The sequence below is a fragment of the Chlorocebus sabaeus genome, chromosome 2, assembly GCF_047675955.1.
Source record: "Chlorocebus sabaeus isolate Y175 chromosome 2, mChlSab1.0.hap1, whole genome shotgun sequence".
NCBI classification, from domain to species: domain Eukaryota; kingdom Metazoa; phylum Chordata; class Mammalia; order Primates; family Cercopithecidae; genus Chlorocebus; species Chlorocebus sabaeus.
The window spans coordinates 72805256-72927151 of NC_132905.1; the positions used below are offsets into that span (position 1 = coordinate 72805256).

Consider the following 121896-nt stretch of genomic DNA (forward strand, 5'->3'; position numbering starts at 1 on the left):
TTTAGCTTATTTATTTTTATGAAAAAAGGGTGAAAGTGCCCACTCAAGGCCCAGAATAGTCAGAATTTGGCAGATACCATCTTCTTGACAGAGGGAGAGAAACTTCACGCTTTCCCTTTCTAAGCCCCTTCACTGGAGCTAATTTTTCCTCTTCAATATAATAAAATAACAATAACCAACACCTCTATAGCTTCTACAATGTGCCAGGAATGTATATACGAGCTTTATATACATTCTTCACAAACCCCTGTGAAGAAGCTGCTACAAATGTTAGCAGCAGAAAGCATCTGAGTTGCATGGTACCAAAGTAGGTTAGCAGTGGATCCATGAGGGCCTGCAGCAATTTCTTGCCTCCTCAGAAGAAAGAATTCGAATGAGGGGGCAGAAGGAGAGAAAGAAGCAAGTTTAGAGCAGGGGAGAACGTTTATTAAAAAGTTTGGAGCAGAAACAAAGGAAAGTAAAGTACACTTGGAAGAGGGCCAAGCGGGCAACTTGAGAGATCAAATGCCCTGTTTAACCTTTGACATGGAGTTTTGTAAGTTGAAATACTTGCGGGGTCTTGCATCTCTTCTCCCCTGATTCATCCCCCAGGGTGGGCTGTCTGCATGCACGGTAACCTGCTAGCCCTTGGGAGGGGCCGCAAGTGCAGTGTTTACTGGAGTTGTACATAAGCTTACTTGAGGAGTTCTTCCCTTACCAGCTGAATGTTCTAGAAGGAACATTCTAGGGATATTTTGCCTCTTAATGTGCATGCTTGAGCCCACTTAGCCAACTCCTGAGATCTTACTGGGAAGCTGCTAATCACCAGTTTCAGGCATTTCTATCTGTTGGGAGACGGCCTTTCGTGGTGCCAGCTGTGACCAATTATTATTTTACAGAGACAGTTAACAACCACCTGACCACACCTGATAGTTGCCTGACGTTCCTGATGGGCACAGAGGAGCTCTCTCCTGCCCCGCTTATGCCTGACTAGCTAGCTAGCTACTGTAATACTATTAGCTCCATTTTATTAGTAGTAGTAGTAGTAGTATTGTTGGCTCCATTTTAGCAAGAGTATTTAATATTTCTTTGAATCACATCCCACCCACATTAAAATACCAAGAGTCATTTCAAGATGTCTCCCTGGTCCCAGCATCCTCCCAGAATGGCTTCACTCATGCAGGCATGCACTCATTCACGTATTCATTCCCTTAACATGCCTGTCTTAAGAAAGTTGCTCTATAAGCTTCCATAAATATGAGAAGGGAAAAATAAAGTGTCTCTGTCTACAACTTGCTAACATTCTCACCCTAAGATTGTGATTAAAAATGCATCTCCTGTAGATTCAGCCATGTTATCTGTGCAGTTTCTGGGACTAGGTTTTGGTTTGCTAGATTTTGGTTGGTAGTCATTAGGTGTTTGTGTGTTTGTCTGGAGAAGCGTGAGATTATGGCACAGAAATTAACTTCACTTTTGCCAGTGCATAGAGTACAAACGGTCCTCTTCCAGAAGTATCTACGCTATTTAATAGAGAGTTAATAGGAAGGCACCCCAGAGGATTCATTTAACCACAACTCACTTTGTTAAACTTTTTAAATGGAACTGGTATCAGCAGTAATGCCAACATAAAGCATTATTTCAGCCTTTGGCACGACATGAAAACCACCTCATCTTTTTGCACAAAATTGTTCCCTCTGTCACTAACAGCATTCAGGATTAGATCAGTTTGACTGTCAACTATTTTTACTTTTCAAGCACGGATCAACGGCACACTCTGCCTGATATCATTAAGATAACTTGAGGATAACTAGCCATACATCGACAAAGGGAGAGATTCATTATTGTGATTAAATAAAGCAACCAAGCTGATTATTATAAATCCAACCACTTCTCCCCCACCTCACAGCTCCCTGTTACTAAAACATTCTCTCCCAGAAATAAGTACATTGCCATACATCGCATTTCTTTTTTTGACTTTTTAAATTTTGCCTTTGAAACCTCAACACTCTTCTTTGGATAAATTAAGTAGTTCAATGAGTAGGTCCCTCATTATTACTTTTAATAATCAGGAGTTCCAATCTGATTTCTATAATCATTTTTATTTTGTCTCTAGTTAAATACTACTTGACTGAATGAGAGTAGTCTCTTTTTCCATAACAATGCATATTTTAAATGTTTCAATACTATTTGCAGGAAACTTTTTACCTTCCCAGCTGACTAATTATCATACTTAACAAAGCCTTTTTTGTGTGAGAGTGAACAGCCCAGCAATTGCCATCATTTGCATGCACACTAAAACTAGCGCTGGGAATGTGACCTTCATTTAGGCATTGAATAATGTTCTCTAAGCTTTATCCATCCTGCCTGCTAATCACCACAGCTACAACACAGTCCCGTGTTGGGCAACTGAATTGTTTTTGCAAACAAAAAGTAAATTGTCTATTAGTGCGTGTACACATTTTCTTGTCTCAGAGAACTAACATAAGGAAAGGTCACTGAAGGAGACAGACAGGGTTCCAGTTAAATGTTATTGGTGGGTAGGGGGATAGAGTGCAGTGATAAAGAAAACCATTAACCTTGTTTTTTCCTCTGTTTGTGCCTTTGTTTGGGAAATAAGGTCTATAATAACAGAGTTAAAACTCCCCACCAAAAGCAAAGTAAGGACCTGCTAAATCAATTTTTATACGCGAAAAAAAGGTAGATCTACATTGCTGATATGGAAAAAAATAAAGATATTGAGTTATAATGCATAAATCTGCAGCTATTATCATAAGTCCAGACGGAGTATTTTAGACTTTCTAAGGAGCTCCTAAAAGGCACAGGAAAGAGATTTGATATTTCTTATAATTGAAATAAATCCTTTTGCATGATTACAAGGCAGATCTTAGGCTACTCACAAGAAATGAACCTTAAAGGGGAGGGGTTGGTAAGGCTCAGGAGATTCCAGGCCATTGAACTAAAAAAGCATGTGTCCTGCAGCAGCTGCCATTAAATAAAGAATCTAGATCTATAACGGTTCTATCCCTGGTGACTATTTGCATGGTAAATGGATAAAAGCACAGTTTTAGAATCTCTTATTTATGTAGATTAGAAAGGAAAGAATAATTCACAGTTCTTTCCTGCCCAGAGGTTTGCACACTCCACTCCAAAAAGGAAAATGATATGTCGTCAGCAAATATACAACAAGGAACCACTTAAAATTCTGGTTTCATTAATCATCGTATGCATTTGCTTTTCTATCCAAGTTCTTTGCAAACTTCGGTGCATACACACACATTAAAAAGATATATAAATATATTTGTGTAGTTATTTATACAGAATATATATGTTTATCCTGTGTGTGGCTAGTAGGCTTAACTGATTAAAGTCCTGTTCTAATAAGGCTAGGTCAGAATTTCTCTGGCTCTGCTTTCTGGCCAGGAATAGCAATGTAATTTCTGATTAACCAAGTTCTAAAGGCACACAGCGAGTCCCAAGGTAGAGCAGGCAAGAAACTACTGGACAGAATAAGCCTTCCGTATGATGGAAAGAAAAAAGACCATGTGACAAGACCTGCTGGAGGGAAGCTGGAAAGTCTGTTTGGATAGGTAACATTTTCATTTGCCAGTATGTCTATTCAGGGCATAAAGTATAACTTAAATAACTAACCCACAGTTTTGGTCGCTAAAGAAAAACCAGAAGAAAATTTCATAGACACTATCTTGAGAAATCTCCCTCTGGAATTCTAGAAAGTAGGTTGGTTCGATTTTCAGATTAGAAAGTCCACGGCTCAGAAGAATCAAAAAGGTCCAGGTGGAGAAGAAGAAAGGTGCAGGCTGGACTGTCACTGGGCTTTACCAGATAAGGTGAGATCATAGGGTGATCATTTGTGCTGCTTCATGGTACGGTCAAGTTTACTAGGGAGGAGCACAAGAGGGATCTGGGGAAGAAGTCATAGCCGGGAACAAGGACTGTCCCTTGCATAAAATTTCTCTAGAACTCTAGAATAGCTACAGGACGGACAAGGTGGGAGTCCAGCAGAAGAAAGGCAAAGAGAAAGTCAGCTATGTTTGGTATGATGCCACTAACAACATCTCTGTAAATGTGTCAGTGGAAATGAGCCACATCCTGAAGTTTCTGGAGATCACAGGTGATATGGTTTGGCTGTGTCCCCACCCACATCTCACCTGGAATTGTAGCCCCCATAATTCCCACATGTTGTGGGAGGGACCTGGTGGGAGATTATTTAATCTTGGGAGCAGTTTCCCCCATACTCTTCTTGTGGTAGTGAATAAGTCCCACAAGAGTTGATGGTTTGATAAGGGGTTTCCTGTTTTGCTTGGTTCTCATTCTGTCTTGTCTGCTGCCATGTAAGATGTGCCTTTTGCCTTCCACCATGATTGTGAGGCCTCCCCAGCCACAGGGAACTATGAGTCCATTAAACCTCTTTTTCTTTGTAAGTTACCCAGTCTCAGGTATGTCTATCAGCAGCGTGAAAATGGACTAATACAACAGGGGACTGCATTATCTTCAGTGGGGTCTTCAAAGATAAAAGGCTACGAAAACCTGATAGTTGAGTATGGCAGGTCAAAGTAGATAAGCCAAAGAAGTTTTTCCAAAAGATCCACCTAATCAAGAAGAGCTTGGAGGATTTGTGGGACCTGAAGCCAAGGAAGCAGTCTGCATTCAAAGACCCAGTTGTGACTTAAGATACCATCACTAATTCCAGCAACACTCCACAAAGTCTACTAATAAAACTGGTCCTTCAGTGCTTGCAGATCTCATGGTAATTTCTGGAGACAAACAATTCTGCCAAGGATCCTGATAGCTAAAAGGAATAGCAATATGTCATTTAGGAACTTGCTACATCCAGAATGACTTCTCACGGTTGAAGGTCAGCTGCTAAGAGGCATAGATAATTTAACTGCCCTGTTGTCTTGAACAAGGAACTGGTAACATCAATTACAAAGGCTCCTGTAAAGTCTGAGCGAACCTATCAAGGCCAAGAAATTTGCCTTCATGTTTACTCAGCTTGGGTCTACACATTAGGAAAGTCATTAATAGATTGTTGCCATCTGCTGAGGAGTTCCTCAACGCCTATCACAAGAGCACCTTCATCCGCAAGCTATACTGAGTCAATGCCAAGGTGGTAGGTTAAGTAAAACTTGAAGAGGTGATAATGATTGGCGTAAAACCAGGAACTCACCAGTATGTCATCCCACCAGCCTCAACACAGCCACTTGTGAGCTGTGAAGGAAAGAACGAAAGAGGCGTGAGTAGTGGATGGGATTCCAACATTACAGAACAGGGCAGCAGAAGCAGCAGCATTGGAAGTCTAACTCCACTTCTGATGTCAGAAGACCTAGACATAAAATCTGGGGAGTTGTTCTTCCATAATAAAAGAAAAATCCAAACAATTGAGTAAGGCAACTAAGTAAAGCAATTAAATGTGATGCTTCAGGATAGACATCAAGGCCATTAATAGCAATTAATGTTTTTTGTTTGTAGTATTATGCACGGGGTATTGTAATTTCCACATAGTAAAATGATCTATTTTTCACTTCATTAATCAGAAAACATGATCATTGTGATCAAAAAAAGTGGCCTCATTTTACTTCCCGACCAAGATTTAACTGCAAGTGCTTACAATGAGGTCTCATTTTCTAAAGACTTTATCGCAGTTAAAAGACATACTACCACCCGTTAGTCAGTAGGCTATGGATTATTATAATAAATACTTAAAACCACTTATCAAAATAAAGAGCCAAAGCACAGTCTGCCATACAGTGGCCCTGATTTTTTAATCAGAGTCTCTCACTTGCTAATTGGAAGTACTCAGAACTCCAAATGACTTGTCTTATCGTTGGTGAGAATTAAAAAGGTTTTATACACTGGAGATATTTTAGCACTTTTCCCAGCTAGGTCACCCTCATTACACTAGCTTTGAAGCTTCTCTTACATTTTCTTTCTTATATGTCAGTTCAAGAAACGGGCTTTCAGAGAGAAGTACACTGACCCTCTCAGCCAATGATCCACCAAGTGACTATTCCACATGTAGGCAGCTGTACAAATAGCCACTTGCCAAGGGGAAAGAAAATCAATTTATTCCTGAAGATTATTGAAGCTATTTTATTTTGCTTGTTTTTACAATGTACCAAACTCCTGCCTGAAAAGCAGGCTGACTTATTCTGTGTGTTTATTTATAGGGTATGTTTATAGTACTTATTTATATACTTATTTATAACGGTGTATTAAACAGATATCAGACCTATTAGAAGGAGGGACGGCAAATATGTTTGCTTGTTTCTTTGTTTTTAAAATTGTGCTGGAATGGTAATGAGGTTGGAAAAATATCATTACATCCAGAATACTGGACCGTGCATCTGCCCAGGATCTTTCTCTGAGTCCCACAAAACAATGACAGCCTACAATGAATAGATGAAGGGCCACCTGAGAGAGGAAGAAATGAATGAGGACCCCTGGAAGGGGATAGGAGCACAGAGGGGGCCAGTGAGCAGCAATCCGCTTGAGGAAAATATTTATTTCCTCTGAGGTCAAAAGGGGGAAACTGAATAAACCTTAGCAGCCACAAGTGGTCAAGGGAGTCTGTAAACCAGGTCATCAAAGAGTGTGCCTACTGCCTCAAACACAGCACCTTCTCCTGCCTTGGGAGGCCCCTGAAGGCCTCTGGTTGGTAAGTAGAGGGATAAAGACACCAAAGCTGGCGGGGCACAGTGGCTCATGCCTGTAATCCCAGCACTTTCGGAGGCCAAGCCTAGACTATGCCGCTGCACTCCAGCCTGGGGACACAGTGAGACTCCATCTAGAAAAAAAAAGACACCAAAGCTAACTCTTCACTTTCAACAAACTTTCCATTTGAAGTTCTGAAGAGCCTCAAACCTCCCAGAACCCACCATCTGCCAGGTCTTTCAAATGAGGTCAAAGGTAGCTCACTCTGTGGGCTGAGATAATTGCTTCTTCAGGCTTAGTTAATTAGGACAGTTGTTTCATTATCAGCCAAGCTCCTTTTATACATACAGCCCACATGAACTGAGTCTGAAGATTCATCTCAGAAACCAGGCCGGGGCAGGTAAACCCAAATACTGCTCAGCAACATTCCCATTTTTAGAAATGTTGACAATGAAAGACAAAGTCTTGAGTTTTATGTAGCAAACAGTAAAATATAAACTCATACAGTTAAAGGAATATAGTAAATGAAAGAAATACTCAAGGAAAGAATTTGGCAACGTTTTCATTCTTTCATTTGAGCATGAATATGTGTAAGTTCCTCCTTGTCGACTAATCTGAAGTTACTATATTCCTAACCACCCTCGTGAAATTGCCCATTTATAGACACCCCTTCGCCATCACATTCCACATGAAACAACTGCAGTTATAAAAAGGACAAATAAAAGGGGAAGCAGGCCGGTGGCTCACATCTTTAATCCCAGCACTTTGAGAGTCCAAAGCAGGCAGATCGCTTGAGCTCAGGAGTTTGAGACCAGCCTGGGCAACACGGCGAAATCTCGTCTCTACAAAAAAATTAAAAAATTAGCTGGGCATAATGGTGCACGCCTGTAGTCCCAGCTACTTGGGAGGCTGAGGTGGGGGAATCACTTGAGCCAGGAGGTTGAGACTGCAGTGAGCTGTGATCATTCCCCGGCTCTCCACCCGGGGTGACACAGTGAGACTGTCTCAAAAAAAAAAAAAAAAGGTGGTGGGGAAGCAGCTATTGTCACTACAGAATCAAAATAGAGTTACAAATTGTCAATAGAACACTGCCTGAGGGAGTGAGAAATATGTAACCTTCCATCCTTTTCTGTTTGTCCTCTGATTACTCTTGTCTGTAATTGTGCGTTGGTCTTATGCATTAGGTTTGGTTACAGAGTTTTTGCTATGATTCCACATCTGTTGTGTCTTAAGAGACCCAGGAAAGAGGAAATTCCAGCATCAAACTTTAATCCAGCATATTAGGTTGATGCAAAAGTAACTGTGGTTTTGCCATTTACTTTTGCACCAACCTAATAATAAGTACTCTCACGAAGTTTCTTCCTTTCCCCTCAAAATTGTCCTTCTCTTTACAGAGCCAAAGACTAGCTCTTATATTTTTACTGCTAATAATTTTTTGCCCCCCAAATCTACCAGGACTTTCTCATATTCCTCATCACTATTGAATTACTCACTTGGATATCAATGAGACTTCACTGGGCATGAATTCTCTCTGTCCCCACAGCATTTTTTATATATTTCTGTGAAAACCCTCTGTTATCCGTGTGCTTTAGCAGGCTTTTTTATTTTCCTACGTCTCTCCTCCATGAAGCTATAAGCATCTTGATGACCAAGATTCTGATATAAAAGCAAAGCACAGTGCCTGGACCATAGTAGGAGCTTATTAAGTTTATATTGAATGAATAAAAAAATAAGTTGTAAAATATGGAAGGTGGGAATCTGATTGCTCTGTCTTTCTTCACTTAGATGTCTTTCCTACTTCTAGCAACTGGCCATTGGAGACAGTGATTTGATTATGCAACTATGTTTATTATCTCTGTCATTATCAATATATTCGAATTCATCCATTTCTTCACTCATTAAAGTATAGAAACTTGGCCGGGTGCAGTGCCTTACACTTGTAATTCCAGCACTTTGGGAGGCCTAGGTAGGTGGATCACGAGGTCAAGAGATCGAGACCATCCTGGCTAACATGGTGAAACCCTGCCTCTACTAAAAATACAAAAATTAGCTGGGTGTGGTGGCATATGCCTGTAGTCCCAGCTACTCAGGAGGCTGAGGCAGGAGAATCGCTTGAACCCAGGGGCGGAGGTTGCAGTGAGCTCAGATTGCACCACTGCACTCCATCCTGGCGACAGAGCGAGACTGCATCTCACAAAAAAAGTATGGAAATTTAGGGTTATGTGTCTTTAAGGATTGTTGCAACCAATACATACCTTTGCTGGTTAAACTCTCCTCTTTCAAGGTAAAGAAAACAAAATCTGCGTGACTGCATCCTTCTTAATAGTGTAAAAACTTGGAGGTTAGGGAAAACTTTAAGAGTGGAAATGTGGCTGGGAAAATGGAAGTTGTTCATTCACATTGGTTGATCTCTAAAGCTAGAATATCTGGATTTCCAGCTTCACCACTTTGGCAAGTTACATAATCTTGGTTTTTCACATTGCTAAAATGGAAACAAAAATAGACACAACCCAACAGGGCTCTTATAGAGTTCAACGAGATAAAGTGTGTTCAGGGCTGGCAACTGCTGAGCTCCCCTGCTACTCCACATCAAGTCTTATTACTGCTATTACGGAGATGTATCAGTATTCCTCATGTCACTCAGAGAAGGCCCATCCAAAGAGACACAAAGAGGTGTAAACCCAAGTGTATTCTTCATCTCGCCATACAACATAAACACCCACTGGCTACTCTCCTTTCACTACCCAGAGAAACTTTCTGTCCATAATGCAAACTGCATCGTAAACTCCAGGAAACACCAGCTTTCAGCACATAGGTAATTTCAGCATAGCTATAACCTCCATTGCTTAAGTTCCAGCTCTGTCTGTGAGTCTACCATCCCGGCCCACGCCATAACAATAGCTACCAATAACACTAATACTTATTAAGTGCTTTTAATGCATCTTATGAGTTTTCACTCATTTAGTCCTCAAAACAACCCATTAAAAAGATGATTATTATTTCATCTTTTTACTAATCTATTCCTCAAATTAGGAAACAAAAGCAAAGAGAGGTCACATAACTTATCCAAAGTCACATTATAAATCAACTATGTGTCGTTAAGAGATGCATTAAAATACAAAACCATAGAGTGAAAGATGCATTAAAATAAAAATAATTTTAAACTATGACAAATTACCAGCTGGTCCAGGTATCTGGTCTTTCAGAAAAGTTACTCAATTTTAACAAAATTTGTATACACCCTTTGTAAAAACTCTGGAAAAGATCCTAGAGATTCATAAGGTAGAAAAATGTGAGACTTTCTGCAATTAAACTTGAGCAAGCTGAGATAAAATTCTGTAAAGATAAGAAGGAAAAAGAAAGAAGGAAGAGAAAAAGAACAGAAGAAGCAGATCAGGGAATGAAAATAACCATAATTAAACTCCGAATGTTGTGTAAAGCATCATTTTAGAAACATTTTACTTGTGTGACTTGCTAATACTCCAAACTCTTTTGTCTTTCTCTCTCTTTCCGTTGTGTCCATCTGTGGAGATCCCAACCTTTGTCCTTGCACGTAAGCAGCCAAGTCATGTTCTAACCTCAACCCTGTCTTCAATCTCTGTCTCCTCACGCGCTGAAGAGACCATCAAACATTGTTACTCCAGCCAGAATGACCCATGACTCTCTCTTCCCTTAACCACCCCTTCCTACCCAATTCCTCCCAAAGTTCAGTCCATTTTAGGACCCACCTGTCTCTTGAATCTGGCTACTAGTCTCCAGACGCTTGTCCTCTCATCCAAGTTTCTCTCTGTCTTGCCAGGATGTGCATGGCCACCTTTTTGCTCCTGTGCCATCCTGGGCGCCACTTCACTTCCATGTGCTAATGCTACAGTGACAGGGATATTTTCAATGTCGAAACTCATTATGACCTCCTGTATCAACAACAGCTCCTCAGCTGTCATGGTTAATATTGAGTGTCAACTTGATTGGATTGAAGGATGCAAAGTATTGCTCTGGGTGCATCTGTGAGGGTGTTGACAAAGGAGATTAACGCTTGAGTCAGTGGACTAGGAGAGGCAGACACACCCTTGATCTGGGTGGGCACCATCTAATCAGCTACCAGCATGGCCAGAATCAAAGCAGGCAGAGAACGTGGAAAGACTAGAATGGCTAAGTCTTCCAGACTCCATCTTTCTCCCATGCTGGATGCTTCCTGCCCTCGAACATCAGACTCTAGGTTCTTCAGCTTTTGGACTCTTGGACTTACATCAGTGATTTGCAGAGGGCTCTCGGGCTTTAGGTCACAGACTGTACTGTTGGCTTTCCTGCTTTTGAGGTTTGGGGACTCAGACTTAGCCACTACTGGCTTCTTTGTTCCTTAGCTTGCTGGTGGCCTATGGTGGGACTTCGCCTTGTGACCTTGTGAGCTAATTCTCCATAATAAACGCCCTTTTGTATATACCTCTATCCCACTAGTTCTGTCCCTCTGGAGAACTCAGACTAATACACCAGCCCTGCCATAGACCTCAGGGTGAGCCTGTTCTCCCCGGCCTCATTTCATGCTCTCCCCCTCTAGCTGTCTGTGCTCCAGGCTGCATTCCATTCCCACCTCTGTCCTCTGCCTGGGCCCTTTCGTTTCCACCAACACTTCCCTTCCCATCTCACTGCCTTTCCCTGCTTAATATCAATTCATCTTTCAGATTTCACCTTCAGTCTAACTTTTTAGGGGGACCTGGCCTGACCACCCAGCTAGAGCAGGTCTGAGCTTCTCTGCTGTGATTCTACAACACGTTTTTTTTTCCTTCGGAGTCCTTCCTTCAGTCTGCGATTACACATGCACTCCTTTGGGTGTTTTGTTGGAAATCAAGGTTGTTTTCTCCACCTGACCATATGTGCTGTGAGCTCAGGGACCACACCTGCTTGTTCTCAGCATGTCACCCAGCTGGACCTGCAAAGAGTGCCACATAGGCAGTATCCATTGCCTGAACAAGTGACTCCCTCTAAAATTCACAACAAAGCTAATAGTTGTTGTGCCTGAGGGCATACAGCAAGTCAGCCACAAACATCAGGTCCGGCATGAGAAAGCGGCGCTCGAACTTCGTGGCTTTCTAGGTCCCCATGCCACCAGCCCTTCCGGAAAATAGCTGACTTCGATTTCTAAAGAACCATAAAAAGGTCTTTGGTTTGCAAAATCAAAATTTGTTCTGGGTGCTACCGTGCCCTCATAAATGAAATTTTGTCCTTAAAGGAATGAACCTATTCGAAAACAATTTTTGGTGGAGTTGAGTGAAGCAAGTTTCTACTCTCTTCCCCCCACCCAAAAAAAATCACACCATCTGGTACAAATCAAGAGAAAACTCACCCTGCTAATGACATGTGCAAAGACGAATAATGAGGGCTCAAGGGTGGCAGAAAAACAGCGTTCTCTCTCTGATATGAGTCAGGATTTTTAGAAAGTCTGAATGATTTGAGAAAACTTTTCCAGGAAAAAGTAACAACAGCTTTTCATTCTCAATGTGTCAGTCAGTGCTTGAATTAAAGAAGAACACTAAAGAAAAAAAAAACCCTCAAAACCAACAGAGATTCCAAACTGCTTTAACATAGATAGAACTAGAATATCTGATATTCAGAAAGCATCACAAAAGTTGGCTTCGCGGAGCCAAAGAGGGCTCAACCACAAAACAAACACTGTCAGGGAAAACAGAGTTTCCACCAAAAGCAGGAGCACGCAATTTTCTAGGACGAAAAAAAAAAAAACAGCTTGTCACACAAAACCACAGTGTCCCCAAGGGCAGCGCGCCGAAAGCGGCATTCATGGACGGCTGCCACCAAGTGGCCATTGCAGGTATTACAGCTACTTAAAGTCCTGTCTTGGTTTTTGGTTTTTGGTTTTTTGAGTCAGGGTTTCGCTCTTGTTGCCCAGGCTTGCAATGGCGCGCGACCTCGGTTCACTGCAACCACCACCTCCCGGGTTCAAGCCATTCTCCTGCCCCAGCCTCCCGAGTAGCTGGGATTACAGGCACCTGCCAACAAGCCTAGCTAATTTTTTGTATTTTTAGTAAAGACAGGGTTTCACCATGTTGGCCAGGCTGGTCTCGAACTCCTGACCTCAGGTGATCCACCCGCCTTGGCCTCCCAAAGTGCTGGGATTACAGGCGTGAGCCACTGCGCCCAGCCAAAATGTTTTAATTACCAAGATTCCCCCAGAGAAAACTATCTGTGAAATTCTCAAATCTAGAGAGCATGTCTTGGGATTTTTCATTACTCAGCCTATCAAGTTAAATTTCCCCCCTTTAAAATTGGATAGGGAGGCAAAATACAGCTAATAGTTGAATACATATGTCTCATAAAATGTAAATTTATTTTTGTTCCCCCACTGTCCCTTTAAATGTACTCAGACTGGTTCTTCCTCTGCTCCAGGATGAAAATGCAGGCACCCCAAGAGTTTTCTGGATATGTAAAACATTGTCGCAAATTAGTAACTAAAATGATTGGTCCCATGTACAGGTCTGAGTTTCAATCTAGTGTTAAAAGGCGAGTCCACACCAGGTTGGGTCAGAATCTAGGAGGCAGCTGGTGTTGGAAAAGGAGGGGATATATTCTCTCTTCCTGGCTTATTATAGCATTTTACATTCTTTTTCCATTCTGCTAGCTTCTGTTTCTGACTCCTTTAAGACTGAAGGTCCAAGACAGGGGAGGAGATGGGAAATTTCTAACTTAAAGAGTAGCCTCTTTCCTTGGTGTTTTTGTGGATTCTTGAGAGACTCTACCTTCAGAAGTCTCTCCCCTGTATTTGTTCAGACTACGGGCTATGAACTGAATTGTATCCTTCCAAAATTCACATATTGAAGCCCTAACCCTCAATGTGCTGGTATTTGGAGATAGGACCTTTGGGAGGTGTGTAGGGCTGCATGTGGTCATAAGGGTGGGGCCCTCATGACAGGATTAGTGCCTTTACATGAAGATACTAAAAAGCTTGCTTACTCCTCTCCACACACATGCACCAAAGAAAGGCTGTATGTGGACACAATGAGAAGGCTACTGTCTTCAGCTGAAAAAAAGGGCCCTCTCCAGGACCTAATCATACTGGCATCTGATTCCAGACTCCCAGCCTCCAGAACCGTGAGAAAATACATTTTTACTGTTCCGCCTATCAAGCAATATGCCCATTCGTTGGCATTTTGCTGGGGTAGCCCAAGCACATTAAGACACTGGATGAGCGTGTCTTTATTCTGACTGTAAGTATCATGCACCCTCATTCCTCATCAGCCCCAGGAATGCATTCACACAGGCAGCTCCTCTCTGCTGAGGTCTTTTTGCCTCTCCAGGTAGCCTTGTTGGACAAAGTCCCAAGAGAATTTCATGCCAGGCTTTCCTGACATAGCCCATAGTTGGACCATGAGAAACACCCCTGCATTCTTTGTCTTCAAACAAAGGGACAGAGGCCAACCCTAAGGCAACTGCAATTTCTTTTTACTTCTGCCCTAAGAGTGACTGGCCAGCTTGCCTCTCATCTTTTTAATTTGCCCTGTAAAAGTCAGATAATCCACTGTGTGCCCACCAAAAATCCAGGAACATATAGGAAGTCCTCCCAGTAAACTCCTTAAAGCCCCAGGTCATGATTAATGTCACGTGTCACCTCGGCTACAACACAGTACCCAGTATTTGGTCAAAACAGTCTAGATGTTGTTTTGAAAGTCATTTTCAGATGAGATTACCATTTAAATCAGTAGACTTTAAGAAAAGTAGATTAACCCTCCATAATGTGGGTGGACCTTATCTAATTAGTAAAGGCATTAATAGAAAAAGACTGACCTCCTCGACAGAAGGGAGAATTCTGCCGGCAGTCTGCCTTCAGATTCGAGCTGCAAAATCACCTCTTCCCTGGATCTTTGGCCTACCCTCTACCCTGCAGATTTTGGACTTGCCAACCTCTACAATTGTGTGAGCCAATGTCTCTTTCTGTGTGTGTGTGTGTGTGTGTGTGTGTGTGTGTCTCTATATCCTACTGGTTCTGTTTCTCTGAACAACCTTATTACAATCTCACTAGTGATTTGAGGAAAGTGGGGAATCATCCCCATGTTTATTCCCAACCAAAGATTATCTTCCAAACCCTTCTCTAGGAGTCTTCTTAAGACATCTCTCACTAGGCTCCAGGTGAGGGGGAACACCCCACCACTTCCCCTGGCTGACAGTGAGACTTAAAGTCAACTCTCTCCAAAGGAGCATTTCTCTGCATGCTCTCCTCCCAGGCCCTCTGTAACTACCATGGGGGTGAGAGATCTAAGTGTCCCCTCCTGGGTCTTAGCCCCAATCCTCTGTACTGTGGTGTGGCACCAGGACAGCATCCGTCCTTCCCACGTCTTCCTCACTGAGTGGACTCTGATCACTGTTCGGGGTGGCAGTGTGCCTAGTCCCAGAGAACAAACAATGTTTGGTGTCGGGGTGCTGAAGTCATTCTGCAGAAGCAGAAGGGACATCACCCAGAATTTGGTCCTGATGTTGAGACTCCTGACACCATACACACACCTAGGGGTATGAAATTGTTTACTATTCACAAAAGGAGGCTTTCTGGGGGGAATAGGGTAGGCTCCAGGCAGGTGTGAAAATGGTTTGAGAGAGCTGGAAAAGGAGACTGGTGTGGGGTTTTGTGGCAGATGGGGCTGGCGTGAGGGCTCCCGCTCACGGACAGAGGGAGCAGGGAGGTTTAGAGGATGTCAGCAATTGAACATCAAAAATGGATCAGTCTTTATTAAACACAACCCGGGGCAAGGGCTTGTGTGCTACTAGTTTGTTGCGATGTATAGTTCCAAAAAGCAGGAATGAGGTCACAGATTAAGCAGGGAAGGATGGAGAAGAAATGCAGAAAATATAGAAGATGGGTGGAGCTGGCTACTGCATATGGAGATACCCTCTCAACCACCGCTCCCAGGACAGTCCTGCCACAGACAGAAAGGCGAAGCTATCTATGAATTTCAATCTTCTGTTAGTCAAAGTCTACCCCATGGGTTGACCTCCTCCCCCAAACTTCCAGATTGTACACAGGGGGCCCCAAGTGAGGGTCTGGTTACATCTCTTACCCTAGTGGCATCAGGGAAGTCCCAGGACATGAAATGGGAAGCAGAATGTGTTCGGCAAATGCTGTCAAGCTGTGTCTAAGACAACACAAGGGGACGGGGCAGCCACCATGGCAAGTCCCTGGGCAAGCAGCAACCGTGGCAGCTGCACAAGGGACCCAGCTGACACAGGCAGGAGCAGTGAAAGATGCTCTGGCCAACACACTGGCAGGGGTAGAGATCTAGAGGGATGTACATACAGAGTGCAGGGCAACTGGTTAGGCTGGTCATGGCTATCTTGTTGTGTTCGTTCAAATGCTCCTTTTCCAGGCTCTTTTGTAGTTTGCAGGAAGGGATTGCCATGTCACAAGTTTCTAGCCATTGAAATGAAAATGGAAGTCTTTGGGAGAGATGTTTCTTCCCTGATGAAAGAAAAGAAAGCCAGTGGAGAATTTCTCTTTATCTTCTCTTCTGCTTCTTATCTTGGAGTACCATCTTGATGACAAGAATACTGCAGCAGGCCAGGTGCGGTGGCTCACACCTGTAATCCCGGCACTTTGGGAGGCCAAGGCGGGCGGATCACAAGGTCAGGAGATCGAGACCATCCTGGCTAACACGGTGAAACCCCGTCTCTACTAAAAATACAAAAAATTAGCCGAGCGTGGTGGTGGGCGCCTGTAGTCCCAGCTACTCAGGAGCCTGAGGCAGGAGAATGGTGTGAACCCGGGAGGCAGAGCTTGCAGTGAGCCAAGATTGCGCCACTGCACTCCAGTGTGGACAACAGAGCGAGACTCTGTCTCAAAAAAAAAAAAAAAAAAGAATACTGCAAGAGTTCAGCAGGCATCCTGCAACAATTAGGTAGGTCTAAAAGCCTGCAGACTGAGGATGATGAACTATAAGGATGAACACAGTGTCTGTCCTTACTGACATGACTGAGCGGCTACCCTCCACCTGGAAGCAGCTATGTCTGGATTCATTGTTACGGAAGATAATGACATACTTTTATTAATCAGATTTTCAGATGCAGGGGAGTATAATTTCACACACATGAGAAAGGATAATCAATGGTGTGAATGCAACAAAAATAAGCCCCCAGGTACCTCTAAGCCCCATCTTGCATGAAGCTAAACACAAGAGAGACACACACAGGCCCCATTGTATGGTGGTACACCTGGCCACTCTTCTTGGCGACCGCATTCTGCCTTGACTCCTGGGGGAAAGACAGAGTAAATAACTCAGTACATATTTTACCTTCAAATAACCTTGAATGCAGATGTTTCTACCTGACAGAAAAGAGGTGCTGTGTCATCATTTTCATCTCATAACATATTTGCTGGTACTTAGATGTTGGAAAGAAGGAGAGGGTGTAGCAAAATGCCAAATAATAACACTAATAATAATAATGAGGAAAACACTACTAGCTCAGGAGTTGCACAAAATGCCAAAGTTAAAAAAAAAAAAAGTACTTAGGAGCTTATTTTTATCATCACACTGGATCATGGGTGATCTGGGGTTTTGCCAGAGTTGAGGATTTGTATATTGACAGTTCCTGACTTTTACGTATTGTACTTTCTCTTAACCTTCACTTTCATGCACTCTGTATTGATCTCCCTAAATCTGCTTTTATGTGACAGATAGGGACTCTCCTGCCTCTACTGCTCAGGGATAAAGTGGCATTGTGCCTGCCCACCAACAGGTCAGTTCTACCAACAGCACCACCTCGATCAAAACACGAACTTTGTCAAAGCATCTCGAATACTATTTTAATGCATAATTTACATTATGAGTTAAATAGGGAACATAAAACAAGAGTTCCAACACTAAAGACAAAAAGCACAGGCCACCCCAATTCGAAATATGATGAAATAAAGATGAGACTCACTTTACATGAAGAAAGTAGAATGTATTTAACCTCAAACTGCCCCTTATTGAATACAAACTAGTTAACAGCATCTTTAGTTTTGTATGAAAACAATTAAATAATATGTACAAGACACAAGAAATATATTAATATTGAGATTAAAAGGCTAGAAGAATGTATGATTTTATAATATATCTTAGTAGATTGGCAAATGAACCACATCACCTCCTACTCATAATTTATAAATCTATTATTCTGTCTTTATTCATAGATCTTAAACACAGTTGTAAAAATACTTTGTACTTAAGTAGGAGATGCTTATATTATACATTGTGCTCATCAAAACCTTTGATAAAAGAATAATGTACCATCTCATTACCTTCACCCAAATATTCACAGTTAAATTTGGTTCTACTCAGATATATGCTGCATTTAGAAACCACACCACAAGAGAAAGACACAGTGTCTTTCAACCACTTCTTCCTGCTTCCCTAATAAAGAGAACTTCTACGTGTACAGAAAGAGGAGATCTGCCTGCCATGAGCAACTAAGGGGCCCCTAGTGAGTCAGTTTCTAGTTTCTGGCCTTAGCTGTGTTTTCCTTCTAACAATCCCCCAGGAGAATTATGCACAGAGACCAACCTCTGATTGATTATGGACCAGTGATCAGGTCATTAGCACACTATCTCTGTTATTTACTAATAAATGTCCTCAGCCTTGCACACCACCATAAATTCAGCTCATTAGGGGGACTCTCGGAGCACCCACTTGTGCCTTCCTCATCCTAGAGACGGGTCATTTATCCACAGGCTGCCTGCATTTTGCCTTCTGCCTCCAAATACTCTCTTTTCTCACAAGGGTCAAAATGGCTTTCATTTTTGTACAAAGTCTATGTCCCATATACTCCCTCTTCTGAATGACTTTGAACTTGAAATATGTTTGTTTGCTTCTTTAACTTAAGCCCCTTCAGTCCATTTACTTCTTTACTGATCTCTTCCCTGCACCAATTACTCACCCTCCTTTTAGTAGCAGCCATTAATATTCTCCGTTAACGGTCTCTTTCCAAAACCCAGTCCCTCAGAAATTTCCTTCACCAAGACTCTCCTTTGAAAATATCTACTCCCAAAGTTCTACACTCATCTCTTTGAGCAGCCTCTTTCCTAAATATGTGTAATAATAAATTTAGCCCTGGCTAAGAAACTTGAAGAAGTGATCAAGGATCATTTTAAAGAAAATGATAAACAATGAACAAAAGGCAACCTTAGTCTGAAGAGTTTAATAAAAGGCTCAGGCTGGGTTCAGTGGCTCATGCCTGTAATCCCAGCACTTTGGGAGGCCGAGGCAGGTGGATCACCTGAGGTCAAGAATTTGAGACCAGCCTGGCCAACATGGTGAAACCTCGTCTCTACTAAAAGTACAAAAAATAGCAGGGCACGGTGGTGCACACCTGTAATCCCAGCTACTCAGGAGGCTGAGGCAGGAGAATCACTTGAACCTGGGAGGTGGAGGTTGCAGTGAGCTGAGATCACGCCATTGAACTCCAGCCTGGGCAAAAAGAGCAAAACTCCACTCAAAAAATAACATAACATAACATAACATAACATAACATAACATAACATAACAGGTTCAAATATAAACTCAAGAGTTTATGAAGAATTGTAACCAAGTATTTATCTTTTTCCTTACAGCTTGAAAAAGAAGAAAAAAAAAAAAAAAAGACAAGAGGCATTTCAGTTTTGTATTTGTGAGAAAAAAAAAATCCTGACAGAAACTGTTGTTAGATATTCAAATCAGTTACCAAAGGAGACTGTGAAGCCCATGCCCTTGAGTGGGTGAAATTACAAGATGAATTCTCATTGGCGGGCAGGAAGCAAGGGATAATGTTAATGACCTCTGTAAGTCTCATTCTATCCAATACTATTATGCCCAAGTGGTATACAAATTGTTGTTGCTGTCTTTGTTTTAAGAATCAAAATGTGTGACACAAAAGCAATTGAATGCAAATGTAACTGCCTTCCGGAAAATATACCTGTTGACAAAGTACTGTAAGAAAATCACGGCCTGGCGCGGTGGCTCACGCCCATAATCCCAGCACTTTCGGAGGCTGAGGTGGACAAATCACGAGGTCAGGAGATCAAGACCCTCCTGGCTAACATGGTGAAACCCCATATCTGCTAAAAAAAAAAAAAAAAAAAAAATTAGCTGGGTGTGGTGGCATGCATGTGTAGTCCCAGTTAATGGGGAGGCTAAGGCAGAAGAATTGCTTGAACCCAGGAGGCAGAGGTTGCAGTGAGCTGAGATTGTGCCACTGCACTCCAGCCTGGGCAACAGAGCAAGACTCTGTCTCAAAAAAAGAAAAAAAAAAAAAAAAAGAAGAAAGGAAATCACATAATCCTCTTTGCATGTCACTTACAATTTCTGTTTGAGATTAATTTCAGTTGTATATGCATTAGGGATGGTATGCTTTATTTAGGGAAGTGATAAAAAAAATTAGTCATTTCTTATTTCATTAGTGTAAAAGAATCAGCTAAACATTTTAATGTATGTGATTTCAATGACTTAGAAGCAAATTAATAAAATATTCCCTTGTCATCCACTGGGAAATACATTCTACCTTGTTAGAGATATATTTATTTAACCTAGTGAAATTCAGAACTGCTTATAATCAAAAAGCAATTTTGGATTAAGGAATAATCCTGTGTTAACATGCAGAAATGGTAGAGAAAAAAATCACAGAATAAGTTGTGAGTGAAAACTTAAGAAGGAAGAGAGATTGAAGAAATGAGAACTTGCCACATTGCAGGCAATCCTTCTATTAATGATACCCTATGTTCCAAAGACTCATTTTGAAACCATGTGTTCAGAATTTAGAGCACATATTCCTGCATAATCATACACTCTACAGGTTGGAAGGAGCCTCAAAGATCATTTAGGTCAATGCTCTGGGATTTAATCACCTATTACATCATCCCTACCAAGTAAATAATGTCATAAAAAGGCAATTAAGACTCCAGATTACCTTATAAAATTGTTTTCACGGCCAGGCCCAGTGGCACACACCTGTAATCTCAGCACTTTGGGAGGCCCAGGCAGGCGGATCACCTGAGGTCAGGAGTTTAAGGCCAGCCTGGCCAACATGGTGAAACCCCACCTCTACTAAAAATAAAAAATTAGCCAGGCATGGTGGCAGATGCCTGTAATCCCAGCTACCTGGGAGGCTTACGCAAGAGAATTGCTTGAATCCAGGAGGTAGAGGCTGCAGTGGGCCAAGACTGTACCATTGCACTCCAGCCTGGGCAACAAGAGGGAAACTCCGTCTCAAAAAAAAAAAATTGTTTTTACATCATAAAGATTTAGCATGTACTAAACACATAGTATGATAGCATTTTCCCACTCTATATCATAATATTTGTATGAAAAAAATAGGATCAGATTATAGTTGCAATTTGGGATGGCAGATACACAGACACATCTGAAGCCCCAAACTCCATGCAGAAGCATGATTTATCTCTACCACATGTGCAAGCACCAAAGGGCTGAGGAAAAGAACGAGGAGAGAGCTATGAGTAGGATCAGGACCTGTGTTGTAGGGCAGGAGAGAAATGAACAAGGGGCTAGGAAAGAGGTGAGAGAGAGACGGGAGATAACACAAGGGCAATGAAATTTGTAACTTCCGCATCTCCCTTGACTGGCTTTACTTGCCTTCCAACTCAGTGCTACCCTGAGAAGGCCAGCCTCCACTCTCATGGATCCTCCTCTCTTCACACAATGTGGAAGCTCTGAGCATTCTATTCAGTCAAGCATTAAGTCACTCATCTACTTGTTCACTTTTTAAACACTTCTATTTTGCACTCAATCACTTTACAGTTGTTGGTATTGACCAGTGACCAAGAGTCCTTGGAGCACAGATGCCTTGTATTATGCATTTCTCAATACCCAAACCCTGCTTGTGTTTGGCTCACAAAGCATGTTAAAATGTTTTTGTAGAATAGGAGTTTAGGGCGCCGTGGCTTACGCCTGTAATCCCAGCACTTTGGGAGGCCAAGGCGGGTGGATCACCTGAGGACAGGAGTTCAAGAGCAGCCCGGCCAACATGGTGAAACCCCATCTCTACTAAAAATACAAAAACTTAGCTGGGTGTGGTGGCAGGTGCCGGTAATCAAAGCTATCTGGGAGACTGAGGCAGGAGAATTGCTTGAACCCAGGAGGCGGAGGTTGCAGTGAGCCGAGATTGCACCATTGCACTCCAGCCTTGGCAACAAGAACAAAACTCTGTAAAAAAAAATAAAAGGAGTTTATTAAATCAAAGGGAAAGAAAGGGAGTTGAAGGAGGAAAAATAGCAGAGGTCCCTTAGCATAAATAGCAGAGTAGATTCTCTCTGCTCTTGAACCTCCTTACCACTGGCAACTGTCAGCAAGAGCTGGGCCCTGAGAAATGGAGCAGCAAAAAAACCAGCAGCAGTAGAGAAATGAGAAGTGACAACTAAGGGACTATTTCTTTTCTTTTACCTCCCCTTTCTACTTTTCTGCCACTTCACCCACCCTCAGAGACTCCTCCTCTAGTCAAGACCGAGTTGTCTGAATAGGGGAAATCTGGTACCATGAGGATATGGTTTCATAAAGCATGAGGTCTAAAGGGTTAAGAGAAAGGTAGCAGGAGAGAAATTCCCAGTAGATTTAAGAACAGCCTAGTCCTTATGCAGCACAGATGACCAGCACTCACTAAATATCCATGTGCTTCTCCAGGTTTCCCAACCCCACGCATTGGAGCAGTGGTGTCACGTGACTAACTCTTCTCCATGAAACACAAGCGGAAGTAATATGCCAGTTCCGATTTGAGGAACGTCTGAGGGGGTATGCCTTCTCCAAGACTGTTTTTTCCTCTGCTACATTGACCTTGGAGACCATTTGCTCTAAGTAGCATGACTACAAATCAAAGAAAGCTGTTAGACACAACTAGGCCTCATATGGGAAGAAAACAAGCATTTTTTGGTGCAAAATCAGTGCATTTCAGAGATGTATTTGTTACCACAACATAGCATAGCATAACCTAACTGATTCACCTTATTTCACCCATCTGAGACAGTCACAAACAGTAAAAGGAAGGTTGCTTAGTTGTGCATACAGGCCAAGAACCGCCTAACTACTCATTAGCATCTATTTCATGATTTTTAATTCAAAATTTGAAACCATCTCCAAGCCATCACTTCCATTTCTACCTATCACTTAATTAGAAGATGTAATATTTTCAAAGAATTGACTAAAAGGCCTCGGAGAGGTGGCTCACACCTTGGCCTTCTGGCACTTTAGGAGGCCAAGGCAAGAGGATCACTTGAGCTTGGGAGTTCAAGACCACCCTGGGCAACATAGTGAGACCTCATCTCTACAAACAATTTTTCAAATTAGCTGGATGTGGTGGTGCATGCCTATAGTCCCAGCTACTCAGGAGGCTGAGGTGGAAGGATCTCTTGAGCCTGGAAGGTCAAGGCTACAGTGAGCTATGACTGTGCCACTGCACTCCAACCTGAATGAGAGAGCAAGACCCTGTCTCAAAAAAGAAGAAGAAGAAGAAGAAGAAGAAAGAGAATTAACTAAAGTATATTCAAATAAACACATTCCTCTAGGTACTCTAAAATCTACCTCTGAATGAAGTTTTATCGGCAGAGCTATGTTTATCGCATTGGCCACTGTAGACTCATTCTGAGCTTGGCATGAGGGCATTAGATCAAGAGATGCCACCCTCTAGTGTTAGGCCCTGTATAATCTCCTCCCCTTGAGCATAGCTTGGATCTGCAGCTTGCTTCCAACCAATAGGATATGACAACAGTAATAGGATATTACTCCCTGATTAGGTTATGTTGTGTGGCAAATGTGAGGAGATGACAGTTTCAGGATTATGTTACATAATATAAAGACAGACACATGAGATTCACTGCAGTGCCAGGGTATAAACACTGGAGAATGCTACTCATTCTGTTACACAGCATCGTCTTTGTGAAAATCCTCTGAATAACTTTCCTCCTTATCTCAATGTTAGTAATAGTAGATCTTCTCCTGTAAGACAGAAGAGTATTAGGACTCATCTCATCAGGTTGTTGCAAGGATTAAATTAATTCATTTAAAAAGCTTAAAATGATGCCCAGAACAAAGTAGGCACCACATATATTTTTGCCATGACTAGGAACTTTTTAAAATCTTAATTGAACTATAAATTGTGCTCATGCTGAATATGTTTTCTAACTGATAAGAGCCAAAACCTGAGCTTTCTCACAGCAAGTCTGTCAAATGTCTCCAACTTTGTTTGGTGCCCCATTTCTTTCTCACCTTCCTCCAGTGTACTTAATTTGACTGCATTTCATATATTCCTGGAAGCTGATCTAAATTATCTCCAGAGCCACATAGGCTAAAAATAAATAAAAATTCACAGACGAATCCCTAAATTCTTTTTTTTTTTTTTTTTTTTTTTTTTTTTTTGAGACGGAGTCTTGCTCTGTAGCCCGGGCTGGAGTGCAGTGGCCGGATCTCAGCTCACTGCAAGCTCCGCCTCCCGGGTTTACGCCATTCTCCTGCCTCAGCCTCCAGAGTAGCTGGGACTACAGGCGCCCGCCACCTCGCCCGGCTAGTTTTTTGTATTTTTAGTAGAGACGGGGTTTCACCGTGTTAGCCAGGATGGTCTCGATCTCCTGACCTCGTGATCCGCCCGTCTCGGCCTCCCTAAGTGCTGGGATTACAGGCTTGAGCCACCGCGCCCGGCCCCTAAATTCTTTACTTACCTTTTATTAACACTTGGGGAGGGGAAGTGAAACATCAATTAAAGCATGGACGTAAAAGCAGAATTTTCTCCACTACAGTCTTCTCTTGCTTTCCTACTGTTATTAAAGATGTAAATCTTAACACCTTTGCCTGGAAGGACAGATAAGCTCCGGCTAGCCTCAATACCCTAAGTTTAACTTTGACACTTCAGTCAAAAGTTTACAAAGGGAGCACCCCTTTCTGCTAACTTGTCTCTGAAACACTCAGGCTAAGGATGAAAAGCCCACTCTGCTCATAGGCCAGAGACGTGGAAGGCCACTTTAGGTGAAAGCTGTAACTCCAGTGGCCATTTTCCAAAGAAGTACTAAGGCCAGTACTGGGATAATGTATTTATAGAAACAGAATATTTAAAATATAAATTTGGTTGAAAAATTGGACTTCATGATCATTGTGGCTAAAGGACTGAAAACATTGGCCCTGAGCTCAGAGCCAATTTGGTTCTGTTCTGTTCAATAAATATTTGGTGCCTTTATTTCCTGGGCATTGTGCGAGGCTCTGAAGACCCAAAGACAAATAAGTTATGGACCAAACCCTCGAAGACTCTAAGTGGGTAATAAGATACACTTAAATAATTATTCTGTATGACTGAACACTCCTCATTATCTTCATAGCATTTATTCAAATAGTAATTATAAATTAGCTTGCTTACATGTTTACTTTCTGCCTCCTTTACTAGGCCATTTGTTCATGGTGGGGAAGGACCGTGGCTATTTTGTGACTGTGAGCTCAGCACTAGTATAGAAGCCTATCATATGGTAGACACCCAATAAATGTTTTCTAACTGAGAATGGATGCATATATAAAATTTATAGAAAGCAATAGTTTTCATGTTATGCAAACAACAAAGTGTAGAAGATGTAATGGACAAGAGTCATTTATAATGGCAAAAGCAATAAATCTATAAAGCATGAAATACCAAAGAATAAACCTAACAAGAAATATGCAGCCAGGCGTGGTGGCTCACACCTGTAATCTCAGCACTTTGGGAGGCTGAGGCAGGCTGATCATCTGAGGTCAAGAGTTCAAGACCAGCCAGGCCAACATGGTGAAACCCTGTCTCTAATAAAATTACAAAAATTAGCTAAACATGGTGGCATGTGCCTGTAATCCTAGCTATTCAGGAGGCTGAGGCAGGAGAATCACTTGAGCCTGGGAGGTGGAGGTTGCAGTGAGCCAAGATCGTGCAACTGCACTCCAGCCTGGGTGACAGAGTGAGACTCCATCTCAAAAAAATAAAAATAAATATGCAAAAACAATATGAGGGAAGAAAAATTAGTATATTTCTGAAAAACAAAGATACCAAGTTTGTAAATGCACCGAAACTTAATATGGTAAAGATGCCAATTATTTCTAAGATAATTCATAAATTTAACAATCCTAATAATACTGAAAAAGAAATTTTGTTCTAGAATTAGATAAGCTAACTATAAAGGTTATGTGGAAAATAAACTAGTAATAATAACCAGGAAATCTCCAGAACAGAAGTCTTAGAAGCCAATGAATACATAACAAAACTTCAATAATTAAAACAATATGGTATTGAGACATATGTAAATATACTAAAGAAGAGAAGATAAATTCCAGAAATAGATTCTACTTTATATGGGAATTTAGTATATGATAAACGTGATACTCATTCCGTGGTGGTAAAGATGAACTTTAATATACAATATTGGAACAACCAAAAAGCCTTCTCAAAAATGACATTGTTAGATTTATATGTCATATCATATTCAAATAAATATTCCTAATGGGATTTAGGATTTAGAGGTAAAAAAATTATAACATAGTTTAATTTCTTTATATACATAGCATGGGAAAGACCTTTACAGCTATGACTCAAAAATGAGAAGTCAAAAGAAAAGATTGGTAAGTTCATAAACTTTGAATTCAAAAACATCAAGAGTGCAAAATGGAAGAAAATATTTGCAATTCATGTCACATAGAAATGTAGAAGAAAAGTAAACATTTGATGGAAATATAAACAAAGAACATGAACAGACAGTTCACTAAGAAAAAAACACAGATGGTAATTAAATATATGAAAATACTCATAATAAAAAGAAAGGATTTTTATTTTCTCACAATGATGGGAAGAATCTTATGATAGGTAGCCCCATAATCTCCACCCCCGGTGTTAGGGCCTGTACAATCCCCTCCCCTTGAGTGTGGCCAGGACCTGTGATTTGCTTCTAATCAATAGAATGTGACAACAGTGATGTGGTGTTACCCCCTGGACTAGATTTTGTTGTTTGGCAAATGTGCTGTGATGACACTTCCATGATTAGGTTACATAGTATAAGACTCCACCACTTAACAGACCATAGAAAGGGACTCTCTTGCTAGCCTTGTGAAAGCCAGCTGCTGTGATGTAAACTGTCTATGGGGAGGCTCATGTGGCCAGGAACTGCAGACAGCCTCTAATTGCTGAGGGCCTCAGTCCTACAACCATAAGGAACTGACTTTTGCCAACAATCACATGAATTTGGAAGAGAACTCTTAACCTCAGATGAGACCGCAGTCACAACCCACATTTTGATTGCAGCTCCTGAGACCCTAAGCAGAGGATGCAGCTAAGTTGTGCTTGGGCTTCTGAACCACAGAAACTGTGAGATACTAAATGTGTGTTGCTTTAAACTACTGAGTTTATGATTATTTGTTATTCAGCAATAGAAAACTATGACACTTGTCAATCATACTGACAAAAATACAAAACCTATAACATTGTGTTCCTGAGTATGCCCATGGGCACCCTCATATGAAATGGCTCAATGCTTACAGAGGAAAATCTGGCAATGTCTAGCACAGTGACAGTAACATTTGCCCTTTGGCCCAGCAATCCCACTTTTGAAAAATCTACCTATGCTTTCATACATATGAAATAATGCATATACAAAATTTTTCATTAAAGCATTGTTTATAATAACAAATAATGAAAACAATTCAGTGATTCAACAATTGACAATTGGTTAAATTATCTAGGACTGTGTATGCGATGGAATACTATATAACCATAAAAAAGGAATGGGAGAGATCTTTATGTAATGATACGGAAAAATATCTAGGATATATTACTAAATGGAAAAAAGTAAAGTTCATAACAATATATGTAATGTACTGCCTTTGTATAATGAAAATTTACGTATTTGCATAAAGAAACAATGGAAGTTAAAAAAAATTTTTAAATGGTTACCTGGAGGGAAAAGAAAGAAAAAAAATGGATAGGAATTAGACTTCTCCATGGATAACCCATATAAACGTCTTACCTACTAAAAATTAATGTTCTAAGTTGTTAAATGGATGGATATAAGAAAGCACTGTGTCATAATGAGCATACTCAAGATGTGGAGATGACACAGAGAAGGAGGTGGTGAGACAGGGAAGTCAGCTAACACGTCTTCACAGGCAGGGACACTCAGCGGGACTCTGAAAGATGATCAAGAGTTACCATGGGCCAGGCGCAGTGGCTTACACCTGTAATCCCAGCACTTTGGGAGGCCAAGGTGAGCGAATCATGAGGTAAGGAGTTCCAGAACAGCCTGGCCAACATGGCGAAACCCCATCTCTACTAAAAATACAAAAATTAGTCGGGTGTGGTGGCACACACCTATAGTCCCAGCTAGCCAGGAGGCTGAGGCAAAAGAATCGCTTGAACCCAGAGGTTGCCGTGAGCTGAGATCGTACCATTGCACTCCAGCCTGGGCAACAGAGCAAGACTCCATCTCAAAAACAAACAAAAAAAAGAGTTACCATGGATGAACAATCCTCAAAAGGACATCACAGATCATGAGAACTGCAAGTTCAAAAATACAGTGGGGTAAAACAGATAGTATATCCAGGGAATAAGGGACTCCAGTCTTATTAAATGTTATGGGGGTGCCAGAAAGCCATGTAGTGAGAGAGGAAGCCAAAGACCAGATCAAGGGGTCCTTGGAAGCTCTCCTAAGAGATTCGGACTTTATGCTGTGCATAATGTTTATGTCTTAAATGGATCATTCTAGAAGTGATTTGGAGGATATATCAGAGGGTATCTGTATTTATGTCTTATGGCTGTCATAGCAAATTCCCATGAACTTGGTGGCTTAAAACAACAGAAATTTATTTTCTCACAGTTCTGGAAGCCAAAGATCTGAGACAAAAGTCCGAAATCAAGGTGCCAGCAGGGCCGCATAGGGAAGAACCCATCCTCTGTCTCTTCCAGCTTCTGGAAGTTGCCAGTTTTGGCTCATGGTCACATCATACCAATCTCTGCCCTTATCTCCATCTCACCTTTTCTTTTATGCATGTCTTCTCCTCTTCTGTTTCCTACAGGGACACTTGTCATTGGATTTAGGGCCCACTCAAGTAATTCAGGATGATCTCATCTCAGCATTCTGATCTTAATTATATGTGCAAAAAATCTTTTCCAAATAAGGTCACATTCACACCTTCCAAGGATTAGAATGTGGACATACCTTTTGTGCGTGTGTGCGGTGGGGAAGAGGTGGTCATGGTCAATGCTAAAGACAAAAAGTCTATTTGGAAGGTAGTTGCAATTGACCAGGTAAGAGATGTTCATCAAGTATTCAATTTTTCTGATTAAAAACTTCCCAGGGCAGAAATCCTACAAGCCACTCACATTTTTCAGAAATCCACCACACATTTTCTTATAATTTAAGCCCACCTTTCTTGCCTTGATTTTTATTCAAGCAATTGAATGTATATTTGCAGCAGCACCCCCCCATCTCTTGTAAGTCATTTCTTATATTCATATCATAACCACTGTGTAGCATTTTATGCTATAAGAATAATTCTGGACTTTCTAATCTGAAATGGCAGAAGTCCTCAGGGAGATTCCCTCCCCGAAAATGACACTTATCTAGAGGCAGACAGAGTGTTCTACACAGGATATTTTCCAGCAAGAAAGCCCGAGGCACATAGCATTAAATTTTCTGGTGAGGTCTGTAGCACACCAGACCAATCATCATAAAATCCAGATACGAGAATTTCTAGAGTAAGTGGTAGCATATTAAAATCAGATGCAGAAGACCAAGGAAGGGAACAAATCTTTAAACTTCACATCAGAGTCAAGAGGGGTTTCATATGAAAGTGAAAGACAAGCAAATCTAATCGCCCATCCCCTTCGCCTCCAAACCAGTCACTATCTGGCTGTTTTTGGTTAGCAATTAAGCAGCCAAGAGTTATTATCCAGATCATGTTCTGCTTGCATTTCTGAACCTAGCTAAACTGTAGTTACTGACTTTTAACCTAACTAACCAATGCTGCTAGTGACCCCTTGCTTTCTAATCAGTTGGAGAGGTCATTTTCTAACAGTTAAAGCTCTGACGCTAAGCCAGTCCTGTCCAAAAGAACTTTCCACGATGACAACAATGCTGCACATACAACATTGTATAATCATCTGCACTCTCCAATATGATGTCCACTAGCCACATGTGGCTACTGACCACTTGAACTGTGGCTGGTGTGAGGGAGAAACCAGTTTTTAAATTATTTATGATTTTCACTAATTTAAAGAGCCAAATGGAGTTCACAGCTACCATATCGGACAGCACAACTCTAAGATGGGTCCTGGCCCATCTTCCTATTTGGACAGACTGAAGTTCCATGTCGGTATCACTTTAGTCTTGGTCTGTTGTCATATTTACTTCCTGCTCCTAAGGAAGAATCTAGTAAGCCTACTGGGACTTATGGCCATCGATTATATTTCAAAGGAATAAGTTAGAAGTTTTTTTTTTTCTCTTTGATATTAGTTTGAGCTGTTTTGAAATAAGACCTATGATACTGCCTAGATAATTTCAAAAAAATGTTTCTAACTGTGGGATGCCCTGCTAGCCACAGATCACTTAGCAGTTTTCTGGATAGACTCACCCTTTTTTTCCCCCTGGCTTCTCTTTCTAGACAAATTAACAAAGGCTTCTTAAGCTCCTGGATTTAATTTCTATGATGTGGCTGAAACATGTACATTTACATACACTATCATTTAAGCCTGAAACTGCAAAAGTTTCTTAGATTGTTTTCAAGTTCCTAACTACCAACTTCTGGATGGAGTGAAGTTGATTACTCATTGAGGGGGTGAATATAAAGTATTTAGGACTAGATCCACTGTCTTTCAAGGAACTCCTACAGATGTGTCTAGGAAGACGAATCATTGTTTCTGTGAGTGATTTTATCACATCTATACACTAAGCATTGAAAGAAAGCTGAAGCTTTCAGTAAGCAGACCAGGCTGTCACGAAAGCCTTCACTGTGTGAACCCAGATTCTCCGTTCCCTAAAATGGGAGAACATTTCAACAACTCACCTGTCCCTTTATTCACAGTGTAAAAAGAAATATTCCGCTCCATGAAGTGCTAAAGAAACAGAGATGGTTGGTTCAATAAGACTACAGGACGTGGAGAGCTCTCATAAAACTTACTACTAGATTATATGATGGTAAGTCCTACAATTGAGATGACATAAGAACAAACAAGATCAAATTTATAAACAATATATTAAAAATAGAGATAGCAAAAGAATGAATGAGAGGAAATCTACAAAGCACTTCCCATAGAAAACAGTTTCAAAACTATGTGATATTATTACATAGCATTACTGTTTTGATAAGTTAACTGAAATCCCAGCAACTCAGGAGGCCAAGGTGGGAGGATTGCTTAAGGCCAGCAGTTCAAGGCCAGCCTGGACAACATAGCAAGACCTTGTCTCTACAAGAAAAAAAATTTTTAATTATCTGGGCATGGTGGCATGCACCTGAAGACCTAGCTACTCAGGAGGCTGAGGTAGAAGGATGGCCTGAGCCCGGGAGTTCAAGGTTACGGTGAACGGTGACGACGCCACTGCACCCCAGCCTGAGTTACAGAGCAAGACTCTGTCATTTGTTGTTGTTTTCTCTCTCTTCTTAGATAAAAATTCTGTTTGTGACACAAACAGCCATTAGAGAGAAATGATTAGCTATTATACTTCTCAGTGGTGGTTAGCAATGGGCTATAATTATTCCTTTCTATTAGGAGCCATTAGCCATTAATTCTAGGTATTAGAATTTTGAGAGCAGCTTGAGCAGATTGATTCCTGGGTTTACATTTAAAATAGATGTGTGAGAGAGAGAGAGATGATAGACAAGTATGTATTTTTGAAACATAAACTATTAAGTTATGGTCATGACTATTGAATGGCTTTCAAATCCATTGGAATCCATTGTTCCAGAACTGTGTTTTATCTCTGTCTTCACCGATGCAAGTTTTCATTAAAATAGAATCTCAGACTGGAGGAACTTTAGCCACTGTCAAGAAGAAGAGCAGGAGCCCAGGACAGGAAGACATAACCTTAACCCTGTCTTTGCTGAGTGAACTTAAGCAATAGATTTAACCTTTTTACGGCTTAGCATCCTCATCTGTAAAATGAGAAAAATAGTATCTACTTCATTAGGATGTTGTAAAGATTAAATGAGTTCATTATTGTTAAGCACTTAACTGTCATCATCATCATCATCATCATCCCACAGATGTAGACAGCAATGTCCAGGTAGGTGATGTGATTTATCCAAATCATAAAACTAGCATTAAGCACACAGAAGAACCCAAATCTCTTGACAACTAGCCCTGAGTTCCTTCCGCTGTGCCATGCTGCCTGTATTGTTCTATACTGTGCCATACTTTCTGATACATAAAGTCCTTATCAGGTACATAACTTATGAAGGAAAGAACTCAGAAAGGAGAAGGCCTAATGATGCCATTTCTAGAGGTCTCAGGCAAGGCCATACAGGCCAAAGTGGCTGCTGAAACCAGTCACTTCAGTGTCACTATTGAAGTCCTTGTACCCATTGTATCTCCCCATTTGCTGCTATTCCTAAAATTTCCCTTATATAAGGAACAAGTTTTCATTGCATAATAATGAATGTATAAATAATATTGTTTTAATTATTAATAACCATATACTGGCTTATATTTATAGTACTCATATCAAAACCTTACTCTTAATAAATGAAAATATAATGTAAAATATATGAGCATATAATAATATTTGTGTAAAACATAAGAACATAAGATCACGAGCCATGAAAGAGGGATTGTTGAGGTGAGGAATGAAACGGTACACAGTGGATGCTTTGCGTATGAAAATCAAACTTAATTTTCCTCACAATTTTCCAGGAGCCAGTAGGAACATTTCCTGGGACGTCACAGCAAGGAGTGGAGTACAGCTCCACCAGGAGCCATTAAATATGGGATTACTGATGGACAGTTCACGTGAAAGGCAAGAACTGTTTTGTCTCCTTCTGCGAAACACCAAGGCCATTCCAGACCCAAGTCAAACTCAGTCTATAGCCATGAAAAAAATGGTCCCCATGGGGTCCCTGCAGGAGAGACAACAAAACATTTTGATGTTACATCTCCTCCAGATCCCTGTGGGCTTTCAGGAAAAAAAAAAAAAGGCCCTTGTACAGATATGTTTTATAATCCAGATTTTTACATAGCATGAAAGGTGACGAAAAAAGGAGCCATTCACATTGTCCATCTATTCCTGTATTCTGCAGGAACAATATTTTGCTTCCGCATGAACTGCTTTCAACATAATTCCTCTTTATATTAGAAGTCAAAAGTACAAAGGCTATCTTGACTATACAAGCTTCACGAAAATCTAGATATTTAACTTCAGAATGGCTTTTCTTTTATCCCCATGTAACGTTTGAAAATCATGTTGATGCATTTTATAAAGAATTACACTGGCTCAAAAGTATAGCAACAAAAACAATTCAAATGTAAAATCTCATGTTTAACTTCTTAGCTTTAAATATGTATCAACCGAATGTGAGCTGTTATTTTCTCTACATGGGTCTTAAGTACTACACAAAGCATTGGCAGATCACTATTACAGAAAAGTGGACTTGGTTGTTGTCACACTGTCTCTGTCACATCAAAACTCTCTCTCCTTTGCAAGAACCAGTTTTTTTCCTTCACTGCACATTTTCCCCTGCCACTACATGGAACGCTGTGAAGCACTGATCAATTAGGGAATTCGTCTTAATTTGAGAGAGGTTGATTTTGTCATGTATGCATTATCTTTCTCTTTTCTTGACCACATTCTCCTCTGGGAATGAGAACGCTACGTTGTTATTGGGAGTCTGTAACTGGCTTGAAATCACTCCGAGAAGTTCAGCCCTACCAAACTGCTTCATGGCAAATTATTGCTTACCACCTAGCCTCTGATACATATATACCAGAGGGCATGCACACATGCATGTGTAGGATGGCAATTTGCTGTACTTTAAATTTATTCCTTTCTTCTCACCTTCCTCACATGCCATCAAATTGCCCATTTCCTAGATGGAATGCATTTTTCTAGATGAAAAGAAAAAACTCACTAATGAAATGAGTACTAACTCATTTGCCTCACTGATCGAAGGAGCCACTTAATATATGAGAAACATCAGTTAGCTTAAAGAAACGTGGAGTGCAGATAAAGACTAAAGAACCACGGAGTCAACCAAGTAAAGTGCCAACTCAAAAGGATAGCAAAGAACTAGACGTCTAGTATGTGTTCAATAGATGTCTAAGGGTGTGTTTCCTGATACTGTAATTTACTCAGGAGCAACCTGAATTTTCTAAGAGGATATTTGTAATAAGTTCCTACTGGTAGACTGTAAGCTATTATGGAAGAGAGTAAGAGGTTTCTTTGTTTTTATTTTTGTGCCCATTAAATTGCATCATGTAGTTGATCATTTAACTTTGTCTAAATCCAAGTTTGACCTGTTTGTCTATGTTCCACATAATTGAAAAAAGTATTGGGATTAAATGAGGTGGATTCTCAGATGTGCTTCCTGAATTATGTTGGTCCGGTAGATGCTGGAATGGAGAGTGAAAGTCTTCAACGTTCTTTGTCATTCTATCGAACCCGACAGGATGGAGAGAGGAAGGAATACTCAGTTTGCAATTAATCACAATCTCATCAGGAAGACTCACCCCCAACTGGTTCATTAAAGGCAAATAGACTTCTTCCGAAGCCTTAGTTTTCCTTTCCATTATCAATCGGGGAAGAATAAATGAGATTAAAAATGTAAACCAAAAAGGAAGAACTTAATAAATCAGCCAAAAAATAATAGGATCTTTGGGAGAAAATAGTTTTTTCAAAGACGTTCAGAAAGAGTATAAAATAAATATCTGAGTATAGAGATCTAAGTATATATACACACTGACATTAACATGCATGTTTCAGCAAACATCAATATTTGTTATGCCTCTGGAAACTACTGGCTGGTAGGAAAATCAATATATCTTGATGTTGACCACAACAAAATCAATAATTGCTTGATAATTTACCAAGACTTATGGGATTTAACGAATCTGATAGCTATGAAGTAAAGCAAAATCATTATACTTTCTCCCCAGCATACTGGATAAAGGATATAATACCAGCGTTAGACATTTGTAGCCATACCTTGTGTCAACCCCTCACACCCCACCTTTATTGAATGAAGCAAGTGAAACATCACCTTTCCTGGAATTGTGGATGACAACTCTGAAATTTGAGCAAGGAGAGAAAAGTGAGAGAAAGGAACCACAGGGAAGACAACACTCATTAGAAAACAGATTCAGTGTCACAGATGAATGTGGGCGTTTGTGCCTGTGAATTAAACAGCAGTCCCCTTCTGATAAATATAATTTATCCACTTTGTTAGGCCCCAAGATTGCCTTATATTGATTGTACGTTCAACCTCTTCTAGTTTTTCACTTATCTCCAGAGATTAATAAATTGCAGGTTATTCAAATGCCATGACTATCTAAAATCCAATGCAAAGGGACTTTAGTGGCAGATTTAGAAAAAAAAGAAATGCTGGTACACGTCCTGTCCTTCTTTAGGATCCCCTCAATATTTGTTTCTACTTAAGAAAAGCAGAAGTAAAAAGATGGCCAACACTCCGCAGTGCAGACACGATGATTCGTCTGCAAATTAGGAGCTGGGCCAATACAGCCAGTCATTAAAATCTTTCAGTTTAAGTCCAAAACAGAGAAGTTCTATACACTGAATTGTAGAGATGTGTGTATGAATTGTCTGATAAATATGCAGAATGATGTTTCCCAGTGCTCCTAAATGATATTAATAAGTCAAGCTCTGCAAGTAAAAACAGAGGTCAAAGCAACCAACAGAGTAAGCCAAAAATGGGTTCCTATTAGAATAAATTTCTAATAATGAATTTCTCTAGAAAACTGCCAGACTATCTTTATCTAAAACTACAGAAAAAGATCTCATTCCCATTTTGCAGGGTCTACACAGGGAAATAATAAGTGAACAAATGTGGGCTGAAAGCATAATGGCTAATAATATTTCCCAGAAGAGAAGAAAGAGGTGAGCTGTGTCTTTATAGACATTGCCAATAGGTAAGAGAGGGCACGGAAACTCAAAGCAGCCTTAGATTTACTGAATGTAAGAGAAGGAAGAGGGGAAAAGAGATGTAGATACAAGATTAAAGACTATAAATAAAATTACCATAAGTAACCCCAATTTACCAATCATTTGAAGTGGTTCTAAGAGCAAGATTGTTTCATATTGCCTACATTCATGGCAAGGAGCATCACAGATGATTACGTTTTTCAAAGGTAGCATAACTTATGCTTTTCAGAAAGCTTGTACATGGATTATCATAACTGAGCCTCACAAAAAAACTTTTAAATGGCCTCCTATGTGACGGTTAATTTTATGTGTCAACTTGACAGGGATTAGGGATGCCCAGATAGTTAGTAAAACACTGTTTCTGGGTGTATTTGTGAGGGTTTTTCTGGAAAAGATTAGTATTTGACTCAGTAGACTGAGTAAAGAAAACTGTCCTCACTGAGGTGGGTGGCTATCATCCCGGCCATTAAGGGTCTAAATAGAACAGAAAAAAATAATACAAAATTAGTGTTTTCAATCAGAAGGATTGTAAGATTCTAATATCTGCCTTCGCACATTTTCTAGCATAAGCTAACCATTAAAAGCTAATTAGACAAAAATTATTTATTCAAATGTCTACCCCTAACATTACTATCTTAAAATCCACATTCTTTTCTATGTGACTTAGAGCACCATTTTATATCAGGTGTTCTATCCTTTAGGGCTATTGTGAGACATGAGGAATACTTACGCCTCTGATAACCAAGCTGGGGAAATGCCCCTTGATACACCAAATCTCAACTATGAAATGATCTAAAGCAGCGTTTTTAAAATTGTAGTCAATTGACTACCTTCCTTTAAAGGAACTGGCAATCTTGTTAAAATGAAGACTCCTAAGTCCTACCCCAATACTTTTGAGTCAGAATTTCTAATTGGGTCCCAGCTATATTTTAACAAACATCCTAGGCAATATTTGTGTACAGGGCAGGATAAGAACCACTGAATCAGAAGATTAGAGCAATGAGTGTACAAATAAGACTCAGGCCCTAACACAGAACCCTCTACACATTATACCCGGGGACAGCGAGTACAGATCAAAACAAACAAAGACAAAACGTCCTAGCTTAGGTAAAAAATAAAAATAAAAAACAGGACAGGCGCGGTAGCTCACGCCTGTCATCCCAGTACTTTGGGAGACTAAGGAGGGCGGATCACTTGAGGTCAGGAGTTCAAGACCAGCCTGGCCAACATGGTGAAACCCCATCTCTACTAAAAATACAAAACTTAGCCAGGTGTGGTGGTGCATGCCTGGAGCCCCAGTTACTCAGGAGGCTGAGGCACGGAATCACTTGAACCCAGGAGGTGCAGTCTGCAGTGAGCCGAGATTATGCTACTGTACTCCAGCCTGGGCAACAGAGTGAGGCCCTGTCTTAAAAACAAACAAACAAACAAAAAATTCATTCTTGTTTAAATACCTTCAAAGGAGGTTTTACAAAGCCTCTTGATAACTTTTTTTTTTTTTTTTTTGGCAAGATGGAGTCTCACTCTGTCTCCCAGGCTGGAGTGCAGTGGCAGGATCTTGGCTCACTGTAACCTTCGCCTCCCAGATTCAAGTGATTCTCCTGACTCAGCCTCTGGAGTAAGCTGGGATTACAGGTGCATGCCACCATGCCCGGCTAATTTTTGTATTTTCAGTAGAAAGGGGGTTTCACGAGGTTGACCAGGCTGGTCTCGAACTCCTGACCTCATGATCCACCCACCTCAGCCTCCCAAAGTGCTGGGATTACAGGCGTGAGCCACTCCGCCCAGCCAATAACTTCTTATATGAGTGTGCTTCACGCTAAACATGCACACACACGAAACCAAAACATGCATATTTTAAAAATCAAATTACTAAAATTTTCCTTAAGTTTTGAAATATCTTATACAGGGTTATTTAAAATAGTGTACACAATTATGCATTTTACATATTATTCTATCTAGATGACATAATTTTACACACAGCTGTTTGTGAATGTGTCTACTGAACAAAGGTAAGCTTGCTTATAGATTTTTCCCAAATAATCCTTCATTCCTTCATTTTGGAATTTTTTTTTTTTTTTTTTTTTTTTTTTTTTTGAGACAGAGTTTTGCTCTTGTTGCCCAGGCTGGACAGTGCAATGGTGCGATCTCGGCTCACCACAGCCTCCACTTCCCAGGTTCAAGTGATTCCCCTGCTTCAGCCTCCCGAGTAGCTGGGATTACAGGCATGTGCCACCATGTAATTTTGTATTTTTAGTAGCCACGGGGTTTCTCCATGTTGGTCAGGCTGGTCTCGAACTCCCAACCTCAGGTGATCCACCTGCCTTGGCCTCCCAAAGTGCTGGGATTACAGCTGTGAGCCACCACGCCCAGCCAATTTTGGAATTTTTTAAATATGTCAAGGACCATAAAACTATACATATACACACACATATATATACAATATATGTATACAATACATATATAATGTTTATATACAATATATACAATATAATATATACATATATATGTATATACATTATATAATATATGTGTGTATATTTTTAATTGATGAACTGATTAACTTGTGTTTGGGACTCTAATATAAAAAGCTGTGGTCTGGCCTGAGCACAGTGGCACACACCTGTAATCCCAGCACTTTGGGCGGCCAAGGCGGGCGGATCACTTGAGGCCAGGAGTTCGAGACCAACCTGGCTAACATAGTGAAACCCCCATCTCTACTAAAAATACAAAACTGAGCAGGGCGTGGTGGCAGGCTCTTGTAATTCCTGCTACTTGGGAGACTAAGGCACAAAAATCGCTTGAACCCGGGAGGCAGATGTTGCAGTGAGCCAAGATCGCACCACTGCACACTCCAGCCTGGGTGATGGAGATTCAGTCTCAAAAAAAAAAAAAAAAAAGCTGTAGCCTGGAGTGGAAAAATATGGGCCTGCTTTCTGAACTTTCCACATACTAATTTATATGGCCATAAGCACATCACTTAACAACCCTGGGCTTTATTTGTCCCTCTGCTGCCTGGGCACGCTAATATCCTCCTCCCAATATTGTTATTAAGATGCTTAGTAGAGTTTCTGAGTGAACATAATACATTTAAACTGCAACACAACTTGCCTCCCCTGACACCTAGCAAGTGAGCAAAGAAGAGCTACAGCAACCTACAGAAAGAAAAAGAATTAATCGAAGTCGTGGAAGGAAAGTTACAGGGGAGAGGGCATTCTTCAGTGGAGGGGAGGGGCACAGCACAGCTGGCATCTGAACCAGTTCCCTCCTAGTGGACCTCAGCTTATCCCAGAAGGAGTGTCACTGAGGTTACAAAGCTATGAAATTTTTCATTAATACCCTCATCCTGAACAGAAGCAGACTGAATATATATCTGTATCTTTTTCTCTCTTAACAGAATGATGGAGTGGTTCCTGGGGTGAAGCAGGTTAAATGGAGAAAGCAGTCAATGTACATAACTATTATCTGATGAAAATGAAAACTATAGACCCACACCCTGTATTGAAGTACAACTGAAGAACAAGCTAAAGCTCAAGGCCCTTCCTGCCTCCATGCGGAAATAAAATATATGATTCCTAGCCAAGTGTTATAGAACACGTACATGACATAAAATCTCAAAGGCACAAAAGATCCTAAATATCCTAAAAGAGAGCTCCTCAGCCAACCTTTCTTCATATTCTCCATTTTCTCCTTCGGTGACTCAAAAATGGGTAGAAGACAAAACACTTGGCTATCAAACAGTAGCTTACAGAGGAAAACAAACTTTTATAGACAAGAAGAGGGTTAAGAAGTCACCCAGCTCTATATCAGATCAAACGGAATGTCAGCACAGGACTGCCAAGTCATAAGCAAGATGAAAAATAGCACGTCAACAATGCAAACATGTGACAGGAAAAAGGGTGGGAGTAGAAAAGGGAGCAGAGTATCAAAAAGACAAAGAACCAACGCTAGAAGGAAAAAATACTCAACAGAACCGAGAGAAAGTGATCTACCACCGTGTTATGCTATAAAACAACGTAATTATTAAATGAATACAGTAAGGTGGTAAAAAGGATAGAATGAGATGAAAAGAGAAATTGTCTAGTTGACGCAATAAATTGATGCTCAAATCAACATCATTTCTGAACTAAAAAACACATTAGAACTAGCAAGGAACTGAATAGATATTGCTAAAGAGGAAACTACTAACATGTGGAAAATTGAACATAAAAATAATGAATGCAAATTTTAAAAACAAAGGCATCTAAACAATTGGAGAGGAACTGAATTATGTGGAGGACAAAGATGATATAGCCAAAGAATTGGTGCCCCTGAGATAATCAACAAATGAAACTGAAAAAATATGTTGTAAGTTATAATACAATATATACATTGTATTGTATAATACTATATGTATACACACATATATCCTAAAATTCAAAGAGGAATCAGTGAGCCTGAACAAAAGGTCATATCATAATTGAGCATATCAAGTGTTATAGGGGACTTTGAACACCAAGACCCATCTAGTAGACTAAGTACCATCAAGAATAAAGAATTACACAGGCATCCAGACAAATAATGCATATCACTCACAAAAAGAAAAAAATCATGCTGGCCGTAGATTTATTCACCATACCAATGAATGCCAGGTGATGATGGAATAATGTCTATTAAGCTCTAAGGGAAAGAAAATGGTTCCCCCAAGAGAATTATCTCCAACCAAGAGGTTGTTCACATAGAAAGCATCAGGTAGACATTCTTGAACATAAAAGAAATGAAGGAATAAAAACATCCATGATCACTGAGCACAATCGCTCATGCCTGTAATCCCAGCACTTTAGGAGGCTGAGGCAGGAGGATCACAAGGTCAGGAGTTTGAGAACAGCCTGGCCAACATGGTGAAACCCTGTCTCTACTAAAAAAAAAAAAAATACAAAAATTAGCCAAGCATGGTGGCATGAGCCTGTAATCCCAGCTACTCGAGAGGCTGAGGCAGGAGAATTGCTTGAACCCAGGAGGCGGAGGTTACAGCGAGCCGAGATTACGCTACTGCACTCCAGCCTGGGCAACAGAGCAAGCCTCCGTCTCAGTAAATAAATAAATAAATAAATAAGAATAAAAACATCCATGAATTCCTTCTTGATGATAATACAATCTAGCCAATTAATAGATGAGTCAAAATTTAAAACTTGAGAATGAAGAAGCCATGGTAACAGAAGAGGTGTTAAGCAGTTTATCCACTGTACTATTTTTCAACTTTCTTGTATGTTAGAATGTATTCATACTAAAAAGTTGGAGAAAAAAAGGTTGAATGAAATAACACATGGTAATTGTATACATGCTGTAGTATAATACCATGAAAATACTATACCAGGTACAGTATGCCATATATACTACTAGTAAGTGGTATACATGGTATACTATTCCACAGTATAATACTATACCATGGTAAGTATTACACATGTTTTGCAAAGATGGTTAAGCTGAGTCATAAGATAGCACTACTTCTGTTACTGGGCAGTGTCTGACCTCACTCCCTTAGCAGTGCTACTAAGCATAGAGGTTGGAAAACATCTTTCAGCAGCACTCCACCCTGCCATGGTGTAAGCAGACATTTATCTGAAATCTATTTCTAGATTATAAAAAGGCTAGCTTTGATAAGAAGAAAAGTTAAGAATCTGTGACAGAATCAGAGCCTTGGGATGGGATGAGACCATCAACAGGACCATTATGCTACTCAGTAATACTAAAAAAGGTTATTAAAATACATCTTTGTTAATAAATTTGTGGTGCTCCCCCAGGAAAAAATAAGAAAGTCATGGTCCCTGTCTTTTGAGATATTGTCTGTTCTCATCATTGTGTCATGTGATGAGAAGATTATTTAACCAAATACCAGAAAAGCTGAGGTTATAGTTTAATATATTTGGTTATCTAGAGATATAATATACAATATATAAATTAAATAAGAAAATATCCATGTGTTGGTGGGCATCTGTTGAAATTATGCATGTGATAATTTTAACAGATGCCCCCATAACACATCTAATAAAATTTTATACCCTATAACAATATTTTTAAAGTAATAAAACAATTTTACTTTAATATAATTATTTATATTAAATCATATGTGGAATTTGTTTCAAATAGAAGAAAAGAGTAAGGATACCTATTATCAGTATTGTGTTGGTCAGAGGATTTGAGAAACAGAAACTCACTAGAGATAGATCACAGAAAGGAGGGTTTATTACAGTAGAATCTAAAACCTAAAGGGAGGCCAGGTGTAGTGGCTCATGCCTATAATCCCAACAATTTGGGAGGCTGAAGCAGGAGGATCGCTTGAGCCCAGGAGTTCACGATCAACCTGAGCAACATATTGAGACCCCATTTCTATCATAAACTTTAAAAAATTAGCCAGGCGTGGTGGTACGTGCCTGTGGTCCCAGCTACTTGGGAGGCTGAGGTAGGAAGCTCACTTGAGCCTGGGAGGTCAAGGCTGCAGTGAGCCACGACAGCACCATTGCACTCCAGCCTGGACACCAGAGAGAGACCCTGACTCAAAAAGTCAATTAATTAACTAATTGAAAAACCTAAAGGGAAAACTGCTTCTCACAAGAAGTTGAAAGATAACCAAACGACTCTTTCTGAGTCTGAAAGTCCTCTTGGATTGTTTTTTGTGGGTTGGGGTGTGTGTGCACACATGTATGTGTGTGCACACGTGTGTCATACATGTGTGTGCGTGTGTGTGTGAACTCAGTCTCACCAGTACGTGTCTGACTCCTAATCTGCAGGTTGCTGGCGGGCAGATGAATCAACTTTCCCTGAGGCATGTGCCTATTTTTTATCCAGTCAGTCATGACGGAAGCATACATATGGTGCTGAGCTAGCAAGCAGAACAGTTAGAGGTTGGACAAGACCGGTGTATTAACTGATGTCTCTTCTACAACTGTTTTTCTAATATACTTACAATAGTAAATATCATTAAGATTCAAGTAAGATATAAAAATCATATTGGGAACTGAAAATTATTATGCATGATTAGAATAATCGCATCACTAAAAGAGCTGAATAAATCTGCTCTTAGAGATAAATTACCAATTAGAAATAATAAAATAACAGTGAAATGAAAAGATAGAACATCGAAAAATTCATCAAAGTCTTACGTCCCACAAAAGGAAGCTAAAGCATAATAATAAAAGAGATCTATTCTCAAGAATAATAAAGTTAGCAAATATTCATGAAAAAGCTTAATTAAAAGCTACATAGAACTTTTATAATGAAAAATGTTAAGTAGGAAATATAAAGAAAAACTTTAATAAATGAAGTTGTAATTTAAACCTTGATAAAGAGATTAATAGTTCTTCAAAGTTAATTTGTAGAAGTATTACCATTGCATTCAAATTCTCAATAGCGAGGGGTGGGAAGATAACAGAATGTTTCTAAAATCAATTTTAGAAAAGTATTTAGAATAATTGGAATATTATAAAAATATTGAAAACAGTATCACGGGTTTTTAAAACATAAGAAAAGCAAAGTATTACTCTTAGAAGAATTAAGTTGTATTAGATGTTAAAACATATTATAAAATAACAATTATAAAATTAACAAATTTATAAAAATTAGAATAATTAAAATATTGATTATATCTGCAGACGAATGATAATTTTTCTCAAGCCTAAAGTACCAAGCAAAATCACAAGAAAAAATTGACAAATTTACATGTGTAAAATTTTAAATGACATATTAAAAACTCAATTGATAAGAAAACTAGTAGACTATGAACAATACTTGATATTATGTCAAATATTTCTATAAAATATCATCTCTCATTAAAATTTATTTTAAAAGGCAAAATTGCCCTAGCATTAAAATTGAAAATATGTAACAATTTGTACAAGAAAGAACACAATTACATTTAAACAAACAAATGGAAATGTGTTCATTCTCACTAAACATCAAAGATTGAACTATAAAGCAAACTTGAAATATTAACATGCAATTAGAAAACACTTCTGGAAATAGCACACAGATTGAATAAGGATATTATCACACTAGAAATATTCTGTACAATTTGTAACACTGCAAACTGGTACAACTGATTTGGATGGCAATATTACAAATTGAACACCAAAGGCCATAAAAATCTTTGTTTCCACTTTATCACTCCCAAAAGATAAAGGAATGAGTGCAATCTCTCTCTTTTTTTTTTTGCCTTTCAAGAATTATTTAAAAAGGTTTTTGAGGAACAAGTGGTGTTTGCTTACATGAATAAGTTCTTCAGTGGTGATTTCTGAGATTTTGGTGCACCCATCACCCAAGCAGTGTATATTGTACCCAATGTATAGTCTTTTATCACTCACCCCTCCTCAACCCTTTCCCTTGAGTTCCCAAAGTCCATTGTATCATTCCCATGTCTTTTCATCCTTATAGTTTAGCTTCCACTTGTGAGTGAGAACATATGATGTTTGGTTTTTCCATTCCCGAGTTACATCACTTATAATAATGGTCTCCAATTCCATCCAGGTTGCTGCAAATGTCATTATTTCATTCCTTTTTATGGCTGAGTAGTCCATGGTATACATATACCACAATTTCTTTATCCACTCATTGATTGATGGGCATTTGGGCTGGTTCCATATATTTGCAATTGCTAATTGTGCTTCTATAAATATGCATGTGCAAGTATCTTTTTTGTATAATGACTTCTTTTCCTGTGGGAAGATACCCAGGAGTGAGACTGCTGGATCAAATGGTAGTTCTACTTTTCGTTCTTTAAGGAATGGAATGAACACAATCTTTGAGATCAAACAGACACAGGCTCCATTCTGATATACTGCAGCTTTACTGTCTTCATTGATTAGAAAGTGATGATAACTATGACTAAGATTTCCACAAAGAGCAAATAGGATAATGATACTATAAATGCCTAGCACTTTATAGACACTAAATAGATTGTATTACCTATGTTTTTTCTCCCAATCTTGCTTATCCCCATGAAAAACGCACACAAACATGAACATACATGCACATATAAACATATATATAAGCACAGAAAATTTAAAGAAAATAATTTAATCAAACAAAGCTGTATGCCTTGAGAACAGAAGGGGAAATGGCATGCCATTCCTATAACAATGCCTAAGCCATTAAAAGGGATTGGAAGTTTTCCAGCTACAACCTTGGCCATCTGTATTAGTCCGTTCTCACACTGCTATGAAGAAATACCCAAGACTGAGTAATTTAAAACGGAAAGAGGTTAAATTGACTCAGTTCTGCATGGCTGGGGAGGCCTCAGGAAACTTACAATCACGGTGGAATGGGAAGCCACCATATCCTTCTTCACATGGCGACAGAACTGTGCTGAGCAAAAGGGGGAAAGCCCCTTATTAAACCATCAGATCTCGTGAGAACTCACTCACTATCACGAGAACAGCATGGAGGTAACCTCACCCATGATTCAATTACCTCCCACTGGGTCCCTCCCATGACATGTGGGGATTATGGGAGCTACAATTCAAGATGAGATTTGGGACACAGCCAAACCATATCACCATCTGAAGAAAATAGGATCCAAAAGGGCCCAAAGTCAGAGGGGAATCTGGCATATTCCTGGACTCCATCTAGAGAAAGAAGTTTAGGGAGAGAAGGCTCTCTTAAGACACTAAAATCTATTACACAACAGGGTCTGAATCCTGCTTTGATGGCCTAACTCATCAGATTGGTGTATGCTTTAAACTGGCTGCACATATCCCCCCTCTAACCAGTAGATAAGTTTCCAAGAGGAAGGAGAGATCAATTATAGAAAAAAGTAATTGTTTTCCTCTGTACATCAAAATTGTAGAATGAGTTGAATTTTGTAGATGTTGCATGTAAAAGCACTTTTAGAAAACTAAAGGACAATCCAGTTTTAGAAGTTCTCATTAGACTGGGTTTTTTGCTGTCTTGTGTGTGCTTTTAGGTTGACTCCATGAAGGCATCACATCTTTGCTGTGGTTAATACCTGTCTAACAATCTGTGGTTCTTCAGTATCAGCTACGAAAACCATACTTTTCAAAATGAGTTATTAGAATCTGGAAATTATAAGATTATTAATTATTACTTCCAATAATTGTTCATGTTGTTATTTTGGAAATAGCAGTGGCCAGGCATGGTGGCTCATACCTGTAATCCCAGCACTTTGGGAGGCCAAGGTGGGAGGATCACTTGAGCTCAAAAGTTTGAGACCAGCCTGGGCAACATGGTGAAACCCCATCTGTACAAAAAAATTTTTTAAATTAGCCAGGTGTGGTGGCCTTCACCTGTAGTTTTAGCTTCTCAGGAGGCTGAGGCAAGAGGATCACATGAGCCAGGGGAAGTTGAGGTTGCAATGAGCCAGTATCCAGCCACTGATTCCAGCCTCAGTAACAGAGTGAGACTCCATATCAAAATAAAATAAAATAGAAATAGTAGCAAAAACATTATTTCTTTCCAAAGGCCCTAATTTATAATCCTCTTTTACAGCACATAAAACCAGATTCTGAAAATCACAAGGGTCCACACATTACGAAGAGGGTCTTTTCTCTCTGTTTATGTCATCTTTTGAGTGCACTTACAGATTCCCATCTTAAATTCACTGCTGGCTTTTCAACCTCTATTGTTGCTTCAGTTTGCTCTTCCATTTCCTAGTTGCTTACGTGTTTCTTCATTTTATTTATAGCTCTATTTTTTCCCGCACTGTTGGAATGATTTCCAGTTGCACAATTCACGCTTTCAAATAGTTGAAAAAAAAATCTCATTTTCTATAAAAGTAGCTAACCTCAAAGCGATTCATTTCATTGTCCAAGCCTTTTTATGATTAAAAGACCTTTTCATATTATTCATGAGTCTAAACTGATTCATCCATATAATTGAGATTTTAAGCTTTTAGGTTAAGGACTACAATTTCCCAGTGACATTTCAGTGCTAGGTGGAAAGTCTGGGCTGAAATTGATGCTCTTTCTTAAAAAGAAATGTTAGCACTTACTTCACCTTTTAACTTAGGCTACACAACTAAAGAAACAGGTTTATATTCTTTAAGGTGGGAAGGACCTTAATAACTGCCTCAAGTGACAAATTGTAATACGAAGTCGATTTTTGTACTAATGGATTGCTGCTTAATAAAATCACACATTTATATAGATGAATACAGGGAAACCATTATGCGTGAGTATACTAAGTTTCAAAACTTTCTTGTTTCATCCATTCTCAAAGTAAGATATGCTCATTAGGGAAAACAACAGAAAAAAAGGGAGAAAAAAAAATTGACCATACTCCCACTAACCAAAACAATATCAATGTTAACACTTGGTGAAATGATTTTCTTTATTCATTTATCTAAATGGAATTTGGGGTTTTGTTTTATTCCTTTTTCCTTTTTGTTTTTATGTAATTGTGATCATTCTGTATATGGAACTGCTATATATAAACATTCATAACATATAATGAAAGTACCTTGCTTACTTAATATTATGGCATGAACATTTCTCTTATTATAAATTTTTACAAAGTATATCTCATTGAGTGGTGATTCTTGACCTTATTTAACGATTTTATTTTACGGTATGTTAAAATGGTTACCAATTTTTACTATCACATTAAGCTAGAAAAGACTATCCCTAAACAGAAAGCTTTTTTATTTGGTCTTAGTTTCTTGGGGTAAATTTTCAGGAATAGAGTTATTAGTTCAAAGGGAAGAAATATTTGCAGGTTTTTGCTACACATTATCAAGGTTTTTCCAAAAGACGTGCAATAATTGGCACTCCCCTCTACAAGGTACCCTTAAGTTATTAGCAGTAAGTAGTCTCATTAAAAACAACTTATGTTTGTGAATTTGCTGGGAAGAAACACCATTTTCTTCTTAATTTGCAAATCTTTGATCACCACGGTGTTGAAAATGTTTCCAAATTTTCATTTATTAGTTATTGCTCATCTTTTATGATTTTCTAGCAATGATTTCTGCACATTATCTATCATGATTTTAAAGTTTCCATTAGTAACACTTTTACACTGTTGGTGGGACTGTAAACAATCCAACTATTGTGGAAGACAGTGTGACGATTCCTCAAGGATCTAGAACTAGAAATACCATTTGACCTAGCCATCCCATTACTGGGTATATACTCAAAGGGTTATAAATCATGCTGCCATAAAGACACATGCACATGTATGTTTATTGCAGCACTATTCACAATAGCAAAGACTTGGAACCAACCCAAATGGCCATCAATGATAGACTGGATTAAGAAAATATGGTACATATACACCATGGAATACTATGCAGCCATAAAAAAGGATGAGTTCATGTCCTTTGTAGGGACATGCATGAAGCTGGAAACCATCATTCTGAGAAAACTATCACAAGGACAGAAAACCAAACACCGCATGTTCTCACTCATAGGTGGGAACTGAACAATGAGAACACTTGGACACAGGATGGGGAATAGCACACACCAGGGCCTGTCGTGGGGTGGGGGTAGAGGGAAGGGATAGCATTAGGAGATACACCTAATGTAAATTATGAGTTAATGGGTGCAGTACACCAACATGGCACATGTACACATATGTAACAAACTTGCACGTTGTGCACAGGTACCCTAGAACTTAAAGTATAATTAATTAATTAATTAATGTTTCCATTATTGATTTCTGTGGTTTCTCACAAGGAAGAAAATGAACGTGATTCACAATTGATTCAAAAAATGTCCAAAGTATTTGCCCTTGGATTTTTTTATAGGCATAAGTTTTTGTTTTTATAGTATTAACATCTATCTCTGCCCTTACAGTTTTACCATTATTTTTAAGTTAGTAAACCTTCCCCCAAACAGAGATTTGACAGTTTTCTTCCAAACTTTTAAAAGTATATGATTTTTTCAAGTCTCTTTTATTCTTGTAGATTTTTGGGGGGTGGATGGTAAGAGGTAAGAATCCAAAGATATCTCTTTTTATAAATAGATAACCAGTTGTCCCAACACTACTTATTAAATACTACTTTCTTTAACCATTAGTTTGTGGTGCCTCCTTTACCATATATTGCAGCTTACCTATCATAGAGTTCATCTGAGCTTCCTGGTTCTAGTGATTAACCTAATGTCAAGCCCACACTGCTTAAGATATCCAAGCTTCATAATACTTCTTAATATATGGTACAATTCTCCACCACTCATTAATATTCTATTTTAAGAAAAAAAAGAATTTTTAATTTTTTTTTTTACAAAGTTTCTCTCAAAAGAATCCCATCTGGACTCTGAATTATAATATAAAAATGATAAATTAATTTGAAAAAAGATAATTTTTTACTGTTTAACCATACCACCTGATAAAATGTACAACCTTTGCTACAGTTTTACTTTAGGGCATTAGGTAATCTCTTACAGTTTTTTTAAAAAAAATTTAAATTATTTTTTATTCAGTTTATTTTATTTATTTATTTATTTATTTATTTATTTAGAGACAGTTTCCTTCTGTCACCCAGGCTGGAATGCAATGGTGCACACTGTCACCTCATTGCAACCTCTGCCTCCCAGGCTCATGTGATCTTCGTGCCTCAGCCTCCAAAGTAGCTGGGATTACAGGCATGAGCCACCACGCCCAGCTAATTTTTGTATTTTTAGTAGAAATGGGGTTTCGTTATGTTGGCCAGGCTGGTCTCAAACTCTTGGCCTCAAGTGATCCGTCCGCATCGGCCTCCCAGAGTGCTGGGGTTACAGGCATGAGCCACCGCACCTGGCCTATTCAGGTCATTTCTACTAACTGCAGATTGGTGCTATTTATGCACATGGACATTCTATTTTATTATACTATGTAACCTAAGTACTTATAGTGTTATGAAGAAAAGCTAATCAAGTACTTTTATGTTTAACTTATATTTAGCCTCATTATTTACCCTTTTATAAAATTTAATATTTTTTATTTGTGTTTAAACTTCTAATAATATATTATAATCCATATATAATATATAAACATACCAATTAAATACATTAATATAAAATAATCCCAATATATTTAAAATTTTCAATTCTATCACTTACTTCCTCCCTTCACGTCTTTAGAACCACTTAAATATGTATAATATTTCGCTGTCTTGACTGGACATTCCAGATTGATAGTCAGATAATCCTGAGGTTACAAGTTAATTGATTTAATGAGAATTAAATTTTTAGGTGTTCTTGAAAAACTAGTTCTTTTAAATAAAATCAATGATGAGTTTCCATAAGATGTGAAGTATTCTGGTGTAAAATAAAAGATTCTTTTGTAATTCACAAGCTCCATATTTAAAGAATGCTTAAAATGAAACCCATTTGCGATGTTACATGTAAAATGCCATGTATTGGAACCACGAATGAATTCCCAAAATCTAAAGTACAGTTACAAAGACTTCCTTGAGCACTTGCGCTGAATCTAACAGACTGACACGCTTACTATGTGTTAGATGATAAAAATATGCAGTGGATAGGAGCCTGTGAAAAAATAATCTGGCTAATTTATTAGGAATTGTAACATACACAAAATTACCATGGGTGATACCATGTCAAAATTAATTTTAGTAATCTTGACATAAAACCAAATTTGTTCAAAAAAGTAAGAGAAAATATTCTGGCAACCCCACGGTATCGGCCAAAAATAAAGAAAAAAAAAGTTAGTGGTGGGGAGACATGTTGAGATGCTCTAGAAAGCCGGTATGTGTGGTAAATTTGCATTGCTGCCAAAGGCTACCACTAGAAAACAATTGTAAAGATACAAAAAGTCACAGAAGGGAATTATCTAGCCAGAGAGAAGAATGTGGGGAATACAGACTTAATAAAAGGTCTTTGGTGGGATCCAAGAAATGATTTGTAGCAGGATGTTAAAATGTGACCCTTCCTGCCTCATATTTTCACCTGAGACCCTAAATTCCCTTCCAAGGACCCTTCGTGTGGCTAAAACCAGTTCTAACAGCCTTTGCCAGTCACCTGCCCCCATTAGAACCTGCTCGGAAAAGCTTTTAAAAAAAGATGAAAAGAACATCATTGAGCAGAAAGCTTTCCTATTATTTGGGCTTAGTTCCTTAGGACTGATTCTCAGGAATGAAATTATTTGTTCAAAGGGAAGAATTATTTGAAAAGAAATCCTCATGAGGAGTGTGAAAGGAAAATAAGTCTCGGGACCCCAAAATCACTAAAGCCAAAGGGAAAAGTCAAGCTGGGAACTGCTTAGGGCAAACTTTCTTCCCATTCTATTCCTAAGAAAGATAGCTACTAGGATAAATTCAAAGTCATCCCTCCACTCACTAAGATAAATGCATATCTGATTGCCTCCTTAGGAAAAACTAATCAGAAACTCAAAAGAATGCAACCATTTGTCACTTATATACTTATGACCTGGAAGCTCCCTCCCCACTTCGCATTGTCCTGCCTTTCCAAACCAAACCAATGTACATCTTACAGATATTGACTGATGTCCCATGTCTCCCTAAAATGTATAAAACCAACTGCGTCCCAACCACTTTGGGCATATGTCATCAGGACCTCCTGAGGTTGGGTTGCAGGTGCATCCTTAACCTTAGCAAAATAAATTTTCTCAATTGATTGAGACCTGTCTCAGATATTTGGGGTTCACAAGAGGCTGAAGAGATTGAAGTTGAAGAATGTGTCTGGTATTCTGTGTTGTGGCACTTCTCTTCCTCACCTGTAGTGAAGAGAAGATGGCTTTAAGGGAACCAGGCGGAGGACGTGTCCCGTCAACTTCCAGGATGGTACCAGCCTCACTCTTAGAAAGTCCAACGGCAGCCTGCCTGAGACACAGCCAAACGGCAGGATTTATTGGTGTCAGATGTATGTCTACAGTTGAAGAGGACAAAAGTGAATAAAGAGGCTAGATGTAGACAGCCAGATCCAGGGATCTGAGGGGAAACAGAAAACAGCCAGCTGGAAGAGGAAGCTCCTTGCCAGAAAACTGGAATTGGAGATCTTCAGGGAGGACTCTCCAAGGAAGCCATAATAGTGTACCATAAGAGAAAGAGGCAGCTAGGGACATCTGCCATCCCCAGCCCCACCAAGTCTAGCAGAGAAATAAGGCCTTCTCTCCCACTCACCAATACCCTGCACCACTACAGTCTTTAACCCCGGAGAAACAGGAAGCAGCATGGGCAGGGGTGTGGGAGGAGTAAAAGAGCAAGACAAAAAAACAGAGATGAAAGGCAGTCCCCATGTTCTGCCCCATAATAATGTGCCTTGTGCCTGGAACCCTTCCTTGCCAAGTTCCAGGCTCTGTGTGGACCCCTTTGTTAGTCTTAAGCATGTGTGTCAATGGCCCTCAAGCATACCCCCAGCTTTCAGTATTTCAGGCCCCACAGGGGAAGGGTCAGCGTCATCCTACTGCAGTACAAGACGGGTATGTGAAGACCTCTTGCCCTGCATTAGCTGCCAGAGGGGTCCACTAGCCATGCAAGACTTGTGCACCTTGTTGGAGCTGATTTCACCCTGTCTCCTCTATGTGAGTAAAAGCGTTGCTCCAGCCAGTGCTTGACACTACTGCATTTTCCTTGGCGACTCCAATACTAAGATATGGTAGGCAGAAGTGTTTGGATTTCTATTACAGGTGGCTGGCATTATGATGACCTTGTCTATCCTCTAGATAGTTGGAATCTTCCCCTGGCATTGGTAACTGGTACATGTTGTTCTGCTCAACAGTAAGTTGACAGATGAGGTCAAGTACAAACTGAATAGAGAAGAAGTTTTAACTTGAATAAGCAATTGTATTAGATTTTAGTAAATATTTTAAGACTAAAAATCATCAGAAGAACTGTGAGATCAGCCTGGTGTGTTTTCCAGGGATGGTGGGGGTGCGGGGGGAATGACAAAATGCAAAAATTAAGAACAAATTAAGTTGCTTTCTCCATTCCATAAATGAGTTAGAGGACTGATTAAGGGGGTGGTAGAGCCAGCTAGTGAGAGTCAGTTACGTTCATTCCTTTCCAATTCTGAGTTCCATGGCATCACATTGGGGGTTTGAAATTGACCATAGTGGTAGTATTTACACCATAGAAATTGGCAAATGCTACAAATCAGGTTTTTCTTCTTCCTCTAAGAGTAAGTTGTTAAACATTTACCAGCACATCACCAGAAAGAAACTTTCATCTAAAATTCAGGTGGCCTGTAGAAAACTTTTAACCAGAACCAAGGACTGGAACTAGGAACTTAGGCAGGAAATAGGGTCTGGAGGCAGGGAATCTAAGGACTTCCTAGAACTAAATTAAATGGAAAAACCCCAACCCAGCCTTCTAAGTCCAAGTAAATAACTTTGTGACTCTACTTCAGCTATGACAGGAAACATCCTCTTCATCTGCATAGGGTGTACACCAAGTAAATAACTTTGTAACTTCACTTTAGCCTTTTCATCTGCATAGGATGGTACACCAAGTAACCAATGGAAGCCTCTAGAGGGTATTTAAACTCTAGAAAATTCGGTAACCAGGACCTTGAGCCGCTTGCTCAGCCCACTCCTACCTTGCGGAGTATGCTTCTGATTTCAATAAATCTCTGCTTTTGTTGCTTCATTCTTTCTTTGCTTTGTTTGTGCATTTTGTCCAATTCTTTGTTCAAGACACCAGGAACCTGGACATCCTCCACTGGTAGCAGAACTAGCAAATAAAATTGGCATCCCCAAGGATCAAGGCTGAAAGAGGAAATAACAACCTAAAAATTAATCCAAGGATGATCACATCATAAAGGCCACTTCACCTTTGAACATGCCATTTAGACTAAGGTCAATTAAAAAATTAGCCTAAAATTTAGTAAAGGGGTGCTAGAAAAATAAAAAACAGGAAGGCAAGACCAGCATAGTCCAGGGACAACAGGACCAGACCTACTGGACCTTAGGCTGACTTCTGAGCATCCCTAGCAAGTGCCCAACATAGGCAGGACTGGATGGAAAAAAAAGAAAACACTAACAAAACAAGTAGGGAACAGCCATGGAAGGAATCTAGAAAGGAGGCTACCAGAATGTATATGTAGCCTTGTTTACAATTCAGAGAATTCTAGAGACAATCACAGTATTAGTCTGTTTCCACACTGCTGATAAAGACATACCCAAGACTGGCTCATTTATAAAGAAAAAGAGGTATAAGGGACTCACAGTTCCAAATGGCTGGGGAGGCCTAACAATCATAGTGGAACGTGAAAGGCACATCTTACATGGTGGCAGACAAGAGAGAATGAAAACCAAGTGAAAGGGATTTCCCCTTTTAAAACATTAACATCTCGTGAGACTTATTCACTACTTCAAGAACAGCATGGGGGAGATCACTCCTATGATTCAATTAACTCCAATCAAGTCCCTCCCATGACATGTGGGAATTATGGGAGCTACAATTCAAGATGAGATTTGGGTGGAGACACAGCCAAACCATATCAATTACTTGAGTATATTTTGAGATTCATTCTCTGAGATCTGTTACTTTTGTCAATCTACATATGTTTTCCCACAGTTCTTAGCAATATAAATAAATAACAATGAAAGAGAGTTGTTAGGCATGCCTCAAATACAGCAGGGAAGGAGGAAGCCAAGAAAAATATATACATAAGAGGAATGCGAGGAGGTAGCTGGGCAGAGGAATGTAAACAACTGCAATTGGAAAAGAAACATGCAGGAGCAAATATCTGAGGGATTGGCAAACTAGTTCTCCGGCAGATTAGCTGGCAGGAAAGTTCAAGGCCCTCATCATTTCTCTGAAGTTTGGGATCAGTATCATTCACAGGAATGATTTTTCTTAGAAAATAGACACTCCCACATCAGGCATCTCATTAACTTGTGGATTTCCTACAGATTCTTTTCTGTGCTCTTATGGCAATTTTTAAGCCTCTGAACTTTATCTTATTGTTAGTCATGATTTGATGTGGAATTATAAGCCCCATTAAAATGATTTAAATCTCTTAGAAAACACCAACAGCTGCAGTTCTCTCTGTGATATGACCACTTGAAGATAACAACCATAATTGTCCAGAGTAACTAAACAATCCCTCACTTGTGGATAAATAAGTCTTGGTATAATCGATCTTTCAGGGATGCTAATCATTCCGTCAGAATCATTGTTGGTTTTGTATTTCCCCAGCAATGATGAACCATCTAACTTAGATCTTATTTCCCATAGATGTCATATCATCTATGGGATATAGATGGAAGATCATAAAACCTCAGTGCTAAAAGATGATCTAATTTAATCTGTCAATTGCATAACTAACCCAACACTCAGAAGAGAAATTAAGTGACTTATTCAAGATCATACGGTTCAGTAGAATTCCATTGACCTAGGGCATCAATTAAATGCTTAACACTTGGTTAATTCAAAAAGTGATAAAATTCAGAGATGTCATATGTTAAACTATATGCATGCTATTTTTCTATTCCCACATTAGTGTAATGCCTCTTTGTAATGACCAAAATAAGTTTATTGAGGCACAGATAGGTAGTTGCATGTTTATGGATTTACAGTGTAACAGAAAGGACCCATGGCTGTTAAAATCCCTAGTCATGTGCCCCATGCCTGGAAGCCCACAAGGAGCTATTCATTTCTGTCTATTTTTCATACTTCTGAGTGATACATATTAAAACCGCCAAGATTGCCTGCTACTGGGAAACTCACACAACTTTCTTGAGCATTGGTTTTAATATTATTTTTTACAATATTGGAAAATAGACCTTTAAGCTACCCCCCAGTTACAAATGCAATGGGAATGATGCTCAGATAGGCAAAAATAACAACAGTAACTATTCATCCATTCTAGGATGCCCAGATGCCCATCAAAGGCCATCACAAACAGCCAAACAATCAGTTCTCTTTTCCAGGAAATGGAGCAAGGTATCTGCAACCCATCCTTCTTCTACAGGAAAGAAGGACAGCTGAACTTGGAGGAACTTGATTTTATATATATATATATATATTTTTTTTTTTTTTTTTTTGAGGCGGAGTCTCTCTGTTGCCCAGGCTGGAGTGTAGTGGCATGATCTCAGCTCACTGCAACCTCCACTTCCCAGGTTCAAGAGATTCTCCTGCCTCAGTCTCCTGAGTAGCTAGGATTACTGACACCTGCCACCATGCCTGGCTAATTTTTCTATTTTTAATAGAGACAGGATTTCACCATGTTGGTCAGGCTGATCTTGAACTCCTGACCTCAGGTGATCTGCCCAACTTGGCCAAAGCGCTGGGATTACAGTGATATTATATTCTAGGATTTACCACCAAGTGAATTCCACAGTCAGCGTCAACATGGTTATCAGAGTATCCGTCAGAAATCAGAGAACTGGAAACAGATTTCCCAGGGTATTATTCCTAGGAGAGGTAAATTTTAAAAGAATAAGGTTGGCAGGGAAAGAATCCATGGTAGACCAAAAACCAGAGAGGTAAGATTTGGAGAGAAAACTTTGGATATCCATAGGGCATCAAAATGGTGTTAGCAGGTGATAATAAAAGGGACCACAAAGGGAAAGGCTTTGAAAGAGGAGCTAAGGCAGTGCTACTTTTCCATTCCTCTAACTGCTGGACTATTTTCTTTCATGTGTGCTATAATTTGAGGTTTTCATGTGGACTCCACCCCTTCTCAGGTAGTTTTCGTCTGAAAGGTGTACTTTATGTAAGTGGCGTTTCTCCTGTCCTTCAATAATAGCATTTATCTGTTAACCACTCAGCTCCATGGTAGGCTCTCAGGGTGGGCTCTCATCGAACACACAATTATCCACTCCAGCTGCCATGGATGCGGCATTAATTTCTGACTCTCTGAGATGAAAATTAGATTGTGTTCCAAGTTCTTAGGAGTGTAACACTGAGTCTCAATCAATTTAGAGGTTTATTTTGTCAAAGTTAAGGATGCGTCCAGGAAAGAGAGACACCAGTCCCAGTAGGATCTGTGGCCCACACTTTTTCCAAAGAGGACTTTGAGAGCTTCAATATTTAAAGGGAAAAAGTGGGCAGTGGGAAAAGGGGAAAGAAAAAAGAAAGAGGGAGGATACGGTCACATTCTTGTGATGCTTTGATTAGGCTCACTGAATCCTCATATGAAAAGGAGGGGTTAGAGGGAATAGTCAATTATGTATTCATCTCACATTCAGTAAATCTGCACTTTACATAAGATAAAGTAAACATAGAATAGAGGAAAAAGTCAAATATGCACTCATCTCAGGGTGGACAGGAATGATTTCCAGTCTCCTCTTGTACCATACTGTGAAGATAAGCTGTTCACTTACATTGTCAGAGTGAGAGAGGCCCCCTGCAGAGACATGTGGCCTTCTACCCTACAACTATTTGTTTAGGAACACAAACAAAGGTAGTTTGTTGTTGTTGTTATTGTTGTTTTTGTGTGTGTGTGTGCATTTGTTTGGCATGACTCAACTTCTCAACTTTTCCCTTTTGGCTTAGTGAATTGGGAGTCCTGAGATCTTATTTTCCTTGCACAGGAATTCACCTGATGTTGCTAAGTGACTAATTCCTTGGCAATCATGGAATTTTACATTAAGGCTGAATTTTTAATTAATAGCCCATGGAACCTCCCTGGGATTCATAGTCATTTTTACGATGTGCTAAAATTAACTGCGATCCACCTGTCCAACTCTCGCCATGTGCTCAGAGAGCAAAGGGCAGACGACTTTGCCATCCAAGCGCGCACATTCCTCAGCTGCCTGTCTGAGGCTTCATTGCTGGCTTACTGAGAGATAAAAGCTTTTGTCTTCAGCATCTCCCCTGCCAGGTTGGTGATAAATTTACTAGTGCAAATTACCATCCAGGACAATGCTGCAATTCCACTTTGCTAGAGACAGCTGATTTTCTTTTTAAAGGTGAACCAGCTCCTAGTTCCTGAAAACAACTTTTTCTCCTCACATTAAGTTTTCACACATTTGCAGAAACTATTATTAAGGGATTTTTTTTTTCTCACTCCTGAAGTCTATTACAAGGCAATTGCTGAATACAGAGCATATTCAGTTTCCAAAACTGAAAATAAGAGAAGATTGGTGCTCCTGACCCTCAGAACCATTCTTTCACCCTTTCTTGCACCCTCCCTTTGAGTATAGTTCATACCCTCTGTAATGGCTTTTTTGATGTCAACCCGGCTAAGCTGTAGTCCCCAGGTATTCAAACACTAATGTAGGTGTTGCTTTGAAAGGATTTTGCAGATTTAAAGTCCCTGTTCAGTTGACTTTAATTAAGGAAGATTATCCTGGATAACCTGGGTGGGTCTGGCTTAATCAGTTGGAAAAGCAGGCCTGAGCCTTCCTTGAGAGAAGAAGGAGTTTTACCTGCAAACAACAATTTTGTCCTGTGTGGTGGAGGTCATTCCTCCCTACTGGTCCTATTTCTCTGGACAAATGCCAAATGACACACCTTCATACTATACCATGCCCAAGCCCGCTGGGAACATCTTTCTGGTGACCCCTGCTTTGGACTTCCCTTTCTCTCTTCCTTCACTCAAATTTTCTTTGTATGCCACAGTGATCATATTCCCTGGTAAACAAAAACCTGGGACCTGGGACCTAACAATAGATATGTTTTATTGTTCTGTGAACAAGTTTAAATGAACAACCTTATCAGAGTATAGATATTAAATTCTGTTTAATGATGTATATGATGGCCCAAATTTATTGAAAGGAATAAAATTACTTGAAATTGGTATACCCAGGATAATCTGGGGCATACAATCACCACAACTGTACCCAAATCAATAATCTTGCCATTAGAAATGAATATTATCCCATTTATGCTAAGGTGTTAAAGGTCTTGACGTTGGACTTCTATGCCATACGAACATAAACACTTAAGTGTAATGCATCTCATAATGTACTTTTATTTTTACAAAATTCTTCAAAAGTTATTACTTCATAAATTAGTGCTTCTGATATTGTGGTTCTCTGACCAGCAACATAAACATTAAAAACTTATTAAAGATAAAAATTTTAATTTTCATGCCCCATCCAAGACTTGTTGAATCAGATGAATCTCTGCAGGTGGCGAGGGGCAGGGTTCCAGAAATCTGTGGTTTAACAAACTCTCCAGGTGAGTCTGATATCATCTAAAGTTTGAGAACCACTTTCTTAATCTGAGAAGATCACAGTACTGGGAACACATAAGCTAATTTTGAATGACAGATTTGTGGGCAGTTAATGAGTTAAAGTATTTAAAAAAAAAAACCTGGAAATCGTTTGTAAAAACAACCATCAAAAACGGATTAATTAGGAGAATACTGGCATCTACCACCAGCTTAGCAAGTTTAACACATTGGAATGTAGGTGAACAGGCAGCCCCAGCACCAGCCCCAATGTTTATTAAAAACTTCGTTCTAGAGCACAGCCACTAGCAACTCAGTTCCCACCTCCCAACAGTTATTTCGTCTCAACTCTAACTATGAAATATTTGAAACTAGACGGGCTTAGCCTAAGTCAGGGATTCATCCCCATAACTTGACAGGGTCACAGAGTAGGAACACAACCACGAAAACTTTTCATCCAGGGCTCAAAACTATTACAGGGAGTTAGACAGGCACGAGCAAGGCAAGAGAGGGCTCTCCCCCACCCACTAGGAATGTCGGGTGATGTTTGGGCAATTATCGCATTGCCTCTCTAAAAGTGATAAACTGGCAACCAGCACCAGGAAGAGGCCATTTCCTGATGGTCCACACCTGTTGCATTAAAGTGTTAGTTGAATGCAGGTGCCGGGGAGAAGCAAAAAAGGGCTTCCAATAAAATCTCAGGTATCTGGCAAGTGAGCCCGGGCATGCACGTTAAGAGACAAAATGGCAGAGTATGACCTTCCGGGGACACGCCACCGGAAAAGGGAAGAAAGCCTCAGATGAGTACGCACACAACTTCCTAAACACCCTGCCGGGTGCCCACCTCTGAGCATAAGAAAGGCACTGCGCATGCGGGCGGCCCACCCTACGGGAAGAATCATCAGAAAGGGACCAGCCTACAAAGTCCTACGATCAAGGTTAAACACTGCACTTGACCTCAGTGTCCACTTGGGTCTCTTCCTAAAGTACTTTTCTTTCTTTCCTGTCCTAAACCCTTTTTACATAAACTTCCACTCCTGCTCTGAAACTTGCCCCAGTCTCTTTTTCTTCCTTGTGCCCCTCAGTTGAATTCTTTCTTCTGAGAAGGCAAGGATTGAGGTCGCTGCAGATACGTACAGATTTGTCGCCAGTAACTCGGATACCGTTCACCTTTCATCGTAGAGAAGAAGAAAGCCTATAAGCTAATCAGCCACCCAAAACTATACCCAGAGCCATCCTGGACTTACCTTGATGCTCCTATGCTGCATACTACAGGTGGCTATCTTCCTCAGCATGACACCAGATTATGCTACTCCCATTCACCCTTCCTGGATCGTTTAAAATGTCATCTCCGCCAGCCATGACCCTTTGAGTCTGGTCTGGCCACCATTTCTCATGCTCTTATAGCACTGATCAGGAGTTCACATCCACTTTTATTTTCTTCAGACCTTGCCTTTGCCTCCATTCCCTTGCTATATCATTCCATCAAACTCTGCTTGACGGTTTCTAACAAATATAAATATCTTTAGAATTTAAGGTCAGAAAAAAAAAAGGAGATTTCATTATGTTCAAATGAAAAGGCTTGAGCACATTTGTAAACTCAGTAGACAAAGGAGTTCTACTTTCTGGACAAAATTGAAATCGGCAATGTATTTGGGAAAAAAGTGTGAAGTGCAGCTCTGAATACAGTTACCCTTTTCTTCAGAAACTGAGAATGATGTGTATATGCTGAGATGATATTGTGAAGTGTTAACTTGTAATTCTCCCTAAAACTCCCCCTCATACCTCTCCTCATTCAGGCTGCTGAACAGGAGCATTGCCTGAACCATGTTCCATGTTGTCATCCCAACAAACACAGAGAACTAGGGGATCACATTTTAGCTTCTTAAAAGTTTCTTGACTGAGGCTGGGTGTGGTGGCGCATGCCTGTAATTCCAGCACTTTGAGAGGCCGAGGTGGGCAGATCCCCTGAGGTCAGGCGTTCAAGACCAGCCTGGCCAACATGGTGAAACCCCATCTCTACAAAAATACAAAAATTAGCCAGGCATGATGCTGGGTGCCTGTAATCCCAGTTACTCAGAAGGCTGAGGCAGGAGAATCACTTGAACCCAGGAGGCGGAGGTTGCAGTGAGCCGATATCCCGTCATTGTACTCCAGCCTGGGCGACAGAGCAAGACTCCATCTTGAAAAAAAAAGAAAGAAAAGAAAAAATGTTCTTTGACTGAAGATGGCAGCTCAAGCCTGTATTCCCAGTACTTTGGGAGAACAAGGTGGGCAGTTGCTTGAGCCCAGGAGTTCAAGACCAACCTGGGCAACATGGCAAAACTCCGTGTCTACAAAAATAACAAAATTTAGCCAGGTTTGGTGGTGCACGTCCCAGCTACTCAGGAGGCTGAGGTGGAAGGATTGATTGAGCCCAGGAGACGGAGGCTGCAGTGAGCTGAGAGTGTGCCACTGTACTCCAGTCTGGGTGACAGAGTGAGATCCACTCAAAAAAATAAATAGAAGTTCTTTTTTCTGTTATCGTCACCTACACCCCACCATTTCCCATCCCTAGAATCGACAAAAACCTCTTCGTCTGGAGGGGAGAAGGGTGAAAGATAGAAAGCAATTAAACCATTAATCAACAAGAAAGAGTTTTAGTCATATGAGGCAGTGTGAGAGGGATGCAGAAAATCTTATTCCATGGTTAAAAGACACAGAAAGAGAAGAGAAGAGAGAAAGGGAAGCAGAAATGGAAGGAGGAAAGAGCAAAAAGAAGAGAAGTAAGAGAACAATAGATTTTAACCCCCTCCAGCCCTTATTTGGGCTCACACACAGCCTCCCAGGAGAGCTATCCCACAGGATGCATAACAGCCCTGGCAAAGCAAGTAAGCTTGCCAGCAAGTCTCCCAGTAAAACATCCAAACACCCTCGAACAGCAAAGAAAAGCAACATGGAAAATTGGAGAAACAGGAACCAAACTGGGGAAATCTGTAAGAGTGTGTGGACCTCAGAATCAGGACCTCCTACTTGAGATATTCTCAGGAATTTGATTTTTCTCCCTGAATTGATGTTATTTCTAGATGTCTGGAACTTCCAAGTTGACCAACAGTCATTTGTTTTTTGTTTTTTGTTTTAATCCCACAGACTTGACAACATTCTCTTTAAAGTGGCATATCCAGGCCAGGCACGGTGACTCACGCCTATAATCCCAGCACTTTGGGAGGCCAAGGTGGGCAGATCACCTGAGGTCAGGAGTTCGAGACCAACCTGGTCAACATGGCAAAACTGTGTCTCTACTAAAAATACAAAAATTAGCTGGGCATGGTGGCACATGCCTATAATCCTGCTACTCAGGCGGCTGAGGCAGGAGAATCACTTGAACCTGGGAGGTGGAGGTTGCAGTGAGCCAAGATAGCGCCATTGCACTCCAGCCTGGGCAACAAGAGCAAAACTCCATCTCAAAAAATAAAATAAAATAAAATAACATACCCAATGCCACAAGTGTCTTTAGATTATTCTCTCATTGCCTCCCCTCTGCTTTTTTCTTACCTTCTTTCCGTTTTTCTCTTCCCTCCCCACTTCGAATGTTCTTATCTATCCTTTTATTCACAGTTCCTTAGGTCAGCCACATCTGGGATATTCAAACTTTCTGAACTGGCCTCTTATTTCGGTGAGAAACAGGATTACCTATCTTTCTCTCTCTTTTTACCCATGTTCTAGAACCTGCTGTTGGATAATTGCATTGTTTATTCTGTGTCTTTAGAAAGTCTGTAAGATTAAGACCATTGGAATCAGAATAAAGAGCCCTACTTTCCACCCCGACACTTCTGTTTCTTTTTTGTTTGTTTGTTTTTTGAGATGAGTCTCGCTCTATCAGCTGAGGCAGGCGGACCACCTGAGGTCAGGAGTTCAAGACCAGCCTGGCCAACATGGCAAAACCCCATCTCTACTAAAAAACTTCTGTTTCTTAAATAGCTGGAAAAACAATTTTTAGCCATTAGTCTCCTCATCTGTAAAATAAATAAGTTAAACTAAATTTCCATTAAGGTTCCTTCCAGTTGTAAAATGCTATGATTCTCAATGGAAAAAAAAAAAAAAAAAGACCCATATTTAAACAGGTTATTCAAGGAAAATGAATTAATTTTGTTTCAGGCACCAGCAAAGATTCTTCTATTTTGTAAGACAAAGTAATAGAAAACACCGTATCAGGTAGTCATTCAGAACCATTATGACTAAAAATATGTTCTTCCTTACTGTCTTCTATTTTAACGTTCTCACTTCCTTTAATGTATTAATTTTTACACCGATGGAGTTTCTTCCCACACTTTCTACCTTTTTCCTGACTGGTAAAATGGGAAGCTGGTCCAGTTCAGAGTTTGCCTCCTCCTCTACACATACTAGGATAACCTGTCCAGCTTCCCTGAGACATCATCTAACACAGTGCACTGTCTTCACCTTCTACTCTCATTTCTTCCTCTCTGCAAGGCACTGCCACTGTTCCATCATCTGTCTCTCCACTGGCTCCCATGTGAACTTCATACAAGCAAAACAATTTCTTACTTGTCTTTATGTCTCTGGGCCCAGCCAGTACTTGAAGCAGATATGCATCTAATAACTAATGACTGAATAAATTAATTATTAAAATGTATCTAGCATGCTAGATGAAAAACCCTGAAGGAAACTTAAATGTATTTTGCTACGTGAAAGAAGCCAGTCCAAAAAGGCTACCTACTGTTTGGTTTCCACTGTATGACACTCTGAAAATGACAAAACTATGGAGACAGCAAAAAGATCAGTGGTTGCCAGGAACTTGAGGAGAGAGAGGAAGGGAAGAATAGATGGAGTACAGGGGTTCTTTAGAGCAGTGAAACTATTCTGGTGGATATGGCAGATACATATGATGATACATTTGACAAAACCCATAGAATTGTACAAAGAGTAAACCTTAATGTAAAGTATGGGTTTTAGTTAATAATCATGTATCAATATTGGTTTGTCAATTGTAACAAATGTAGTCACCAAAGCAAGATGCTAATAACAGGGGAAACTGAGGCATGGATAGAGGAAGCTTGTGGGAATTCTATACTATATGCTCAATTTTTGTAAGCCTAAAACCACTCTAAAAATTAAAGTCTATTAATTCTTAAAAAACGAATGAGCCCCCATTCGTCTCTCCTAGGTCACTTGGTTTTGTGTAAGTAAACTTTTAACTTGGAGCAGGTAAAGACAGCTAGATAGGGTCACACAGCTCATGCTGACATTAGGACCAGATATCAGGCCTGCTACTTTCCTGCCTGAGGAGTTTTCCTATAGCTGACTTGCTTTTCATTCTGGTCTTATTTAACTTTCAGTTTTTTTTTTTTTTAATCATCTGGTAGCTTTTACCTTTTTTGCATAGTTTTTCCTGCAACCTAGGCATTGTTTATATCATTATCTTGGCTGCGTCACTAATTAGCAACTGATTTCTGAAAATTTAGCTCATCATCAATAAATGCTGTTCCTAAGTAGTCAATTAGAATGAACATCTCCCAGGGATTTATGGGGTTATTAAGTCTGGAAGGTAGTCTTGGTGAAGGCATACATTAAGACCTTGTATCCCAGGAGGATTATCTGTGGTGACAGCAACAGGAGGTGAACCTGCTCAGCCCAGCTGTGGAGTTCAGCACCAGGCTGGTGAATCCATCTTCCTGAGACCTCATGCTGTTGCAGCCAGGAGACTTATGCTCTAATTATGTCCCACTCTTTTGCAACCCCTACAGCTTAATGGGTTTCATATTCTCTTCAGGTCTAATGTCCATTTTAAAATTGACTGACATGCCATCATCTCTCAGGTTTGGGGGAACTTGTTTCTTCCTAGGGAGTTTTGCAATATATCGATTGACCTGCTCCTGACTAGTGCATTAAAGAGAGCTCTTCTTCAATCTTGTCTTCCCACAAATGAAGTAGCACTTTGTTCCCTTAGAGAAGCTCTTTTTATGGGACCGCATTAATCACCCACATAAACCCACCTCCTCATGCATCCCTGTACTTGTATTCCTCCTTTCTAAAGTTCTCCCCAGTTGGCAATGAAAGGAAGTGCAGACAGTGAGCTGTGGTTTCTTGAAGGGCAGTGGCAGACTCCTCAGTTGCCCTCTGATGAATGGTTACAAGAACTCATTGTGCAAGGCAATGAAGAACATTTATGTTGATACAATACCTGGGCTTTAAAATGCCTTCCGATGACATACACCGGGAAAAATCAGCACAGCCACTTCAGCTGGGATCTCTGAGCAGGAGCCTCAGATGTACTCATTTTAAATTAAATCTCTCTCTCTCTCTCTCTCTCTCTCTCTCTTTCTGCAAGCCTATGAGAGAGTGGATAAGACAATGACAAAATATGAATGATTTATTTTAAATAAAGAGACAACCTGTAGGGTATTTTCCCTGGCTAGTTAATAAAGCTCAGTAAGTGAATACAGTGAAAACAGAATTGCCGAAAGGTCATTCAACAGGTAATAACCGTTATTGGTTATGGTGGTAGTTTAAAAACTCACCTATTTATGTTTCAAATAAATTCTGGTGGAAGATAGCACCAGCCATTAAAAGACACTTTCAAAGAATATTTGTAAGGCCAAGAAGAGATGTCAATTCACCCCTATCAGAACAGCAAAAATAAAAAATAGTAACACCACCAAATGCTGGTAAGGATGTGGAGAAACTGGATCTGTCATACCTTGCTGGTAGGAATGCAAAATGAGAGAGCTACTTTTATACCATATAACTGGGCAACTTTTTAGACTTGTCAGTTTCTTATTCTTTAAAAAATAAACATCTAAACACATATTTACCATATGAACCAAAAATCACATTTCTGAGAATGTATCCCAGAGAAATGAAAACTTCTGTCCACAAAAACACCTGTATACAATATTCACAGCAGCTTTATTTTGTAATAGCAAAGATCCAGAAACCACTGAGATGTCCTCCAATGGGGGAATGGTGAAACAAACCGTGGTACATGTCATAGAATATTACTCAGCAATAAAAAGGATTGAACTATGGTCACATGCAACAGCTTGGATGGCTCTCACAGGTATTATGCTGAGTAAAAAATCCAAATCCAATCTCTAAAGGTCAAGTACTGTATGACTGACTGCATTTATATGACATCCTCAAAGCAATAATAGAGAGATGGAGAACAAAATTATTGGTTACCAGGAGTAGTGGTGAATACAGTAACCATAAGGGTATAAAGAGTTAGCAAGCATGAGATCTTTATGATAATGGAATAGTTCTGTTCTTGACTATGACGTGGTCACACAAATCTATATATGTAATAAAATGACACATATTGTACTGCTGGCAATTTCCTGGCTTTGGTATTGTGCTATAGTTACATAAAATGTTACCACTGGGAGAAAATGGGTGACACTGTACTATAGTTATATAAGATGTTACGACTGGAAGAGACATGAAACTTCTCTCTACTATTTGTGAATAAATAATTATTTCAAGTATAAAAACTTTAAAAAGAATATTTAATAACATAAGAAAATGTTGAAAAAAATTCTAATGTTTTAAACATAAGCAATATATTGACAATATATGCAGAAAAACTATGCATGCTTATATACCACCCCCCAAAAGTGCTAGAAACAAAAACACCAATACTGGTGTATTAGTGATTGTATCTAGAGAGCAGAATTTAAATTTTCTGTTTCTTGTCTGTGCTTTACATAACTTCTACAATGAGCATATATTAATTTTATAATCAGCCCTTAAAATTCTATTTTATGCTCCACTAGAAGGACAGTCCTTTTAAAAACAGTAAGTTATATATGCTCTGCTAAAATCAATGAACTAGAACTCATTCCTGAAAGGAAACTGCAGAAGTGAAAGTAATCACCCAAGAGAATCAACTAGTTCCTTCACATAAAAACAGGGAGAATCTTACTTTGTTTATAACGGCTCTACTTTGAGGCATATTTTTTCTTAGCTAATACAAGTCCAAAATTAACAAGACTACCAAATACCATGACTATCATGTTTAAATCAGATAGACTAATTTTATAGCTACCAAAGCAATGGTGTTGATTTACTTGGGATGTATTTCCCTACCTCAACAAGGTAACAGTCAGAAAGCACATGCTACTCATTGTGCTTAATGTAAATCATCCATTAATGCTCCTAGAAGAAGACTGAACGTGTGCTAACTGGCAAATTAACCTAAGATAAAACATAAATGTTCAGGTCTTTATTGAAGTGTCTTATGTTTTATCATTATGATGCTGTGCGCCTGGCTGCGTATCTGTTCTTTCCCTGTGAACATCCTTGCTGTTCATATACAACAAGTTATTCCTACTCTTCATATTTAACGCTTAATGTTTTCTCTTTGGATAATCTGCATTTGCGAACTTACTTTTTGTAAATATTTCTAAAGTAGACTTTCCACATCTCCAGGGTGAGTTTAATGACGGGAGATAACTGGGATTTATAATTTTCCCCAGCTATTTATGAAAACAAAGAACAGCCTATTTATTATTCAGTTGCAAAGCCTCTATTCATCAAAAAGGCATTGATTTCATATTTTTGACTGAAATAATCCTGAACTGCTTTAAGTCATAAAACAAATGCCATCCCAATTATAATTTCAAGATAGGCTAAACAATGAAAAGAAATATAGCACAGAGTTGAAATTCAAATAAATGTTTAGTTTCATCTCATTTATTTTAAACTTGAGTCACAGGAATGCAAAAGAGAAAAATACACAAAGAAGTACAAATAAGGAAAAATTCCCTAAAACCAACTGACCTTTACAAGAAAATTCTACCCATTGTTGCATCATAGAAATAGAAACAGATGTAAATATGAATATCTTAGTTGGAAGGGTAAAACAAATATACACACAGTTCCAGGCAGCGTGGTGTAGAGAAAAAGGACAGGCAGACACAGATGCAAATCCTGCTCCCAGAGTGCTCATAGTTGAGCAATGGTCAAGTTCAGGGTCATACCAGAAAACCTTTCCACATCAGGTTATTTTGGAGCTGACCTCCTCCGGCCAGCACTGCTACATCCCAGAGACACCCAAGTTCTTGGTGCCATTTAGGCCAGTGCTACACCCTTGCCATCAAAGTACAACTGAGTATTCTGAATTTTTCAAAGCTACTGACTCATATCCCTTCTTCACTTAATGCCTCTCATCATCCCTGGAGTGAAGTGGTAGACCCTGCGGCTCATAGTCATCTAAGAGTTCTCTCTTCCCACCCCTCTTTTTTTTTTTTTTTTTTCAGTTTGTATGTCCATACCTGCAAAACACAAGTTATCGTATTCACATCCTTGTTACCAAAGTATAAGATATAAGCTATTACATTTCCAATATGATAGTTGAGGCAACTGACTTACAGACTTATAGAAAATAAGAAACCCGTCCACAGTTGCACAGTTTGAAAGCCAGAAGATCTGGCTCAGGCACTGACGGTGTGTGAGCTGTGAAGTAACAAAGTGGTTGCCTCAGTCCATACATCTGGTAGTGGTGACATGTGAGGTGGGCTGGATGTGGGTACAGATTGATTCCTATATTTCCTGCTCCTTGCATTTCACTTTTTGTCTCTACCTTCTGAGACCACACAGAAAAAGCTAAATTTCTTTGCATCATCATGATCATCCCCATGCTTATTAATGTCTTGGTCCTTTATTCATGTACTGGACATTCTGCTAAAAACTCTATAGGCACTCCTCATTTGATCCACCTAACAGCCTCATTCAGCAGGTACTAATATTTTGTTCCATTTTACAGGATAAATTCAAGTTTAGAGAAGTTAAGTAACCAGCCTAAGACCACAAACCCAGTGAGTAGCAGGGCCAAAATTTGAACCCTCCACTATCAACTATACATCACCCTCTGCATATTAGGCAACTGCTTTGTTGCCTCCCTGAGCCTGAGCTCATGCAGATTAAAAGTTCTTGTTTTCAAAGCAAAGCAATAATGAAATCCTGACATTCTGTCCAATGCAATAACCATTAGGATATTTCCTCAGAGATTCCAGCTGGAATTCTATCTAGTGTGATAACTATGAGGACATTGCCTCAGAGATCCTAGCTGGAATGCAATAGTTAAATCAAATGGCCGGTGGCATTCAGCACAAGGTGAAAACAGCAGAAAGAGGGATGTACAGGAGTTGCATGTTTGCAGTGTCAGAGCTGAAGGGAAGAAGGCAATGTCAAATTACCCACAATCCCACTGTTCAAAGAACCCTGTACTGCCCTTGTCTTCTTTCCTTCTTAACATTTCAAGAGTTACAGAAGAATCTCGAAGAATCTTTCAGTATCTGTGACAACACATTTCTATGGGTTATGAACTCCTCAGACTACAAACACTTTGAGAGTAGGGGCCATGTCTTAGTTAGCTTTGCATCACATACACATGTTTGATTAAATCAGCGGACAAAAATCAATGAGCAACAAACTACACATAGAACCAACAAAAACTCAGAAGTAGATGCTGATCGAACCTCACCGCAAAAGTTATAAAGCACAACTTGTTTTAGTTCAGGTTCCCTAAGAAGCAAACTCTGAGATGAAGACTTAGGTGCAAATAGTTTATTCAGGAGTTAACCCTGAAAACAGAAGAACGGAATGGAAACAGTGAGACAAAAAAGAGAAAACATCAATAATTGGTGTCTTAATGAACTGGATTAACACTGTGGAAAGCTGTGCAGAACACTCCTTAGAACTGTCACACCAGGTGATGGGGGGGGTGGAGGTATTATTCACCTTAGTTGAGGGTTGCTTCTGAGGGTGTTAAGTCCTCTGAAATTCTGTGTCATGCATGAAAAGGGTTAAGCAGGCTCCTGCAGTTTTGGAGAAAGCAACTTAGAGAGACGCCCAGGCATGAACTTGGTGAAGGACCCTGGTTGTGGGGCAGCTGTTATGGAATGAGGAGACTGAGGACATATGGCAACAGTCATGGTAAATCACAAGTTTCTGCACTAGCATATTTACGTAAGCTGGTTAAAAGAAACTATGGAACCGGGTGCAGTGGCTGGTGCCTGTAATCCCAACACTTTGGGGGGCCGAGGTGGGTGGATCACCTGAGGCCAGGAGTTCGAGACCAGCCTGGCCAACATGGTGAAACCCTGTCTCTACTAAAAAGAGAAAAATTAGCCAGCCTGGTGGTGTGCACCTGTAATCCCAGCTACTAGGGAGGTTGAGGCAGGAGAATCGCTTGAACCCAGAAGGCAGAGGTTACAGTGAGCCTTGATCGCGCCACTGCACTCCAGCCTGGGTGACAGAGCCAGACTCCATCTCAAAAAAAAAAAAAAAAAAAAAAGAAGGAAGAAAAAGAAGAAAAAATGATGGAGTAGAATGTCTCCTATGGTCTCGGATTTTCAGGTGAAGCTCCAAGGTGAGTACAATAAGCATTACAAAGCATGAAATCAAGAAACCAGCAGACACTTCCCAGTTGTGGAAATGAGGGTGTCCATACAGAATAGAAAAGAGTATCTGTATCAGTTTACCAGGGATACCATAACAAAATAGCACAAACTAGGTGGTTTAAACAACTGAAATATATTTTCTCACAATTCTGGAGGGTGGAAGTCCGAGATAGGGAGACTAGCAGGGTTTGTTTCTCCTGAGACCTCTCTCCTTGCCTGGCAGGTACCCCTCTTCTCCCTGTGTCTTCACTTGGTCTTCCCAGGGACCCAATATCCTGTTCTTAAAGACGTACCAGTCATATGGATTAGAGCCTACCCTAACAACCTCATTTTAATTTAATCACTTTTGTTTTAACAGACCCTATCTCCAAATACGGTCACCAGCTGAGGTACTAAGGGTTAGGAATTCAACATATGAATTTTGGGGAAACACAGTTCAACCCATAACAGTATCTCACACTCAGCTGGGGGCTTGCTAAGCAGTTGCAGAAATTCTTAAGTCCCTAAAGAAGGATACGGTGGAATTGCTCTCTGGAGAGCATGACATGGATAAGCTAGAATTTAGGCGTTTATGTGAACATAGAGGCTGGTGCCTGCCTCCCGCCAGAGAAGGTAGACAGTGAGAGGTTGGCAGGAGGTAGGAAAGGAGCACCGGCAGCAGCCCGCGTTTGGAAACCGCAAGGAACCATGCATTTCCGGTGGGTTCGGTGAACTCCGGAAGGGAGTCAAGCTTGAGTCATCTCGATGGGATGCAGCACACTAGGCGGTACCACCGGAGGCTTGGAAAAGGCCAACTGGGTATTGCATCTCTTGACACCCTGTGCAGAGCCAACGTGGAGCACTCACAGACTACCTGCACCCCACAAATGAGCCAGCATTTGGAGGCCCAGCACACATATTATCACCAGCCAAGAGAAACCCAGAAATATCATGAACTGAGTAAAAATGCCTTTCCCCCTTTCATGCTAACCCCTGCTTCCCAGTTCTGGAGGAGCCAGCAGCAGGAGTTGGGAAGAGAAGCAAAGGAGAAAGGAGTTGCATAAGAAAAGACCACACCTCTTTCCTAGCCTAGATCAGACCTGAGCTGAGGGAAAGCGAGAAGCTCAGAATTGGATCTGAGCCTGAAGTTTTTATTTAGACTGGGCAGTTTAATACCAGACACAGTGACTCTTAACAAAATAGGACTTGTCTAACAAGTCAAAAGGACAAGAAAGCTATGTGGTTTTCCTCAGATCTCATTCAGGGATAAGGAAAAGGGATCAAACAACCTCATTTAAATGCAATAGATGATGAAAAATTAACTCGTTCCGTAGTTCTACCCCCACTCAGTTTAGCTCACTCAATAAACCAACAGCACTTCATGTTCTCATGTACAGATTATGGGGGGAAGAAGATTCTGAACTGGCCTCCTTCCCAGAAATCTCCTAAATTATTTTGTACCCTGTTATCAAATTAATATTCTCTAGACACTACTTCTATCTCATTATTTGTCTGTCCAAAATTCTACAATGACCCCGTGGCCTAAAGGATAAAGCCCATGGTTTTCTTCTTGCTCCTAAAGACCTTCCGCACCAATGCTCACCTCCAGACGTCTGATAACTCTTCTTTCCCAGGGAAAACCACATTCTAATCTTAGGGTTTGGGAGGGCCACCTCATGGTTTTCCAGGAGTCTTTTCATCATGGCCTGGAAGGTTTTGAAATAATGACTGTACCTCAGTGACATAGGTCAAGGAACCCAAACCATCCACCTCTTCATTCAACCATAAACAGCCCGTATTGGCTTCTGTGTATGAGAAATTGATGGCTCTCCCTTGTCCCAGCTTCCTTAAAGAGTTCATGTTACCACTAAACAGAGCCCCCTGTTCTTCTATCTGTCATTTCTCATGTTATGGGATGTACATCAGGGCCTCATCATTATTCTCTTTATTCTCATTATTCTCTTTCATATACCTGGACCTTATTACATAGGAGTCAAAGTCTAGCTCTTTACGTTTCTCTTAGTCTTCTTTGATATTAAGAATGGGCAACAATGACAAAAAAGAGATAGTATAGGCCATTTTATCTTACTTTATTGAGACAGGGTCTTGTTCTGTTCCCCAGGTTGGGGCAGTGGCTTGATCAAGGCTCACTGAAGCCTCAAATTCCTGGGCTCAAGAGATCCTCCCGCCTCAGCCTCCTGAGTAGCTTGGATTACAGGTGTGTGCCACCACATATGACTAATTTTATACACACACACACACACACACACACACATATACACACACACACACATACAGACAGGGGTCTCCCTATATTGCCTAGGTTGGTCTCAAACTCCTGGCTCAAGTGATCCTCCCCACTCATCCTCCCAAAGTGCTGAGATTACAGGCATGAGCCACCATGTCTGACCCATGTAGGTGTTTTTAAATAGCCCTGAGCTTCTCAGCCCCTACACCCCTCCCACATAAGAGAAAGGAAAACCTAAATGATTAAATTTGATCTCCTGAGGCCACATAAAAATGGACCCTCAAAAATTCACTGTACTTAGGAAACTCATGGACAGGTTATCAAACCTCAAGTAGCAAAGTCCCTGTAGAGTTTCCCTGGACTTTTACATTTTCTTGCAACAAACAATACATTTAAAGGTCAACGGATCTCATTCTTTATCAACCAAGAAAATATGTTTGCAGAATCTAAAATCTTGTCTAGAGTTAAGATCAACATATTTTTTCTTCTGGTGCTTTCATTTCTTTCTTTAACATTGTCTTATCGTTACTATGCAAGCTTGTACCTGAATTACAGCTTTTAATAAAGCAATGACACTTTTATTTCTCAGATGCCTGATGACCATATTAACCTCTCCCTCCTTTGAGTTATTAATTGCACGTTGTGTCCACATCCCTTTGGTGTGGCTTCCAAGGAGACAGTCAGAAGGCTTCTCGGGAAGGGAAGGACATGTTTATTGTTGGCCCTGTGGGAGTGTTTGCATAATTACCGGAATGATTAAAGAGGTGTTTTCTAAAATAGACAAGCATACTAAGTTTTAATATGTTTCATGACAACGCATAAGACAAGAGTGCATGTTGTACCTGATCTAGGACCCTGCAGGTCGCCAAAATAAATAAATATGTGTAGAGGCACTGGAATGAATTCAGTCACGGATATAAACAGAAATTTCAAGGGGAAATGAGCATTGATTCTTGATGAGAAAATTGTTTGTGATCAGAATGAGGACAGCTGTACAGCAAAGGTGACAAAGAGCCTGGGGACATGAAGTCTTAAATAGTTTGCTCTAATCCCATGTTGTAAAGACGGCTTAATGTGAGGGAGGGGGTAGCGGGAAGAGTTTTGATGAATCCTGAGATTGGAGTTAAAGCTTTTCTAATTTGGCTCACCGGTATTTAATCTTATAACTGTGCGTCCTTAATCAAAACTCAGAGGGAATCTTTAATCTTGTGTGTATAAAATGAAAGATGATTAGAGCCCCCTGACCTGCCTGTGAGTTCCAGCTGTTTCCTTCTTTTCCATTTCCTAGGCTCTTCCTATCTCCCATAAGCTGGAGTTACATTAATAGAAAAAATAGTATCCTGAAATTGTAGGAGAATAAATATGAAGAACATATTCATTCATTCATTTTTTTTTCTTTTGGTGGTTAATGGGCATCTATTATGTGGCAGGCATTGTTTTACATATTAATATGGAGCATGAACAAGACTGACATATCTATTTTTAAAGACCGCATTTTAGAATCTAACTAGGACTTTTTCACCATTTCTTGGCTAAGTAAGCAAAGGCAAGTGATTCAGGAAAATAAATATGCGTTTAAGGAGTAAATAATTCTGTAGAAAAATTCTTCTCTTTCAGGGGACTGCAAGGTGCAAATTGTTTACTGAAGAAATTCATCATGTAGCTGGTCAAATGTTTGGATTCTGTTAGAAGATTGAGAACAAGGTGATAAAATGCATCATTCCAGCATCACAGGATTTTGATGACCAGACAAAGGCTTTGAATCATGCCTGATGTATTTTTAATGCACAATAAATAGGACTCCAAGGCCAACTCCCCCAACCCACACCACATCCTGAGCAAGACCTTCATAGAGAAATGTCCCTGGGAGAAACCTTTTCCCTTGATCGAAATCCTAGCATATCCAGGTAATATTTCACTACTGTTACCACTTTTTTTTTTTTCTTTTGAGACAGTCTCGCTCTGTCACCCAGGTTGGAGTGCAGTGGCATGATCTTGGCTCACTGCAAACTCTGCCTCCCAGGGTCTGAGCAATTCTCCTACCTCAGCCTCTGGAATAGCTGGGATTACAGGCATGTGCCACCATGCCCAGCTAAGTTTTATATTTTTACTAGAGACTTGGTTTCACCATGTTGGCCACGCTGGTCTTGAACTCCTGACCTCAAGTGATCAGCCCACCTTGACCTCCCAAAATGCTGGGATTACAGGTTGAGCCACTGCACCCAGCCTTATTACCACTTTAAAAAACTTTTTATTTTTAAGAATATTATTAAAATATTTCCATTCTTCAGCTTCCAAATTCAATTTCAATAGAGGGATCAGATTTCAATGACCAACAACTGAGAAAACCCAAAAAATCCACAACAATGAAAAATACTAAATTCCTGAGAAATCTTTACTCTGTCACTATAACCAAAATAATGATTTCTATATAACAGAGATTTTCAGGGGTGAGAAGGCATACTTTCAGTTTTTGAATGAGTTTTCTAGGTTGAATCATAAACAAAAGAGTGATAGGCTCGTTTGCCTTCTCCCCAAACCCCCGCCTTGGTCGTTCTTCATGAATTAATGAGACTGATACACAAGATGCTGGTAAAAATCGTCCCTATATACTTTATAAAATTAATCAGGGAAGAAGGGAGGAAGAGCAAGGAAACTAAACCAGGCTCACAGCAGGCTCAGCGTTCATCACTAGGCCAGCTGCTCTCTGACCTGCTTCCTCCTGGTTGTTCAGTGATGACCGCCTCAGAATCACATAGACCCTGAAACTGCCTTTGCAAAAATTACAACTGAGGAAATCATGACAGGGAAAGAGATCAGACCTAACCGACTCTATCTTGCTTCTAACCATTTAGCTGTCCTTGTTCATTCCTGGTCATAGGCCAAACTAACTTTGGGAAGGAATTCAGTTCATGGTTTGCCTCTGAAACAAAATTGATAACAGCCCTTTCACAAAAAGTCGCCCTTCTTGCCTGGGGACCAGTCTGCCTTTGCAGGACTAACAAATTAGCTACAAGATTAGAAACTAAGGTTGAGGGGTCATGGAGCCTCTGGCTCCAAGAGTCTGAACCTCCCCAAATTGCTCCTAGGGATAGCATCTCTATTGTAAAATCTAAGATCAATGCCTGAGATATTTTGCAGACCCTGCAGTGGATGGATCAGGTAACACCACCCAGAACAATAATCTGGCTCAACCAGTTCTGCCATCCCACCCAAGAACAAAGGCAGAAAAAAACCTCACTTTGACCCCCAATGATTCCATCTCCAACCTGACCAATCCACATTCCCCATTTCCCAAGCCCCTACCCACCAAATTATCTTTAATAACTCCGATCCCCAAATTCTCAGGGAGACTGAAGTGAGTAATAATAAAACTCTGGTCTTCTGTACAGCCAGCTCTGCATGAATTACTCTTTCTTCCTTGCAATTCCTCCGTCTTAATAAATCGGCTCTGTCTAGGCAGTGGGCAAGGTAAACTCACTGGGTGGTTACAACCCATTACAAGATTATAGTTCCTCTTACCTGCTCTGTAGATAACAACGTGAACATTATAAGACGCTAAGTTTTCCATCTGAGATATTCTTTCAGGTCCTATGTATTAATGAAACTACTGATGACAGCTGGTCTGAAGGACTCCACAAGATGCTGACTCCCTGAAGAAGCCTATGTGATTCTGAGTTTCCACATCTTGATGGTTTCATGCCCCTTATGCCGACCAATCAATGGCCCCAATTTTCCAGCCTTTCAACTTCATGATCCCCTTAAAAGCCCCCACCGAGGACTCCTCGGGGAGATGGATTTGAGGGTCTCCACCCATCTCCTTGCTCAGTGCCCTGCAATCATTAGACTCTTTCTCTGCTGCAAACACTGTTGTCTTAGTGTAATTGGTATGTTACTGAACAGTGGACATACAAACCTGTTAGTCCTATAACACTAGTAAGAGGACAGAATCATTGAAATAACACCAAAAATATTCTGCACTCAGATTTACTCTATCCACCATAATAAGACATCTGGGCAAAACTCACTGCAGCAAGTATTAAGTGAAAACATACACAATCAACATGATATTTTCTGTTGACATAGGTGTATGTTAGAGCATAAGGAATAGAAGGACTGTTTACTAACTTATTAACCACCTCCCTCTTTTCAGCTGACCAAAGAGAGAAATACGTTGTAAGCCACTCCGGAGCACCAGACAACAAGCACATTGATTCTTATTTATCGCTTGTCTAGAAGACCTTTTGTTTGTGTGAAGGAGGATTATTAGTGTATATCAGTCACACTTTATTTGTGAGAGAATTTGTACACTAAACAGGTGCATAAAAGGGGCACTAGAAAATATTAAATCAAAAACAACTTGGAAAACACAAAAGATAAGAAACCACAGTGACTTTACATAAACAAGTACTCACTCTGAACTTGACTGCCCTAACAGTAGCCTATCCAAACCAAGAAGGAGAGCAAACAGTAGGAGAGAACTGTAAGGATCCTGGATCTCAGAAGAAAAGGAAGAGATTCTTATAGCACTTTTTCTTTCCCAACATTATTCTGGAATAGGAAAAGAGAAGTGAAGTCAGAAGGAGCAAACACTATGGCACCTCCAGCTCCTTCTGACATATAGTCCCCATATTTGACATTCAAATGATTCACTTTATCCACTCAACTGAGTGGCTCCCAATCTCTTTTCTTTATAAAAATTTATTTTGTAATATTTGAGACATAGAAAAGGAAATGAAGAATAATATAAGTAGCTATGTACCTATCAACTAGTGATATGGTCTGGATGTTTGTCTCCTCCAAACATCACACTGAAATGTAATCCCCAGGGCCAGGAGTGGTGGCTCACACCTGAATTCCAGCACTTTGGGAGGCTGTGGCAGGAAAATTGCTTGATTTCAGGAATTTGAGACCAGTCTGGCCAACAAAGGGAGACCCCATCTCTACAAAAATTTTTTAAAAGCCAGGCATGGTGGCTCCCACCAGTGGTCCCAGCTACTCAGGAGGCTGAGGGAGGCAGATTGCTTGGGCCCAGGAGGTCAAGGATCAGTCAGCTGTGATTGTGCCACCGTGATTGTGCCTGGGCAACAGAGCAAGACCCTGTCTCAGGAAAGAAAAGAAGGAAGGAAGGAAGGAAGGAAGGAAGGAAGGAAGGAAGGAAGGAAGGAAGGAAGGAAGGAAGGAAGGAAGGAAGGAAGGAAGGAGAAGAGAGGAGAGGAGAGGAGAGGAGAGGAGAGGAGAGGAGAGGAGAGGAGAGGAGAGGAGAGGAGAGGAGAGGAGAGGAGAGGAGAGGAGAGGAGAGGAGAGGAGAGGAGAGGAGAGGAGAGGAGAGGAGAGGAGAGGAGAGGAGAGGAGAGGAGAGGAGAGGAGAGGAGAGGAGAGGAGAGGAGAGGAGAGGAGAGGAGAGGAGAGGAGAGGAGAGGAGAGGAGAGGAGAGGAGAGGAGAGGAGAGGAGAGGAGAGGAGAGGAGAGGAGAGGAGAGGAGAGGAGAGGAGAGGAGAGGAGAGGAGAGGAGAGGAGAGGAGAGGAGAGGAGAGGAGAGGAGAGGAGAGGAGAGGAGAGGAGAGGAGAGGAGAGGAGAGGAGAGGAGAGGAGAGGAGAGGAGAGGAGAGGAGGAGGCGGCAGGCAGGCAGGCTATATAGAGCAGTGGAGCCCTGGACAGGGCCCAGGAAACCATTTTTCCCTCCTAGGCCTCTGGGACTGTGATGGGAGGGTCTGCTATAAAGGTCTCTGACATGCCCTGGAGACATTTTCCCCATTTTCTTGGTGATTGACATTTGGTTCCTTGTTACTTATGCAAATTTCTGTAGCCATCTTGAATTTCTCCCCAGAAAATGAGGTTTTCTATCACATTGTCAGGCTGCAAATTTTCTAAACTTTTATGCTCTGCTTCCCCTTGAACACTTTGCCACTTGGAAATTTCTTCTGCCAGATACCCTAAACCATCTTTAAATTCAAAGATCTCTAGGACAGGGGGAAAATGCCATCAGTCTCTGCACAGCAAGCGTGACCTTCACTCCAGTTCTCAACAAGTTCCTCATCACCATCTGAGACTATCTCAGCCTTGACTTTATTATCCATATCACTATCAGCATTTTGGTCAAAGCCATTCAACAAATCTCAAGGAAGTTCCAAACTTTCCCACATTTTCCTATCTTCTTCTGAGGCCTCCAAACTGTTCCAAATGATAGGAACAGGAGACAGGAAACTACTGGGTAGAAGCAGGCAGTTCCCAGCAAAGGACCCACCCTCAAGCCTTGATACCCACAGCCCTAAGTGAGAACAGGTATTTCTGTTTTCATGCTCAAAAAGTTGCCTTCTGGCTCACCACGTCCCCATATCCTGTACCCATATAAATCCCAAAACCCAGACTCCATGACCAGATGAACAGAGGAGCAGAAGAGTGGCAGAATGGCACAGCAGAGAAGGAGAGACGAGAAGGAATATCTGAACATCAAGAGGAGTTCAGCTGGTGATGGTCAGAGACAAGATCAGCCACTGGATAGCCAAACTCCAGGGGAACATCATCTCCGCACTACAACCCCTGTCCAGCTCCCCATCCATCCCACTGAGAACCACCTCTACCACTCAATAAAACCTCCACATTCATCCTTCAAGTCTATGTGTGACCCAGTTCTTCCAGGATGCTGGACAAGACCTCGGGATACAGAAGGCTGTCACACTGGCCCTCTGCCCTTGCAAAATGGCAGAGTCCACTGAGCTGGTTAACACTTAGGCTATCAGTGGAGAGCAAGGCTAAAAAAGTACACTGTAACATGTGCCCACTGGTCTTTGGGAGTCACAGACATCCACTCCTAGACACTGCCATGGGGCTGGAGCCTAAAAGTGCTCACCCCAGTTTCTGCACCTGCCCCTCTGTGTGCTCCCCCTCCCATAAGGGGTTTGAGTTCACAGTGGCTGAACAGAGAGCCACACCCCTGTCACATGTCCTGTGAGGGAGGTCAGGGAACTCTCCTGTTTCACAACCTCTGCCTGTTACCCAGTTCCAAAGTTACTTCCACATTTTCAGGCACTTTACAGCAGCATCCCACTACATGGTACCAATTTACTGTATTAGTCCATTCTCATGCTGCTAATAAAGACATACCTGAGACTGGGTAATTTATAATGGAAAGAGGTTTAATTGACTCACAGTTCAGCATGTCTGGGGAGGTCTCAGGAAACTTAAATCATGGCAGAAGGGGAAGCAAACACATCCTTCTTCACATGGTGGCAGCAAGGAGAAGCACCAAGCAAAAGGGGGAAAAGCCTCTTATAAAACCATCAGATCTCATAAGAACTCGCTATCATGAGGACAACAGCAGGGGGTTAACAACCACCATGATTCGATTACTTCCCACCAGGTCCCTCCCATGACACGTGGGGATTACAGGAACTACAATTCAAGATGAGATTTGGGTGGCGACACAGACAAACCGTATCAGTGGGTACACAGTAGGTGCACGTATTTGTATTGTATATTTTGAACCTTTATATGTTCTTCTTTTATTTTTTAACTTTTAGTCTTATTTGTATGTTTTAAATTTTTATATATTTTTATTCAATTTGCTTTTTCAAGCAACATTATGTTTATGAGGTTCTTTCATGAATGTATTTGGCTCTAGTTCATTAATTTTCAGTGTTACATAATATCTATCATATGAACACTCCACCATGAGTTAATCCATGTTTCTGTTGTGGCTACTGAAGTTGTTTCTAAGTGTTTGCCACAATAAACCATTTGACTCTGTCTCCCTGGGAATATGGACAAGATGGCCTAGGGCATATTTCTGGAGTAAAAGCTGCTGAGTCACAGAGGAAATTAATTTCCAACTTTACTAAATATTGCAAAATTGATCTCCAAAGTGGCTACACAAATCTACATTCCCCTGGCTGTGAAAAGGAATTGTTATTGCCTTATATCCTTGTAACCATTTGATAGTCAGATTTTAAATTTTCTACCAATAGGAGTGTGAAATTATACCTCACAGTGATTTCTTTTACCATTATCCACATTACTAGTAGAGTTAATAATCTCTTCAAATCAGTATTTATAATTTATTATTTCTCATCTGTGAGATTCCATGTTCTTTTTTGGGGGGGGGGGGGCGACTGTTTTTTGATAATGTTGTTCATTGTCCTTTTCTTAATGATATAGAGAATTTCTTATATAAACTGGATATTAATCCTCTGTTGATTATACAAGCTGCAAATATCTTTCTCTTTTTCGTTCTTATTATAATATCTTTCGATGAACAAAAATGTTTTACGTAGTTTGTGTTGTCAATATTTATCTCTATAATTTGTCTGTTTTCTGTTTTCTTTATTCCCTACCCTAAAGTCTTGAAGATATTATCCTTTATTTTCTTCTACATTTTTAGAGTTTTTATTTTCACAGTCAGGTGTTGAACAAACCTTGGGTTCACATCCCTAGGAGGTGTAAAGCAGCACGACTTCGGGATTGAGAACCTGGAGTCCAGAGGCAGACTACCTGGGTTCACTTCTCAGCTCTGCTACTTTTTAGCCTGTCATTTAACTTCCATGTACTCTAGTTTCTTAATCTGTAAATGGGTACCTACTCATAGGTAAGAGTAAAGTTGCAATTAGAATATATAAAAACCTTTTAGAACAGCACCTACTGAGTGCAGTAGAAGGGATTACTCTTATTATTATATGAGCTCTAGTTTTATTTTTGCATGTGCATAGCCAATTTTCCCACTCCTACATGTTATCTAGTCTATCTCTTTCTCACTGATTTAACAATGCCACTTATATCATACATCAGCTTTCATGTAGGTGTTGACATTTTTCTCGGTTTGCTAGTCTTCCATTGGTCTCTCTGTCAATCCTTTAGGGAAATCTCAAGCCTCCGTTTAAAATTTCCTGAGTTCTAAAAATCCCTGAAGTTATCACTCCTGCTTCTTCTTTCATCTACAGTCCCATCTCAACAATATCATTGTAGCTGTTAGTGAAATATAAAGGAGGTTTCCTGTGAGTTTCCTGGGGCTGCCATAACAAAGTACCACAAAATTGGTGACTTAAAACAACAAAAATGTATTGTGTAAATGTATTGTTCAGAAATGTTCACAGTTCTGGAGGCTAGAAGTCCAAAATTAAGGTGTCAGTAGGACAACACTCCCTCTGAAATCTGTAGGGAAATCCCTTGCCTATTCCTAACTTCTGGGGATTTGTTGTCAATCTGTGGTGTTCCCTGGCTTACAGATGCCTCCCTCCAATCCCTTATTGCCACATGACATTCTCCCTGTGTCTCTTCTCTTCACATGGAGATCTTTTCATAAGGACACCAGTCCGATTAGGGCCCACTCTATTTCCGTCTGACCTTGTCTTAACAAATCACATCTGCAACGTCTCTATTTCCAATTAAGGTCACATTCTGAGGCGCTGTGAGTTGGAACTTCATTTGGGGGGAACACAAAATTCAACTTGTAACAAGGGCATAGCCAAAAAATACTAACGTTGAGCTTTAATGAAAGCTTCTAATCCTCTCCTGGACATTGTAATTTACCCCCGGATGCTTCCTGCCATACTGCCATCAAGTACAGTAATTCAATCCTCCTGGATCCAGATGCACTAACTCAGATTTTAAAAGAAATAATTGCAAACTTCAAATTCTAACCAACTACCTCCAGAGTTTGTAAATAATGAAGACTTTTAGAAGCCTACCTCCAAAGATTCTCATTCAGTGGTTAAGTTGATCAATGCTAATGCAGGTAGTCAAGAGACTATACTTTGGGAAGCACTCAACTAGACAGAAGTGTTAAAAGACATGTCCCCTAAGGAAGAGGCAATCAGTGGAGCAGCCAGCCTCATCACTCAGCTCTCAGGCTGTTCTAAAGGTCTTGGAAGGGGCTGTCGAAGGAGAACTTTGCTCTGCCATGATAAGTTGTCTGGAAAGTGAGATTAACACTACTTCACCACTTAAAATCCTTTCCTTAGAGGATCATAGAATTGAACTGGTTCCAGTGTTTAATTAACAATTCAATTGTGTCTTCAGTTTTCACAGGCTGCAGATTCCCTCAAGGTCTAAAGTATGACACTGTAGGAATCTATTCCACACTTGGAGCAAGCATTTTTTTTTTTTTTTTTTTGGGAAAAAAAAAAAAAGACAACAGCTTGGTATTTGTTAAGAGCCTGCAATTTGCCAGGCATTCTAGGCACTAGCAATGCAGCACTGAACAAAACCAACAGCATCCCTGTTATCACAACACTTTTATTCTAGTGGATGGGAAACAATTGAGAAGCAAGATACATTAGTAATATATGTGCAAATTATATGATGATAGAGATTTTTTTACTATTTCATTTAATTTGCATCCCTGGGACCTAGAATGGTCCTTAGCACATAGTGGAAGATCAACAAACATATATTGAATACCAAATGGTAATAAGTGTAATGGCAAAAAATAAAGTAGGGAAATGAAACAGAGAGTGTGGGGAGGGTGCAATTTTAAATGGACGAATCAGGGAAAGCTTCATAAGAAAAGTGTTATTGGAGTAAAGTTCTGAAAGAAGTGAGAATGCAAGGCATGTACATATATCTGGGAAAGAAGGGAACCTTAAACAGCATCAGCAAAGGCCCTGAGATAGGAGCACACTTGTGTGTTCAAATAACAGCACAGAGAGAAAGAAAAGAGGGGAAGAGAAGTAGGAGGGTGAAAAGGTAAGGAGTGCAAGGGATGGCCAGATGTGCACTGGGATGTCTTGGCATTAGTTCTGACATGGGAAGGCACTGAGAGTTTTAAATAGTGGAGTGAGGCTGAGGCAGGAGGATCCCTTGAAGCCAGGAATTCAAGACCAGCCTGGGCAACATAGCAAGACCCACCTCTCTACAACAAAAACTTAAAAATTAACTGGGTGTGGTGGCACGTGCTTGTCGTCCTAGCTACTTGGGAGGACAAGGCAGGAGGATCACTTGAGCCCAGGAGTTCAAGGCTGCAGTGAACTATGGTTATGACAACCTGGGTGAAAGAGCAAGACCTTGTCTCAAACAAAACAAAACAGTGGAATGATAGAAGCTGCTTATATTTTAACAAGTTTATTTAAACTGCTGTTTTGAGAACACTGAAGAAAACAAGGGTACAAGCAGGAAGCTATCGCAAAAAAATCCAATGAGAGATAAGACTGTCTCGGACCCAAATGGTCACAGTAATAGGTTGAAAAGGGGTAAGATTCTAGGTATATTTTGAAGGTTTGGGCAACAGAACTTGCTAATGAATGGGAAGCTGGACGTGAGAAAAAGAGAGCAAAGATATAGTCAAGCAAGAATGTGGAGGAACTGGAACTATAATCCACTGCTCATGGAAATGCAAAATGGTACAGCCACCTTGGAAAACTATTTGGCAGTTTCTTAAAAAGCTACACAATGCACCTACCCACACAGACATGTCACTCTTAGGTGATTTACTCAAGAAATATGAAATCAAATATCTACATAAAGACCACTACAGCATGTTCATGGCAACTTTATTCATAATATTGCCAAAAACTGGGAGCAACTCAAACGTTCATCACATGAAGAATGCATAAGCAAATCGTGGAGTGTCTGTATAATGAAATATTAATCACAACACAAAGAAGTAAACTACCACTTCACACAACATGAATAAATATCAAAATATTCACTCTAAGTAAAACAGACATAACAAGAGTACACACTGTATAACTCCATCTATATAAAATTCTGGAAAATGTAAACTAGTCATGATGAAAAGTAAATCAGTGGTCTCCTGGGGACAGAGTTAAAGGGAGGAATGGGTGACAAAGGAGATAGAAATGTTCTGTAAATTAATTGTGGCAATGGCATTATGGGTGTATATCCAAACTCATTGAGTTGTGCACTTTAAATGTTACACTTTACTGGACATGTATGTCATAAAGTTGACTTTAAAAATCTTTTAAAAGAATAAAGCCCGGGTTTTAGCCTGAGTGATTGGAAGAATAGAGTTGTAATTTTCAAAGACGAGAAAGATTGTGAGAGGAGTCAATTTTGTTGATGGTGAAATGGAATATAAGGAGCTGAGTTACAGACATGCTAAGTTTGACATGCCTAATAGGGAGATGTTGAATGAACAGTCATGTCTATAAATCTGGAGTTGAGGAAACAGGTCAGGCTGGAGATATACATATGGGAATCATCAACCTATGGATGGTCCTTAAAGTCATGAGGTTGTACAAAATCACTATGAGAGTGAATGTAGACTTAAAAAAATAGATGGCATGCAAGGACTAATCCTTGGGACTCTCCAATATCAAGAGACTGTGAAGCTGAGAAGGAATCAGCAGCAACTAAGGAGGAAAGGCAGTAGAGCCTGGTAGAAGGCAAGTGAAGGGCTCATCCAGAAAGAAGGGAATGACCCTGTGGCCATCTGTGGCAAAGTCAGTCCTGGGGGACTGAGAATTGCTCATTGGAGTACCTGAAGGTCATTACTGACCTTGATAGAGTAATGGTGAAGAAAGAATGGAAAGAGTGAAATTGGAGTTAGCCTATGCCATTAACTCATTCATGGAGTTTTGCTGAGAGAAATGTAAAGTGGCAGATGGAGGAGAAAGCAGAATCAAGGGAATCTTTTAGAATGGAACAAATCATAGCATGTTTGCATGCTGATAGGGAAGATCCAGTGAAGAAATGTTAGTTGCTTTAAAGGAGATAGGGGAGGATGGATGGAACAATATTCCTGAATGAGTGGGAGACAACAGGACATAATGTACAATTGAAGGGGCTGGCTCGGTCTGGAGACCAGAGAGCTCCTTCACTGTGACCAGAGATGAAAAGAGGCCAGGTGTGGTGGATCAGGTCTGTAATCCCAGCACTTGGAAGGCCAAGGTGGGAGGATCACTTGAGCACAGAAGTTTGAGACCAGCCTGGGTAACATAATGAGGCCCCCTCTCTACAAAAATGTTCAAATTAGCCAGATATGGTGGTGGGTTCCTGTAATTCCAGCTACTTGGGAGGCTGAGGTGGGTGGATCTCTTGAGTCCAGGGGGTCAAGACTTCAGTGAGCCAAGATCACACTACTGCACTCCATCCTGGGTGACAGAGAGAGACCCTGTCCCAAAAAAGTAAAATTAAAAATTAAAATTAAAACCAGAGACAGGAAAGAGAATGTGGGCACCATGAAGGGAGGCATGGCAGAGGGAGCCCATCCCGTCTGATAGCTCCTGTTTTCTGGATGAATGAGGAAGGAATACTGAGAGAGAGATGAGTGGGAAGCTGTTGGAGACACCTATTTTTGTATGGGCTGTGTGCTAAGAATAATTTTTACATTTTTAAAAGTAAAATATAAAAAGAACTATTAGCCTTTCAGAGAGAACACATACTCAAAGAGTTGAGGACATTTCCCCTTGGCCAAAGAAGCCTACATTATTAGTACTGGCCCTTTACAGAAAAAACTGGGCTACCTTTGACAGAGGAGAGTGAGTGAGTGAATGGGCTAAGACTCTATATACAGCAGGATGTGCCAGGCATCCGAAGAGCACTGGGCAGGAGCTTGACAGAATATCAATCTACTTCATCCTCACATAAGTACTACAAGTTAAATATTAATAACCCAATTTTAGACGAGCTAATTGTGTCTCAGGTGGTTCAATAAATTCCTCGAGGTCACACACATAGTAAGTGGGGTGTATTAGTCTGTTTTCACACTACTATAAAGAAATACCTGAGACTGGGTAATTTACAAAAGAAAGAGGTTTAATTGACTCACAGTTCCACATGGCTGGGGAGGCCTCAGGAAACTTATAATCATGGTGGAAGGGGAAGCAGTCACCTTTTTCACAAGGCAGCAGGAGAGAGAAGCACAAAAGAGGAACTTCCAAACACTTATAAAACCATCAGATCTCATGAGAACTCACTCACTATGAGAACAGCATGGAGGAAACTGTCCCCGTGATCCAATCATCTCACTCCCTCAACCCGTGAGGATTACAGATCCCTCCCTTTACACATGGGGATTACAATTTGAGATGAGATTTGGGTGTGGACCCTGAGCCAAACCACATCATGGGGAATAAAGATTTACTTAGCAAATATGTAAATGTCTCAAATTCCTCTTTCCTTTCCAGAAGACTGTGACCCCTTCATCTTTACTTTGAATCTTGCATATGCAACTGCAAGATAATGCATATGGAAACAGCACGTGCAGCAGGACGAGCCCACTTTAGAGCTAGACAGATTCAGATGTAGACCTCAACAGATTCAGGTGTAGACCTCACCTGAAGCACCTCCTCTTGCTGGCTTTGTGGGTTTGAATGACATTTCCAAGTCTCCATTTTTCTCATCTGTCAAATCTGATTTGTAATAATTAAGCCATTTGAAGTTGCTAATATTCAACCATTTCTGACCTATAAATATGACAGTTTCATATAGTTCTAATGCCTATTATCCAAGGATTTTGTATGGGATAAAGTTAATACACATAAAGCAAGTGTACTTTGTAGACACTTAAATGGTAGTGAATATATGGATAATAATACATCTTGATGCCTAAAGAAGTATTTATTTAGAGTGAAGGGGCTATGGAATGATCTCAACTATGCACACTTAGCCCAGAGCCACAGGGAAAAATGAGATGTGGAGGGCTGCAGGAACTCTGAAGGTGGCCGGTGAGTCTCAAGTCACACTAACCCTAAATCTAAACATAACATTTGGCCTGGAGTAGCCCTGTGGGCCACTTAATGTCCAACTTCCAATACCTGGAAGATTGCCATGGGGAGGACAGATTCATCATGCTGTTTGGGTTATAGAGGATAGAAAGAGGAATCCTGGGTGGACATTACCTGGAGACAAAACTTTCTGATAATTAGAATTATTAACCATGGAATAAGCTGCAGTGGGGAATACAGAGTTCAAAAGGGGACTAGAAAGTGCAAAATAACATATTGCTGGAGGACTCACCGAATAGGTAATGACTGGACTAAATGACCTTTGAGATTCTTTCCAACTCTAAACTTTTATGAGTCAGTAGGCCCTGGCTCAGGCCTAGTAGTGTTCCAAAGTAAGACCAACTAATTATATCTAGTATAATACCTGACACAGAGTAGGCATCTAAGGAAAGTGTGCCCTTCTCTTTCATGGCTCCTCTGCCCCTAAATGCAAGAAGAACTATTAAGTTATCCTATCATTGAGCAACTGTACATATCTCCCCCCTTCTTTATCCATTTTGATTTCTCATGGGTCTACTAATTAAGAAATAGAGGAGGAAGGAGCTGATTCAAAAAGTAACAAGTCAAAATTTAAATTGGAATCCTAGTGTATTCTAATGAAGTTACCAGATCAAAGTCAGTATTTTTGTTTGAATAGGCTTTTCCAAGAATAGATCACTGGAATTTATATTGCTAATAGGAGGATAAATTGTTTTCCTAGAAGATAAGATTAAAAAGAAGCAACTGGCATTTGAGAGAATCAGATCACTTCACTCCCAGCTGGCTGGAATAAAAATGAGATGCCAGAAGATAAACAGAGGTGTTTAGATGGTCTCTTCCCAGGTCACAGGCTGCAGCAAATTTTAAGACAAAAGAATTGTCAATGGGATGATTAAAGCAAGCTCCCTTTGCCTCCCTTAAAAGAGGCAGCCAATGAGTAGAAAACTTGCTCTGTTAACAAACACATTTAAATTATAGTAATGAGGAAGAGCCACTCCTCCCAAATTAAAGACAATACAAAGTTATTAGAAAGTCCTTTCTGCCAGGCATAGTGGCTCACGCCTGTAATCCCAGCACTTTGGGAGGCTGAGATGGGCAGATCACCTGAGGTCAGGAGTTCAAGACCAGCCCGACCAACACGGAGAAGCCCCGTCTCTACGGAAAACACAAAATTAGCCGGGTATGGTGGTGCGTGCCTGTAATCCCAGCTACTCTGGAGGCTGAGGCAAGAGAATTGCTTGAACCAGGGAGGGGGAGGTTGCAGTGAGCCAAGATCGCGCCATTGTACTTCAGCCTGGGCAACAAGAGTGAAACTCCATCAAGAAAGAAAAAGGAAGGAGGGAGGGAGGGAGGGAGGGAGGGAGGGAGGAAGGAAGGAAGGAAGGAAGGAAGGAAGGAAGGAAGGAAGGAAGGAAGGAAGGAAGGAAGGAAGGAAAGGAGACAGTCCTTTCTATCTTCCAGGTACCTGGGTTTGAGAATGACTTTTGTATAAGGCCATGTACTTGGAACGAGAAGGCATTCATGAGAACTCTCACCACGTGGCCTCCTATTCCTAGTACAATGACCTTGGGAAGGTTACTTGACCCTCCTAACCCAGTGTCTCATCTGCAAACAGAAACCATATAACATTGACTTCATAGGGTCATTATAAAGATTAAGTTAGATAATATTTATCAAGCAGTGGGCATGGTACTTGGCAAATTACGAATGTGCAAGAAATGTCAATTACATATGCATATCTTTTAATCCAGAAGTGACATCACGAGGACTTTCCTGTTTAAAGGGTACCCAGTTAACACCTCCTGCAGCACCCCCTCCAAAGTCTTGCTAAAACACTTTATAAAGGCAAAGATTAACACTCTAATTACTATCAGATTTTTTCTTTTTTTCTTTTTTTTTTTTTTTTTTTTGAGACAAGGTCTTGCTCTGTCACTGAGGCTGGATTGCAGTGGCATGATCAGGGCTCACTGCGGCCTCAACCTTCTGTGCTCAAAGGATCCTCCTGCCTCAGCCTCCCAAGTAGCTGGGATCACAGGCACATGCCACCACACCTGGCTAATCTTTTGATTTTTTGGTAAAGTCTAGGTTGTGCTATATTGCACAGACTGGTCTCAAACTCCTGGGCTCAAGTGGTTCTCCTGCCTCAGCCTCCTAAAGTGCTGGGATTACAGGTGTGAGCCACCACGCCTGGCTTTAGAATTTCTAATTATGAATTAGGTAGAGTGGAATTGTGAAAATCAATCTGTAGTCCATACACTTTTGTCCAAATAAGGTGAATGGCATCTTGAATGTCCATATCAGTCTGCCCTAGCTAATAACCACACACACACAAAAAAAGCTGTGGCTTTGCTACTGAACAGGAACTGTTTTGAGGTGATCAGAATGTTTCTACCTCATCATTTTCCTGCACGTTTTCAAAGCTTGTAACTCCTTCAAGAAACAGTGAGTCATTGGCACTAGCAGAAGTGATTCTTTCTTAAGCGATAGCAATATTATTCTAATATTTTAAGCACTGTGGGGCAGGCAGGGCAAGAATGAAGGTTCCAGTGGCAGACCATGCTGGAGATTTCAGTTTTTAGCATCTCACTCTCAGAAGGTCAGAAAATCAAGCAGGAGTAGAAAATCCCACTTCAGTACACCAGCATCACATCCACGGGAGCTTCCTAGACACTTTAGAGGGGACTACACATAAAGACTCACCTTCAGCTGTCCATGTGAGAAAGGCAAACATACCTATTCCTCTTTTCTATGGAAGATGCCAAATCTAGATCATTTTTTCCTTTATGACTAAGGAAGAAAAAAAAAGGGCTTGGGCAGGCCAAAAGCTTCTTAAGCTGATAAGCAACTCCAGCAAAGTCTCAGGATAAAAAACTAATGTGCAAAAATCACAAGCATTTCTATACACCAACAACAGACAAGCAGAGAGCCAACTCATGAATGAACTCTCATTCACAATTGCTACAAAGAGAATAAAATATCTAGGAATACAGCTAACAAGGGAAGCGAAGGACCTATTTAAGGAGAACTACAAACTACTGCTAAGGAAATCAGAGAGGACACAAACAAACGGAAAAACATTCCATGCTCATGGATAGGAAGAATCAATATCACAAAAATGGTCATACTGCCCAAAGTAACTTGTAGATTCAGAACTATTCCCATTTAACTACCATTGCCATTCTTCATAGAATAAGAAAAAAAAAAAAAAAAAAAAAAAAACTACTTTAAAATTCATATGGAACCAAAAAAGGAGCCCGTATACCAAGATAATTCTAAGCAAAAAGAACAAAGTTGGAGGCATCACACTATCTGACTTCAAACTATACTATAAGGTTACAATTACCTAAACAGCATGGTACTGGTATGAAAACAGACACATAGACCAATGGAACAGAATAGAGATCTCAGAAATAAGACTGTACATCTACAACCATCTGACCTTCGAAAAACCTGACAAAAACAAGCAATGGAGGAAGGATTCCCTATTTAATAAACGGTGCTGGGAAAACTGGTTAGCCATATTCAGAAAACCGAAACCGGACCCATTCCTTGTACCTCATACAAAAATTAACTCAAGATGGATTAAAGATTTAAATTTAACATCCCAAACTATAAAAACCCTAGAAGAAAATCTAGGCAATACCATTCAGGACATAGGCACAGGCAAAGATTTCATGACGAAAACATCAAAAGCAATTGCAACAAAAGCTACAGTTGATAAATGGGATCTAATTAAACTAAAGAGCATCTGCACAGAAAAAAAAAAAAACTGTCAGAGTAAACAGAAAACCTACAGAATGGGAGAAGATTCTTACAATCTAACCATCTGACAAAGGTCTAATTTCCAGAATCTACAAGGAACTTAAACAAATGTAAAAACAAAACAAAAAAATACATTAAAAACTGGGCAAAGGACATGAACAGACACTTCTCAAAACAGAATATTTTTGCAGCCAACAAACATATGAAAAAAGCTCAACATCACTAGAGAAATGCAAATCAAAACCACAATGAGACAGCATCTCACACCAGTCAGAATGATGATTCTCCAAGTTAAGAAACAACAGGTGCTGGTGAAGCTGTGGAGAAACAGGAACACTTTTACATTGTTGGTGGGAATGTAAATTAGTTCAACTATTGTGGAAGGCAGTGTGGCAATTCCTCAAAGACCTAAAAACCAGAAACACTATGTGACTCAGCAATCCCATTATTAGGTATCTACCCAAAGGAATATAAATCATTCTATTATAAAGGTATATGCATGTGTATGTTCACTGCAGCACTATTCACAGCAGCAAAAACATAGAATTAACCCAAATGCCCATCAATGATAGACTGGATAAAGAAAATGTGGTACATATACACCGTGGAATACTATGCAACCATAAAAAGGAAAGAGATCATGTCCTTTGCAAGGACATGAATAGAGCTGGAAGACATTATCCTCAGCAAACTTATACAGGAACAGAAAACCAAACACTCCATGTTCTCACTTATAAGTGGGAGCTGAACAACGAAAACACATGGGCACTAGGAGGGGAACAACACACACTGGAGCCTGTTTGGGGAGTGGGGGAGGTGGAGGGAGAGCATCAGGATAAACAGCTAATGTGTGAGGGGTTTAATATCTAGGTAATGGGTTGATAGGTGCAGCACACACCATAGCACATGTATACCTATGTAACAAACCTGCATGTCCTGCACGTGTATCCTGGAACTTAAAATTAAATTAAATTAAAATTTTAAAAAGAGAGCTTGAAGCCTGGCAAACAATATGAGACTAGGAAAAAGGGAACAACAACTATAGACTCAGAGACAGAGCCAATCTCTGAGAATTATCTACTGAAAGAACCAGAATTAAGCTCTAGGAAACTAGGTGCTTTCAACGAGCCACAAGACAGCCCTGGCTTCTTCAAAGAGCCACAGAAAGGGAATAGGTTGACATGAACTCAAGAAGAGATGAAAAGATGAAATTACATTAAACTCAAGCTGAGATTTTAAAATCATAATAACAACACACTACTTACTAAAAGGAGGCAGATGACGTGCGCAGGAAGGGTCAGAGGAGGAGACTGAAAGGCTAATAGCAGGGAAAAAGAGTACATGCAAAGCAGATGTCACCACGACAAATCAAAGGCATCTGGTGGAGGGCAAATTTCAGAACCTTTTAAAAGAGAAGGTAAAAACAAAGATACAAGCGATGAGCAAGAAGATGATCTTGAAGGAGAGTTTGGAAAGCCAAATAAATAATTTAGTGTCTTTCTTAGGAGAATACCAAGATAATTACAAGCAAAGCAATAACCAAAATCAGGAACAAGGAAAATGTTTTTAAGCTGAAAAAGTATTAACTGTGCAAGCAAAAAGACTCACTTCCCATGATCCACAAAATAAATAGATGAACATAGAAATTACACATAAAACATTCTGAAACTATAACTACAAAACAGAAAGACATCGTGTAAACATTCACTTGGAAAACACCTGGTCACTAAGAAAAAACGAAGTCAAGATGATCTTATACTTCTATATAGAATTAAGTTTTAAATATACACACACATGAAATGTTTACAGAGTTTTAAGGAAAAAAATGTGGAAACTAAGAATTTTCAATTCAGACAACAGGAAAAATATTTTTAAACACCTAAGATCTTACACAAGGCCTTATAATAATACCTTTCTTGGAAAAAAAATTATCCTAAAAATGTGTTTAAGAAAAGAAAGAAAGAGGCCAGGCGCAGTGGTTCATGCCTGTAATCCCAACACTTGGGAAGACCGAGGCGAGCAGATCATTTGAGGGTAGGAGTTCGAGACCAGTCTGGCCAACATGGCAAAATCCCCTCTATTAAAAATACAAAAATTAGCTTGGTGTGGTGGTGCACCCCTGTAATCCCAGCTACTCCAAAGGCTGAAGCCTGAGAATTGCTTGAACCATGAGGTGGAGGTGGCAGTGGGGCCAGATTGCGCCACTGCACTCCAGCCTGAGTAACAGAGTAAAATCCTGTCTCAAAGACAAAAAAAACGATGGAAAGAAAAATTAAGATCACAAGCCTGAGAGCACTGTATTAGAAAATAAATAGTATTAAGAACTGAAATTATTCCTGTGGTGAATTTAGTCTAAATAAGCATTATTACAAACACAAATACAAATGATACAAAATAAACTTAAAAAGAAAAAATATATGAAATGATTATAAATAATTTAAGAGTAATTACATGGGTTGTATTAGCAAAATCTAGCATGGTAGAAGACAAAAATAGAAGTGCAATATATTTATCATGCTATTTCGAATGAGGACACATGATCAGAAAAATGTGTTAAAGAATGTATCTTTAAAATTTAAAGTCAATTACTAGAAGACTCTGAGGAGGATATGTAACTTCAAAATCATGAGAAACTGAAACAAACAAAATATGACTCAAATTCAGAAAATATAAGACAATAAAAACTGCAAAGTAGAGTAAAAATACAAACTACTAAATAACATGATATTGAAACAGCTAAGATAAACTAAATTAATAGTGGCTTTAAAACCTGTGGTTTTGATTTCTTATTCTAAAAAATCCAGAGATAGACCATTTTGTGGTTCGTAAGTGCAATGATTGGGTTTTCACGCTCATGTGTGAGATGTGCCTGCCTCAAACCTTGTTCCGTCATTGGCACATTAAACATCTGACATGAAAAAAACTGGGGGAAAGTCAGAAGCAGGCGGTCTGGGCGGACATAGAAGTTCCACAGAGTCACTGGGGACCCCAGATATGCTGAGCTTTCTGCATTGCTATCCTAGTGTGTGTGGTCCTTCGCCAATATGGATTCTCCAGCTAAAAACATGATGTCTGGAATTTACCCTGCAGAAAGGAAAAAGGAGAAAGATGCATAATCCCTACCCTCCAAGTATACTTTCTGGAAGTTATACCTATGACTTCAGCCTGCATCCATTATTTGTAACTCAGTCATATGCCAAACATTCCACCAAAGAGCATGGAAAATAAATAAGAACCATTCAGGAGTGGTCTTCGCGTAGCTAAAAATTGAGGTTTCCCATCTATATTCAAATTAGGGAGAAAAAGTGTGTAAAGTAGGTCAAATTAGGGAGAAAAAGTGTGTAAAGAGCAATGTTCTTTGGAAAAACCAATTAACCTTCATTTCCACTTCACTTTTTACGCCACAATCAATTTTCAGCCATGAAAAAATGAAAACAGGTAAGTGCTAGAAGTGATGAATGATATTTTCATAATCTTAGGCAGAAAAAGTCTAAGAAGTTCTAAATTAAAACTTTGATATTTAAAAGATTAAATATGTAATCCTTCAACATCAAAAACATAAAGACAACAAAAATTAAAAGTAAATGAAGAGCTGGGAAAATATACTTAGATCATATATGCTAATGAAGTTAGCATTATCATATATAATGATATAATCAAGTCATAAATCATAATGTCGTTGTTTCTATAACATATAAAGAAATGTTATAAATCAAGGAAAACATGAACCCCTTAATATAAAGATAAGTTAAGAACATGAAGCAATCTGAGAAACAAATACAAAATGGCAAATACAGGTTCAAGAAAAGTTTTACTTCACTAATAATCATTGCAGTTAAAATTAAAATAATGAGACACTATTGTTCTCATACAAACTGTCAAAGTTTCAAATATGATGATGTCGATGATGGCAAAAACACTTTGAAAATAGGAAATATGCCACTTAATATTAGAAAAGCAAAACTTGGCTGTGAAATCCCAAGTTTCAAAATTATTTAATGACCATTGACCCAGTAAGTCCTAAGATTCCATTCTAGGGACAATGTATAGATTATACATAATATACATCTATAAAGATGTATAAAATAGTAAAAAATTGGAAAGAGCCTGTGTCAAATGAGAGTTTTATTAAAATAAATGTGTCCCCAAGGTGTCCTTTTTCTTTCATCCAAAAGTGCTCTATACGTCTATAAAATTAATTGCATTATATGATTTTGAATCTACTTGTACAAAAGCATGCTTATTTTGTATCTGCCTGCGTACACAATTGTACCCTCTGGTAGATGGGAGCATCTTGAAAACAGGACCAGTTTGTCTTATTCAACAGTCTATTCTCAAGAACCAGGCTTGGGTCTGTAAACAGTAAGAATTCAGAAAACGTTTGCCACTAAAAACACTAACGTAGAATTATTTTATTAATACAACAAATGATTACAGTGTACCATGTGCCAGACACTAAGCTAAACACTAAGATTTGAAAGTGAACAATATATTCTTGACTCTCACGAAGATTAGATTTGTCAGAGGCATGTGAACCAGAGCAACTCCATCTTAAATAGGAGCTGGGTAAAACGAGGCTGAAACCTACTGGGCTGCATTCCCAGATGGCTAAGGCATTCTAAGTCACAGAATGAGATAGGAGGTCAGCAAAAGTACAGGTCATAAAGACTGTGCTAACAAAACAGGTTGTAGTAAAGGAACCAGCCAAAACCCACCAAAACCAAAAAGGCGACGAGAGTGACCTCTGGTCGTCCTCACTGCTACACTCTTGCCAGCGCCATGACAGTTTACAGATGCCATGGCAACATCAGGAAGTTACCCTATACGGTCTATAAAGGGGAGGCATGAATAATCCACCCCTTATTCAGCATATCATCAAGAAATAACCATAAAAATGAGCAACCATCAGCCCTCGGGGCTGCTCTGTCTATGGAGTATCCATTCTTTTATTCCTTTACTTAAACTTGCTTTCACTTTGCACTGCAGACTTGCCCTGAATTCTTTCTTGTGTGAGATCCAAGAACCCTCTCTTGGGGTCTGGATCCAGACTCCTTTCCTATAACACACTCAGTATGGAAAACAGGAAAAAAATAAATAAATAAATACAGCCACACATCACATACTGACATTCCAGACAGACCACTTATACAGCAGTGGTCCCCTAAGATTATTTCATGTTTTTACTGTACCTTTCCTATGTTTAGATACATAAATACCATTGTGTTACAGTTGCTTACAGTATTCAGGGCAGTAACATGCTGTACAGGTTTGTAGCCCAGGAGCAATAGGCTATACCACATAGGCTAGGTGTGTAGTAGGCTATACCATCTGGGTTTGTGTAAATACACTTGTGATGTTCGCACAATGACAAAGATGCATTTCTCAGAACATATTCCTGTTAAGCAACACATGATTATCATAAATATTTATATAGTGTGAAAATGTCTATGAATATAATCATCAAGAAGATAAAATAGAAAATAACTGAGGCAGACATACTTTAATTACACCAGTCAGAAAAAGCTTCAACATGGGCCAGGCTCACACCTGTAATCCCAGCACTTTGGGAGGCTGAGGTGGGCAGATCACTTGAGGTCAGAGATCTGGTTTGAGACCGGCCTGGCCAAACTGGCGAAACCCTCTCTCTACTAAAAATACAAAAGTTAGTTGGGCATGGTGGCGTGCACTTGTAGTCCCAGCTACTCGGGAGGCTGAGGCAGAAGAATCCCTTGAACCTGGGAGGCGGAGTTTGCAGTGAGCCAAGATTATACCACTGTACTCCAGCCTGGGCGACAGAGCGAGACTCTGTCTCAAAAAAAAAAAAAAGAAAAGAAAAAAGAAAAAAAGCTTCAACATGACAATATTTAAGCTGATTTCCTATGGATAAGAAGTCACACATGGCAATAGCAGGGAGAAAAGCATTTTAAGCAGAGGGTACAGCAGATACAAACAGCCTGAGGCAGGAAGATTTAAGTGTGTTTGAGTAAGAGTGACTCTGGTGTAGGGAGTAGCTTAGCCTGAGGCTGGAGAGATGTCGGGAGACAGGATCTGTAGAGCCATCCAGCCCTTGTACAGAGTTTGGATTTATTACACATATAATGAAAGCCACTGAAGTTTTAATGTAAGGTTTAATTTATGTTCTTGCTCATAATGTGGAAAATGGATTGTAGAGAATAAGTATGAATTGAAAGACCCATCAAAGAGGTGTTGACATAGTACAGGTGAAGGATGAGCCATGGCCAGCCTGTTCGCCATGGAGACAGAGAAAAGTTGACAGTCAAGATGTTTTAGGGGGAACAATCAAATGGGGTTGCTGCACCTGATATATGGGAGTTATGGGAAAAGGAAAATCGGGACTGACTCAGATTTCTGAATTGGGCAACTGATGGATAATGCTGCCATTTATTGGCATAGGACAGATAGAGGAGGAATTGATTCATGGAGGGGAAATGAGAAGTTCTATCTTGGACATGTTTAATTTGAGATGTTTGTAGGACATCCAGGTTGAACTGTCAAGTAAGCAGAGCCGGATATGGTGCTCAGAAAAAATGGGTTGAAGGTATAAACTTTGGAGTCTTGAGTCCTAATGAGATTTTTAAAGCTGCAAATTAATGGAATCACCCAGTGAAAAACGGTAACAGGAGAAGAGAAGAGGACCCAGTACTGTCAACACTTAAAAGGAGAAATAGAAGCTGGCTGAAAAGCTAGCTGCAAGAAGCCAGTGAGTTTGGAAAGCAGAGAAACAATGGCCTGATGATAACCAAGGGAAGAGTATTTCAAGAAACAAATGGTCCACTCCACCCAATGCTGCTGAAAGGGTAAGATGAAGACAGAGAAGTGTACATTGCATGTGGTTATGTGGATTTCCAGTGACCCTGAGGCAAGAAATTTTAGTACAGTGATGGGGCTGGAGAGCAACCAGACTGGAATTTAAAAAAAAAAGAGTTAAAAAAGTGGAACTCATATAGTTAACAACTCTTGAGAAGTCTGGCAATGCGGAATAATACACAAATGGATGGTACCTTCAGGGAGACAGGGAACCAAAGAAGTGACTGTGTTTGTTGTTGGTGTTGTTTTTAAGATAGGGTTGGTAAATTAGAATATGGTTACAGAAATGATCCAGTAGATGATAAGGGGAAGTTGATAAAAGAAAAGAGAGAAGATAAACAGAGTGAAGTGTTTTAAAAGGTCAAAGAGCATTGGATGCAGAGAAGGGGAGGGACTGGACTTTGCTACGAGAAAGAAAATGCCCTCCATTGCGCCAGGAGGAAAGAAGGGGGGCACTAACTGCAGATGAGTTTTTGTTACGTTTTCATCAGGAATGTTAGAGTTATCATCTGAAGGTTTTTACTTCACTGAAGTGTGGAACAAGGTCAATAGCCCAGTGAGGACTAAAAAGGGAAGGGTTGGGGGAGGGTTTGAGGAGAACATATGAATAGTTCTGGGAAACACAGGAAGGTTTCTGGGTCACAGTGCATGCCTGTGGAGGCTTTAGATCATCAAATGAAGGAAACGGTTCAGTTAATAGTCTCCAGTAACAGACACAGGTGCAGAGATGAAGAGGGTTGAGGTTTGGCTAGACACGTGCAATGAGGCTAAGATGAGGGGTGGTTGAAAGCACTTCTGAGGGAGTGATTATAATGACAGGCTGAAGAGTATTTAATGATACATATAAGAGCAAAACAATAGAGGGAAATTTGACATTTATAAAGGGAAATCTTTTTGAGTGGGAAGAATACAGGTGATTTTCATTTTCATCTTTATGTGGGGCTTTATTCTCTAAATTTTCTACAATAAGAATATTTTAACTCTAAGTACAGTTGCATTTCAAAAATAAACAAGATAGTAGGAAAGCAGTTTTACACTGAGTTTAAGAGCAATTCTATTAAACAACGTGGAGATAAATTTAGCATTCATTGCAATGGATTGTCAACTGAAACTCATTGATTGAAATATATTAAATATTTTAGATATATATCAAATCTTTTAGTATATTAATAGATAACATGTGAATATGTATATCAAATCTGTAAGTTCATAATGATATTTTGAAAAATGAAAACCACACTAATCATTTTTGGCTATTGCTGGGCTCATTATTCTGAAATTGGATAAATAAAGGTACAGAATGCAGCATTTATCTTGTTTCTCATTTATGAACTGTGCTTCAGGTTAACCAAATAGATGTGAGGGAAAGCTCTTCTCCATAGAAGAATTCCAATTAAAAATCAATGATTACGAGAAAAATAATTAGAAATACGTCATTTTGCAACCCCTACCAAGACAACGGATTTCGGCAATAATCATAAATGGTAGTTGATGGGAAAACAGATGACAGGTGAATGATGACATCTAAACCCATCAACCTTAGCATCATGAAAAGTGAGACAAGTGGACACTGGGTGTCTGTTGATTTAAACATTGCCAATAAAATATTCTTGCCCCTGAAAAAAAGAAACCTAAATTTAATTGTGTCTCTTGACTTAACTACCAGTTAACAAGAAATATGGGCTATATAGAAAGTACATAAACAATACCACAGGATACAATCACATAAGACCAGGATGTGGGAAATCCAACAGGAAAAATGACATATTTTCAACAAATAAATGGTTTGAAAAAAAGGGGGAGGAGAAAGTGTTAACTAATAATAGAGGATTAACAGATATATCGACCAAAGTCAACAAAGGAGCTTGTACGGGTCCTGATTTGAACAAACGTACTATTAAAAACTTTGTTGAGACAAGGCAATTTGAACATGGACTGATATTTAAAATAATAATTTTGTTAAGTATGGTGATAGTATTGTGGTTATATTGTCCTAAAGCCCTTATCTGCTAGAGATTCATACTGAAGTATTTACTGGTAAAACTTGTGAAGTCCTGGCCATTTTAGACAAATTGTTCCAGAAGTGACTGTTAACTTCCTAGACCGTTGCCCGAGATAGCATCTGACCCCCTCTGACTCTGACTTAAAGCAGGCTGGTTTCCTGGGCTGTTTGTTGGAAACAAGGGGTTGGTTTTCCGGGTGGGTAGGTGTAAGCTGTTCTATTTTCATATACGGTCTGGCCATTGTCTTTGTTTATGCAGTCTCTCATTTCCAAATCAATTATCATTTAACGTGCCACTGAAATCTTGGTATAATTCAGATCCAGAATAGGGAGGCTACCTCTATGGAAATATAGGCCCCACAGCCAGGGAGGCTTCACACAATTCCACTTGGATGAAGGTCTACGTACGTGGAGACGAGCTGAGAGATCGTGGTAAGAAACAAATTAGAGTTAATAGCTGCCAGATAGAGACCAGACCACAAGGAAACCAAGAGTGGGGACTGACTAAACACAATTGGCAAAATATTGACAATTATTGAGACTGAATTAATTCTACCATCAAGTTTTATTATGCTATTCTTTCTAATTCTGGGTATGTCTAAAAATTTACATAATAAAAAATTTAAAACAGAGTTGAAATGAAAAAGACAATGTACCATCAAAATCTAAGAGAGTGTTAAGACCAGAGACTCAGAGAGTTCTTTCAGAGCCTTTCACCTGGCCGGGCGCGATGGCTCAAGCCTGTAATCCCAGCACTTTGGGAGGCCGAGACGGGCGGATCACGAGGTCAGGAGATCGAGACCATCCTGGTTCACACGGTGAAACCCCGTCTCTACTAAAAAATACAAAAAACCAGCCGGGCGAGGTGGCGGGCGCCTGTAGTCCCAGCTACTCGGGAGGCTAAGGCCGGAGAATGGCGTGAACCCGGGAGGCGGAGCTTGCAGTGAGCTGAGATCCGGCCACTGCACTCTAGCCTGGGCAACAGAGCTACACTCCGCCTCAAAAAAAAAAAAACCAGAGCCTTTCACCTCCCTGCAACTTTATATATCAATGAGCGCTGATGTTCTATTGGACTGACATTTGCCTGTTTTCAGAATAAGCTCCAGAATATAATTTGAGCCATCCAGCAACTCACAAAGAATTTCTTGCATTTGGCAGAGAAAGAAACAGGTTGCTAGACTCACTAAAGTGACCATCCACTTCATTCTTCAAGCAGGTAAATGACTATGATGGGGTTAAAATTCCCAGCTAATTACCTCCCAGCCAGCATTTTAACCAGCTGACTCACATAAATTCCTGAAGATAGAGCAGAAGAACAAGAAAACATAAGCAGTAGCTGTGTGCAGTCAAACGTACAAATATTTACCTAGCTTACTCCACCAGTGCACAGTTTTAATGCATAGTCTGAGAGCATAGAATGTAGATACCAGCACTGTATGTGAGACTGAGATGTGGCAATTTAGCAAACCTTGTGGAGTAATTAAACCATCTAGAATTTCAGTTCAGAGAAATCTAAATGGGAGAAGCATCCAGCTGTCAGGAACATGTCAGTTTTTCTTTCTCTCTTCCCTTCATCCTTATGCCTTTGGGACCTGGGCTCTTTCCAGGACCTCTGTGGCTTTCTCACAATGACCTACACCTGCAACCTTTTCTACGTCCAGGTCCTGCGTGGTGAAACACTACCTCTATTCCTACCACCACCAACACCACCTACACACACACACACACACACACACACGCACACACATACAAGTGTGCTGTGGAATTCATATTAATTTGTAAATGGCACAATAGCGGCAGATCTGAAAGTGTGGTCCTGAGACTGGCAGCATCGGCATCCCTGGGGACTTATTATATATGCAATAAAATCTTGGGCCCCATCCCAGGCCCACAGAATCAGAAACTCTAGGGGCAGGGCCTAGCACTCCAAGTTAAAACCAGCCCTCCAGGTGATTGTGATCAACACCAAACTTGAAAAAAGCAGAGAAGATTCATGTCTGCAGAGGACAGGCAGATCTGGGGGAACATTGTAGCTCCATTCAATCCATAAAAACCTGAGATCAGGCCGGGCATGGTGGCTCACGCTTATAATCCTAGCACTTTGGGAGGCCAAGGCGGGTGGATCACAAGGTCAGGAGATCGAGACCATCTTGGCTAACATGGTGAAACCCTGTCTCTACTAAAAATACAAAAAATTAGCTGGGCGTGGTGGCGGGCGCCTGTAATTCCAGCTGCTCGGAAGGCTGAGGCAGGAGAATGGCCTGAACCCAGGAGGCGGAGCTTGCAGTGAGCTGAGATTGGGCCACTGCACTCCAGCCTGGGCGACAGAGCGAGACTCCATCTCAAAAAAAAAACAAAAAAACCTGACATCAGGTGAATATGAGATATTCTCATTTTACACAGGAGGCAGGGGAATAATTAATAAATCAAAAGATACACAGTCAATGTGAATTAACTCTAGAAAAGAATAGAGCAGTAAGTCAAATAATACAAAATAAGTGTTAAGTGACTTACTGTTTCAGCACACTTGTCTTCCAAATTGAGCCTAATATAAAATCAGTTTGCATTTAATCGATTTGCCAAAAAGTATGCATTGAACACCTTTAAAGTCCGTTTCTTCAAAATACACCAACCAACGGAGATACCCAGAAAGGTAGTATTTGGGGAATTCTCTGAAGAATTTACAATTTAAAAATCAAATATGAGTAATATGCATATGTTTAAAGGATACTATGGTAAACGGTAAAGTGACTCCTGAAAAGTTAGAAAATACAACAAAGTTTCTACAGTATTCTCTCCTCTACCTCTCTCTGCCTAGAGTTAAGAATAATAAAGGTCGGGACCAGGTGTGGTGGCTCACACCTGTAATCCCAGCACTTTGGGAGGCCAAGGCAGGTGGATCACAAAATCAAGAGTTCAAGACCAGCCTGACCAACATGGCGAAACCCTGTCTCTACTAAAAATACAAAAATTAGCCAGGCGCGGTGGTGGGTGCCTATTATCCCGGCTACTCAGGAGGCTGAGGCAAGAGAATTGCTTGAACCCAGGAGGTGAAGGTTGCAGTGAGCTGAGATCATGCCATTGCACTCCAGCCTGGGTGACGAGAGAAAAAAAAAAAAAACCTCTAATTTTATTTTATTTTATTTATTTTGAGACAGAGTCTTGTACTGTCACCCAGGCTGGAGTGCAGTGGCATAATCTCGGCTCACTGCAAGGCCTGCTCCCCGGGTTCATGCCATTCTTCTGCCTCAGCCTCCCGAGTAGCTGGGACTACAGGTGCCCGCCACCACACCCAGCTAATTTTTTCGTATCGTTTTAGTAGAGACGGGGTTTCAGCGTGTTAGCCAGGATGGTCTCGATTTCCTGACCTCGTGATCCGCCCACCTCGGCTCCCCAAAGTGCTGGGATTACAGGTGTGAGCCACTGCACCCGGCCTACTCTAATTTTAGAGGAATAAATAAGAAAAACACAGGCAAAGACTATGGATTTCTAGTCTGCATCCCAGTTCAAATGTGAAGTAAATTATTGTTAAATTTGGATTCCAAACCAGGCATGCTTCATAGAGAGCTTTATATGTTTTAGGTCATATTGAAAAAGACACCCATCGGCTCCACTTCTTTGCAACATCTTTGAGGAAAGAATTTCTAGAATGGGGATTCTGGAATACAAATATGTGGGTAACGTTTCTAAGTTCCCAGAATTCATAGGATTTCTCATAATTTAAATATCTAGCATTTTTCTTTTACTTTGATTTGTATTAGATTATAAAACTGGTGGGATAATTTTTCATGTTAAAAAGAATTATCTTCATGTTTTAAGCTCTAAGTATATTTCAAACTCTTTCCATTTTATTTTAATTATGGTGAGACAGTAGAGTATTTATAAATGTAAGTCACCCAGATGACAATATTTCAAATACTTCCTGCATTCTTTTAAATTAATAAACCTGAAGCCATCTTTCGCAGAAATAACTGCCTTAAGCTTCAAAAAGTTTTCAGTTTGGAAGTAGCAAAGTTCAACATTTTAACATGAGTTGTTTTATTAATACTGTAATTTCTGTGGTGACAGGAAAAATTGGAGAAGTGATCCATGGAGGAGATTCAAAGCATCCTGAAAAAGACTCCTCTTAAACTTTTACGGAATACAAGATTCTTATTTTTCCTCTCTATTTTGCCATTTTACTAATGGCCTTTACTATTATTTTGATTATCTAAATATAATTGAATTTATTTCTGTGGAAATTAAATGAATACAAACCAAAGGAAAAAAGAAAAGTCTACTTATTCAGGGCTTGCTATAACAAGGGAGTCGGCCACCATCAGTTGCATTTTGGCCAAGAACTCAAAGGCAGGCAGAGTGGAAAAGCCTTACAGTGGAAAAAGGGGAAGGCTTCCCGTGTGCCCTGATTGCAGGCAGCTGGCATGGCGAAGCTGTGGGCCGCCTAGCTAGAAACTGGTATCCTGTTGCATATTTGCCTTTCTCTGGTTGGTCCTAAGTTGGAAGAGGGGACAAAAATTAGCGAAGCTGTCAGTCATTCTTCAAGTCCTGGCCGTTTTAGACCAATTGTTCCAGAAGTGATTGCTAATTCCTAGACCGTTGCCTGAGATAGCATCTGACCCCCTCCAAGTCTGACTTAAAGCAGGCTGGTTTCCTGGGCTGTTTGTTAGAAACAAGGAGTTGGTTTTCTGGGCGGGTAGGTGTAAGCTGTTCTATTTTCATATACGGTCTGGCCATTGTCTTTGTATATGCAGTCTCTCATTTCCAAATCAATTATCATTTAATGTGCCACAGAAATATTGGTATAATTCAGATTCAGAATAGGGAGGCTACCTCTATGGAAATTTAGGCCCCACGACTGGGGGGCTTTACATAATTCCTTTTGTATGAAGGCCTACACACATGGAGACAAGCTGAGAGGACGTGGTAAGAAACAAATTGGAGCTGTCAGCTGCCGGATAGAGACCAGGCCACAAGGAAAGGTTTAGAGCAGCCTAGCACAAGCAGATGCTTTTTAGCAACCCAGGGTAACATAAATGAGTAAAGCCAGCCAACTCTAGGACAGGGAACAAGACAGGAGACTGGTAATTGAAGAATGGCTGTTTAGCCTAAAGGCACTCAAACACATACCATATTTCAAGATTATCCTGCATATCAAACAAAACTAATCTACTGGAAACATGGCCCAGAGACCTGTCTGTTTGGGCTCCCGCCCAATCTGATATTGAGCCAGTACGCAATGGTTTGGCCATACTGATTGGTCAGTCACTGATTTGATTAGGCACCCAAGACAACCGGTTATTAAATACGAATTTTGAATGTCACCTCACTCTAAAGTGAGAGAGTCAGGGCGACCCCCCCGCCCGCTACAACCAGTGGTTGCCAAGAATAAATGATTTGGGATATAGTAGTTTTTCAGGTAGGCTGATGTTTTCTTCCTGTCTAGGCACTGGGTAACTTGTGCCAAGCTTTGTCTGAATTGGGAAGTCATGAGAACCTGAAAGATGGAATCAAAGCAAAAGTAGCCCTGATGAGAAGAGGCTACTCTTTTCCTGATAAGTTAGAGCCACAAGGGAGCTATGAATGTCAGAGTCACACCTCCATGTTAGTCACCTAAGTGGACTACAGGGAGAATCACTGGGGCCTTTAGCCAGGGAAACAGATACATCAACGCAGTGGTCAGAGCATCAGGGATGCTTGGGGAGCATCAGGAAAGGAAGGCTGTGCAGAGAACAGGACCAAGAGGATAAAGAAGGGCATTGATTCTGGCAACCTCAACAAGAGGCCATCCCCACTGATAATGTGAGTGTTACCCCCATGGCCCGTTCAAAACGTCATGGCGACAGAGGTTTAGGGGGTATTTCTGGATGGTGCTCAGGGCAGAGACACTGTCTTTACCACTTCTTATGGTAACAGGCCCCTGCACCCTTCCACAGTAACTTCTCTATTTATTTATTTATTTATTTATTATTATTATTTTTAAAATTTATTTATTTTTTTTTTTTTTGACAGAGTCTCACTCTGTCACCCAGGCTGGAGTGCAGTGGCATGATCTCTGCTCACTGCAACCTCCACCTCCCAGGCTCAAGCAATTCTCCTGCCTCAGCCTTCGGAGTAGCTAGGATTACATATGCACACCACCATGCCTGGCTAATTTTTTTGTATTTTTAGTACAGATGGGGTTTCACCATGTTGGCCAGGCTGGTCTTGAACTCCTGACCTCAAATGATCTGCCTGTACCCAGCCTTCCACAGTAACTTCTACTTCTTAAAAAAAAAAAAAAACCTGAAGGTGCATTGAATGTACATGTTTTTACCAGCTGAATTTTTTATAATAGGGAATCCTATTTCTATGATGGTAAATTAACAGATTCCATTTGAAAAAATAAAAAACTTCAAGAATTTGCACTTGCACACAAGTATGGTGAGTTATTTACTAAAACAGCCAAATAATATAGATACAGTTTTAAAATACTTTTTTAAAAAAAATAGTTAGAAATCCAATAAATTCTGGGGTTTCTGCAACTAAACTCTTACTGACAGTAAATGTAATATGAATTTTTTTCAAGTTACTTCTATTTAATGGAAATGCATTCATTATATACCAAAATGCCCTGCCTGGTTCTGGAAAATGGAACCTCGATAGGTAATCGGGTCATGAGGGTGGATCCCTTCTGATGGGATTAGTGACCTTATAAAGGAGTCCCCAGAGAGTTTCCTTCCTTCCTTCCTTTCTTCCTTCCTTCCTCCCTCCCTCCCTCCCTCCCTCCTTCCCTCCCTCCCTTCCTTCTTCCTTCCTTCCTTCCATCCTTCCTTTTTCTTTCTTTTGTTGAGACCAAGTCTCACTCTGTTGCCCAGGCTGGAGTGCAATGGCATGATCTTGGCTCACCACAACTTCTACCTCCCGGGTTCAAATGATTCTCCTGCCTCAGCCTCCCAAGTAATTGGGATTAGAGGCACACGCCACCATGCCCAGCAAATTTTTTGTATTTTTTAGTAGATACGGGGTTTCGCCAGGTTGGCCAGCCTGGCCTTGAACTCCTGAACTCAAGTGATCCACTCGCCTCAGCCTCCCAAAGTGCTGGGATTACAGGCATGAGCCACCACACCCGGCTCTTCTCTCTTTCTGAGGATACAAGAAGACGGCAGGCTATGACCCGGAAGAGGGTCCTCATCAGCACCCGACCATGCTGACATCCTAATCTTGGAACTGTGAGAAATAAATGTCTGTAATTTCTAAGCCACGCAGTCTATGGTACTTTGTTACAGCAGCCCAAACTGACTCAGACCCTCAGAAAAGGCCGATGGGGAAAACTATCCTGGAAAGTAAATAGTCAAGAGGACCTCGCAAGAGCAGACATAAGAAAACTCCCCATCCTGCTCCCCACCCCAGTGAATTCACTAGAGACGCAGCTCTCAACTCCTTGTACCAAGACCCAAAGGAATAACACACTTTACATCATACCCCTATACACACGTACATGTGTAACTGATGAAATTTTCATAAAGTAATATTTACTCACTATGTGCAATGCACACTGATGTTTCATATTCTGTTCTGTTTTTTAAATGCTGGCCACAACCCACACAAATTGATTTCTAAACCTTAATAGTTTCTAGTCAGCAGTGTAAACAACTCTCATCAGAGGGAGAGAACCCTTAAGAGGAAGGGGAAATCTTGGGTTTCACAGGCACGAACAGTAGTGTTTCTTCTCTCTGAGATACGCCTCCCATACCCACAGCCCCCCCCCTTTTTTTTTTTTTTTTAATTGTACTGGGATCTTATATTCCTGATTGCCTACTTTCCAGGTGAGTTATCTCCTCCAGAGTTCATACCTCTCTACTGACTCTCTTATGTAACCACCTGATATGGTTTGGCTGTGTCCCCACCCAAATCTCATCTTGAATTGTAGCTCCTATAATTCCCATGTGTTGTGGGAGGGACCTGGTGGAAGATAATTGAATCAAAGAAGCAGTTTCCTCCATACTGTTCTCATAGTAGTGAGTAAGTCTCACAAGATCTGAGAGTTTCATAAGGGGTTTCCCCTTTTGCTTGTCTCTCATTCTTTCTTGCCTGCTGCCATGTAAGATGTGCCTTTCACCTTCTGCCATGATTGTGAAGCCTCCCCAACCTCATGGAACCGCGAGTCCATTAAACCTCTTCTTTCTTTATAAATTACCCACTCTCAGGTATGTCTTTATCAGCAGTTTGAAAACAGACTAATAAACTACCCTCAGTGCCTCTCTAATTCTACCCATTGTACATGGATTGGACTCCTCAATGCTAACTCCATTCGTGAAATACTTTCCAAGCCCTTTTATACCCAGCATGTACAAATTGTCCCCAGCGCCTTCTTAACAAGTATGTCTGAATAACAGAAAACTACAATAATAATGCATGTCAGAATTATGTAAAGATGTGTCAGTCACTGCTACCAGCTCTATCTATACCACTTTCTCTGTAATCCTTATAACATCTGATACATTAGGTCCATAGCTATTAAGTGGTGGACTTGAGCTTCGAATCCAGGTGTTGTTGGGAAACTTGCAGATCACAGAGAAGCAGGAACACAAAGGATAAGTGTGGCCTTCCAGTGGTGGGGGCAGGATGTCATGAGACACAGGGCATTGGTAGGTCTTATGCAGAGCCTCTTTAGGGTTTTACACCACTGGTAGAAGAATCTGTCTCTAGACCAAAGAGTTCAAACCAACAGACTTCTTACTTGGCCACAAAGACAGCCACAAAGACATGCTCTGGCCATTGAGCCGCAGGGCTTTTCGTCAGCCCTGAGGAATGACAGACCTTTGTGGGGCTCTTGTTTCTAGGCGTGAGAGCGGGGGAGAGGCTGAAAAGCATCTGACATTCCTGGTGTCCCATTCTCTAGACTAGAAGGGACACTAAAAAGGGCCTAAATACCTGTCCAAAGGCTTCAGTCACAATCCCTACTCTGTAAGTCAAATCTTGGCATCATTTCATCCCATGCAACTAAGAAGATATATATCATGATAGCATATGGATTTGCTAACCATCTTCTACCGTTTTCACAATTTAAGAATTTTAGGTCTGGGGTCAGGTGGAGTATTGCTGAGGAGAACCCTTCTCAAGGGCAGGGCTCTCGGAGATCACGCTCTCATGGTTCCCCAGGACTGGTCCTCAGGCTCGCTAGTTTAAGGTGAGTGGAGTGGTCTCTACCAGCTGAGCATGATTACAACCCTAGGTCATTCATTTACAACGGACTGTAATACACTACCTTTTCCATTCCACCAGGGGGCACCATTCACATAGACTTCAACAGCAGCGGCATCAACAGGACTACGAAGTGGTGGTCGTGAAAAACACACTTGAGACCATCGTATGTATCTGAAATCAGACATGATACCTGAAAAAATAAATCAAATTAATGCTCATATGATTGCTTGCTGTCCAGGGAATTCAAAGCAAAGGTGAAAACTGACCCTTACATCACTTCTTCCTTCCAGATGACTTCTTCCTTCCAGATGAATAGCATCAGCTACATTTTCTACCCCATTATGTAATGCTTCTATTCTGACCATCCACCTATGATGGACATAGTCTTTTCAGATGTGTTAGTTTTAATATTATTCAAGACTTAGTCTCAACCATTCTCTATTAAGTGACTTTGCAGATATCTGATGTCATCTCCATTAACGTAGATTTGCACATCAGATTCAGCTGAGTTCACCTTAATGCAGCAGTGGTGGTTCCCACAGTGTAGTGCCCAGGCCCCCTACATCAGCATCACTTCAGAACTTGTTAGAAATGCAAATTCCTGGGTCCCAACTCAGACCTACCTACCAAGTCCAAAATCTAAGTGTGGGGCCTGCAGTCTGTGTTTTTACAAGCCTAACAGGAAATATTAACACATGCTAAAGTCTGAGAAACACCGACTTAACATACAGCTTCCAACCCGGATGACACTAGAAACAACTATGGGACTTTAGAGAAATATAGGTGTCCTGCCTTCTCCCAGAGCCACTAGGGTAGTGGAAACAAATGTCACAATCAAATGGACCTGGGTTTGAATTCTGATTTTGTCACTCACCAGCTGTGTGCCTTGTGGAGGCTCCATCTTCTCATCTGTAAAGTAGAAGTCGTCGGAGCTGCCTTGTAGGAAGGTGTAGGAGGGGAAGGTTCAGCAAATGCCTCCTAGAGAGATTGACACATAGTACGTCTTCTTCCTTGGCCTCCACCACAACTAGAATCTTACTCACCCGGCCTGTGAGGGTACAGTTCTCACCTTGCCCCAGAATCACCAGGCAAGAATGATATGCTAGACCCGCTTTCTGAAGTTTCACAAATGGATAAACATTTTCACAGCCGTTATTGGGATTTTGCTGTAAATCAGTAGGAGCACGCCCCTGAGATCTGACAAAGCTATTTCAAACTCTAGATCAATGAGGAGGGAAGCTCCTATGAGGCCGGGTTTGCCAACTGAGACCATTGTCATTGTTCAAGTTGCTCTTGGGATCTAGCTCAGATTCCTGCTGACACCAGGGAAGTGAAGAATGAAAATAGTTGCCTAGAAAATTAGAAGCAGCTCCCCAAGTTACCTGCCACAGACAGGTTTGTTTTTCCTTGATTGCCACATACAGGTTTGTTTTTCCTTAATTATCTAGGTAATTGCTTTGCTTCCTCTACCTGCCTTTACCAAGAGACACCTGGCCAGAAGAGCGAGGAATTAAAGTACCTGTGGAGGCTGCCCGCCGAGTGAAGCTGCAGGCTGCCCATCCCATCGCAGTAGTTCCTTAGTTGTCAGTGGGTTGTTTCTATGAATGCCCCCTCCATCAGAAACCAGTGAGCTTTTTCTAATTAATCTAGATCCCTGCTCTTGTGCAATTGGCACGGAGACAGCGGTTAAATGCTAAATTGTCAGCCTAAAGTCAAATCGTTTTATTTAAAAACATAATATGCAGAATGGCTTCCTAAAATAAAAATTGAGAAAACTGTTAACATAGAGACTTCCAGGTTTTGCCAAGGGTGCAACTGTTTCCTCAAATACAGTTTTTGACAGTTACATACAAATAAAATCAAAATTCATCCAACACACTCTCTGAATTAGTCTCAGTACAATGTGCATAGACAGCTATCACTAGAGTTAGTGAATATTATGGGAAAAATTAGAGGCAAAAGTTGAGACTGGAGCTGGTGAAAGTTAACAAAATACCATTTATAGAGAGAAAAACACATTTTAGAGGAGTATAAATATACTGCTTGGCATCAACATCAAAGCCCAAGTGCAAGTCAAAGAGTAACCCAAAAGGCTCATAGGTTTTCAGACTATAGAAACCCCCCTACTGATGGCAACATAAGGTCCAGCCTTCCACCTGCTACTTCCTTAGTGTTTGTAGAAAAAAAAAAAAAAAAAATCCCATTGTATAAATTAGAATAGGCCAGATCATGCTATAGTAACAAATAACCCCAAAGTCTCAGCGGCTTACAACACAAAGGTTTACTTCTTTCCCACTGTATTTAGGGTTTTCCAGAGAAATAGAACCAATAAAGGATTTAGCAGAGAGAGGGGGGTAAGGGGGAGAGATAGTGATATGGTTTGGCTCTGTGTTCCCACCCAAATCCCACCTGGAACTGTAATCACCACAATCCCCATGTGTCAAGGTCAGGACCAGGTGGAGGTAATTGGATCACGGGTGCAGTTCCCCCATGCTGTTCTTGTGATAGTGAGTTCTCATGATATCTGATGGTTTTATAAGCATCTGGCATTTCCCCAGCTTGCACTCACTCTATCCTGCCGCCCTTGTGAAGAAGGTGCCTGCTTCCCCTTTACCTTCCACCATGACTGTAAGTTTCCTGTGGCCTCCCCAGCCATGCAGAACTGTGAGTCAATTAAACCTCTTTCCTTTATAAATTACCTCATCTCGGGTATTTCTTCATAGCAGTGTGAGAACGGACTAACACAGATGGATGTATTCTGAGGAATTAGCTCACTTGATTACCAAGGCTAAGTCCCATCCTCTGCCATCTGCAAGCTGCAGAACCAGGAAAGCTGATGGTGTAGTTTGGTTTCAGACCCGAGGCCTGAGAACAAGTGGAGCTGATGGTGTTAAGTCTCAGTTTGAGGGCAGAAGGAGACTGATATCCCAGCTCAAACAGTCAGGCAGAGGAGATGAATTCTCCTTTCTCCACCTTTTGTTCTGTTCAGGCTCTCAACAAATTGGCTAATACCCTTCCATTCAGGGAAGAACAATCTATCTTATGGAGTCCACTGACTCAAATGCAAATCTCATCTGGAAACACCATCACAGACACCTAGAAAAGCTTAGCCAAATATCTGGCCACTCCATGATCCAGTCAAGTTGACACATAAAATTAACCATCACACTCACATAACATGTTGAATGAAAGTTGGCTCTGGCTTTGATACTTTCCCCAAACTTCACTCTAGGTTCCACGATGATAGAGCAGCATCCAGCTGGAACATTAGCAGGCCCAGGGTGAGAGAAGGGAGACAAAGAGAACAGTGCACTGGTTCCCAGAAATGACACACGTTTTTGCTGCTCCCATTTCATCAGCCACAGCAAATCGCATGGCCTCTCTTGAGTCTAGCAGAGTTGAAGAGTAAAATCTTTCCACGGCAAAAGATGGAGGAAAAGTAAAATATTTCGCAAACAGAAATACAGTCTCCCATACCAATGGAATTCTTATGCAGTCCACACTTAACTTATTCTGGACCTCTGCTCCGAGATTTCCCCTCAGATCTCTACTGAATATCTTCTTATCACTTTTTCACGCAAGACAGACTCTTGTTTTATGCAAGGAGAGTTGCAGGCTCCTCCCTTAATTTCCAAAAGTATAGCAAATAGCTGGATAAACATTTAAGACAATTTCCTGGAGGCTTGAGAATAATGAGGGAATTATATTGGAGAGGAAGAAAGATACAGTACTGGATATGAACTATCACTGCTCTTGGAGTTGAGTCCATCAGCCATGCCTCTCCACTGGCTTCCTCTTTATGTGGCCTCCCCTAGTCCATCAATTACCATGAGCCACCAGTCCCCAGGTTACCTTCTCCAACTCCCCTTATCCTCACTGCAAGAAGGGTGTTATCCATCACATCCTCACCCACAGGCAACAGCATCATAATCCTGCAAAGATGCAATTCTGCACATGACAAATTCAGCCTTTGATAATTTTATTCAGAGCTGTTCAGGATGTCTGGCTCGAGCTTCTTGAGTCTAGAATAGAATTTTGGCTTTGCATAAATAACCTAGTGAAGAATAATTTTAATCAAAGATGATGCATGTCTCCTAGCTGAACAAGAGAAAATGACAGGTAGATTTGAAATTTTTTTTTTTTTTTTGGTCTACTGCACACAAAAAGAAAATGGTTGTGTGGGTTTGTGTGTGTTGTGTGTGTTTGCATGTATAAAGTGAGAGTGACCACATATACATAGTTTGGATGTCCATGTAATTTTGCATTTTGTTTTGCTTTTTCACGTACTATGTCATAAACGAATTTTGAAATTTTATATAATTTTCTTAATTAACTATAATTAACATAGTTAAAGACTACATAATATTCCATCCTGATAAACTAACATAATTTGTTAAAGCATTCTCTTAATTTAGATATGTCCCTTTAATTTATTATTATGACAGTTGTCATAAATTGTTTCATGCATATGAGCATTTGCATCTGTTAGAATACTTTATTGAGGTAAATTCCTAGGGATAAAATTCATGGGTTAAAAGTAGGGATGTTATGCCTTGTGCCAACCATTTTATATACCTTTTCTAATTTACGCTAATTATGTGTAATTTTTACTGCAAATTCAGTAACACTTTTATTTGAAACTATGTCGTTCTGTTTGACTTAATAAACTAATAACCTGTGAAATATAGGTGATAATGTTTATTTCCAATATGAAAGATTTTATCCTCCTAAAAATCAACTTAAAAAGCTTTGCATTGGGATAGGGACAGCGACTTTTGATATAAAAACCCTCTGATCTAGAAAAAATAGTATAGATGGGTCATAACCCTTTGGTTGCAAGTAGCAGAAATGCAATTTATACTAACTAATGCAAGAAAGAAGAGTTTGGAGGGGTCGTGGAGTAGCCTACCTCATAGTAAACAAACAAACAAAAAAAAGATGATTAACCAAACCTCCCAAGTGCAGCCGTCTAAGCACAGCCAAAGATGTTATTAATAACTAGAAAATGATCGGGACCCTCTCCCATCCTGTCTTCCACTGCATCTCTCTAGATCTTGGCTTTGTCTTCTCCTACCAGAGACAGATGTCTGCATGTGGGGCTTACTCCTAGCAGCTCCATGCCCGGAGAAGAAAGGGGCTGTGGTATTGAAAGACTGGTCCAGTTCTTCACCCTTCCACGTATCCACACCCTTAGCATGGCCTCCTGGCGGGTGATGTATGCCTGTGCCTTGAGTTTGTGCTTGTTCATTTGACTTACTTTGGCCAATGGCATAAGAGTAGAAGTCATAATATGACCCTTCACGCCTAGGTCTATGTGTCCTTGCAGGTTCTCACTTGCTCTCTTGTGGAATATTCCCCAACTAGTCTGCTGAAAGGTTAAAGACTGACTTAATCTGTTTTGACGTTGCTACAAAAAAAAAAAAGAAAGAAAGAAAAAAGATGCCTGTCGCTGGGCAGTTTATAAAGGAAAAAAGTTTATTTGGGTCACAGTTCTGCAGGTTGTACAGGCATGGCACTGGTATCTATCTCATTTTGATGGGGGCTTCAGGCTGCTTCCACTCATCGTGGAAGGTGAAGGGGAGCCACATGGTGAGAGAGGAAGCAAGAGACAGAAAGAGGAGGAGGTGCCAGGCTCTTTTCAAAACCCAGCTCTCACGAGAACTCACGCATCCCCACAAGAATGGCACCAAGCCATTTATGAGGGATCCTCCTTCAGGACCCAAACACCTCCCACCAGGCCCTGCCTCCAACATTGAGGATCAAATTTCAACATGATACTTGGAAGGCTCAAGTATCCAAACCATAGCAAAGACATAGGTAACAGATGTGCAAACATGCAGTGTGGACTAGAGACATCCTTAAATCAAACCACCCACTGCCAGCCTAAAGACACATGAGCAGGCCTGCTGAGATCAGTGGAGCCCACTCAGCAGACCTGAAGAGATGTGAAGTAAATAAATGCTCACTGTTTTAAGTGACTCTGATTTTATGGTTCTTTGTTACGCAGCAGTAGATGACTAATACAGGGGGCACCTCTCTTCTAGCTTTAGTTTGAAAAGTCTCAGGAAAGAATACTCTGGCCCAGTTTGTATCAAAGGCTCGCATCTGTCCCCAAGCTGTCAAATAGCTTAAGAACAGAGAAATGGTGCTGCTTGCTGGATGTCAGAAAAAATAATAACTTTCTAATCTGTAATATACTGTGCTTTTTTTAAGAGCCAAATTTAAAATACTCCACACATCCATCTTTTTGAACTAACAAAAAAAGCGAGTTTAGTTAATACAGTGAAGAATAATAAAATGACATGTAATTTAAATCTATAGATGGTAAGAGAGTGAAAAGAAAGAAGAGACAGGAAAAGAAGAACAAATGAAAAGCAATATTTGCCAAAACTCTGAGAAGCAGCAATATTTCTTTAGAATAAAAAATATTTAAAAGCATACATTCTAATAAACATATTGTAACATTTTTCCAAGTAAGAAAACAATAGGATTTTTGGAAATAGCATTTTACCCCAACTGAGAAAAACACCAACTGTTTTCCCAAGAAGTAACGAGTATTGTCTCTCAACTCACAGGTATAAATGTTGCATTCAGTGTCTTTTTATTGCCATCTGGTTACCAGCATCAGCTTCCAGGCAAAGGATTAAAATAAACTACAATTTAGCGCCAAATGCAGAGGGCTCAGGCAAACTGAGCCAGTGAAAGATATAGAAGGAAATGAGCTAGAAAAGTGAGGCAGAGAAGAAAAAAAAAAAAAAAAAACCGTAGGCTCAGAACAAGGATTTAAAAATCACAGCCAGAGACAGTACAAACAGGAGAGTGTCATCTCTATTCTGGTTCCAAGCGTCTTGAAACAAACCCAGGGGGTAATCTCCAGCTAGCAACACAGAACACAACAGGGCAGAGAGCCCTGGCATATCTGACAGCAGCTTCCAAGGTTTGCTCCAGAGGAATCGATACAAAATCAGTGCAGAAAACAAGAAGAGGATCCATGGGACTAAAGTTTGCAGGAGGCAAGGAGATGCCAGCTCCTGCTTTGGGAAGGGGCACAACAGAAAAACCCATGTACCCAAGAGAGGCATGCAGAAAGAGGCTAGGCAGGTAGCCCGGCTTCCCTAGGAAGGACTTTCTAGGGATTGATCTCTTTCAGTTACAAAGTAGCCAAAAACTTTTTTTTTTTTTTAAGAGACAGGGTCTCCCTCTGTCTACCCAAGCTGGGGTGCAGCAATGTAATCATAGCTGACTGCAGCCTTCAACTCCTAGGCTCAAGCAATCCTCCTGCCTCAGCCTCCTAAAGTGCTAGGATTACAGGTATGAACCACCGTGCCCAGCCTATTTCCAAATTTCATTATTTGGCAAGGATTGTCCTATTGATATACTGTCCTAGTGGCCTCTTGTTGGTCCCAGAATGAACTGAAAACAGCCTGCAGATAATGAAGTACTTGCGAGAAACAGCTGGGATGTGGCTGGAACAAAGTTAAGACTGAAATTTAGGGGCCCTTTAGGATTTTGCTGCTAAAGACTTTAGAAATGATGTTACATCTTTGTAACTAGGGGCATATGTTGATCCAACTTTTTATATTTGCAGTAGGAAACCGGGTTAAGAGCTAAATGGTCTCCCTTGCCTAAGCATTTATAACATCTATACAGTAGTGTTCCCCCTTGCTATGAATTAATAAGAACAATGCGGGCAATGTTATTATGCCTATGACAAGTTTCACCTTACAAATAGGTAGTACACCAGAAGTATGTTTTTAGGTAGACTGAACTCAAAAGAACGTATTAGTTTAGAAATAAACATAAGCATAGTAGATTAAGTTTTCAGGCTAGACCACAAACCTCTAGTTAAAAGCCATACAGTGGTAGAAATAGTTTAGGTTTTTAATGCCAACTGGTATATTTTTAGCTTTGGACAATGACAAATAGACTTAAGAACATTGCTGTGAGTTAGCTGAGAATGCTAACGATCATTTGGCCTGGTTTTCATTAGAAAATGTAATTCAAATTGCTGTGGCAACTGTTGTGGATGATTGAAGAAGTTTTGTTTTTGTTTTTACTAGTTGTTGCACTATCAACCAGAAACACATCTCTATCTCCCCCTTTCTTTACTTCCATCTCCAGTATAGTATTTAGAATTCTTTGGGTAGCAAGGGATAGAAAACCCAACTCAAGTCATCTCCATAAAGCAAATACATGGGCTCATGTAAAAAACTGCACAGGTGCTTCAGGCAAGGCTTGATCCAGAGGCATAAGCACAAGCCCTGGCTCTTTCAGAACTCTGTTCTCTTATTCCTCAAGCTACACCTAATGACTTCTCCAAAGGTACTGGCACTTCTCTCATGAGCACAGCTGCCAGCCTTATATATTTACATCACACTCATGAGCACAGCTGCCAGCCTTATATATTTATATCATACTCAGAATGCTGTCTTTCAGCAGGTTCCCGGAGAAGGCAAGAGTCTCTTGGGTTTTTTTTTTTCTCAGTAACCCTGGAAAATCTCTCCCCACAGCTTTAAGAAATGTTAGTGCCCATTCTGTACCTATGACTGTGGTCAGAGAGATGGGATTGCCTGAATGATTTAATTGTGCAGGATTGGGGCTATCAGATACGACTGTGCAGGTTGTGCACTGCACAACCTCAAGTTCACTAGACACATTTATGACAACGCAGATGTGTAGTGGTCCGTTCTCAGGCTGCTATGAAGAAATACTCGAGATTGGGTAATTTATAAAGAAAAGAGATTTAATTGACTTACAGTTCTCCATAGCTAGGGAGGCCTCAGGAAACTTACAATCCTGGTGGAAGGCACCTCTTCTCAGGGCAGCAGGAGAGAGAATGAGTGCCAGCAGGAGAAATGCCAGATACTTATAAAGCAATCAGATCTCCTGAGAACTCACTCACTATCACGAGAACAGCATGGGGGAAACAGCCACCCTGATTCAATTGTCTCCCACCGGGTCCCTCCCATGACACATGGGGATTATGGGATTACAATTCAAGATGAGATTTGGGTGGGGACACAAAGCCAAACTATATCAAGATGATATCCCTTGGAATTATCTGATGCAATGACCCTATTTGGGACCCACTTCTAGAGATGGGAGTGGGATCCATATCACCTTAACACGTGGTTTGTGAATTAGGGAGGCCGTTCTGCGCTGGGTGGAGAGGATATAAAACATTCTTGGGAGGCAGCCAGTAGAAGCCCACTACTGACAGATGACAAGAAAGTGGCAGGGCCTATGCCGTTTCACACATTCCCTACCATGAAGTAGGAACCCTAGATAATTACAGAGAGAAGAAACCAAAGTAACTTAGAGAATGCTTCATTCCACCTTTGAGTCCTAACATGTGAAAGTAAAACACACAAAATACTCATTCTCATCCATGTATTATTTATGGATTTCAAAGCACTTTCTGAGTCAGCCCTTCATCTACACAACGGTAGCTCCAGGGGACAGCTGGTGGATAATATTACCCCCAGTGGAGATGTGGAGCAAGTCAGGCATCTCCCTGCTCAGGTGGAACTCATCTCCCGCTTATTGCAACAGAAACTCCCTGCTTACCTCTGCACTACGAGAGGGAGATCCTATGGAATACAATGAGAGACAGCAGGAAAGCTGAGTGACAGAGAGGCCAGAGGAGAAAGCACAGAAGGAAGAGAAGAGGAGATTCAAGGCAAGAGGAAACCTTTGGAACAATGGCAGCCACCAACCAAAGTTTCCATAGTGGTTGGTTAGGGCTGCCGTAACAATGCACCACAGGTCGGGTGCCTTAAACTGCAGAAATGTGTTCTCTCACAGTTCTGGAGGCTGGATGTCCAAAATCAAGACATCAGCAGGGTTGGTTCCTTCTGAGGCTGTGAGGGAGACTCTGTTCCATGGCTCCCTCCTAGCTTCTGGGGATGGTGGTGATCTTTGATGGTCCTTGGTTTGGAGATGCATCACCCAGTCTCTGCCTTCCTCTCCACATGGAGCTCTCCCTGTGTGTGAGCCTGTCTCCAGGTCTCCCCATTTCAGAAGAACATCAGTCATACTGCATTAGGATCCACCCTAAAGGTCCACCCTAAAATGACCTTGTTTTTACTTGGTAACAACCCTATCTCCAATAAGGTCACATTCTGAGGTAGTGGGGGTTAGGATTCCAACACATGAATTTGGGGGGCACACAATTCACCTCGTAAGAGGCATTAAGTCTTTAGAGCCATGGTAGTGGCCACTAGCCACATGTGGCTATTCAGCACTTAAAATCTGGCTCATCCAAATCTAGATGAGTTGTGAGTGTAGAATATACACCAGATTTTAAAAAAATGAATGTGCAATATTGCAATAATTTTTATATAGATTACCTGCTAAAAATAATATTTTGGATATATCTGGTTAAATAAAATATAGTACAGTATTCAAATTAATTTCACCTCTTTTCTTACTTTTTAAAATGTGGTTTCTAGAAGATTTAAAACTTCATATGCAACTTGCATTTGTCTCACTTTATATTTCTATTGGATGACACTGATCTAAAAACAGAAATTCAGAGTCTTTGACACCTGGTCATTTTGTGAAAAGAGTTTCTGAAATGTCTACATTGTTCTCTGACAAGGATGGCAAAATTAAGCATTCAATTCACTGAATTGAAGTGACATATATTATATGGTAAATATCAAACTTTATACCTGTGTAACCAACTCTAAATTTTAAATAAGTTCTCATAGAACCTAAGTGGCAGATATATTTGATCAATAAGGATCACACTTCATTTTTATTACTAAGAACTCAATTTGGAACAGGCCACCCAATATCATCTTGTAAGAGTGGCTTTTGTGTAAAGCAATCACCTTTTCATTTACCTTGTGTGAGAAAAACAAGGCTCCGTATCAAACGTGACTTAATTAATAATTACATCAGAACAGCATGGGTCCTTATTAAAGACGGTATACAAGTGAGATTTTGCATATGCTTCATGCAGATAAATCATGAGCTCCATAGTGAAGTTATGTAAATGGAGATGCATTTTTGCTTTTATGAAATACACTGGGTTATAAATACTCTGACCTTGTTTATAGAGGAAGCTGGTTTGTTCACGTAATGAAGACATTAATTTGCCATTCAGTTTGGACTGATTACTCATTAGCTGCTCTCTCGTGACCAACAGCTCTGACTTACAAACCCAGGCTGTTGTTGATCGGATCGTAGGTAGTGGTGTGCTGCCATCTATAGGTGGAACGAGAAAAAGATCAAAGTGCAGCAAGGTCTGCAAAGCCACAACTACTAAAAAGAGTTACAGTGTCAAAACATTAACAATTGTTTTTAAGATAGACCAAACAAATACATTCCAAGGTCTACAACTATGGCTCTCTCCCCGTATTAAAATCATTGTAAGGTACTGATTGATTTGCAAGCAAAATAAAACCTAAAGCAAGCGGTATAATATCCCAGCTGCAAAGCCTTAACGCAATTATTGTTGGTGGAGCAGGTGCAAAAAATCTGCAATACTGGTAACTCAAATGGTACAAGACCTATTGTAATCATTTTCCAAGTCAGCTACTGCTTGTCTTTGCCCACAATTCATGTTAGGATTTCTTTTTCCACTCCTCAGTCTTTTTCCTACTCCAGGATGCGCCATCAGCAACATTCGACAAACATTTCTGGAGACCCTCCTATGTTCCAGCCATTGTCCTGCTTGAGATGCAGCACAGACCAAACGAATCTCTTGCCCTCGCGATGCTTACATTCTAGTGGAGTGAGACAGACATTAAACACTAGACTAAGTAAACGAGCTCATTCTATACTATGTTGGCAGGTGGCAGGCATTACGAAGAGAGAAAACAAGAGGGCAGGACATGGGAATTAGAGGTAGAACGGTAGGAAGGAGGAAGGATGCAGGGTTTTTTGTTTTTGTTTTTGTTTTTGAGATGGGAGTCTTGCTCTGTCACCCAGGCTGGAGTGCAATGACGCGATCTCAGCTCACTGCAACCTCCACCTCATGAGTTCAAGTGATTCTCCTGTCTCAGCCTCCTGAGTAGCTGGGATTACAGGTGTGTGCCACCACACCTGGGTAATTTTTCTATTTTTAGTAGAGATGGGGTTTTGCCATGTTGGCCAGGCTGGTCGCAAACTCCTGACCTCAGGTGATCCACCCACCTCGGCCTCCCAAAGTGCTGGGATTACAGGCATGAGCCACCACGCCTGGCCAGATGCAGTCTTAATGAGGGCAGTCAGGGGAGCTTCACTGACAAGATGACAATGGGGCAAACATCACACTCCCAGGAGTTCCCAGGAGAGGACAGGGGCCTGGGAATGAGGCCAGAGGGTTGGGGAGGGAGTTCATTGTAGAAGGCCTCTGAGGCCGCCGCCAAGACAGCAGCTTTTAGCTGAGTAAAATATCACTTCTTGCTTTTAGATATCTGCCTGATGGACAGCTAGGTTTTGTGAACCTAAAATATTTGAGACAGGTCTTAATTAATTTAGAAAGTTTATCTGCCAAGGCTAAGGACGTGCGTGGGACAGTCTCAGGATGTCTTGGGTACATGATGACATGTACCCAAGTGGTCAGAGCACAGCTTGGTTTTATACATTTTGGCTTGATTTTATACATTGATGAGACATCAATCAATATGCATAAGATGTACATTGGTTTGGTCCAGAAAGGTGGGACAACTTGAAGTAAGGGCTTCCAGGTCAGAGATAGATAAGGGACAAAAGGTTCCATTCTTTGGGGTCTTCGATCAGCCTTTCACTGAATACATGTGAGGTGGAATGGGTAGAGGAATAGTCACTGATGCCTTAGTCTGACTCAGTGAATCTGCATTTTTACATAAACAATAGGGCAGAGGAAGCAATGAGGCATGCATTTGTCGCAGGTGAGCAGAGAGCAGAGTGATGATCGTGAGTTCTGTCTGTTCTCTGTCCTGGGCCTGGGAAGATAAGCTATCAATTAACATGGCCAGGATGAAGTTCAACAGAACTGTTTTAGGGTAAAGATCTTGAGGCTCACAAGGAATTTAACTTCCTTGTGGGCAAACTGTGAGGGAGGTATGTAGCTTTTTTATTTTTTCTTTGTAGCTATTTTATTTAGGAATAAAATGGGA

The 121896-nt window shown here is 40.4% G+C and overlaps 1 long non-coding RNA gene and 1 other non-coding gene across 3 annotated transcripts; one reads left to right on the forward strand and one right to left on the reverse strand.

Annotated features, from left to right (window-relative positions):
• Positions 1 to 49762: 49762 nt before the first annotated feature.
• LOC119621443 (uncharacterized) lies at positions 49763 to 120085 on the reverse strand. Of its 2 annotated transcripts, XR_012090603.1 has the most exons (4): positions 109683 to 120085; positions 108870 to 108998; positions 53218 to 53386; positions 49763 to 51503 (listed from the first exon to the last, which is right to left on the reverse strand). It is a non-coding gene; the product is annotated as an uncharacterized lncRNA (long non-coding RNA). The 2 variants fall into 2 exon arrangements; XR_005237993.2 differs by having other exon boundaries at positions 49763 to 53386.
• On the forward strand, positions 93603 to 93706 carry LOC119621545 (small nucleolar RNA U13). The gene has a single exon (XR_005238098.1). It is a non-coding gene; the product is annotated as a small nucleolar RNA U13 (small nucleolar RNA).
• Positions 120086 to 121896: the final 1811 nt, after the last annotated feature.